Source organism: Leucoraja erinacea, chromosome 35 (assembly GCF_028641065.1).
Source record: "Leucoraja erinacea ecotype New England chromosome 35, Leri_hhj_1, whole genome shotgun sequence".
Lineage (NCBI taxonomy): Eukaryota > Metazoa > Chordata > Chondrichthyes > Rajiformes > Rajidae > Leucoraja > Leucoraja erinaceus.
Genome location: NC_073411.1, coordinates 2,083,812 through 2,204,608, shown reverse-complemented (window position 1 = coordinate 2,204,608; position 120,797 = coordinate 2,083,812). Strand labels below are relative to the sequence as shown.

The window sequence follows — 120,797 nt, the reverse complement described above, 5'->3', positions numbered from 1 at the left end:
GGGAATTCAACTAGTCCACGAGGCTTGGTGTTGCATCAGAGAGAACACTAGGGAATTATTTTTTTTAAGAATAGTAGGGATTCTTACTTTTTTCTCAATTTAACACGTTACAACCTCACCTGTCAAAGCTTTGGTCAGTGGTACAGTATAGCATGATAAGGCAAGCTGTTCTGACCACAATATTAGACACTGGAAAACCTTTCCACACCTACGTAGTTCACTTGCGTCTTTATTCATAATTTTAAACAAAGGGCAGAATCCGAGTATCGCGTTGCAAGGATGTTTAAGTCCTTGCTTTCCCTCCTGTTGAAGCAGCAACAACGCTGCTCTGCTGAGATGACCATTCGAGATACTTGCAATGAAGATAATGTCCACATTTCAGTGTAAGCAAGACCCTGTGGTTCACAGGCGGTCGTCACGTGCTGCTGCCTTTGGCTGCTGGCTCCGTCTCCTGCTCGTATTCAATCTCTACAAACGCTCGCTTCCTTTGGACCGGGCCTTTCACTGGGGTCTTGCCCTTCGATTTGGAGGATTCGACCTCCATTTCCTGCTCGTCTTCACTCTCCTCCAGATTATCCATGGCCTGTATGCACGAAAGATCAGTTGTATCATCAGATAACACTACTACTGTACCTCTCCAGCCGTGGATAAATAAAAGTGGTCCACGCTATAATTTGTTTATCGTTCAGAGAATAGAAATCAGCACAGGGACAGGGTCTTCGGCCCACAATATCTATGCAGTTCATGATACCTACTCAACCCCATCTACCTGCATGCGATCCCTATTCTCCATTCCCTACAGAAACATGTTTCAGTCTAAACACCTTGTAAATTCCACGGTTGTATTTGCCTCCACCACCACCCCTGGCAGCACGTTGCAGGCATCCACCAATCTCCGTGCAAAGAATTCACCTCGAACATCTCTAATCCTTCTCCCTCTAACCTTAAAGCAAAACCCTCTTGTCGATGACACATTGGATCTGGGAAATGGCATTGCCTCTTGACGGGATACACTTAGACGGGACTCGCTCTCATCTCATCTGAGATTGCTCCTCATGTAACCACCAAACAGGTGGCTAATGAAGCATGCAACAATGTGCCACTCAGCCTACTTGATGAACACTCATTCACTTTTCAATGGGTCCCATCAGGTGCCAAACATATGTAGGATAAGGCTAAGTTAAATATTCAGTTGGGGTCAAGGAAAGAGCGTTCACGTCGCAGCCCTGTTTTCACCAACCTTTCCACCATCACGCACAAGACAGACACCATTGTTTGCAGATGCCGAGAAGTGTGTCCAGCTCTGGCTGAACAACTTTGAATCTTGTGTGTGGACTCGATAAGAAGAAGAATATTCATTTAGCTGTAAGGGGTGAGTAACATAGATTATTCAGCACTGTTCTGGAATCTTCCACTGTGCAGCCTGCACATTATTACTTTATGTCAGAGTTCATACAGCATGGAAGCAGGCCCTTCGGCCCACCAAGTCTGGGTCAACCATGGTACCCCTTTACACTAATTTTACTCTCACACATGCTCCTCAATTTTTTCATATTCTTCCATTCACCTACCCACAGGGCAATTAACAGTGACCCATTGACAGCACTTTGTGTCGTCTTTCTCTGTTTAAACAGTAGTCAGCAGTTACACTGCGCTACTGGGTGGAGAATCACATCAGAAAGGATGGTGTATTTTGCATTTCTCTGACAGCACCCATATTTCAAAATTTGATGAGCCCTCTCTGTCCAAAATGAAAAAGAGCAGTTTCCATTTTGATCACCAGATCATTACCTCAAAGTCACTCAGGTCACTCTCATCAATCTCGTCTCCCTCCACGTATTCCACCTGACCAACGTCCTGCACAGGAAGAAAGAGACCACGAAAAACAGAAGGCTGATGTTAGTCATTCCAGCAAAACTCCCAACACTCATTCTCTAGATGATTGCCCTTCTGGAGTTATTTGGTATTCACACTGCTTTCTCCTAAACTAGAGAGGATAGTAGAGATATGGTGACAACAGTAACAAAATGACTCCTGGCAAATATTGCTGGTGCCTGAAGAAGAGGTTTCAATCATACTGAACCTTTCAGGTCCCTTTCAGAGTGGCAGGCAGTGACTAGTGGGGTGTCGCAAGGCTTTGTGTTGGGGCCGCAGCTATTTACGATATACATTTAGATGAAGGAATTAAATGTAACATTACAAAATTCGCAGATGACACTAAACTGTGTGGCAGTATGAACTGTGAAGAAGATGCTGCTGTGAGGATGCAGGGTCACTTGGACAGGTTCAGTATAATGTAGATACATGTGAGGTTATCCACTTTGGTGGCAAGAACGAAAAGACAGATTAATATCTGAATTTGTTAAAGGGGAAGTACAATGTGACCTGGGTATACTTGTATACGAGTCACTGAATGTAAGCATGCAGGTACAGCAGGCAGTGAAGAAAGCAAATGGCATGTTGGCCTTCATAACGAGAGGAGTTGTGTATAGGAACAAGAGGTTCTTCTGCAGTTGTACAGGGCCCTGGTGAGACCCCACCTGGGGTATTGTGTGCAGTTTTGGTCTCCTAATTTGAGGAAGGACATTCTTGCTATAGAGGGAGTGCAGCGTAGATTCACGGTTAATTCCCGGGATGGGGGGGGGGGTGGGAACTGTCACATGATGAAAGAATGGGTCGACTGGGCTTATATTCACCGGAATTTAGAAGGATGAGAGGATATCTTATAGAAAGATATACACTTATTAAGGGATTGGACATGCCAGCTGCAGGAAACATGTTCCCAATGTTGGGGTAGTCCAGAACCAGGGGCCACAGCTTAAGAATAAGGGGTAGGTTATATAGAACTGAGATGAGGAAAAACTTTTTCACAGAGTTGTGAATTTGTGTAATTCCCTGCCTCAGAAGGCAGTGGGGGCCGATTCACTGGATACATTCAAAAGACAGCTAGATTGAGCTCTTAGGGATGGTGGGATCAAGGGATATAGGGAAAAGGCAGGAACTGATTGTGAATGATCAGCCATGATCCCATTGAATGGCGGTGCTGGCTCGAAGGGCTGGATGGCCTACTCCTGCACCTATTGTCTATGTATCTATGTAAACACGTTTTACCAGGGAATTATTAAAACACACACCAATTGATGAAACAGGTTTAATACCTAGTTTAAGTAGTACTCAAACTATAGCCCCTGGAGTAATTACTAAGATTCCCAATGATATACGTTGGCAAACAGTCCCTGGCCAGTTATACTCAGTGACTGGATCAAGGAATTAAGACACAAGTCTGAAAAGACACCCTTTCAGCTGTCTCCAAATTCAATGTGCATCAATAGGATCAGAGACTAGAATGGTGGGGTTTGTATTTGTTGCAGTTTCTATCCATACTTACTTCCTCGTCTTCCGAGGATTCAGACTCGCTCTCTGCTCCCTGCTTCTCCAGTGCTTTGTCGAAGGCATGAACAGGAAAGTTGTAGATATCTTCATACTGGTGGGAGAGAAAAACGTTAATAGCTTGGAAGACATCACTTGATGGTGAGTATGCAGCCAATCAATGTGATGAAATTTCTCTCCCCTTATACATTTAAAAGACATTTGGACAGGTGCATGGAGAGAAAATGTTTGGAGGGATATGGGCCAAATGCAGGCGGGTGGGAATTGTGTAGATGGGGTGTCTTGGTCAGCATGGACACGATGGGCCGAAGGGCCTGTTTCTGTGGTGTATGACTCTATTCAATGTGTTGAAACAACACTTTCTGCAGCACATGAAGGAAATAAGAAGGCAGCCTTCACTGAACAGATTCCCAATCAGTGAATTCCCTAATATTCCCTAGCAAGATGGAATATTCACGGGATAGTGACACAGCTGGTAGTGCTACTGCCTCACAGCGCCAGACCTCAGGCGCTGTCTGTGTGGAGTTTGCACGTTCTCCCTGTGATCACGTGAGTCTCCTCCGAGTACTTGGGTTTCCACCCACCTCCCAAAGACATGAAGGTTTGTAGGTTAATTGACACCTGTAAATTGCCCCATTGTGTGCAGAGAGTGGATGTGAAAGTGGGATAACATAGATCTAGTGTGAACGGGTGATCGATAGTCAGTGTGGACCTGGTGATCTGTTTCCATGCCAAATCAATCAAAGATTATGAACATCTGATAACATCCCTATTCACTAGATCTTGTTGGAACTCAGATCTCAGTCTTTAAAGGCAGTTAGTTACTCACCGTCCCCTGCTTCAGTCGCTCCAGTAGTTCCTTCTCAATGGCATTGTCGAGCTGAGCTGCAATCAGAGCTTTCTCCTGCAAGAAAACACCAAGCAGACGTTGTTATATTGCCAGCTCCGGCTGAGAAACCAGTCTGTCAAAACCAAGGATAAATGGGCACAACTGAGGACTTCTGTTCAGTTCAAACCACAGATGGTTGCCAAGGCCTTGCAGAGGCGACAGAGATTATTTAATAAACGTTACCAGTCCGTTATATTGTGGAATAGAGATTCTGGAGATTGTTCTCCTTACACAACAGGAATTACGGGGAGGGGGGGATGAGATGAGTTTTGATGAGGACAAACAGGCCGAGACTGAGAGATTGTTTGCAGTGATAGAAGCAGTGTTAAGATCTGATTATGGCAGAGTGGAGATGGGAATATAGTTAGTCCATATGTTATGATTTGGAAAACATGATAAGGTGGTGGAGACAGATCCCAAAATAGGTCTGCAAAATATACGTCATGCTGTACCTACCTTTGCGGGGATGTTTTCAGGACTCAAGGGCCTGAGCTATTGGGAAAGGTTGGGCAGGCTAGGACTGTATTCTTTGGAGTGCAGGAGGATGAAGGGTATAGAGGTGTATAAAGTCATGAGGGGAATAGACAGGGTGAATGCAGTCCTTTACCTTGGGTGGAGAAATCAAGAACAAAAATCCATAGGTTTAAGGTGAAAGGGGAAAGATATAACAGGAACCTGCAGGGCAACTTTTTTCAGTGGTGGGTATATAAAACAAGCCTCAGGGGAAGTAGTTGGGGCAGGTACAATAACAGCATTTAAAAGACACCTGGACAGGTATATGGACAGAAATGTTTAGAGGGATATAGGGCCAAATGTGGGCAGGTGGGACTAGCTTGGATAGGGGCATATTGGGCGGCATGAATGAGTTGGGCCAAGGGGCCTGTTTCCGTGCTGTATGACTCTATGACACTATAATGTGACAACCAACAGTTGTTGTGGTTGTGTTGCTGTGTTGTGCCAGTGGTATTTGTTTTACACCAATGACAGGATGGAGTCGGGAGACCGAGGCTATCTTGACAGGAACATGCAACAGGACATCAGCCCATGCAACAGTACATCAATATATTTACCTCCCTTCGTTTCTCTCGACGCTCAACTTTCTGACTTAAAGGCACCAGCTTCCTCCTGAACAGAAACACGAGGGAGATAAATGTAGGGAGCAATAGTTGCTCTCCCCACCCCACATTGAGCTTCCTCGAAGCACCAGCACTACACACTGTGTAAACACTCTGGGATCAGGGAAACTGCTGCGTTTGCTCTCTTTCGTCTTACAGCCATTTTGCAAATATTCTCAGTTGTAATCACTGAATCTTAACCATTAAGCAACAGCCCCTGTAACAATGTGGTTGAGCTGAGACAATTGGCTCTCAAAAGCAGGACCCAAAGTCATCTCAATTGCTGTACATCAAGATCATCTCATCTACCCATCTGCTAGTTTAACTACAACTTTTACCTCATTAACGTTAGTAGGAATTATGTTCCTGTGCTGTTCTGTTCTCAGTTGCTTCCAAAAATGATAAATTCTGGGAGGTCGAATAGACAAGTGGTAGTGAGTTCAGACATCCTGACATTGTAGATTCAAAGCTTTTCATTGTACCTTAGTACATGTGACACTAATCATCATCCTTGAAAACATTAGTGACGCAGCGATGCTGGTTTCCGACAGGAACAGTGACGGACGCACCACACATCTCTGTCCTCCAGTTCCTGCGGATTTCCGCCGCTGGAAGTACAGGATTTTGGTGTGTGTGCATTTTATCATCGTTCCTTACAATGCTGTGTACGACAGTGATCGCAACTTCTACTGAAGTGTGGATGGCCGTTGGCTCGCTCGAAGCTCATCTGCCCTTTGACAGGTCTTGTTTTTGGTCCTGCTGGGGGTCCACAGCCCCCTCCTCACCTGGCAAACCAGATGGGGGAGACGGTTTAGTCGCCGACTATCCGACCATGGAGCAGGTAGCACGGGAACCTAAAACAAAACTAAAATCTTCACTGGACTCCACTGGCAGCTTTCACCACCCACCACCTCCCTCCATTCTTCCCACACCCCGAGCCAGATTATTGACTTGTGTCACCCACTGATTGAACTGAAGCCAGGCCGGCAATAGAAAGGACTTACTGCCTCTTGAGGGTCAGTTTGCGGATACGGATCAGGTACTGGGTGATCTTGGTGAATCGCTGCTTGCACTTGTGTCTGATGAAGCGGGGCCAGTAGATGAGGTTCTCGTCAATCTGCTCCAGAGCTTTCTCGTAATTTTTACTCAGCTTTACCTGACAAATATCAAGGAGGAAGATGATCAAAGGTCTTGGAAAAAGCAAACTCACTTCCCACATATATAGAAACTTGGCTTCAAATTCTAGAACTAAAACTGCAACATGCGGGAGAGGGGCTTCTTGCGCTACAGGTTCAGAAGTCAAATATCATGGCAACTGCAATCTGAGTAAATGTGGAAGATGTTCAGATGCAACATAGCACCAATGGTGAGGAAAACTGGGGTAACATTTCACTAGAAGCTGAACAGGCAAGTTTGTTCTGATGCACGGATTAAATTCCATTGATCTGAAATCTTATCCGTTTCTCTCTCCACATATGCTGTCTGACGTGCTGCGAATCTCCAGCATTTTCTGCTATATTTCCACAACTAGTATTTTTTTTACACGGGCTGTCTAGCCTGGAGTAATTGCACCTAGTGCTCCTTGCACATGTTATTTACACACACTTGTGCTATTTCTCACATACGTCACCTGATATTTGCTACATCTCATCTATTTCACACATTAATTCATTTCACCCCTTTGTAACAGCATTTGGCTGCTAAGTAATTTGTCAGTGTAATTAGGCTAGCGAGCAAGACTTGTAGTGTTCTGAAACAAGAAAGGGTTATATTTAGAGGCACAAGAAACTACAGGTGCTGGAATCTTGAGCAATACAATGTTTTGGGATGGGACCTTACTTCAGACTTCTTCAAACTCACACAAAAATACTGACTGCACCCCGCTTATCCTAGCAGCAGCCGCAGAAGCTTCTACACGTCTGATTAGGAACAGTCAACATGGATTTGTGCCTGGAAGGTCATGTTTGACTAATCTTCTTGAATTTTTTGAAGAGGTTACTCAGGAAATTGATGAGGGTAAAGCAGTGGATGTTGTATATATGGACTTCAGTAAGGCCTTTGACAAGGTTCCTCACGGAAGGTTGGTTAAGAAGGTTCAATTGTTGGGTATTAATGGTGGAGTAGCAAGATGGATTCAACAGTGGCTGAATGGGAAATGCCAGAGAGTAATGGTGGATGGCTGTTTATCAGATTGGAGGCCAGTGACTAGTGGGGTGCCACAGGAATCTGTGTTGGGTCCACTGTTGTTTGTCATGTACATCAATGATCTGGATGATGGTGTGGTAAATTGGATTAGTAAGTATGCAGATGATACTAAGATAGGTGGTGTTGTGAATAATGGAGTAGATTTTCAAAGTCTACAGAGAGATTTATGCCAGTAGGAAGGGTGGGCTGAAAGATGGCAGATGGAGTTTAATGCTGATAAGTGTGAGGTGCTACATCTTGGCAGGACAAATGAAAATACGACGTACATGGTAAATTGTAGGGAATTGACGAATGCAGTTGAACAGAGGGATCTAGGAATAACTGTGCACAGTTCCCTGAAGGTGGAATCTCATGTATAGGATGGTAAAGAAAGCTTTTGGTGTGCTGGCCTTTATAAATCAGAGCATTGAGTTGGGATGTCATTTTACAAGGCATTGGTGAGGCCAATTCTGGAGTATGGTGTACAATTTTGGTCACCTAATTATAAGAAGGATGTCAGCAAAATAGAGAGAGTACAGAGGAGATTTACTAGAATGTTGCCTGGGTTTCAGCAACTAAGTTACAGAGAAAGGTTGAACAAGTTAGGTCTTTATTCTTTGGAGCGCAGAAGGTTAAGGGGGGACTTGATAGAGGTCTTTAAAATGATGAGAGGGATAGACAGAGTTGACGTGGATAAGCTTTTCCCACTGAGAGTAGGGAAGATTCAAACAAGAGGACATGACTTGAGAATTAAGGGACAGAAGTTTAGGGGTAACACGAGGGGGAACTTCTTTACTCAGAGTGGTAGCTGTGTGGAATGAACTTCCAGCGAAGGTAGTGGAGGCAGGTTTGATTATCATTTAAAAATAAATTGGATAGTTATATGGACGGGCAAGGAATGGAGGGTTATGGTCTGAGTGGAGGTAGATGGGACTAGGGGAGAATACGTGTTCGGCACGGACTAGAAGGGCCGAGATGGCCTGTTTCCGTGCTGTAATTGTTATATGGTTATATGTCAGGCAAGTTAGTTGTAGTTTGACATGGACTGAAAGGTCACAACCCGAAATATTGCCTGTCCAATCTATATCTAGATGTTGAGTTTCTCCAGCATTTTGTTTTTTTGCTCAGGATTAAATTTACATCATTTCACACTCAGCCGACCCGGTGGGCTATCAGGAACCAGCACATCTCACAAGTCTACTTTGTTAATCAAAACCTTTTAGATTCATACAGTCATGGATTCAATTCTCACCCGCTCCCACAATCGAGATGGAAAGGCCGCTCGCTCTATCGCCTTCATGTACAAGAAACACTGACCTAAAGGATGCAGAACAACAGGTTTAGCCAATGAACAAACTGTTGGCAGACTCATCCCACTGATCCCAGTGAGAGGAGCCGGAGAAAGTAATTCACATCCTGAATTAAAACATGGACTGGGCAAATACTGACTGCACCCAGCTTATTCTGGAAAAATATGCAGAAACATATTATACATTATATATAACTGTACAAATTCGACATCTAGCTGCACTTGGATATGGTCTCCATGGACTATTTCTATAAACTTTGTACTTAATCTGGGATTGTTCTTTTGTATAGTAATAATTCACTGAACTGTATGCAAAAAAAATAATTTCTCTGTATCATGGTACATGTGATAATAACCATTGAATAGTAGTACTAATAATTACATGGACATTACTAGTTCATGCTGTTATCCATCCTCCATCTCTTGACCCTATCTAATATCACAGTCCTTTCCTTTACAAACTTGTGCTACCTACTCTGTGCTCCCCAATCATACCCATCCGGGCACTCATGTTTGATGTCAACTGATACAATAAAGTTTGCCATCCAGAACGTGAAGGGCCGGGCGAGAGGTCAGATGCTTACCTTTCTCTTCCCTGATAGTTGCATACTGGCTATTGGCCAGTGGACAGGAAGAACGATTGCACAGACCCGTGATATTATACTCGTTGCGGCAGAAGCTCTGAGTTTTGGTTCTACAAATAAAATGACCAACGTTAGAAGGAATTACATGGTGTTTGGCATTTGTGTCTTTTTTTTCTCCAAAGTTGTGAAATATCCTGATCATTTAAAAGAATCAGCCAGCATGACCCCATCTCTTCCCAATTCGAGCATAGCAAGTTACATGGAAAGGAAACACCAATAAATCTATTTATTAGGAGTTGTCTGGATCTGAAACCTTCAAAACGTGGTAGGGTGTGTTCTGACAGGATTCGAGGATAAAGAACTCACAGCATCAGAGACAAAATGTATGGATTTAGGACATGCCTAATAGCTCCACCCCAGGCACAGTGAGCTGTATTGCCTCTTCCATGCATTACAATGGTTCAATACAACGGCTGTTTCATTGAGACGTGCCGTAGTTTAGTTTAGAGATACACCATGAAACAAGCCCTTCTCCCAGTCCATGCCGATCATCGATCACCTGTTTTACTAGTTCTATGTTATCCCAATTTCACATCCACTCCCTACAAACTAGGGGCAATTTACAGAGGCCAGTTAACCTACAAACCCGCACATCTTTAGGATGCGAGAGGAAACCAGAGCATCTGGTGAAAATCCACGGCATGACAGGGAGAACCTGTAAATTCCAGACAGACAGCTCCTGAGGTCAACCTGGGTCTCTGGCGCTGTGAAGTCGTAGCCCTACCAGCTGCGCCACTGTGACGTTCCTTCTCACATATTCAGTACATATCCATAATATCTGACCTGATCAATAGCGATGTGAATTTACAGTAGACGAGGGGTTTGAATACAGTTGCCTACAGTATAACGCACAGAAATCTTAAGTACAGACCGGCCACTGCTTCTCCTTATGCCATGGGTATACAATGCTTGCTTTGTTTGGCAAACTGGGAAACTGAAGTCAATTCAATATTAACCACACCTATCAAACCACATAATCAAACTTTGCTACGAATAGACATGTTCTTTAAACAGAGGGGAAAATGTCATTGAATTTCTTGGATCTCTTTACTTACTTGACTTTGTAGGAACAAAACTGTTTGTTTCCGACAATATCCCAAATCACCTGGAATAGAGAAACTTGTTTAGAAATCAATTCATTTCCAGCCTCAGATCACAAGCAAATTAAAACAAGTGTGGAGGAGAACATCTAAATCACTTGAAACAAACACTGTGGATAAAATTACACTATTAGAACAAACATTTAAGAGATACTTGAACAGGTATTTGGACAGGAAAGGTTTAGAGGCGAAGGCGGGCAGGTGGTACTAGTGTAGATAGAGCATCTCGGTATACATGGTCAAGTTGGGCCAAAAGGGCCTGTTTCCGTGCTGCATCACTTTATGATTCTATACGGATCAAAAAAATATTCTAGTTGTGGCATGAAGTGAAATGGAAACAATCCCTTCCTATCTATGTCCAACACACCTCACACGCCCTTCGTCTCTTCAATGACTTTAATTTTCAGTTTCCCCACTCCCTCATCTTTACTGTGGATGTTCAGTCACTATACCTCCATCCGCCACCAGGAAGGTCTAAAGCCCTCCATTTTTTCCTCGACTGCAGAACCAGCCAATTTCCCTCTACCAACACTCTCCTCCACCTGGCACAAATGGTCCTTACTCTTAGCTACTTTTCCTTTGACTCCACCCACTTTCTCCAAACCCAAAGCTTAGCCATGGGCCCTGGCTATGCATGCCTATTTCTGGGATAGGTCAAGCAATCCCTGTTCAGTGGCCCTATCCCTGAACTGGATCTCCACTATATTGATGACTGCATCGGGGCTACCTCCTGCACCCATGCAGAACTCACGGACTTCATCAACTTTACTACTAATTTCCATCCTGCACTTAAATTCAATACAATACAATACAACGTTTATTTGTCACATTGCACAAAAAGTGCAAGTGAAATGATACGTCAGCAGCGATACAATGATAAAGGGCACACACAAAAACACAATAAATTTTTAACATAAACATCCACCACAGCATTCATCACTGTGGTGGAAGGCACACAATTTGGCCAGTCCTCCTCCATTTCCCCCCGTGGTCAGGACCTCACCCCTCCGCAGCCGTTGCTGCGGGCGTCCAGATGGTAAAAGGACTGGACAAGTCCAGGTCCAGAGTCGGCTCCTCCCCACCGGAGACCGCGACTTTTAGTTGGTATAGGCCGCAGGCTGGCGGCCGAAGATTTAAAGTTCCCTCCACGTCGCAGCCGTAAGCACCGCAGTCTGTAGGGCCGGCGGTCGAAGCTCCCCTCCAGGGGTGATGTTAAGTCCATACCGGACCCGCGGTAGAAGATGGCCGCGGGCCGGCGGTGGAAGCTTCTTCTTCCCCCGGGTCCCCCACGAGGGATCCCGGGCTGTAGACGCCGCGCCAGCTGGAACTGTGCAGACCGCGGCTTCAGGCTGCCGTCTGCTGCGGGCCAACGGAATGGAGCGCTCCCCTCCAGCGAGCCCCAGCTCCGTGCTGACAGTCCACGCTGCACCCGCCGCCGGAGTCCCGAGCCCCGGGCGCGTCTCCGGGAAAGGCCGCGCCGATCCTCGCTTGGACCATCTCTGATATCTCCCTACCGTTTCATGGTCTCACCATCTCCATCTCAGGAGATAGACTATCGACTGACATCTATTATAAACCTACCGACTGCCAGTTATCTCAACTACACTTCTTCCCACTCAGACTCCTACAAAGACTCTATCCACTATTCCCAATTCTTCCGTCTACGCCGCATCTGCGCCCAAGTTAAGGTGTCTCATACCAGGATATCTGAGAAGTCCTCATTCTTTAGGGAACGGGGGTTCCCCTCTTCTACCATAGATGAGGCCCTCACTATGGTCTCCTTGATATTCCGCTCTTGCTTCCCCTCCTCCCAGTCGCACCAGGGACAGAGTCCCCCTAGTCGTCACCTTTCACCTCATCAGCCGTCACATAATCCTCTGACATTTTTGCCATCTCCAGCAGGATCCCACTACTAACCACGTCTTCCCATCCCCACCACTTTCCACCGAGACCGTTCCCTTGGCAACTCTCTGGTTAATTCGTCCCTTCCCGCCCAAAACACCCCCTCCCCAGGTACTTTCCCCGGCAACCGCAGGAGATGCACCACCTGTCCCTTTACCTCCCCCCTTGACCTCGTCCAAGGACCCCAACAGTCTTTTCAGGCGAGGCAGAGATTCACTTGCACCTCTGCCAACCTCATCAACTGTATCCGCTGTTCTAGGTGTGGACTCCTATATATCGGCGAGACCAAGCGCAGTCTCAGTCCACCTAAACTTACCTGATCTCCTGGTTGCTAAACTCTTCCTCCTATTCCCACACTGACCTTTCTGTCTTGGGCCTCCTCCATTGTCAGAGTGAGGCCCAGAGCAAATTGGGGGAACAGCACCTCATATTTCTCTTGGGCAACTGACACCCCAGCGGTATGAATATTGTCTTATCTAACTTCAAGTAACCCTTGCTCTCCATCCCTCTCCCCCTTCGCAGTTCTCCGACCAGTCTGACTGTCCTCAATTACATTTTATCTGTTTGTTTTGTTGTTACCTTCTCCTAGCTAACATTGATCTATTCTACATTTTCCTTGATCTCCACCCCCTTTGATGTCCCATTCTCACACTTCCTTATCGCTATACCTCCCGCTCTCCTGGCTCTCAGTCTGAAGAAGGGTCTCAACCCAAAACGCCACCCATTCCTTCTATCCAGAGATGCTGCCTGTTCCGCTGATTTACTCCAGCATTTTGTGTCTATCTTCGGTTTAGAAACATAGAAAAAAGGCACAGCTGTAGGCCATTCAATATGATCATGGCTGATCAACTAAAATCAGTACTCTGTTCCTGCTTTTTCGCCATATCCCTGGATTCTTTTAGCCCTAAGAACTAACTCTAACTCTCTCTTGAAAACATCCAGAATTGGCCTCCACTGCCTTCCGTTGCAGAGAATTCCACAGATTCACAATTCTCTGGGTAAAGAAATGTTGCCTATTTTCCTTCGCTCCATAGATGCTGCTGCACCCGCTGAGTTTCTCCAGCACTTTTGTCTACCAGGGGCAGATGAGATTAGTTTATGTTTGGCACGTGCCTGTTTCTGTGCTGCGATGTTTCATGATCTGAAAGGTTCACTTATCCTGCCAATGGATTTAGTCGAGACATTCTCTCTGCCTTGAAATGTCTGGTCTCCATTTCCCATCCCCTATTCCGTCCTCCCTCCCTCCACGGCTCCCCCTTCCTCCTCTACCCCCTCTCCCTCCTCTACCCCCCCTCTCCCTCCTCTACCCTCCCTCTATCCCTCCCCATCGCCTCATCCTCCTCCTCCTCAGGCCGCCCGGGCCGGTGAGCTACCGGCGTTCATCTCCGCCCCCGCCCCGCGAGCACGCTCTCACATCATCGTGCTGCATGGCGCCGCTGGCGGGGTCTCGGCGCCCCGGTCACCGCCGCCGCCTCACACCAACACCGCCACCGACACCGACACTGACGCTACCGCTCGCGGGCTCCGCGCACAACCGGTCACTCTCCGCCACGCGCCGCCGCCATTTTGCCGCGCCACTCTCGCGAGCAAAGATCTTAGAGCGAAGCAAGATAGGTTACTCTCACGCAAACGTGAGGTTCGCTCATGGGCGGTTTCATGGGTGATTACAGGACACATTTTAGCAAGCTGACTCCGCCATCTTGTTCCGCCATCTTGCTCCGCTTTCTTGCTCCCGCCTTCTTGCTTCCGGCCAAAGATTGGATCCGCAGCGGGGAGAGAGAGTGCGGGTCCCGGGGCAGCGGGGAGAGAGAGTGCGGGGCCCGGGGCAGCGGGGAGAGAGAGTGCGGGGCCCGGGGCAGAAGGGAGTGCGGGCGCGGGGCAGCGGGGAGAAGGAGTGCGGGGCCCGGGGCAGCGGGGAGAGAGAGTGCGGGGGAGAGAGCGGGGCCCGGGGCAGCGGGGAGAAGGAGTGCGGGGCCCGGGGCAGCGGGGAGAGAGAGTCTGAAATAAAGTTCATTATTGGTTTAGAATAAATATAATTGTGTGTGTTTACAATGTTTCTTACTTACAATGTTTCTTATTTAATTCTTACAAAAAGTCCCCCCTGTCAATTACCCTGCGAGCCGGGTCGGTTCCGGTTACTACAAAATCAACTCAAACACTGCTTGTGAGCCATTTAAAAAGAAATGATTTAAAAAATAATAAAAAAGACAATTACCAGAATCAAATTTTATTCTTTACAAGAAGTTTGAACTGACAGATTTATGAATCTGACCCACACAAACTGTTGCCCCGCAACATTGATTACAGTGCGAGTCGGGTCGGTAGGCTCAGGTTGCTAAAATGGGCGTGGAAAATGCCCATGATCCTCTCCATAGCGTACTACACGTCAGTCCATTGCATTTAGCAGGAGTAGCCTATCTTGCTCCGCTATAAGATCTTTGCTCGCGAGAGCTGAGCTCTCCCCCGCCCACGTGTGCCGATAGACCACGCCTGCTACACGCGACGGGCTGACGTGTTGGACACAACGGAGCGGGAACAACGTGGGCCTTCAAAAGATTCAGCAGATAAAGTAGGAGTAGCATTTATTTTTTTAAATTTCAAAATAGACTTTATTCATTGATAAATATATACAATTCCTGAACCATTCAAACAAACAAAATTCATCCGACATTTTCGGAGACTATACAAGTTTTTTCAGTACAATTTTTTAACATTTTTCAAATTTCACCAAACAGTCCCCCACCCGTGCCACTCTGTGGCCCCTGTCCAAGTAATAAATATATACAGTGTTTACAGTGCGAAAATCCCATTTGACATTTTCACTTCCACAAATAATGTCCCCCACCCGTGCCACTCATGTGGCCCCCTGGCGTGGGATACCTTCCCTTAATTTAATTTGTAGCATTTATTGTACCAGAATTTCACTTCAAAGTAGGGAAGAGGATCAATAATGAGGTCTCAGTATACACAGGTGAAATTATTGCAATATTGTTAGCGGTACAGTGGGTCGAGGATACTAGGCCTTTAAAGACAGTTATTTGTTCAGATTCAAGTTTAGCACTAAAGAGTTTACAGCACAGCCATTCAGACAATAGACCAGACATTTTGATAGAAATACAACAAACACTATTCAGAATTCAAATGATGGGACTTACAGTCATATTTTTATGGGTACCAGCACACATTGGCATTAGAGGAAACGAAATGGCAGATAAGGTAGCAAAAGAGGTAACAAAAAGAAGTAAGATTGATTTAAGTATTAACAGGTAAAACTGAAATTAAAGACATTATTAAGCAAAGACTGAAGGAAAGATGAGGCAAAAGCAATGGGAGGAAGAGCGGAAAGGACGGTGGTTCTACAGAGTCCAGAGGAAAGTGGGAGAAATTAGATTTGCAGGAAAAAACAGAAAAGAGGAGACAGTAATTTCAAGAATCAGATTTGGACACACTGGTCTGAACAGTACCGTTTTTTTATAATAGGCAAGCATAATACAGGCAGATGTGAATACTGTGGGCAAGAAGAGACAATAGAGCATGTCATTATACATTGTGAGAGGTATAAGGAAGAAAGAAGACAAATGAGTGAACGATTCAGAAAAGAAAAAGTACAATTTGATTTAATAGATATTTTACAAAAGAATTCATATAAGTGCTATCAAATCCTATTGCTTTTTCTCAGGGTAACCAATTTGTTCGGAAAATATAGGTTATTAGTATATAAGTTATAATGTTATTTGATCCACACTCCATACCAGTTGGTGGCGGTAATACACTAAAAAGTTGTTTGCCAACCGCCAAAAAAAACTACATAGAAGAAGAACCCAACCCGACTCGTAGTGTAAACAACATTGCGGGGGAACAGTTTGTGTTAATAAATTATAATCCTGAAAATGGGGAGAAAATGTTTGCCAAATAACTTTTATTTTTATGAGGATGTTTCCGTAACCGGCTTCCGTCTCCACACTAGTATCCTATGGAGGTACACAAAAAAACTGGAGAAACTCAGCGGGTGCAGCAGCATCTATGGAGCGAAGGAAATAGGCAATGTTTCGGGCTGAAACCCTTCTTCAGACGGGTTCCATAGTGTCCTATGGGATCTTTGGTGCGGAGACGGAAGCCGGTTATAGAAATGGGGCGGAAAATTACCCCTGAATCTGCCCATGGCCGTACTACATCTTTTTCGTCGAGTGATCTATCTTGCTCGCTATAGGATCTTTGCTCGTGTGATACCTGGTGGCAGCCACTGTTATATCAGCTTCTCCACTGCTCCGCCTTCCACTATCATATCAGCATCAAAATTTTAAACTTTCCCCTTCAATGCTTCAGAGTAAATAATCCAAGTTTGTCTAATCCATGTAGCATTCTGCACCCTCGAAGGCTCTTCGACCCGAAATGTTGCCTATTTCCTTCGCTCCATGGATGCTGTCGCACCCACTGAGTTTCTCCAGCACTTTTGTCTACATCCTTCCTGTAATGGGAGAACCAGAACTGTACACAATACCCCAAATGCAGCCTATCTAGAATGTTATAAAGCTGCAACATGGCTTCCTGACACTTATACCCATTGCCCCAACTGATGAAGGCAAGCATACCTCACACCTTGTTGCCACTATCTAATTGCAGGGGGTTAAGGACGTGCACACCAAGATCCCTCTGCACATCATTGCTGAATCTTACCATTAATTTTTCCCTTATATTCAACCTCACAAGGTTTTTTTCCCCTTACATGCAACACCTCACAATTGTTCAGATTAAACTCCATCTGCCATTTCTCCTCCCATTTCTGTAGCTGATATACATCTCACTGTATTTTTTGATAGCCTTCCTCACTGTCCGCAACTCCACCAATTCAACCAAACCTTCCACCACACCTCGCTGTCGACTTTAGGTAAACCAGTTATGAATCCAAATTACCCAGTCACCATTGGTTCCATGCATCTTAATCTTGCACGGAGTATTTTAAAATAAGGATTTCTCTTTCCTCTGAAAGCAAAACACAAAGTGCTGGAGGACAGCTGGCCGGGCACATGTGTTGATGAAAATGGACAGACAACATTTTGGACAGCCCTTCAGGATCGACGTTGACCTGCTGTCATTCCAGTTTCATGGATTCCGAGGTGGCTAATGAAGTCAATGTGAGGGAAAGGAGATTGCTGATGGGCCGGGTGGCCACAGGTTTGTGAGGAAAATCTCTCAATTGGTGACTTCAAAATCACGATACCATCCTCTTATAATCTTTGATCAGCACTGTTGAGTAGCAAAGGATAGCCACAAGCCCAACTTGCAACACTGCCCCCTCCGAGAACAAGATGCACTACAAGGTTCGAAGTCAGATGGGTGCTGTGCCCTAGTCGTAACGAAAGAGGGCGGCACATGTCACGCATGCGCGTGAGCAAACCCATTCATCATGTTTCTGAACCAGAAAGGATCAACGAAGTTCACTGTGAGCTGGAGCATGTTGAAGCCGAACCCCTTTAGGGTCAGGGTGAAAAGAACAAAATCAATTTAAAAAAATGCTTATTTTCGAAAATTCGTCATTTATTCGAATTACGCTGGCGATATTCTGCCTGCCTTGTTCATTAAAAACAACTTACAAGCGAGCTGTTAGATTATGCAAATAGTTACATGACGGAATACAGTGGCGCCCAATGATAACTCGAGCGCCTGTATCCGCACAATACTTGGTCCAACACAATGCAAGAAGCCTGAGTTTCATTCATATGGCGCCTGTAACAGGCAAAGGCAATATTAGAGGGACGAGAGCGAGGAAAAAAACATTTTTTTAAAGCATTTTAAATGAGGGAATAGCAGATGTTTGGCCGTGATGACTGAAGAGATTGAGGGCTTTAAAATATCTTAAATAAAGTTGTTTCCAATAGGGCTGATGGAAGTCTAAGATAAACACTAACCTCCCTTTGCAGGGAGGTTATTATTAGATGAGAATTTTTATTTTCTAGTAATAGTCAAAAAATTAAAAAGATAATACTTTTGGTAATATTCAACAGATTTCAGTGCTGTTTGTGCATGGTTTAGTTTAGTTTAGTTTAGAGATACAGCTTAGTTTAGTTTAGAGAAACAGGCCCTTTGGCCCACTGAGTCCGCACCGACCAGTAATCCTCGTACATTAACACGAGCACTACGAACAATTTGCATTTTGTAACCTGTACGTCTTTGGAATGTGGGAGGAAACCGACGATCACGGAGAAAACCCACGCAGGTCACGGGGAGAAGGTACAAACTCCATACAGAGAAGCACCCGTAGCCAGGATCGAACCCAGGTCTCTGGCGCTGTCAGGGAGTAGTTCTACCGCTGCGCCACCGTGCCGCTCTGGTGTTTGCATGTTCTCCCTATGATTGCACTGGTTTTCTCCAGGTTTCCACTCACATGCCAAAAATGTACAGGTTTGCACGTCAACTTGACTCTCTACATTACTCCTAGTTGTATATTGATTGCTTGATTCAAAGATGCATCGTGGAAATAAGTCCAGAACATTGGGCCTTAGAGTGAGGAAATAAAACAAACTGCCTATCTCCTTCAGCTAAGATTTGGAGAATTAAAAGTTCCACTGATAAAGAGAGTAACTGAACATGGTACCTCTGTAGACAGAGGGAGGGAAGGATTTGGAATTGGGCAGTGGCAAAGGAATTAAACAAATAGTAACAGTGTCAAAGGCTACGGGGATAAGGCAGGAGAATATGATACGATATTATACGATGGCATTTTATTGTGTGCCAGTGAGGGAAAAATAGATCAGCCATGATCGAATTGCAGAGCAGATGCGATGGGCATAATGGCCTAATTCTGCTCCTATTTCTTATAGGTCTTTCAGATTCATAGGTCTATGTGATTTACAACGAAATGCATGGCACTGGAAAGTGGCAACACTTTGCTTGCTGCCCCAGAATGGATCTACTGACAATCCTTTCACTTGCTTATTCATGCATGATTGGAGTCATGCGTGGTATGATTTGACTGCATTGTATGCATGCATGGTATGATTTGACTGCATGATATGCATGCATGCATGGTATGATTTGACTGGGTACCAGGCAGAACAAGCTTTTCACTGTATCCCAGTTCACATGACAATGATAAACTACATTAAACTAACAGAGCACTGTCAAATGATCTCAGGGCCAGCAGATTACGTTGACGCTCTGCATTCCTGTCACATGCAGTCATGGGAAGTGGTGGAGGACTAATCAGCTCACAAGAGCAGGAGGCTCTAGAAATATTCGCAATGATCAAGAGTTGAAGGACAACACTGAGAATTTTACAGTCAGCTTCAGCCAAAGGCAGCAAAGATCCGTCTCGACTTAGTCCTGGGGCTCCACACCAGTCAGAAGCCCATCCTCAGCTCATTCCATCCAAAAGCCAAGAAAGCTAAGTGTTTTATTGTCATATATCCCAGATGCAACAATGAAATTCTTACTTGCAGCAGCACAACAGATATGTAAACATAGTACACAATACCTGTACAATAAATGAGAACAAAAAAATCAGTGTGTGTATACACAGCATATACACATACTCACATACTATACGAAGGATATACAGATTCGGACATAAACCCTATAGGGTATAAGATATATATAGATGCTGCTGCACCCGCTGATATATATTTGTCTACCTTATTTTCCAGCATGCAGTTCCTTCTTAAACAATAACATTAATAGTCTACAAACATAAAAAACATCAAAAAAACAATAATAGGACTTTAGCAATATCCGAGGACGTAACAAGTATAAATAGGTAAACAAAAATGCTCTCTGAGAAATGGTCTCACACGCCTCAGCACTGGTGCAGCAGGCAGCGCCTATGGAGCGAAGGAAATCAGGCACGAGGATCGTTTCGGGCTGAAACATCCTACTTGGTTCGGGAGGGTTTGAAGATGGGGTGCGTTCGGCCGAACGCACTTTCGGCCCGAAACGTTGCAAATATCATCCTTTCGCTCCATAGATGCTGCTGCAAACCCTCCGTTGCTGAGTATCTCCAGCAAGGAGTTTTCCCAGAGGCCTTCGATTTTCCACCAGGGACATCTACAGTTTTTCCTTCTTAAACAAAAATAATATTAATGAGTCTATAATTTGTTTGTTCAGCGAGCATTGCCATTTGAGGCACATCTCGTAGTGTTAAATAGCCTTGATGGATGCAGGGAAGTTCAAGCTGCTCCTTAGTGTTAAATAGCCTGAGGACATCACATCACAGTTTTCAGGCTCCTGTACCTTCTTCCCCATGGCAGGAGTGAGATGAGAGCGTGGCCAGGGCAGTGTGGGCCTCTTGAGGCAGCGACTCTGGTAATTGCACACTCCACATGGTGTCAAGAATTGGCTGAGCGCATAATGACAACAGGACCAGTTAGCATGTCTGCTGAAGTACAAAATACCTGGGCTCCAGAACCAGAGCTACTTCTGGCCAAGTTGTTCCAGTATTTACAGCACAACAGCATCTATCCAACCATGTGGAATATTACCAAGATATGTTCTAGTCACAGTTTTATGGCCTATTTATGGCTGCACAGTGGCCGAGCTGAGAGAGCCACTGCCTCAGAACAAGAGAACCGAGCTCAAGTGACCTGACCTCGGGTGCTGTCTATATGGAGTTTGTATGTTCTCTCTGTGACCTCGTGGGTTTCCTTCGGTTTATTTACCCCCACGTCCCAAAGATGTGCATGTTTGTAAATTAATTGGCTTCTGTAAATTGCCCCTACTGTGTAGGGAGTGAATGAGAAAATGGTATTACAAAGAACTAGTGTGAATGGGTGATTGGTGGTTGGCATGGACTCAGGGGGTGAGGGGCCTGTATCCAAACTATGTCTCGAAACCTAAAAAAAAATAGGACAAATCTGGCAACACCACCGTCACGTTTTGTAGTAGTTGCTTGTGGAAGTGGCTGTTCCTGAGGTGGAGTGCTGTGATTGAGGGTAAGAGCTGAGGCTTGGGCTCAAGAGGCTTCGGCGAGGAGACAGAGCAGAGGGTGAAGGTAAGATAAGGTGAGGTCTTGTTAATTTTCTTCTCCAGTCTTAGTGCAGTTGCAATGGCTGTGGGGGCAGTCGTTTGTTCCTCATGCAGGATGTAAAAGATCAAGGGCACCTGGTGACTACACCTGTGGGACGTGCGCAGAGTCGTGATAAACTACACGAAGGAACTGGAGCTGGAGACGGACGACAATTGCGTTTTTACATGGACGATGTCGCCGTCTTCTGCTCGGATCCAGGGTCAGTCCGCAGATTGATTAGCATCTGGGACCAGTTTGAGCCGGCAACGGGAGCCAGGGTGAACCGCAGGAAGAGCGAGGCCATGGTCTTTGGCAACAGGCCCGACCGATCTTCTGTCCCCTTCACCATCAAACCTGATTCCTGAATGTGCTGGTGATCTGGTTCAAGGGGGACTGAGGCTTGTCATGAGAATTGGCTGGAGCGGATGGCCAAGGTCAGGAGAAGACTGGGTCTGTGGAAGCAGCATTCCCTCTATATAACGGGGAAGTAATTTTCAGGTGAGGTGCTCTTAAGGGCTGCTGTCGGCCCGCTCCTGTGCCACAGCGATCACCCGGGCTGTCTTCCATTTCACCTGGGGGTCAGATGGGCCAAAATGCATGTCAGCAGATAACAGAGATGTCAGCATGCCCAACATCACCCTCATCCTGATGGCTACCTTCGTGTGTGGCTCATTAGGCTGTGTGTAGAGCCAAAGCACGTGCGCACTAAGTGTCAGTACCTGTTGAGTTTCTATCTGTCCCTGGTGTTGTGAAGGTGGGCCTGGGCCTGTTAGCTGGACATTGCCACACCATCTGTCCTTTATGCTACCGGGTTAGATGGGGTGTCATTTATGAAATGTGTTCAGGAAAGTTTCCTCAGGCAATATGCAGAAGGTGCAACTGGGAGAGGGCAATGCTTGATGTACTTAAAACAGGGCAGGACAAGTGCCTGAAGTGTCGGAGGACGAGCTCTTTGGGAAGCAGTGACAACATTTTATAAGTTTTTAAATAGTTATGGAAAAGGACAGAACTGGTCGACAAGGTAAAGTTTTAAATTGTGTCAAGACAAGTTTCAACAGTGTTATTCAGGAGCTTCAAGGTTCAAGGTGAGTTTATTGTCACATGTACCAATTAAGGTTCAGATTGCCATACAGTCATACTAATAAAGATCAACCAGTCACCCAAATACATTTTGTAGATGAACATCCACCACAGCTTCCCCTTCTTTGTTCTCCCACGGTCGGGGCACTCAAACCTTCCATTGTCGGGGGCGATCATGCTCCCGCATCGGGGGGCTCTCAGCTCCCCCGCGCCGGACAATTGGGTATCTCGAGTCGGGGCTGCTCGAACCTCCTGCATCTTGGAGCTTCCTGACACCAGTCTCTCCCCGAGACTGCGAGCTGCTCGATGTTGAAATTCGCAGGCCTCGGCTTGAGCGTCGATCCCAGGCAAGGGATCGCAGGCTCCGATGGCAAGTCCACGGCCCCGCATAAAGTCAGTCTCGAGCAAGGCCGCCAGATCCATGATGTTAGGCCGCAGAGCGACCGGAGATACAATATGGAAAGAAATCACATCTGCGCAAGGTAAGAGATTGAAAAAAAAGTTTCCCCCGACACGCCCCCATCCTCTAAATAAAACAAACCAGTGAACATGAACACATACATTTTAAAACATTAAAAATACCAAAAATGACAAAAAGACAAAACAGATTGTAGGCGAGGCTGCTATCGCCTACGGCGCCACCTGGATTGGAGTAGGTTGTTTGCAAACAGGTCTTACAAGTCGGCGGCTTTCAAACGTGAGATAACAAGAGTTCAAGGTCACACAAAAAAGCTGGAGAAACTCAGCGGGTGCAGCAGCATCTATGGAGCGAAGGAAATAGGCAACGTTTCGGGCCGAAACCCTTCTTCAGACGGAGGAAATAGGCAACGTTTCGGGCCGAAACCCTTCTTCAGACGGGGAAATAGGCAACGTTTCGGGCCGAAACCCTTCTTCTTGAGTTCAAGGTCCGCAGGTTCATGTTAGAGTGAAGAGAAAGGCCGGCTGGCTTAGTAAACCCTGGATGACAGGAGATATGAAGGCTCTGATCAGTAAAAGAGACATGGGTCAGGTATATACAGGGAGTTGGGATCAAGTGAATATCAGGAGTTGTATCAGTGATGCAGGATATACTTATGAAAGAAATCAGGAGGGAAAATGGGCGAATGGGATAGCTTTGGCAGAGATTAGGATAATCCAAATAAATATATAAGTATATTAAAAGAAAAAGTAACTCGGGAGAGAATAGGACCGCCTCTGAAGACCAATGTGGACACAAGTGTGTGGAGCCGCAGGAGATGGGCCGAGTCCTCAATGAATATATTTCCTCTGCTTCTACCATCAGAGAACATGAAGACTATGAACTCCGCAATGTCTCAGAACTCAAAATAATGGGCTTTACTTGGGGATAGTTGGCATGAAGGAAGAGGAGGTGCTGGACATTTTAAAATGTGTGGAGATATATTAATCTCCACAACCTGATTAGATATATCTAAGCACACTGGAAAGTGAAAGAAGAAATTGTGAAGGGCCTGGCCGAGACAAGATGAATCATTGTAAAACACAGAGGTGCCAAAAGACTGAAGCGGTGGCTAATGTTGTGTTTCTATTTAGGAAGGGCTGCGACTAAAAATACCGTAGCAAACCGAACATCTGCAGTACGTAGGAACTGTCGTGGATTCTATGGATAAGATATACAGGAAAATCTGGATTGATTAAGGATAGTCAGCATGGTTCTGTCTCTAGGAGCATATCTCACGAATTTGAGATATTTTAACCAAGAAGGTACTCGAGGGCTGTAGATGTCTACATGGATTTCACTAACACCATTGATAAAGTTCCACATGGAAGGCTGCTCTTAAAGAATTGATCATAAGGGGCCTTGGGAGAGCCAGCTCATTGGATACAAAATTGTACACTTGGGCTCGGCCCACCAAGGCTTACTGGATCTCCCAGTTGCTAAGCATTTCCAATTCCCATAGTGGAGGAACAGCACCTTATATTCAGCTTGGGTAGCTTACAAAACAACAGAAGATAGACACAAAAAGCTGGAGTAACTGAGGGGGAAAGGCAGCATCCCTGGAGAGAAGGAATGGGTGATGTTTCGGGTCGAGACCCTTCTTCAGTGTCTATCTCAGCAGCCCCGGGGCAGTTTTGAATGTGGGGGGACTGATCACCGGCCTTGGGGGTACCGGCGAGGGAGCGGAGCGTCCGAATGGGGGGATGGGGGTGCATTGTAGAAGTATGATTTCAATGTTTTTTTTTTTTGTTTGAAGTATTTTTAAGAGCAGGTGATTATTATTTGTGTTATTGCTCAACCTCCAAAAACTGGGGGATAATAATACAGCCCATCCCCCACCTCACAAAGTGGGGGGATATATCCCGTACCCCCTGCCCTCCCAGATCGATGCCAGTGTATTTCACGGTATAGGGAATTTTACAAAAAGAATTGTTAAATGTGTTATATGAAATGTGTTATAATTTCAATAATGTGTTTTTTTTGTTTGTAGTTGGAAAAAGGGACAAGAAATAATCATAACATTTCCTGATTTTGCAAAGTCATACAAATTATGTTTTGCTCGGTATTTTGAAAGTATGCGTTCTCGTTTTGACGTTTGTTTCATTTTAATTTGAATTTAGAATCATCAAACCATGACATTAATAAAGGGGGTATATGCTTGTGGAAGCGTTACTTTCGAGAAATCTAAAACCCGCATTAGAAACACATACATGTCAATGCACTGAGTTGCTTGCCCAGAGTAGGTGCATCAAGGACCAGAGGACAGATTTAAAGTGAAGGGGAAAAGATTTCATAGGAATCTCAGGGGTAACTTTTTCCACACAAAGGGTGTTGGGTGTATGGAACGAGCTTCCAGAGGAGGTAGTTGAGGCAGGGACTAACCCAACATTTAAGAAACAGTTAGACTGATATATGGGTAGGACGGGTTTGGAGGGATATAGACCAAAAGCAGGTAGTGCAGCTGGGACATGTTGGCGGGTGTGGGCAAGTTGGGCCGAGGGGCCTGTTTTCACACTGTATCACTCTATGACTACATTATACCTCCACCATGCATGAATGCTTCAAAATCAAGTGGTCGAGTTTTTATTGCCATCCCGACGCCAATGATCCAGCTTCGCGGCAGACGGCCTGAGAACATCGAGTTGGCTGAGGAGGCCACGTATAGAACCCGACCTCGGGTGGACTATGAGGGGGAGAACTGGATATTTTTACTGCCTTCCCTCACAGTGAATTCTGCTGTGGGGGGACGTTTCATGTTGATTTCTATAGTGTACTGTTCTGTGTCTTTTTTCTTTTTTCTCTTTTTTGTTTTGTATGGATATATTGACATTTGATCTGTTCAATTAATTTAATCAATCTCTGTAAAGAACTTTGGTTCAAATACTGGTTTTGTTGAAAAGTGCTATATAAATAAACATTATTATTATTATTATTATACTTAAGCATAGAAACATAGAAAATAGGTGTAGGAATAGGCCATTCGGCCCTTCGAGCCAGCACTGCCATTCAATATGATCATGGCTATTCATCTAAAATCAGTACCCCATCAGGGGAGGTGTGGAGTGGGGAATAGAGGGATAGGAGGGGGTAGGGAGGGGAGATGAGTTATGGAGGGAGGGAGTGATTGAGGGTAGGGGAAAGGAGAGGGAGGGAGAGGTGAGGGAGGGATTGGGGAGGGGAGGAGGAGAGGGGAAAGAAGAGGGAGGGTGAAGAGGAGGGGGAGGGAGTGCTGGGGATGAGGGAAAATGAGCCGTGCCTGCGAAGTTGAGGGCTATGTGAGAGTGGTGCAATATTGCCTTGGGAAGATGGGTTGCATTGGGGGAAACTGGTGTGTGGTGGAATATTGCATTGGGGAACGGGTTGCATTGGGGGAAAGGGTGAGTGATGGAATATTACATTGGGGAACGGGTTGCGTTGGGGGACCAGGCCTCGCGTGTGACAGAGACCCAACGGGTCCCACTTAGTCTAGTAGGTTTATAAACCCAATGCAAAATACACTGAGAACAGAGAGGTACACTGGAAGCAAATATTTATTAAAATTATTTTACAATGCATTTCAATCCTTCGTAAAAGGAATGGATTCAAAGTGTTTATTTAAAATATGTACAAAACAGTCGTGCCAGTAGGTAACAAAAAGACACGTAATGCACAGCATGGTTATGGAAGAGTTCACCTGAATGTGCAACACTGCAGGTAAATAACTGCAGGGTGAACTATGTTCCAGGCTCCAAATGTGCTCTACTCGTGAGCTCAGGAATACACTTCCAGCCAGCTCTGTGCAACAGCATAAACCTCTTGCACAGTTGATCTCACAGTCTCTCTGACCAAGACCTTTAATTCCGTGTGTGAAGAAGATGTATCAGTCTAAATGAAACTGCCAGGGAGAGGGATATCTTTCACTGGTGTCAGGCAGTTGGTGGTGGTTCATTGTAGATATTAAGAAACTCCAAAAAAAAAACAAGTAGTGGTGGAGTAACTGAACCGATCCGGCAGCATCTCTGGAAGACATGGAGAGGCGACGTTTCGGGTCCGGCCTTTATTCATGTCCTCTAGAGATGCTGCCTAACCCACTGAGGTACTCCAGCACTTTGTGGGGTTTTTTTGGTGATAGTTAATTGTTTAATACTGTAGATGCATGCATTTTTATAACAACCATTCCAACTCATGATCTCTGGCAGGTATGAAATATAGAAAATCACATTGAACAAATGATAGTAAACAGATTTCACTATATCTAGCCCTTTATGGCCAATAGTCCTAGGCTCTGGCACTCGCTCCATATGCACTGGGTAAGTCTGAGATGAAGGAAGCACATTGAGAGCCCTGCATCATGGGAGGTGAATGAATCAGCATGAGATGCTGCACAATGTGTACAGCAAGGTGTAGGAAGTGCAGTGTAAGTACAGTGTTGTGTGCTCGCTATGCAGTGCCTGTCGGTTTATGCTTCTGCTTGTGCCTTATCCAGCCGTGTACGTGTGAATCTAGCCAGATATCAATATATGGAAAGCATCACCTCCAAGCCGACCCCTGTCCACATGCATGGGTGGGGATGGGGGTGGGGATGGGGACCCTCTCCACCCTCGGTGTTGCCCAAGTGCAGCTTCTTCAACTGTTGCAACAGTGGCGATCGGCAAAGCCAGCACAGGCCGTTGACCTTTGGCTTGTGTGAACAGCAACTCACCAAGAGTCTCCCTGCCGTTCGCAATTAAGGAGCTTAGTCATGAAACTGAAAGGCTGGAAACGTTCCGTTCCTCAGCAGATGTAAGGCAGGTCTAACTGGAGCCCCCCCCCCCCCCCCCCAACTCACTCCTTCATGGGTGCTGCAGCACATGGTGTGGGGCTCAGATCTGCTCACGCTCCAAAACTTCCCATCACAAGTCTAACAACAAAATAAAATTAGCAAGCTCTCTCGATTCCTGGGTGCTCTGACTTTCCGCTGCGCGTTCCAACTTGAACACGTGTTAGACGAGCTCGTCCAGGAGAGTGCCGATTGCCTGCTGCTGCTCCGGTGCCCCTGCGATGGGTTTGTTGCACATCGGGCAGACACAGCGGATTTCCAGCCATTTCACCAGACACCTGCGGAAAACCATAGAACATCAGAAAGTGAGAGCAGGCATCAAAGAGCTGGATACAGGCAACACGCCACTGTACAACACGCAACATATAATGCAGAGGCTCTACGAGGCTGCATTTGGAATATTGTGAGCAATTTTGAGCACCATATCTGAGGAAGGATGTGCTGGCTCTGGAGAGTGTCCAGTGGAGGTTTACAAGAATGATCGCAGGAATTAGTAGGGTTAGCCTATGATGAGCGCTGGGTCAGCACTCGCTGGAGTTTAGAAGAATGAGAGGGGACCTCATTGAAACAGACAGAACAGTGAAAGGCTTGGATAGAGTGGATGTGGAGAGGATGTTGCCACTGGTGGGAGAGTCTAGGACTAGTCGTAGCCTCAAAATTAAAGGACGTTCGTTTAGGAAGGAGATGAGGAGACATTTCTTTAGTCAGAGGGTGGTGAATCTGGATATGTCCAAGTCAGTGGATATATTTAAGGCAGAGATAGATAGATTCTTGATTAGTACAGGTGTCAGAGGTTATGGGGCGAAGGCAGGAGAATGGGGTTAGGAAGGAGAGATAGATCCGCAGTGATTGAGTGGTGGAGTAGACTTGATGGGCCGAATGGCCTAATTTTAATCTTATTCCTTATGATCTTTATGACCATGTACAGCCAGTTCAGCAGTGTACTACGTGAAACACCAACAAAAGGCCTGTACTGTACAAAATACCGTATAGGTAGTGTATCTTTGTACATGTACCCAGGCAGAGCCAGTGCATAATGCAGATCCTGGGAATAATAAAAATGTTAGAAATATTCCAAAATAATCCGTATTTCATCAGAGACAATCAGAGTTAAAATTTCAAGGGGTGGCACAACGACACAAATAATGGGGCTGCTGCTCGGAGCTCCAGCAACCCTGGTTCGATTCTGACCTCCAGTGCTGTCTGCGTGGAGTTTGCACCTGTGTGGGTTTTCCCCGGATGCTCCAGTTTGTGCAGGTTGGTAGTCATGGATTCATAGTGACACAGCCCAACTCGCCCACGCTGACCAAGATACTTAGCTAAGCTAATCCTATTTGCATGGATGTGGCCTATATCTCTTTAAATCTTTCCTAATCATGTACCTGTGTAATTGTCTTTTAAACATTATAATTCTAATTGAAGCGGGCATATGGTATGCTTGTCTTCATTAGTCAGGATATTGCATACATGAGCCAGGAAGCAATGATGCAGCTTTATAGGAGTTTGGTTAGGCCGCATTTAGAGTATCAATCACAGTTCTGGTCATTCCCCGTGCAGAGGAGGTTTACCAGATTAGATTAGATTAGATTAGATTAGATTAGATTCCTTTATTTGTCATTCAGACCTTTTGGTCTGAACAAAATTTTGTTGCCTGCAGTCATACATATAATAATAAATAACAAAACACACAATAAATACAAATTAACATCCACCACAGTGAGTTCACCAGGCACCTCCTCACTGTGATGGAGGCAAAGTCTTAAAGTCACTGTCTCTTCCCTCCTTATTCTCCCTCTGCGCTGAGGTGACATGTTGTTACCCCACCGGGCGATGGTAGTCAGTCCCGCGGTGGAACCAAGCTCCGCGAACGGGCCGGCTCAAGCTCCGCAGCCCGGGGTGGTCGAAGCCGGGATTAGCGGGTATCAGCTACAGGGAGAGGTCAGACAGACTTGAATTGTTTTCTCTTGTACAAAAGAGGTTGAGGAGAAATCTGATAGAAGAATTTAAAATTATGAAAGGCATAGATAGGGTAGAAAGTCAGAGGTATTTCCCAGTGTGAAAATATCAAAGGCAAGAGGGTAGCATTAGGGTGGAAGGGGCATGTGTGGGGAGATGTGTGGAGCAAGTTTATACATAGGGTGATGAGTGCCTTGAATGTGCTCCCAGGGAACGTGATGGAGACAGAAATGATATATTATGTGGGATTAAAAGACTTTTGATAGGCACATGAATTTGCAGGAAATGATGAGATGTGAATTATGTGGAGGCGGATTAGATATAATTAGATATAATTTATTGCCACACAACCAGGGTCGGTGGAAATTTGGGTTGTCAGCAGCAGTACAATAATAAAGAACACACAACCACAATAAAACTGTAACACAAACATCCACCACAGCATTCATCACTGTGGTGGAAGGCACAAATTTTGGCCAGTCCTCCTCCATTCCCCCCCCCCCCCACCCCCCCCCCGTGGACAGGACCAGAGTCCAGAGTCAGTCCAGGATCGGCACTTCCTCACCGGAGACCGCGGCTTTAAGATGGTGTAGGCCGATCGGTCGAGATTTAAAGTCTCCACCGCAGCCAGAAGCACCGCAGACCGCAGGGCCAGCGGTAGAAGCTCCCCTCCAGGGGTGATGGTAAGTCCATGCTGGACCCCCGGCAGTGATGGCTTCTTCTTCCCCCGGGTCCCCCACGTGGGATCCCGGGCTGTAGACGGCGCACCAGCTGGAGCTCTGCAGACCGCGACTTCGGGCTGCGGCTTCAGGCTGCCGACTGCCCCGGGCCAGCGAAACGGAGCGCTCCCCTCCAGCGAGGGCTCACCCGCTCAACGCCGAGAGTCCACGCTGCACCCGCCGGATAAGAATTTGTTTTGGCATCGTGTTCAGCGACCGACACTCTGGGCACAAGGGCTTGTTCCTGTGTTGCACCAGTTTCGATGTTCTATGTACCTGCCTATACCACTTCATATGGAAGCTCGTTCCATATACCCACAGCCTCCCAAGTGAAAACTTGCCCCTCAGGTCCCCTCAATATCTTTCCCCTCTCACCTTAAATCTATGCTCTCTAGTTTTGGACTCACCTCCTCCTGGGTAAAAAAGATCATCCATCTTATTTATGCCGCTCATGATTTAAAAAATAACCTCCGTAAGGCCACTCCTCAGCCTTACTTGCTCCAGGGAGAACAGTCCCATCTATCCGGTCTCTCCTTGTAACTCTAGCACCCCAGTCCAGGCAACATCCTGTGTCCTGCACACAATCTCCAGCTTAATCACATCCACCCTGTAACACAGTGACCACAACATTCCAGTCTCACCACCATATGTGTAATGACAGCTGTGTAATGACAACCCGACTCATGTACTTAATGTCTGAGCGATGAACGCAAGGGTGTCATTCACTTTCTTCACTATTCTTTCTATCTCTGTCACCACTTTCAGGGAACAACGTGCATAGTTCTCTGTTCTACAACACTCCTCAGGGCCATGTCATTCATTGCGTACGTCTAACTCTGGTTTCACACCCCAAAATGTTGCACTTCCCATTTGTCCATTAACTTCCCTGCTGTTCCTCCACACACTTCCCAGAAGACTGGAGGATTACAAACACGGCATGGAAACAGACCAAACTTGCCCACACCGGCAAACATGTCCCATCTGCACTAGTCCCACCCACCTGCGTTTGGCCCATATCCACCTACACCTGGCATATCCATGTACCTGTCTAATGTTTCTTGAACGTTGCAATAATACCTGCCTCAGTGGAGTCTGGGGATATGGGGAGAAGGCAGGCACGGGTTATTGATAGGGGCCGATCAGCCATGATCACAATGAATGGCGGTGCTGGCTCGAAGGGCCGAATGGCCTCCTCCTGTACCTATTTTCTATGTTTCTATGTTTGTAACTACCTCCTCTGGCGGCTCATTCCATTTGCCCACCACCTTTTGCATGATAAAGTCACCCCTCAGATTCCTACTAATGTTTCTCCTTCACCTTAAACCTATGTCCTCTGGTTCTCGATTTCCCTACTCTGGGCAAGAGACACTGTGCATCTAGCCGAACTATACCTCTCATGATTTTATACACCTCTATAAGATCCCCCCTCGTCCTCCTGCGCTCCAAGAAATAGAGTCTTAGCCTGGTCAACCTCTCCCTTTAGGTCAAGTCCTGGCAACATCCTCGTAAATCTTCTCTGCATCAATAGACAATAGACAATAGATGCAGGAGTAGGCCATTCGGCCCTTCGAGCCAGCACCACCATTCAATGTGATCATGGTTGATCATCCCCAATCAGTACCCCGTTCCTGCCTTCTCTGAACACAATACTCAAAATGCGGCCTCACCAACATCTTATACAACTGCAACATGGCCTCCCAACTTGTATACGCAATGCTCTGACTGATGAAGGCCAATGTTCCAAATGCCTTTTTGACCACCCTATCTGCCTGTGATACCACTTTCAACGAAATATCTACCTGTACTCCAACAACTCTGCTCTACAACACTCTCCAGAGCCCTACCATTCATTCTCTGGGTTCTGCCCATGTTAGTGCGCCCAAAATGCAGCACTGCACCTTTCTCTGTATTAAATTCCATCAACCATTCCTTCGCCCATCTGCCCAACTGATTAAGATCCTGCTGCAATTTTTGACAACCATCTTCACTATCAACCACCCACTTTTGTGTCATCTGCAAACTTGCTACCCGTGCCATGTACGTTCTCATCCAACGTTTTGCCCTGATTTGAGAATGGCTGCAAGGCTACAATGGCTGAATCCTGCTGCAGTTCTTATATAACATTCTTCGCTCTCCACCACACCACCAATTTCGTGCCATCTATATTCTCATCCAAATTATTAATCAATATGGCAAGCAACAGGAGACTGGGTATTAGTTTCTGCAACACACCATTGGTCACAGGCCTCCAAATGGAAAGACAACCCAAGATACAAGATACAAGATACATTTAATTGTCATTTGGACCCCTTGAGGTCCAAACGAAATGCCGTTTCTGCAGCCATACATTACAAACAAATAGACCCAAGACACAACAACACAACATAATTTACATAAACATCCATCACATCATTGTGATGGAAGGCCAAAAACACTTATCTCTCCACTGCACTCTCTCCCCCCCACGATGTCAGAGTCAAAGTCAAAGCCCCCGGCTGGCGATGGCGATTGTCCCGCGGCCATTAAAGCCACGCCGGGTGATGCGAGGTCGCACACCGGGTCTTGCTGTTAGAGCCCCCGGCGTGCGCTCGCAGAGTCCCGAGGCCATTCCAAGCCTCGCGGGGTGGTGCTGTAAAGGCCCCGCTCCAGGAGCTCTTCGACCCCGCAACTCGGGCGGGGGAAGTCGCCGTTGCGAGAGCCCTGAAAAGCGGTCTCCCTCCAGGGATCCGCGGGCTCCCGGTGCCACCGTCCACAGACCTGCCGTTGGAGCCTCCGACTCTCCGGTAGCAGCAGCAGCAGCAGCAGCAGCAGCAGCAGCAGCAGCATCAGCGCTCCTCCACCGCTCCACCCGCTCCGGACTCGGCCAGCCCCGCGACGGCGACGGTGAGTCGTAGCACCAGAGTCCCCGGTCTCTTCCTGTTGGAGGCCCTCCACCACCACCACCCTCTGACACCTTCCACCGAGCCAATTTTCCATCCACTTAGCTAACTCTCCCTCAACCCCATGTGTTCTAACCTTCCGGATCAGCTGACCTTGTGAGACGTTGTCTGAGGCCTTGATGAAGGCAAAGAGCCCTCTTTGTCATCTCTTCAAAACATTCAAATTAATGAGACACAACTTCCCCACGCACAAAGCCATGCTGACTATCCCTGATCAGTCATTACCTTTCCAAAGGCAGACAGATACTGTCTTTCAGAAACCCCTTGAGGGACTAATGTTCAGCCCACCTTGCAGCCCTTCTTAAATCAAGGTATATCATTTGTCATCCTGCGTTCTTCACAAATCTCACTTGTGACTAACAAAGATCCAAAATTCCCTGCCCCAAACCCTGCGATTTCTTCCCTTGCTTCCCACAATGACCTAGGAAATACCTGGTCAGCCCCCAGTGACTTATCCGTCTTTATGAAGTTCAAAATTATTTTTATGCTCTTAATATGCTTATCGAATCCCTTAGGATTCACCTTTACATATCTCGTCCCCTTTATGCCCACCTGTCTTAGGTACGACCCTGTCAAACCCCCTGCCCTCTGGTGGGCGGTACAGGTGCGTCAGACAAACAAACAAACAAACAGTCCCCCTATCAGTCTGAAGAAGGGTTTCGGCCCGAAACGTAGCCTATCTCCTTCGCTCCATAAATGCTGCTGCACCTGCTGAGCTTCTCTAGCATTTTCGTGTCCGAACAGTTTCTTCCCCTGGTAGACAAAAGTGCTGGAGAAACTCAGCGGGTGCAGCAGCATCTATGGAGCGAAAGAAATAGGCAACGTTTCGGGCCGAAACCCTTCTTCAATCCTGGGTTTCAGATGTTGCTGCACCCGCTAAGTTTCTCCAGCACTTTTGTCTACCTTCGATTTTCCAGCATCTGCAGTTCCTCCTTAAACAGTTTCTTTCCCTGGGCCATCAGAACTCATCGAATTCCTCAAATATCCACACGACATGAAGAGATGCTGTCATTCATTCCACTATAAAACAGATCACTCAGCTAATATTTCTTCTTTTTTTAAATAATATTCTCCCAGTGCAATGTTCTACCTAGGTGTGATAAATATAATTTATCTACTATTTCAAGCAGTTAAATAACGTATTCGATACAATTGGATGTGTTTTTGTCTGGTTTTAACTTGCACTGATCAGGAGCAGCTCTCCTAATTTCATTGTATTTCTAAGTACAATGACAATAAGGCTTATTATTATTTTTATTAATATTTATTATTATTATTATTATTATTATTATTATTATTATTATTATTATTATTATTATTATTATTATTATTATTATTATCTCTTCCTCACATGATTTGCTTGATCCCAGATGTCTGTACCTGACATAGGCCTCTTTCGTTTTCCTGACCAGAACCTCAATGGCTTCCACTCTAATAACAACATGTTGGCCCTGAACTCTCCCAATCTCGTTTTTAAATGCCTCCCACTTGCTTGGCACCCCTTTACCTGCAAACAACCTTTCCCAATTAACCTTTGCACGTTTCTGTAGAATGCCAACAAAATTAGCCTTGCCCCAATTTAGGACTTTAACATGTGGACCAGTACAATCTTTGTCCTTAACTACTTTAAAACTAATAGAACTGTGATCACTGATCCCAAAGTGCTCCCCCATTGACACATCAGTCACTCACCAAGCCTCATTTCCCAAGAAAAGGTTCAGAGTTGCTCCCTTTCTAGTAGATCCATCTACATGTTGCTTCAGAAAACTATCCTGGACACACTTAACCCATTGTGCCCCATCTAATCCACTCGCATTACGACTCACCAACCACTACAACCCTATTAAACCTGCAATTGTATTTGATTTCAGGTAATTACGGTTAGGTTTGTAATTGTCACGTGTATTGGGGTACAGTAAAACGTTTTGATTTGCATGCTATCCCTATACCTTACATAGATGACTTGGTTCAAATTCTAGTAGAATAGGTAGAGTAAAGGGGAAGATACTGAGTACAGAATATAGTTCTCAGCGTTGTTGGCCGTCAGTTTCTTAGACAAAGTCCAATGTCCTCATTGAGGTAGAGGTGAACTGGACAGTACCCTAGCTTATGGAAGGACCATTCAGAAGCTTGACAACAGAGGGGAAGAAGCTGTTCCTGAGTCTGGTGGTGTGCGCTTTCAAGCCGTGTCTCCTCAGCCGGACGGAAGCTGGGAGAAGAAGGTTTGACTGGGGTGGGATAGGTCTCTGCTTGCGTCGGCTGCTTTTCTTGGCAGCGTGAAGTGCAGATGGAATCAATGGTGGGAAGACTGTTAGAAAACAAGTAATGGCAGGTTGACACAGTACACCTGAAACCATATAGACAGTAGGCCATTGTATAGGGTGAAATATTTCAGTAATCTCCTGTGTCGTGATATTGAGTGAAACACGAGTGCGGGCATGTAGTGTGGTACAGGGAATACAAGTTGAAACACTACAGCAGCCTGCAGCATGAGAGAATAAAGTTAGTTCCAGCTGCATGAAGAGTTACATTAACTAAGTTGCATTTTTATACTGCTTTTCCAAAGCACTGTACAACAATGATGTACCTTGCATCGACGTATCTGGGTACAAGGAATATACTGAACAAAAAAACACGTGTAAAAGTGGCGGACAACAGAGCAAATCACTGGGCACAGAAGTGAGAGACTACAGATAGAAACAGTGCAGAGAATAGGCAGGGTAGCGTGTAGAGGGGGTTAAATCACCTTGTTTCGCAGTCAGACTGAGGACAGGCACCGTGACACTGTGCGGAGTGATGCACTGGATAAATGTAGTGTCACAGTCTCCTCTCCCATTCCCCTACTGACCTCTCTCCCCTGGGCCTCCCCCATTGCCAGAGTGAGGCCTCCCGCAAACTGGGGAAACAGAACCTTATATTCCATTTGGGAAGCTTACAACCCATTGAACATTAAATTCTCCAATTTCAACAATAACTAACCTAACCCCCACGTCTTCCCCACCCACCACCTCCCCTGAATCACACCCATTTCTCCCCCCCCTCCATCCATATTTCTTCCTCTGGCTTCTCAATTCCCACCTCTTCTATCCTTATCACTTTTTGTCTTTTAATGTCTGGCCTTTGTCTAACCATCTACCAATTAAAATAAACCTCAGGTAGACAAAATTGCTGGAGAAACTCAGCGGGTGCGGCAGCATCTATGGAGCAAAGGAAATAGGCAACGTTTCGGGCCAAAACCCTACATCAGTCTGAAGAAGGGTTTCGGCCCGAAACGTTGCCTATTCCCTTCGCTCCATAGATGCTGCCGCACCCGCTGAGTTTCCCCAGCAATGTTGTCTACCATCGATTCTCCAGCATCTGCAGTTCCTTCTTGAACAAAATAAACCTCATCTGTATCCACCTATCACTCGCCAAGCTGTGTCCTGCCCCTCCCTCTCCCACTCTTCCAGCTTTCTCCCCCCCCCCCCCCCCCCCTCCACAATCAGTCTGAAGAAGGGTCCCAACCTGAGTTGTCATCTATCCATGTAGTCCAGCGATACTGCCTGACCCGCTGAGATGTTCCAGCAATCTGTATATTTTTGTTTTTAAGGTCATGCAACATTGCAGAGACAGGAAGCATGTAATTATTGACCACTGCGGAGTAAGGTACGGGGTATTTCCATATCTCAGCATTCAGCTTTCAGTACAAGCTAATGCTCACAATTACTGAACCAGTTAAATGTGAATCATGAGGTTTACTGTTGAAGACAATGTTTTGGAGAAAACCGACGTCATATTTCCACATCACTCCTCACTTGCTGTGATCTTCAGTTTCCGGTGGTAACTGACTGCACGACCGCAGTGATTTAAAGGTCACCACAAACACGGTCTGGGGCAAAATGCTACAATAGCTTGACTGAAGGATTACTCACTTCCTGTGGAAAGCATGTTGACATGGTAGCACTCCCAATTCTTCTTTAATCTTGAAATCCTCTAAGCAAACAGCGCACGTGTGCTGCAGAAGAAACAAAAATAGAAACACTGATACAAATTTCATTTCACCTTGTGCAACCTAGAACCCATTTCTTACGTTCAATGAGGGTACTGTCTAAGTGTCAGGCAGGCAAACATGACTGAATACAGAAGGTGGACAGAAATGCTGGAGAAACTCAGCGGGTGAGGCAGCATCTATGGAGCGAAGGAAATAGGCGCTGTTTCGGGTCGAGACCCTTCATCAGTCTGAAGAATGCAGCATCTTTTTCCAGCATCTGCAGTTCCTTCTTAAACATGTCTGAATACAGAGTAATCCTTGTGATTCAAATAAAACACAGTTTACTCACATAAACAAATGGACATATCACCTTGTAATAACATTAAAATTGAAAAATAAAACCCACAAAATGTAGAATAACGCAGAATAAAACCCCTGTCCCACGGTACGAGTTCATTTCAAGAGTTCTCCCGAGTTTGCCCTGATTCGAACTCGGATATTTACAGTAATGGCCACTCGTCGATACTCGGGGCACTTGTGGACATTTTTCATCGTGTTGAAAAATCTTCACGAGTCTTCCCGTGCTTACCTGCTGTTAGCGTGTCTTCCCGTGTTTACCTGCCGTTAGCGCTAAGAGACGTCCCCCGAGCTCTGATGTACCCGCTATGCTCATTCTCCGTGCTTACCACGAGTTCAATTTTTATTTTAACTCGGGAGAGTTCTTGGAGTGAACTCGCATCGTGTGACAGGGCTATAACTCTGTGGGACAGGCAGCATCACTAGAGGACATGAATAGGCGACATTTCTAATACGAGTTTCAACTTCAGTCTGAAGAAGGGTCCCAGCCTGAAACATCACCTGTCTGTTTCTTCCAGAGATGCTGCCCGACCGGCTGACTCATTGCTGCACTATGTGTAAACCAACAAATGTACCAACATTGATAATGACTTACCCCATGTAAATTTAGCTTCTTTGCATCTCCCCTTGTTATAACCTAAACAGAAGAAGGAACATGTTTACTGGTCAGTTGGAATGGTATTGCAAATAGTAGGTTAGAGATATCCCCACCTACCGAGATACCAGGCTACAGACAATTACACATTGAGTGCCAAGTCATCAAGTTACCAGACTACTTTTATCAGCACAGTTATCAGGTTACATGTAACCGCTCATTCTGAGATTCGAGTCTATGGAAAGCCCCACATTCCCAGTTACAAGGCCATAAAGTAATGTCGCAAAAAAAACAAATAGCAAAGTACCTAATCTGCAGTGTCTAAACATAGCATTAACATTGTATTAAAAATAGCATTTCCATATAAGGGAGAGGCTTATAAAATTTTAAGAGGCTGGAAATAGCAGTTGTTCTGAGGATTGCGAGCATTTTAGAACTGAGCAACGGCAGATTAAGAAAAGCAAGAGCAGGTTGGTGAAAAGCAGAAAAAAACCAGACCAGAAGTGCTTTTAGGAGTGAAAAAAAGAACAAGACTAGCAAGGGTAAAAGATGGCTGTACAGCCAGAATCAGGAGAATTCCACTCAGAGAGTGGTAGCGGTGTGGAATGAGCTTCCAGTGGAAGTGGTGGAGGCAGGTTCATTGGTATCATTTAAAAATAAATTGGATAGGCATATGGAAGAGATTAGGACGACAGATAGCACAATGGGCTAAGAGTTCGGCTGGCGACCGGAAGGTAGCCGGTTCAAATCCCGCTTGGAGTGCATACTGTCGTTGTGTCCTTGGGCAAGACACTTCACCCACCTTTGCCTGTAATGGAATGTTACGGCGGCAGGCGCGGGCACACCGCGACGCCCTGTGTCTCCCTTTCAAGGGAGATGCTAAAAATGCATTTCGTTGTCTCTGTACTGTACACTGACAATGACAATAAATTGAATCATTTCATTTTTTTCATTTCAAGAGAAGGGAATGGAGGGTTATGGTATGAGTGCAGGCAGGTGGGACTAAGGGGAAATTTTTTTTTGTTCGGCACGGACTTGTAGCGCCGAAATGGCCTGTTTCCGTGCTGTAATTGTTATATCGTTATATGGTTATAATTTATAAGAGTGAGAAACTGACTGCAAAATTAAACAAGTACTCAGTGTCTCTCTGGGATGTCAGGACTTTCCTATGAAGAAAGACTGGATATACTCGCTAGAATTTAGAAGATTGATGGGGGATCTTATAGAAACTTACAAAATTCTTAAGGGGTTGGACAGGCTAGATGCAGGAAGATTTTTCCCGATGTTGGGGAAGTCCAGAACAAGGGGTCACAGTTTAATGATAAGGGGGAAATCTTTTAGGACCGAGATGAGAAAAACATTTTTCACACGGAGAGTGGTGAATCTCTGGAATTCTCTGCCACAGAATGTAGTTGAGGCTAGTTCATTGGCTATATTTAAGAGGGAGTTAGATGTGGCCCTTGTGGCTAAAGGGATCAGGGGGTATGGAGAGAAGGCAAGTACAGGATACTGAGTTGGATGATCAGCCATGATCATATTGAATGGCGGTGCAGGCTCTAAGGGCCGAATGGCCTACTCCTGCACCTATTTTTTATGTTTCTATGTTTCTCTTCATCTAAATCACAAAATATTTGCCATATATTAAAGACGCAACAGTCGAGAAAGACTGCAGAACTGAGTCAAGTATTGTTAAAATAAATAACAAGTTAGACAAATTGGTCATCTTGAAAGCTGATAAATCTCACCGATCTACATCCCAGAGTTCTGAAAGAGGTGACGGAGATAGTGGATGCTCTATCATTTTTCAAAGATCCTATGAAGTCTCTTCAGTGCTTTAAGGGATTACAAATTTAGTGGTAATTTAGGTAGTTCAGGTAGTAATTTACATGGAAAGACGCAAAGTGCTGGTGTAATTCAGTGGGTCAGTCAGCATCTCTGGAGAATATGAAGGTGATGTTTTTGGACGGGACCTTTCTCCGACTGAACCGAAACATCAGCTATCCATCTTCTCCATGGATGCTGCCAAACCTGTTGAGTTACTCCAGCACCTTGTGTCATTTCTTGTAAACTAGCATCTGCAATTCCTTGTTTCTGTTTGTAATATACATGGAGCATCTCAACGGGATCTGAGGCTTGGGGCACAAAAGCTGCAATTTAATTAGCATAAGTCAACCTGCTGGAAGAGCTCTGCTGGTCAGGCAGCCTTTGCAGAGAGAACTGGACTGCCAACATTTTGGGTCAAGAGCTCTTAGTTGCCTGGGTTTAAATAACTAAGTTACAGAGATAGGTTGAATAAGTTAGGTCTTTATTCTCTGGAGCGCAGAAGGTTAAAGGGGGACTTGATAGAGGTCTTTAAAATTATGAGAGGGATAGACAGAGTTGATATGGACAAGCTTTTCCCTTTGAGAATAGGGAAGATTCAAACAAGAGGACATGTCTTCATACTTAAGGGACAGAGGTTTAGGGGTCCAGTGGAAGTGGTGGAGGCAGGTTCGTTGGTATCATTTAAAAATAAATTGGATAGGCATATGGATGAGAAGGGAATGGAGGGTTATGGTATGATTGCAGGCAGGTGGGACTAAGGGATAAAAAGTTGTGTCGGCACGGACTTGTAGGGCCGAGATGGCCTGTTTCCGTGCTGTAATTGTTATATGGTTATATGGTTATAAGATTATTCTTCAGTCCCGACTCAAAACATCATCTGTCCATTTCCCCCCTCAGATACTGAGTTTCTCCAGCACCTAGTGATTTTATCCAACAGCCCAGAAAGGTTGAAGAACGGAGGAGCCAAATATGGCTCAACAAAATCAAACAAATTCGGGAAGTTGATAAATCTTGAAAGTCGATATATCCCATGCATCTACATTTCTTCCCTTGTGCCTTCAGTGTAATCAGTAAATGTGGTTGCAGCTTCGAGCAGTATCGTAAGGTGAGTTTTCATTTTTATTACCTCTTTGTATCCATATCTCTCATTCTGTGCTTGGTGGCGGAGTTTGCTGAAAGGAGACAACCAGATGGTTAAACACCAAGAAGCTGAAATCATCAATTCTGAAAACATTACACTTATACAGTTTGCAAGAATTTGCAAGAAGCAAGAATTTCATTGTCCTAATACAATAACCGCTCTTGACTTGCCTTGACTTGTGTCGAAACATTTACGTGCACATGAAATAGTATATATAACATTTGAAGCAGGTTAGTGTACATCGGGGTTGGAGAGATATCTCACCAGAGAGCAGATGTCGGATTATGTGACATTCAGGATCACAGAATTCTGCAACCTCCACAGCACACGTTGCAGTTTTGGCTGAATGACAAAGCACCCGGCAGCAGTTAATCAGATTGCTGCAGCCAAATTACGTCATGGGAGAAAATAGCTTAAAGGCACACACAGCAGTTTAAAAGGCTATCCTTTGACAGGGGACCTGTGCAGGTCCTGATGTGTAAATCGTTCTCTGGGAGGTGAGGGACACTGTTTGGGGTACAGCAGAAGAGAGCCTCAAAGAATAGCAATGATTGTAGGTGGTGCCAATGCAGTGATCTTGTATCCTGCTTTAATTACGGTGCCACATTTAAGGCTGCCAAGGAAGATGTGAGCCCATGGTATCAAAGGGCCGACACTAGCAGGTTGCTGGATGGTAACAAGCAAAGAGTGGCAATAAAGAGGACCTTTTCCAGTTGGCTGCCAGTGACTAGCGGAGTTCCACAGGAGTCAATGCTGGGCCACCTACTCTTCACAGTGAATATTAATGATTTGGATGAGGGGATTGATGGCTTTGTGGCCAAGGTTGCGGATGATACAAAAATAGGTAGAAGGGCAGAGAAGGCAAGGAATCTGCAGAAGGACTTGGACAGGTTGGGAGAATGGGCTAGAGAAGTGGCAGATGGAATATAGTGTAGCAAAGTGTGAGTCATTCATTTTGGTAGAAGGAATAAAGGCGTAGACTAATTTCTAAATGGGAAGAGAATCCAGAAATCGGAGGTGCAAAGGGACTTGGGGGACCTGGTGCAGGATTCCCAAAAAGTTAATCTGCAAGTTTTGCTTGAAATAAATGCCAGCATTTATTTCAAGAGGGCTAGAATACAAAAACAGGGATATAATGCTGAGGCTCTAAAAGGCTGCAATTTTGGGCACCCATACCTGAGGAAGGATGTGCTGGGCCTGGGGAGGCGACTAAATGGGGTTTCCAAGAATGATCCCGGGAATGAGTGGGTTAACTTGTGATGAGCGTTTGACAGCACTGAGCCTGCACTCGCTGGAGTTTAGAAGAAGTAGGCGGGACCTCATTGAAACTTACAGAATAGTGAAAGGTTTGGACAGAGAGGATGTTTCCACTAGTGGGAGAATCTAGGACTAGACGTCATAGCCTCAGAATTAAAGGATGTTCCTTTCGGAATGAGATGAGAAGGAATTTCTTTAGTCAGAGGGTGGTGAATCTGTGGAATTCTTTGCCACAGAAGGGTGTGGAGGCCAAGTCAATGGATATTTTTAAAGCAAGGATAGATAGATTTTTGATTACTATGGGTGTCAGGGGGTTATGGGGAGAAGGTAGGAGAATGGGGTTAGGAGGGAGAGATATATCAGCCATGATTGAATGGTGGAGTAGACTTGATGGGCCGAATGGCCTAATTCTGTCCCTATTACTTATGACCTTATTTACAGTAAGAAGGCTTATGGCTTTCACAGAGCAAGGAGCTGAGAGGATTGGGGAGCTCACGACTGTACTGCATGTTGCACATTGATCACCACCTCCCATTGCACTGAATTGCTTCAATGGCTCTGCATCTAAACTGAGAAGATAACACAGTACTTTTATCCTGTCGATTTACCTCCCCCCTCGACTCCATTCAAGGACCCAAGCAGTCGGTCCAGGTGCGACAGAGGTTCATCTGCACACACTCCAAACTCATCTATTGCATCCGCTGCTCTAGAGGTCAGCTGATCTACATCGGTGAGACCCAGCGTAGGCTTGGCGATCGTTTCGCCGAACACCTCCGCTCGGTCCGCACTAACCAACCTGACCTCCCAGTGGCTCAGCACTTCAACTACCCCTTCCCATTCTGAATCCAACCTTTCTGTCCTGGGCCTCCTCCATGGCCAGAGTGAGCACCACCGGAAATTGGAGGAGCAGCACCTCATATTTCACTTGGGCAGTCTGCACCCTAGCGGCATAAACATTGAATTCTCCAATTTCCGGTAGCCCTTATTGTCTCCTCCCCTTCTCAGCACTCCCTCAGCCCTCTGGCTCCTCTTCCTTTCTTCTTCTCGCCCCACACCCCACACTTCATCTGTCTGAAGAAGGGTCTCGTCGCAAAACGTTGCCTATTTCCTTCGCTCCATAGATGCTGCCGCACCTGCTGAGCTTCTCCAACAGTTTTGTCTACTTTTATCTAGGAATTGTCTTTCAATTTCCTTTTTTTTTTTTGTTTTGTTTATTTTATTAGAAGTTAATACAGCACAAAACAGTACAGTGGAACCTAATTTTAGGTGCCAACTATGTCATACCGTAATCCATTCTATGTACAACCTCTAGTTTTATGTTATGAGAAGGAAGTAAGCAAGACAAGAAAAAGAAAACAATAGAAAGGGGAAAAAGTGGAAAAATAGATGGTAGTGAATAGAAAAACGTGAAGTGTGTATATAAAAAATAAAAAAGGAAGAGAGAAAGTGGAAAGTAGAAATAGAAGAGAAGGCCCCTTAAAAGATAATTTTTCAAATCTGTATTCGGAGATGTAGATCTATCCACGTCATGAAATCAGCAATCTTTACGGTACCGCTGCATCACATGATTCCAAAAAGTCGATGAAAGGAGACCAACTCCTTAAGAATTGGTCATATTTATCTATTAGTCGGAGTCTCATTTCTTCAAGGCGTGCTATGTCCATCATATTCCTAATCCACATTTTAACAGTTGGTATGGTTGTATTTTTCCAAAATTTAAGTATCAATTTCTTTCCAATTATTAACCCATAATTAAAAAAAACATTTTGGTCTTTATTTAAATTGGTATCTTCTCCTATTATAACAAATATAATCCATTCCGTTTTGGGTTCTGTTCTTGACTTGAAAAGCTCCTAACATGCATTCGTCCTTTTGAAAACAGCAGTGAATCTAATTGCTCGTGCAGTCAGTCCTTATCTCAGTATTATAATTGGCCTTTCAAGTTATTGAATTTCATGGTATGCTATTCATGTTATGCTAATTCTCATACTTTGGTCTACCTGTCAAAAGATAACATGGCCCACAACAGCTTGTGGAGATGAGCAATAGATGAAACATATTCATAGAATGTCTTTAACACAGGTAATATGAAATGAGACTTCATAGAACATAAAACCATGCAGCAGAGGAACAGGATCTTCGCCCCATAATGTCTGTGCCGAACATGCGTCAAAGTTAAATTAATCTCCTCTGCCTGTATGTGTTCCATATCCCTCCATTCCCTGCAAATCCTAAAACCTCTTAGACATCACTATCATTTCTGCTTGCTTCCACCCCCATCCCCCCCCCCCCCCCCCCCCCCCCCCCCCCCACCCCAATCTCCCCCCCCCCCCCCCCCCTTGCCCAAATCTTGCCCCATACATCTCTTTTAAACTTTTCCCCTCTCAGTGACCTCTGGTCTTTGACATTTCCACCCTGGGAGAAAGGTTCCGTCTCCCCTCAGCCTCCAACGCTCCATTTTGTCCAGCCTTTTAGCTGATAGACTCTAACCAGGCAGCATTTTGGTGACCTCTTGTACACCCTCTTCAAAACCTCCACATCCTTCCTGTAATGGGGCGACCAGAACTGCAATCAATGCTTCAAATGCGGCTTAACCAAGTCTTATAGAACTTAAACGTGACTTCCTGAATGCCCTGATCAATGAAGGCAGGCATACTATATGCTTTCTTCACCACTCCATCCTAATTGTGTTACAACTTTCAGGGAGATTTGGACTTGTGCTCCAAGATCATAGAATTAGAATAAGTGGCCAGTTGGCTTGGTCAAACAGGTGAGGGTAAAATGGAGAGAGGGGCATGGGAAGTAAATTGAAGAAATGAGTTGCAGAATATGTAACTGGGATGCTGGAAGCGTGATAGGGCCAAACGGTGCGGATGATGAACAAGATGCCAGAGGTCTCAAAGTGGAATGTTTGAGGTGAGGTTACAAAAGGGCAAACATAACAACCAGGGAGGGGCTAGACCATTACAGCTTTGAACAAAGGGGTGAGCTTTCACATTTCAGGTATAAGGGGTAGATACAAAATGCTGGAGTAACCCAGTGGGTCAGGCAGCATCTCTAGAGAAGTGGAATAGGTGACGTTTCGGGTCAAGTCCCTTCTTCGGACTGAGAGACAGGGGTCAGGTATTGGGAGGTCAATTAGGTTAGTGAGCATGGGTCGAACAGGACCCAGGAATATGGCAGAAGGATTTTGATGGAGAGGGTAAAGAGCAAATTGGAATAGAATTTTGTTTGGAGTTTCAAAGACAAATAATAACCAAGGATAATCCTTGATTACGCCATGAGGCAGGTGCTCAAGGAACATGAGGACCTCGACTTCACAATCACCACAAGGCGTTCGAGAAGAATCGGACCAGTCAACTTGTCAGACCTCCACTTCGCTGATGATATCGTGCTGCTGTCAGACCAGATTATAGAGGCACAGGGGCTGCTGGGCCGGGTCGAGACGGAGTGTGGGAAAGTGGGCCTCCACCTCAATACCAAGAAGACGGAGTACATGCCGTTCAACGTTGGTGACTATGAGCCTCTCGAGGCCAGTGGCGGTGCATCTCTCAAAAAAGTGGAGGACTTCAAATACCTGGGAGCGATGATGCGGAGCTCGGAGATGTCATCGGAGAAAGCGCTCGCATGGAAAGCCCTGAATAACATGGGGAAAATCTGGACGTCTCATATGTCTAAGGGTCAAACTGCGATTGTTCCATGCAACCGTCGAGACCACATTATTGTATGGGTGTGAGACATGGACTCTCATTCAAGCAATGTCCAAGTCTCTCGATGGTCCCGAATGTCCCGAAAAGGTCAAAATGTCAATTGGAGGGACCACATCACCAGCGCCCAGCTCCACGGGGAGATTCCACCACTGACGGAGAAGATCAGGTGGAGAAGGATGAGGCTCGCTGGTCACTGCCAGCGCCACCCAGAAATGCCAGCGAACAAGGTTGTGCCGTGGGAACCCACCCATGGAAGACATGACCCGGGACGGCCAACACTGAAGACGGTGATGGAAGACGCATGTGTAGAGACAAAAGAGGAGCTTGCCAGCTGCACGGTGGACAGAGATGTGTGGTGCGTCTGTCACTGTGCCCATCGCGTCGCCAAAGGGCCTGTCCCACTGCGGCGACCTAAGTTGCGAGTCTAGAAGAGTTTGCGCTCGACTCAAACTCGCAGCATGGTCAACACGTGGTCCTAGGAGGTCACTGGAACTCTCCTTCATGCTCGAGAGAAGTTCCCGCATACTCGGGGCCTCAGTTTGGTCGAGGACAAATTTTCAGCATGCTGAAAAATATTCCGCCAGTAAAAATTGGTCGGCATGGTTCTTTTGAACTCGTAGTGCAGTGGAGTGGAGTCGCTAGGCAGTCGAGGGCAGCCGTAGGCAATCTCATTTGCTGACCGGGCATTTTAATTGACTTATTGGAGTTTTCAGAAACAAGGAAAACCGAACGATAATGTTAAATGCCCCCTAAACTTTATGATAAGTTGTCTGGCTTCTTAGAAGTGTATCCACTCCTTCTCTCTCATTCTCTCCCCTCTCTTCCCCCTCTCTCCCCCTCTCCCCCCCCCCCCCCCCCCAAATGACTTACCGTACATTGAACCAGCCGTCTTTTACCTTCCTGTTTATCGCGGGTGTGAATTTCAGACAGCGCTCCCCCGCTTTCCCTGGCCCCCGCCTTTGCGATGTGTTTGTGTATGTGTGTGTGTGTGTGTTGACGGACGATCCAGCTCGCGGTTTCATCGCTGATGGTCGATCCAACGCGTCTTTTTAGGCGAGTGCCCTTGGGCATGAAGTTCGAAGACAGTCGCTGAAAAGCCGTGTTAGTTGGACAGGTCCTTAATGTTTTCAACGATAATTATTAAAAAAAAATGTAATTTAAAAAGGGGGGATTTCAGCATAAAGTCTGAGCCAGAGTAACAGTTTGAAGTCACTTTCATAGAATGAAGGGTGGTGAATGGGAAAGTAGGGTGAAGTCTGTCTCAATGGTGATGTGGAGATTGTCAAGAGCTTCAAGTCCCCAGGTGTAAATCTCATCAACAATTTGTTATGGCCCAACCATATGGACTCGATGGCCAAGAAAGCACATCACCACCTCCACGCTTCCCAATTTCTAATCATAGCTTGTTAAGGTAACTGCTCTGCCCAAGACCACAGAAATTGCAGATTTGTGAATACAACCCAGTCCATCAAGCAAGCGGCCTCCGCCTATACACTCCTCACGCTGCCACGGGAAAATGGCCAACATATTCAAGGACCATTTAGTCAGTCAGTCTCCCCCTCAAGCAGATGATACAAAAGTTTTGGTCCCCTAATTTGAGGAAGGACATTCTTGCTATTGAGGGAGTGCAGCGTAGGTTTACAAGGTTAATTCCCGGGATGACGGGACTGTCATCTGCTGAGAGAATGGAGCGGCTGGGCTTTACACTCTGGAGTTTGGAAGGATGAGAGGATATCGTATTGAAAGATATAAGAATGTTAAGGGTTTGGACACGCTAGAGGCAGGAAACAGGTTCCCAATGTTGGGGGAGTCCAGAACCAGGGGCCACAGTTTAAGAATAAGGGGTTAGCCATTCAGAACGGTGACGAGGAAACAGCTTTTCTCACAGAGAGTTATGAGTGTGGAATTCTCTGCCTCAGAGGGCGGTGGAGGCAGGTTCTCTGGATACTTTCAAGAGAGAGCTAGATAGGGCTCTTAAAGATAGCGGAGTCAGGGGATATGGGGAGAAGGCAGGAACGGGGTACTGATTGGGGATGATCAGCCATGATCACATTGAATGGCGCTGCTGGCTCGAAGGGCCAAATGGCCTACTCCTGCACCTATTGTCTATTGTCTATTGTCTAAAAGCTTGAAAGCACATACCACCAAATTCAAGCACAGTTTAATCCACACTCTTATCAGACTCTTGAACTGACCTCTTCTATGCACTATGGATTCCAGATCTTCCTATGTATCTGGTTATGATCCTTCTACTCTTCTTTTCATTTGTAATTTGTGTGTATCTGTAACACTATATTTTGCACTCTGTATTTTTTGTGTGTTTTGTATTATCTAATGCACTCAAGTATAATATCATTACTAATACACTGTAAACAGCTCGATTGTAATCAGGTATTGTCTTTCCGCTGACTGGATAGCACGCAACAAAAGCTTTTCACTGCCGTTGGTGCATGTGACAATCAATTAAACTAATTTGCCTGGCTAGTTCGCATCACAATATTTGGCACTGTATTTTGATATACGTGACAATGAGCCAATACCAACAGAACGAAAATTGAGCCTCTAATCACTTTGAAGAAGAAACTTTGAAGAAGAAACAAAATGTTAAATGGTCAGCTCGACATAGACTACAAGACCTACACCAAACCCAAACCAATTAGGAGCAGACGAGGGCATTCGATCCAATTTGTGATCCCAGCTACAAAGACAGATGTGTACAGCAATTCGTTCTTCCCCCGCACAATTAAAGCATGGAATAGTCTTCACCCAACTACAGTTACCCAACCAGATGCAACTAAATTTAAAGTAGCTCTTTCTTCCCAATAACCCTTTCTGGCTTAAGCCCTCCCTCCACCACCTCCAGTTTAAATTCCATTTGGAATATTTTGGAGGGAGGACCAAGAAACTAAGAACCAAGAACTTTACTGATCCAGGGGAGAGAACTGATAATAGGGCCTTAAGAGGTACATGTTGGTTGAATATACACTGTGACATTCTGTTTCCCATTCTTGGTGATAGATAGGCGAGTTATCATCGATGGATGCACCTGACATGCTAGGTACAGAACAATCCCGTGAAGTGGTGTCCCTAAACTTTCTTCCACACTGGATTGTCAAATACTAATCTTTGCAACATTAATATAATACTAATATAATACTATATAATATAATATAATACTAATTGGAGACGGGTGCATGGTGGAATATTGGGTTGGGGGATCACACCATTGGGGGAGCAGACCCAACGGGTCTGCACTTGGTCTAGTAATACTATATAATATAATATAATACTAATTTTGGCCAGACCAAGGGCAGACTCGGCGACCATTTTTCTGTACACTTACATTCGGTCCACAAAGGCCTACTGTTGTGAACCACTCCCTTTCCCATTCCCACACTGACCTTTGAGCCCTGGGCCAGCCACCATTGCCACAGTGAGGCCACATGCAACTTGGAGAAACAGGACCTCATATCTCAACACAACAACTTACAACACAACCACATGAATGCTGAACTCCCAAATGTTAGGTAACTTCTACAAGCACTCCCCACCCCCCCAATCCCTCTTGCCGTCTTCCCCCCACTAAAGCTCGGTTATGCAGTTCCACAGGTTACAACAATGTGTCCCAGTTAGGATCCCATCGTCCCAAGCCACCAGGCAGCCTATCATGGAACCTCCCTATAAGGTCATCTCTTGCTAGGCCTAGTTTGTCTCCTCTTTTCTTGCATCCAAGTCCCTTCCTCTCAATCAGTCTGAAGAAGGGGCCCCACCCAAAACGTCACCTATCCATTTTCTCCAGAGATGCTGCCTGACCCACTGAATTATTCCCACATGGTGGGTCTATTTTTTGTATAAACCAGCACCTGCAGTTCCCTGCTATTACTATTTGATGCATTGACACATACTCCCCAAACACATGGTGCTCCCAGTGTTAAATAAACTCAAATAGTGCCACTTTCATAGCATCATAAAGCACTGCGGAGGCTGCCTGTCTCACTGCGTCTTATCTCTAAAAGAGCTTCAGGTTAGTTTCACGTCTCTGCTTTTGATGCTTACACCCACAAATATTTCCCTTTTCAGTTATTCCCTTGCCCGGTGTTATACAAAAATACTTTAGCCACCTCCTTCATAAACCAGGAAGTGGTGGTCTCCATTTCCAGCACCCCTCACCGTTAGGCTACGATATGAATAGTTTCACATGAAGCCATGCAGTCATAAGCAAGTTTCCAGTCAGTCAATGGGGAGATCTTCAGCGCTATTAACACTAGATTGTGGCACAGAATGCACTTTAGATCTCAGAGTGTACATTTGGGGGAAGTTCAATAAAATATATACAACCTCAAGCCCCCATCTTCAATCATAGAATCATACAGCACTGATGTGATTGCCATGCCAACCAAGTTGCCCATCTAGGCTAGTCCCACCTGCCTGCATTTGGCCCATATCCCTCTAAACCTTTCCTATCCATGTACCTGTTCAGTTATCTTTTAAATGTGTTTTATAGTTTTATACACTGTTATACACCGTTTTATACACTGTTTTTCCTGAGGACATTAAAAAAGACTGGTCTGCCCCAACAGCTGCTGACAACGTTCTACCGCTGCACCACAGAGAGCATATTAACGTATGGCATCTCTGTGTGGTATCTCAGCTGCACGGAGGCGGAGAGGAGAGCTCTTCAGCGCGTCGTCCACAGATTATTGGGACACAGCAACCAGCCTTGGAGGGCATCTACCACACACTCGGTTCCTCAGGAAGGCCGTCAGCATCCATAAAGACTCCTCACACCCTTGTAATGGACTGTTCGAACTAGTTCCCTCCGGCAGACGTTACAAGGCCTTCTACGCCCGAACCTCCAGACTCAGGAACAGCTTCATTCCCAGAGCTATAGCGGCTCTGAACCGGCCCTACTGAGTGCCCCCCACCTCCCCGGACTGTCTCCCTCGGATGGTCACATCGCACAGACACATCTGCACTTTAGTCTGTTGAACTGTTTTGACTGTTTTACTGTTCTTTTTACAATTCATGTTCTCGGGATATCTAAATCCAAATGTTATTAGTTATTTATGTTATCACATCGGTTGGAAGCTGCATACCAAATCTCGTTGCGCTTATGACAATAAAAGATATTATTATTATTAGTAAACCGACAGTTTGACATAGTTTACTCATTGTAGACACGGAGATAACATATATTTACAAACTCTTTTAATTTATTTTACAGGCATTGATTTATTTTTAATGTGAAAAAACTGCTTTAAGTGCAAAACTAACCCTTTGCAACCTTCTGCCAAAGGAGCTCAAAATAGCCCAGAATATGTGATTGCAGTCGGCTGCCTTTAGCCCAATTGTGTATCTCAGGAAGTTGACTTCCTTGACAAGCCTGTACATCACGTTCCCATGCTAGACACAGGAAGTACAATGGTTCGAGATGAAACAGATAGAGAAACAACTCTTCATGGGGAAGGTCGTGGTGGCATTATAGTTATGAGACCATCGTGTAAAACTGAAGTGACGAGAAATTCTTTCTTTCTGAGGGTAGTGAGCCGCAGGGATTCTCTGACCTTAAGGCTGGCGGTGAAGGCCGGTTCACTAGACATATTTGAATGAAAATAGGTAAATATTTGAAAGATTGAGCAATTGAGGCTTCTGAGGAACTGACACAGAGGTTTAAGCTGGACACCATTGTATTAAATGGTAGGGCAGGCTTGGAGGGATCTGCTGGTCCACTCAGAGTCAAGCAGTAGGAAAACGGGAACTTCAGCCTAAATAACTAATGCTGACCAGGATACCCCCATCTACACCAGTCCCACCTGGATGCGTTTGGCCCATATCACTCTATCCATGTATCGCCCTATCCATGTACCTGCCCACATACTCCTGCTCCGATTTTCTTGTGTTCTTGTGCATTTGGTCAACAAATGAACGTAACGCCACAGGTACAGAGTAAAGAAGGCTTTTGGTTCATTGCCCTTCATCAGTCAAGGTATTGAGTGTGGAAGTTGGGACATTCAGTTACAGTTGTACAAGATGTTGTGAGGCCACATTTTGAGTACCGTGTTCAGTGTTGGTTACACTGCAATAGGGAGGATGCCATTAAGCTGGAAAGAGTGCGGAGAAGATTTATGAGGGTGTTGCCAGGATTTGAGGGCCTGAGCTACAGGAAAATGTTGGGCAGTCTAGGCCCTTATTCCTTGGAGCGAAGGAGATCTTATAGGTCTATACAATCATAAGGGGAATAGATAGTGTGAATTCACGGAGCCTTTTACCCAGGGTAGGGGGAATCAAAAATCAGAGGATAGATGTTTAAGGTGAGAAGCGCAAGATTTAATAACAACCTGAGGGACTATTTTTTTACTGAAGGTAGTTGGTATATGGAAGGAGATAGTTGAGGCAGCATTTCATGGACTATTGAACATATACATGGATAGGAAAGGTTTATAGGGATACTAGACCAAGTGGGACCTATTGGGCCCCGTATACCCAACGCAATATTCCACCACTCACCCGTTCCCCCAACGCAACCCGTCCCCCCAATGCAATATTCCACCACTCACGCATAGCCCCCAACTGCAGAGGCACGGTTCATTTCCACCTCATCCTCCAGCACTCTCTCCCCCTCCTCTTCACCCTCCCCCTTTTTTCCCCTCTCCTCCTCACCCCTCCCTCTCCTTTCCCCTACCGTCTGTCCCTCCATAACCCCCTCCCCTCCCTACGCCCTCCTCTCCATTTATCTCCCTGCTCCCCCACTCCTCATCTATCCCACTCCCCCACTAAACACAATGTTTAAATACCATTTCTCCACCTCTCCTCCCCCACTCCGCCCCTCACCTCTCCCGCCCACTCCTCTCCCCCACCCTCAATCAACGCTCCACAGAGGCAATCAATCAAGCCTACGTGGGTGGGGGAACGGTGCCAGGGGGTCCACTGAGCAAATCAATCGAACCCACATTGGGGGTGGCATCGGCGCTTGCCTACATGGGGGGGGGGGCACCTGGTCCTCCAACGCAACCCATCCCCAAGGCAATATTCCACCACTCACCCGTTCCCCCAACGCAACACGTTCCCCCAACACAATATTCCATCACTCACCCATAGCCCTCAAGTGCGCTGGGACTACTCCTCTAATTCACCCTCCCTCATTTTAAACTTTAAAAATAAATGCAATTGCATGTGCTAGGGCTGACAGGATTCAGTGTTCTAGGATTGCAACACTGTAGCAGGCAGAACTACAATCCCATTGTGATGTCATAGCTGTAACTGCCAGTGCCGATGGAAGAAATATTTCTCAAAGTGGGATTTTGTAAAGTAATAAATGTGAAAAACTTGTAAAATATAACATCATCTGAACAAAACCACGAGACAATTGTGAGTAAGGTGGTCCAAAAATTGTAGCCCTATCGTGTACCATTTTAGCATAGTTCAGGCCATGAAAAGCATGAACACAATCACACACACAAACTCACTCACAGACAAGATGAGAGTTTTACTAATGTATGGATAGATAGATGGGCCAAATGTGACTAAAGTACATGAGGCATCTTGGCCTACATGGACGAGTTAGGCCGAGGGGCCTATTTCCATACTGTACGACTCTATACGCAAGGTGCAGTAGGATTACCAGCATATGGCTATCTCCCAAGGTTTAAGAATGGTCTTGCAGTCGAAAGAAGGGTCCTGACCCAAAACGACCCCAATTTATCCGTTTCCTCCAGAGATGTTGCCTGACCCACTGAGTTGCTCCAGCACTTTGTGCTTTGCTCCCGAGATGCAAATTGTGAGATTCAATTAATCATTCTTGATCCGGCACCTAACTTCAAGCACTCTCACTAATTGTCTCAGGCACTCACCTGTGCCCATCCTCAGCCTATTTTCTAGGCATTCGAGCATAACTAATTCTCTAAAGAGCGTATAAAACCTCTGCTTCTTTGACCAAATCAGGCCGAAGGGCCTGTTTTCATGCTGAATGACTCCACAGCTTTGTCATGTTTAATATCCACCTGCCCATGGATTTAGCTATTGTTCCCAGTATTTTATTCTTTGAATTAGTTTAGTTTAGTTTCGAGATACAGCCTGGAACCAAGCCCTTCATCCCACCGAGTCAGCACCGACCAGCGATCACAGCACATTATCGCTATCCCACACACACTAGGGACAATGTACAATTAACCTACAAACCTCCACGCCTTTGGTGTGTGGGAGGAAACCGAACATCTGGGAGAAAACCATCGCGGTCACGGGGAGAACGTATATAGGCTCAGTACAGACAAGCACCCATAGCCAGGATTGAACCCGGGTCTCCGGTGCTGTAAGGCAGCAACTCTACCGCTGCGCCATCATGCTGCCCACAATTGGTAACAAACTTTGGATATGGTGCTGCAGTGCAGCTGATAATTCCATTACATTACATAGAAACATAGAAATGTTTTTCTCAACTCGGTCTTAAAGGATTTCCCCTTTATCCTTAAACTGTGACCCCTTGTCCTGGACTTCCCCAACATCGGGAACAATCTTCCTGCATCTAGGCTGTCCAACCCCTTAAGAATAATGTAAGTTTTTATAAGATCCCCCCTCAATCTTCTCTCACCCCAACCATGGACTGTTTACCCTCCTACCATCTGGGAGGCACTACAGGTCTCTCCGTTGCCAAACCAGCAGGTCGAGGAACAGCTTCTTCCCGGCGGCTGTCACACTACTCAACAACGTACCTCGATGACTGCCAATCACCACCCCCCACCGGACACTTATTATTATTTATTCAAATCATTTGCTATGTCGCTCTTCCAGGGAGATGCTAAATGCATTTTGTTGTCTCTGTACTGTACACTGACAATGACAATTAAAATTGAATCTGAATCTGAATCTGAATCTGAATCTGAAAGGCACTGCTGAGTAAAGGAAGAGGGAGTTGTAAAGGAAGACCATTCAACTCCTGTTTGGGTCATGTCTGGGAAATTAACTCCTAGTTATCTGACCTGTCCTACACTTTATACCATTTGGCCTCTTCAGCTGCCCACATCTTCTAAGCACCACTTTGGATTCCACTGTTAACACTATTTTGGATAGTTCCATCTCTACCATATGTGTAAAAAATGTTCTGTTTTTCAGGCAGACAAAATCTCTGTTTATTACCAACTAAATGCAGCTGGAAAGCATTTACTTATGAACACACACCAATTTTGAACGCTTCGATTAGAGTTCCTCTACCTTCCAGACTTTCGACAGTACTCAAAACTGAAGGCCCCAATCCATGGTATCCAACTGTCTCTTGTACTCCTTAACATCTGTGAGACCTTTCGAAAAGTAAAGATCACTGCATTGTGCATTAAAATTGAAGTTCTTGGTATATCAGGTACATGATATTTGTATCTGGTATTTCAAAGTTAACCCTCACCCATAAAATTTGAATTCTGGATAAAAGTAGGAATTATACAATAATTGTTATCACTGTGTGACTCTCCAAAATGGACAGTCAACTCTGTGTTTTTTTTGGAAGTGTAATCAGTGTTGCAATGTGACAAACATGGCAGCTAACGTGCAAACTCCCTTGATCCGGAGCCCCTGGGCCACAAAGATGGCCGGGTGAGGAGAGAGATGTCAGTTAGTGGGCCGATCTGGTTGAAGGTGAAGGAAGATAGCCCTGTAGGAGCCTGGGGCCCTCCTAGATCGGGAACTGCTCCATTAAACCAAGCACACGGGCAGACCAGACTTTGGAAATGGCGCAAAAACATGGTGACGCCTGCATATGTAAATGGCCCATCCTTAGTCATGTTTGTGTGACCAAAAATATGAAAAACTGTGAAATTCATCTCTTCTCATTCTGAAAGCAATACAGGTATATTGTTTTGTGCTGTGTCTATGATTCATATTTTTTTTTAAGTTTATCAAGTGAAATATTTATGTTGTACTGACAATGTTTGTTTTGGGTCAGAGGTCAAATATGACTGGTCACGTGTGTGACCTCACATGGCAGCAACTCAGTTTTACCTTACAAACTGCTGTGAATTCTGGTGGTGCAGGCTCGAAGGGCCGAATGGCCTACTCCTGCACCTATTGTCTATTAAAAAGCTAGAATGTTCATATCTTTATCAGACATGCATTATGGTGCTGCAGGCAGGAAAATAGCAACGGATAAGATTCATCTCCTACAAGTACTTTTTATTGGATTACTTTATGTGAGGCCATTTGGTAACGTGTGTGACGTTTTGGTTCACTTTCCAAAGAATGACCCAAATATGCAACTGCGCTGTTGCACATGCGACAACTAATGCACAATTGAACTAATGAAAGGCGCCAAGATGGCCCAATACTATTGATGTCTGTTGGGGCAGAAATATCAGCCAGCACACCTAGGATATTTCTTTGAAATAATTTCACCCTTATGTCCAACTCATAGTAATAGAGCACCTTAGGTTATCGCTTCAGTTAAGTGCTGACACTTCTGTCTCTTGAGCTCTATCATCGCTGCATCAAAATCTTGTCTTAAATTTACCGTCAACTCTCTGGCATGTGGTTAAGGTGTTGGTTCCCAACATTGGTTAAAATCCTTAACTTATTAATATATTGTTTTGCTTTTGAGATTTAAATTCTACTTTACAAACACAAGAACGCCACAATAGACAATAGACAATTGGTGCAGGAGTAGGCCATTCGGCCCTTCGAGCCAGCACCGCCATTCAATGTGATCATGGCTGATCATCCAGAATCAGTACCCCGTTCCTGCCTTCTCCCCATATCCCCTGACCCCGCTATTTTTAAGAGCCCTATCTAGCTCTCTCTTGAAAGTATCCAGAGAACCGGCCTCCACCGCCCTCTGAGGCAGAGAATTCCACAGACTCACAACTCTCTGTGAGAAAAAGTGTTTCCTCATCTCCGTTCTAAATGGCTTACCCCTTATTCTTAAACTGTGGCATCTGGTTCTGGACTCCCCCGACATCGGGAACATGTTTCCTGCCTCTAGCCTGTCCAAACCCTTAACAATCTTATATTTTTCAATAAGATCCCCTCATCCTTCTAAATATATATCTACTTCTGCCGTTATCAACCTGCCTTCCTCGATGCGAAACACCATGAAATATGTTGGCAATGACATCAACCCACAGGATAGACGGATAGACTATCTATCCAAATCATCGATCCAGAGATGCTGCTTGTCCCTCTGAGCTACTCCAGCATTTTGTGTCTATCTGCAGTTTAAACTAGCATCTGCAGTTCCTTCGTACACATTTTAACCTACGGGATGGTTCTGTCCCAGTGCAAACACTGTGAACGTTAATTTACGAGCAATTCCTCATGGAAAAGTGACGCGATCCTGTCCCTATTATTTTTACACACTTGCCACCTTGTCCAGGTGCCACACAGCATTCAGCAAGTTAACGGCAGCTGTCAGTACAGCCCGTATAAACACAATGACAGCTTCCTGCTTGGCTGCCTTCTGCATATAAATATCACCTGCCTTTGTGAGCTGTGTTATTTAAACCTCATGGGTTGGAGTACAACTTTCAGGAGCAGTTAAAGTGCCCCAGCCATGTAGACCATGCATAGATGATGACCATAGCTTCATATCACAAGCTTCTACAGGGAGAACACAGGAAAGACCTGCAAGGGAAGTCATTCGAATCACAGTTTGGCAGAATGTCTCCTCCTGGTTCCACGCAGCAGCCAGCGAGTCAACGGCAGTGTCAATACAGCCTTTAGAAACACAATGGTCGCTTCCTGCCATCCAAGTGCTGGGGTTTTCTGCATCTAGTTATAAATATTGCATGCCTTGGGGAGCTGCATTGTTATCTAACCTTGTGGGGTCAAAGTAACACTTTCAGAAACAGTCAGAGCCTTCAAGAGCAGGCACAGATGATACTCAAGAACAGCACAGACTCCTTTAAAAGAGTGTACGAAAGACTGGCAGGGGAAGTAATGCAAATGATAAAACACACGCTGGAGGAACTCAACGGGTCAGGCAGCATCGGGGGAGGGAATGGACAAGCTATGTTGTGGGTAGGAACCCTTCTTCAGATTGAATTTGTGTGAAGAAGGGTCCTGACCTGAAATGTCCCCTGTCCATTCCCTCCACAGCAGGGGTTCACAACCTTTTTCATCCCATTTACCCCTGGCAACTTTAGTAGCACATAACAATGTTATTTAACTTATTGATGACCAACTAATGATGAACAGATACCGGTATACCAGAACCAAACACAGTCTGCCAATGAGAAAAAACATGTACAAATCCAAAATCAACAAACTTACCCCAGTGGTAAATTTACCCCAGGTTGGGAACCCTTGCTCAACAGATAGTGCCTTACCCATTGAGTTCCTCAAGTGCTTTGTGTTTTTCTCAAGATGTCAGCGTCTGCAGTTTCTTGTTTCTCAAATGCATCTCATAAAAACCCCTGTCCCACGGTACGAGTTCATTCCAAGAGCTCTCCCGTGTTTGCCCTGATTCGAACTCGGAGATTTACGGTAATGGCCACTCGTCGGTACTCGGGGCTCTCGTGGACATTTTTCATCGAGTTGAAAAATCTTCACGAGTCTTCCCGTGCTTACCTGCCGTTAGCGAGTCTTCCCGAGTACCTGCCGTTAGCGCTAAGAGACGTCCCCGAGCTCCGATGGACCCGCTACGTTCATTCTCCATGCTCCATGATTTTTTTTAAACTCGGGAGAGGTGTTGGAATGAACTCGCACTGTGGGACAGGGCTGAGGCAGCAGTAAACAAAGTGGGATGCTGGCATCTCACCACTGAGATGTAGGTTTAAAACCAGTGAACATCAATGGCTGCAAAATATCTTGGACAGTGGCAAAGGGTCCTTTCCAATTCGGCAGTCTGAGGGTGGCTTTCATGAAAAGTAGAGAAGATACTAGTGCACTCAGCATATTCTTCAGAGTCTAGGTTATGGTACACATTCTATGTAACTATCTTCTTCTTGCGTATGGCGTGCACAGCCTAAAGTTGTAGGACAACTTGTTCTATTTGATCTTATTTGATTGTGCACGCCGGGTTGATTGCATTCGTCGAAACAGGGCAGACCATAAGCAAAAAACCAACCACTTCATTTGCACAGATATACATGATATGAGAAGATTGTAAAAACACTTGGCTGGGGGTTACCTGATAAAATAACAGCAGAAAATCAGACTCAGGACAAAGACAAAGATTCCAGTGCCGAATATCACCATGTAGATATTTAACGGAAGATCCTGGAAGGTTATTGGAGGCATTGTGCACGATTTATTCGAGTAAATCAACCCCAAACCACAGAAACAACCTGGGAAGTAGGAGAAAACAAAGATGTTAATAACTAACAGATATCTGCACGATGACTTTCACTTCCTTTTCCTACTTTCCCACTGATATCCCTTTGCGAATTTATTCCTGAAAACGCAGCCCTTTGTGCCTTTCCCAATTGCACAATTCATGCACATGTCAAGGGATGATTAGTTAAATGTTATTCCACCACAGGATAAATTACAGCCTGGAGACTTGCATGGTTTATTTCCAATAAGGAATGCGGTCATTCAACTCCAGCTGCAGCAGAGGCAAGCAAACGTACCATACAGGGAGGGGTGTGGTGGTTATATCATAATGCATATGTCCAACAACCTTGTTGTAAGAAATCAACATGTTGTAAAGTGTAGGAAAGAAGATCAGCTGATTTAGCAAGCAATGAGGCTTTGGCTGTAATAGTCTGGGAACCTTTGAAGGAGTAAAGCTGACTGTGATTCCAATCATCCTGTGTCTTTGAGGCATCCTGTACTGGCTCATTCCCTCCACGGGTGCTGCCTGACCTGCTGAGTTCCTCCAAATGTTTGGGGGTTTTTTCCAAGATTCCAGCGTCTGCAGTTCCTCGTGTCTCATGTATCTTTGAGAAGCAGCCATAGCTGTACACTATGTAGTCTGAAGAGGGTTTTCGGGCCGAAACGTTGCCTATCTCCTTCGCTCCATAGATGCTGCTGCACCTGCTGAGTTTCTCCAGCATTTTTGTGTATCTACGCAATCCGACCCTGTTTTGTTTCTCGACTCCCCTTCACATTCACGTCATCCCCTCCAATCCCACAAATCCGGCCTCATTTGCTAAGCTAGACTTTTGAATTGTACACTTGTGCTGGCAGGACCTTCAGCTGGAGAGCTTTGGAATTACTTTCCCTCAAGTTTTCTGCCTCCCATTCCAGCTTCAGATTCAATTTTAATTGTCATTGTCAGTGTACAATACAGAGACAACGAAATGCATTAGATCCATGTGATAAAGATCCATAGATAATAGATCCATAGATCCATAGATAAAGATCCATGTGATCTTTCAAACTGCTCCTTTGGACTTACTTCTATTTGGGGACGGTGGGGGAGAGGATGGAGGGGGAGAAAAAGAAACTTAGAGAGAGAGAGCAGGGGGGGGAGGGGGGGAGAGGAGAGGGGGGGGGGGGGGGGGAGAGGGGGGAGATAGGAGGGGGGAGAGAGGAGGGGGGGGAGAGAGGGAGGGCGGGAGAGAGGGAGGGGAGAGGGGAGAGAGAGGGGAGAGAGAGGGGGAGAGAGAGAGGGAGAGAGAGGGGGGAGAGAGGGAGAGGATAGGGAGAGAGAGGGAGAGAGGGGGGGAGGGGGAGAGGGGGGGGAGAGAGGGGGGAGGGAGGGGGGGAGGGGAGGGGGGGAGAGGGAGAGGGGGGGAGGGGAGAGGGGGGAGGGGGAGGGGGGGGGGGGAGAGGGGGAGAGGGGGAGGGGGGGGGGGGAGGGGGGGAGAGGAGAGGAGGGGGGGAGAGAGGGGAGGAGAGGAGACGCACAGTTCGGTTATCTTGGCACAGGGATAGGAGAGGAGAGGAGAGGAGACTCACAGTTCGGTGATAGGGGAGGGAAGGAGAGGAGAGAGAGGGGGGAGGAGAGGAGGGGGGGGGAGGAGGAGGGGGAGGAGAGGGAGAGGGGGAGGAGAGGGAGAGGGGGGGAGGGGAGATGAGAGGGGGGGAGGGAGAGGAGAGGGGGAGAGGAGAGGGAGGGAGGGAGAGGAGAGGAGAGGGGGGAGGAGAGGAGGGAGGGGAGGGAGAGGAGAGAGAGAGGGGAGGAGAGGGGGAGGAGAGGAGAGGAGAGGAGGGAGGGGGGAGTAGAGGAGGGGGGAGAGGAGAGGGGGGGGAGAGAGGATAGGAGAGGAGGGAGAGGAGGAGGGGGAGAGAGGAGAGGGGGGGGAGAGGTGGGGGGATGGGGAGAGGGGGGGGTGGGGAGAGGGTGGGAGAGAGAGAATGAGGTAAAGGAAGAGAGACGGGGAGGACGAGAGAGAAAGAGAGAGGGATAGGGAGAGAGAGGTGGGGAGAGAGAGAAAGATAGTGCCTTTTTACTTCAACCCAAACCCCCCAAACAACCATTTGCAGGCAGTGCTTTTTTATTTCAAACTAATCATATTTTCATTTTCAAACCACATTAAGGGTACTTACTCACAGGTGTGAAGAAATTTGTTCAGTGTCATTCAGAGCTCAGAGTGGCATCTTGATGAGAGACTGATTGAGGCACACCACTTCCTGGTTTTATAGTCCCTCCCCCTCCCTCCAGCAGGGGCAGCAGAGAGAATGGGGAATTTTGTAAAAACATTAATATCTCCGTCATTTTTCATCGACGGGAAAAAGTCCTCGGCACACATGCGGCGGAGGGGGGCTCTGAGCAAGGTGGCAAAAATGACGGCTGTAGGTGGCGGCGTACTCTCGGAAATCGCAGCACAGATCGCCAAAAGTGGTCAAGAACAGAGATTTAGTAATATAGATACTGAAGTCAATTAACCTACAAACTTGTACGTCTTTGGAGTATGAGAGGAAACTGGTGCACCTGGAGATAACTCATACAGGGAGAACATACAAACCCCATACTGACAGCACCCGTAGTCAGGGTCAAACCCAACTCTTTAGCCTAATGCAGCAACTCTATCGCTGCGCTGCCTTACAACTGGTGAAAACCAATAAATTAATAATGTTCCATTAAATACTTAAGGCAGCACAACAATGAAGTGTTTTAACCATATAACCATATAACAATTACAGCTCGGAAACAGGCCATCTCGGCCCTACAAGTCCGTGCCGAACAACTTTTTCCCCTTAGTCCCACCTGCCTGCACTCATACCATAACCTTCCATTCCCTTCTCATCCATATGCCTATCTAATTTATTTTTAAATGATACCAACGAACCTGCCTTCACCACTTCCACTGGAAGCTCATTCCACACCGCTACCACTCTCTGAGCAAAGAAGTTCCCCCTCATGTTACCCTTAAACTTCTGTCCCTTAATTCTGAAGTCATGTCCTCTTGTTTGAATCTTCCCTATTCTCAAAGGGAAAAGCTGATCCACATCAACTCTGTCTATCCCTCTCATCATTTTAAAGACCTCTATCAAGTCCCCCCCTTAACCTTCTGCGCTCCAGAGAATAAAGACCTAACTTATTCAACCTTTCATTTATAAAATGACAACCCAATGAATCATTTTGCAGTAATTCAAAGTCCAGCCTTTCTCATTATTAGTTTCAATTCTGTTTACACATATTGTATCAAATTAGTTGGTATAATGAAGAATTTGGAGAAGTGATCACACATGTAGTTGGATGTAACCAGGCTTGTAAACAGATGTATAAAAGTGCAGTAAAAAGACATCTTAGACAAAAGTAAGAAGGATTCAATGAGCAGAGAGATACACAAATACTGATATATAAAAAAAATAATTGAATAAAATTCGATCCTGTGAACAGCGTATGAATTTTTGAAAAGAACACATTGCTAAAAACCCAGAGATAGGGGTAGCACGGGGGTGAGGCTAGTAGAGATACTGCCTCACAGCTCCAGAGACTCGGGGACCATTGTAACCTGAGATGGTGTCGGTGAGAATGCATGGTCTCCCTGTGACTGAGTGGGTTTCTATCGGGTGATCCAGTTTCCTCCCACATCCCAAAGATGTGCGGGTTTGTAGGCTAGTTGCCTCTAAAGTGTAGCAAATGGATTAGAAAGTGAGTTAACATAGAACTAGCGTGAATGGGTGATCGATGGTCTGCATGGACTCGCTGGGCCAAAGGGCCGTGCTTCCATGCTGTATATTTCAGTTAATCAATAACACTAACTCTGCACCAGAAAACCAAGATACATGTCCACAGATTCTAAAAAGTAGCAGGTCGGTAATGTGGAAAATAAGTTACAGAATGCTAGGGAAAGAAGTTCAGGTTAGAACCGTTAAAACACTCATTTAGACCACAATTAGCGTAATGTTTCAACTCCAGAAAGTGAGGGAAAATGTATGTTAAAGAGGAACTGCAGATGCTGGAGAATCGAAGGTGGACAAAAGTGCTGGAGAAACTCAGCGGTTGTGGCAGCATCTATGGAGCGAATGACAGAGGGTACGTTTCGGGCTGCAACCCTTCTTCAGACTGATGCAGCGTGGGGGGGGGGGGGGGGGGGGGGGGCGGGAAGAAGAAGAAAGGAAGAGGAGGAGCCAGAGGGCTGAGGGAGAGCTGAGAAGGGGAGGAGACAGCAAGGGCTACCGGAAATTGGAGAAGTCAATGTTTATGCCGCTGGGGTGCAGACTGCTCAAGCGGAATATAAAGTGTTGCTCCTCCAGTTTCTGGTGGTGCTCACTCTGGCCATGGAGGAGGCCCAGGATAGAAAGGTCTGATTTGGAATGGGAGGGGGAGTTGAAGTGCTGAGCCACCGGGAGATCAGGTTGGTTAATGCGGACCGAGCGGAGGTGTTCGGCGAAACGATCGCCAAGCCTACGCTTGGTCTCACTGATGTAGATCAGCTGAGATCTAGAGCAGCGGATACAATAGATGAGGTTGGAGGAGGTGCCAGTGAACCTCCGTCGCACCTGGAACAATTGCTTGGGTCCTTGAATTGAGTCGAGGGGGGAGGTAAAGCGACACGTGTAGCATCTCTTGCGGTTGCAACGGAAAGTGCCTGGGGAGGGGGTGGTACGGGTCGGAAGGGAAGAATCGACCAGGGAGTTACGGAGGGAGCGGTCTTTGCGGAAAGCAGACAGGGGGGGGGAGATAGGTAGATGTGGCGAGTGGTGGGGTCACGTTGGAGGTGGCAAAACTGACGGAGGACTATCTGTTGTATGTGACGGCTAGTGGGGTGAAAGGTGAGGACTAGGGGAGAAAATGTATGTTACTAGAGCAATAGTATGTTAGTAATAAACAGATTGGCAATGATGGGGATGTTTTCTGTGGACCAATGGAAGCTAAGGGAAGGTTTAATTGGTTTATTAAATTATAAGACTTTAATAAGGAGAATGGAATGTACCAACTTTCAACCAAAGTGTTAGGGATCTGCAACACAGCCTGAAAACCTCACTACATTTAAAATGTCCCAGAATTGCCCAGAGTAAGTGAATCGTGGACCAGAGGACATAGGTTTAAGGTGAAGGAGAAAAGATTTAATAGGGATCTGAGGGGTAAGTTATTCACACAAAGGGTGGTGGGTGTATGGAACAAGCTGCCATAGGCGGTAGTTGAGGCTGGGACTATCCCAACATTTAAGAAGCGGTTAGACAGGTACATGGATAGTGTAAGAAAGAACTGCAGATGCAGAACCGTCCAATTTCCCACTACTAACACTCTACTCTGCCTAGAGGAGCTGCTCCTCACCCTCAATAACTTCTCCTTTGACTCCTCTCACTTCCCCCAAGTCCAATGCATAGCTATGGGCACCCGCATGGGCTCCAGCTATGCCTGCCTCTTTGAACAATCCCTGTTCCAGGCGTACGCTGGCCCTATCCCAGAACATTACCTCTGTTACATTGAAGACTGCGTCGGTGCTACTTCCTGCACCCATGCAGAACTCATGGACTTCATCAACTTCAACACCAATTTTCATCCTGCACTCAAATTTACTTGGACCATCTCCAACACCCCCGTCCCCTTTCTTGATCTCACAGTCTCCATCATAGGAAATAGAGTATTGACTGACGTCTAATACAAACCCGCTGACTACCACAACTATCTCAACTACACATCTTCCTACCCTGCTTCCTGCAAAGACTCTATCGCTTACTCCCAATTCCTTCGTCTACGCCTCATCTGCGCCCAAGATGTGTTCCATACTAGAACATCCGAGATGTCCTCATACTTTAGGGAATGGGGGTTCCCTTCTCCCATCATAGATGAGGCCCTCACTCGTATCTCCTCAGTACCCCGCAGCTCCACCCTTGCTCCCCTCCCCCTGGTCGAAACAGAGCCAGAGTTCTCCTAGTCCTCATATTCCACCCCATCACCCATCGCATACAACACCTAATCCTCCGCAATTTCCTCTACGGCCAACGGGATCCCACCACTGGCCACATTTCTCCATCTCCACCCCTTTCCGCCTTCCGCAGAGACTGTTCCCATCACAACTCCCTGGTTGACATCCCTCCCCATCCAAACCACCCCGTCCCCAGGTATCTGCAGAAGATGCAACACTTGTCCCTATACCCCCTCCCTCGACTCTGTCCATGGACCCCGACAGTCCTTTCAGGCGAGGCAGAGGTTCACTTGTACCTTCTCCAACCTCATCGACTGTATCTGTTCAAGATGTTGACTACATCGGTGAGACCAAACGCAGACTGGGCGATCGTTTTGCGGAACGCCTCCACTCAGCCAACATGAACCAACCTGATCTCCCGGTTGCTGGACACTTTAATTCTCCTTCCCATTCCCACACAGACCTTTCTGTCCTCGGTCTCCTCCATTGTCAGCGTGAGGCTAAATGCCAATTGAAGGAACAGCATCCCATATTTTGCTTGGGCAACTTACAGCCCAGTGGTGTGAATATTGATTTCTCTCACTTCAGGTAGCCCCGGCATTCCCTCTCTCTCTATCCCTCCCCCACCCAAGTCGCACTAGATTCTCATTTTCACCCAACGAACAGCTTACATTGGCAAGTTTCCTTCATCATTGATACTTTTTTGCATATCTTTAATTCATTGTTCTCTATCTCTCCACATCCCAGTCTATATCTGTAATTTCCCTTATCCCTCACCAGTCTGAAGAAGGATCTTAACCCAAAACGTCACCCATTCCTTCTCTCCAGAGATGCCACCTGTCCCGCTGAGTTACTCCAGCTTTTTGTGTCTATCTTAGGTACATGAATAGGACAGGTGTGGAGGGATATGGACCAAATGCTGGCAGATGGGACTAGTGTAGCTGGTACATGTTTTCCGGTGTGTGCAAGTTGTGCCGAAGGGCCTGTTTCCACACTCTCTATGATTCTATGACCACAAATTACTGGAGAAACTCAGCGGGACAGGTTGCATCTGTGAAGGGGATGGACAGTCGACATTTTGGGTTGAGACCGTTCTTCAAACCTTTTTGCTTTGTGAGTCTGAAGAAGGACGCTGACCCAAACATTGTATGCCCGTTTCCTCCACCAATGATGCTTGATCCTTTGAGTTCCTCCAGCACTTTGTGCTTTGAAGAAAATTCCAGTACCTGCAGTTTTTTGTGTGTAAGTACTTGACAGACTGGGAGCCAGCCATGTGGACACAGTGGGATGAACATCTTCATTCTGTTCCAGGAGATAGACACAAAATGCTGGAGTAACTCAGCGGGACAGGCAGCATATCTGAATAGAAGGAATGGGTGACGTTCGGGATCGAGACTGTAACGCCATCCAGATATGCTGCCTGTCCCGCTGTTACTCCAGCATTTCGTGTCTATCGTCAGTTTAAACCAGTATCTGCAGTTCCTTTCCACATACTTCATTCTGTTCCATATATATATCCGTGATTCCATCACTCGCCATGTATGTGTTCAGGTCCCGATGCTCCAAGAACAAAAATCGATTGCAGATAAAAGATTTGCAAGGTTACCCGATCTCAGTGACTGCAGCTAAAGAGGAAATATTGACCCACATGTTTGAGCTTCTGTCTTTGGAAGACAGTGTAAGCAATCTCTCCAAACGAGTTTGGCAATATAGGGGTAATTCCGCAATAACGTCACCGTTGTGTTCCGAAAATAAACTGGTGTTATGACAACAGTGTCTCTGGTGGGAGGGAAGGGGGTTCGAGGCTGGAGTGTCTCAGATTCGCAACAAGTTATTTTAACGCAGGATTTTCGGAAATAAAGGTCTTTAAATAGCTGTGTTTATTTTTGTTTCGTTAGTTCAAGCTAAAAATACTAATGTTACATTGTTTTATAGAATTTTATTGCACAAGCGTTTAAAGAAGGGATGTCATCGCTTGTCAATTTCTATGGCCAGCTGTGGTCAAAGTAGCAGCTGTGCTCCTATGAGTCAATGGTATCTAATTATTTCGGGAGGTTAGGTGGATTTTTTTAAATTAGTTCTTGTGAGGTGCTGGAGGAACTCAGCAGACCAGACAGTATCAGTGTAATGAATAGACACGTCGAAAATAAGGCCCCTTAAATCCAGCGCCTGCGTTATATCAAATTCTTGTTAATGGGAAGGGAAAGGCAGTATTGGAGTAACTCAGCGGGTCGAGTAACATCTCTGGAGAACATGATAGGTGACATTTCGGGTAGGACCCTTATTCAGATGCCGGTGTGAGAGCACGCGTTACAGCAGAACAAAACTACCTGTACGTACAACCAATGGCTGTCTCAGTAACAAATGAGCGTAAATATAAGATTGTCACTAAAAGGCCAAACCAAAATGTTAAGATATTTTTGTTAACCCAGTGACGAATATGTGGATCTGTGTGATTCTAGATCTAGAAGGTCCAAGTGAACTTGATATTTACACGAGGGAAAGGAGAATGGAGAGCGGAGAGAAAGAATTAAAGGGAATGCGTGTGGCCGGGCAGTGTCATAGATCTGTTGGGCTAACGAGGCTGCATCCGTTCTGTGGGTTCTACGTAACTCCATCACTGCATTGCTTAAGGTGTGACATTTTCACTATGCGCAAAATACAACTGATCGAAACGGTGTCTGTCCATTCCCCCCCACATATGCTGTCTAACCCGCTCTGCCCCCCCAGCACTGGGTTTTTCTATTTTGTTCCAGATTGCAGCACCTGCAGTCTCTCGGGTCGTTTCCTCTGCTTCAATCTGATGTCACTATTGGGGGTGCACTGCGGCCAGTGGTCGCGGACACAATGTTCTCTCTGCACCGTTGCTGCGGATGGGCCGATAGGTGTTACACGGTGGTCGAGCAAAAGGCAGATTGAATGTGCATTTTGTGCAAATGTGCAAATTCTCCCCCCCCCCCCCCCCCCCCCCCCCCCCCCCCCCCCCCCCCCCCCCCCCCCCATCTCACAGCTCTGTCTGCAACCACCTTGCTCCTTGCACCGTCTCTCTCCGCTCTGAATCCTTTACACACGGACCCCGCTGCTCTGCCACCTCACAAACACTCTGAACGGTGAACATAAAACGCACTGCCCGGGCTTTAAACCCCCCAACGACGCAGACAGAGCTGGATGGCTCAACTTCCTGCGAGTCCAGCCTGGAGACAAAGCCTGTCTGGCCGCCGCCGCCGTCCCATTGTTCTCAGCTCTGGCCTCCATCGTTCCCTTTTACCCCAAAGACCACGGAGCGACACCCAGACCTGGGTTGCAGACAGAGACACACACACACACACACACACACACATATGTAAAAGGCACACAGGCAATGGGAGAGTGAAATATACTGACCGTTACACCATTGGAAAGGGTGCATCAATGGTCCCGGGCACTGATCTCAACACACAACAGGTGATGGGGACCGCTGTGGCCCCTCGGAACAGCGCCAGTACTCTGGTGTTACACGGGGGTGAAAGTCCAGGCAACCCCGCTGCAAGGCCCGCCGGCTCCCGTTGTCTGTCCGGAGAATGCAGCTTAAAATAATCGCTCGAAGAGCTGACACCTTTCCTCTTCCTCTCCAACGCAAGGCCAAGTGTGCGTTTGCCGCAGAGCCGAACCAGAGACGCTGTCCCTCCACGCCCCCCTCGGCTGACAGTGCAGCTCCCACGCCCACCCCCACCCCTCCTCTCCCCTCCTCTCCTCTCCCGGTGGAGAGCTGCAGGCCGGGTTAACAAAATGCGTGCACAACTCGGGTACACGCCATGGCGTCGCGGGAGAAAGCCCTAATTATGTGCAAAGATATATCTTTGCTGATGTGGTCGTGAGAAAGAGCAGATCGCAGTAATGCAGAAAGCTCCTCTCCGCTGCCTTGTGTGTTATGCTGCTGTCTGCAATTCTGCAATACGTGCTGGTACACACAGTGTTCGCCCAGTACATCGCCAACTCCCAGTCCCTGTCACATCAGTTCAGCATCTCTTTGTAACCCCAACGTGAACAGCAGAAGCTGACGAGGAGGGGTGGTCGGCATTTCTTGCATCAGGACTAAAATGTTCCGCGTCCACCAGGGAAACGGCTCAATTATCGGTTGAAGCCAAACCGCGCATGTAGGTGATGAAGATCAGCGACCTACTCTATGACGAGAGAAGTCCAAGTTTGTTATCCTATGTACAAGTGCGACAAGGTACAGGTGCAATGATAACTGAGAGACTGGTCGTGTATATTGTACATTTTATACTGGGACATTGAACCCACAGTTGCACAGCTCGGTTATTGTACATCTGTGTTGAAACATGTGTTACTAGCCCGGAGCCTATACTGCTCTGTTGAACTAACATCTTCCAGTTTGGGTGGGAGTAGGTTCCACTACAATGAGTCATCGTCATAGAGGTGTACAGCACGGAAACAGGCCTTTCGGCCCACCTTGTCCATATCGGCCAAACTGGCCATTTACCTGCATTTGGCCCATAGCCTCAAAACCTTTCCTAAAAGAGTCACAATGAGTAAATAGGCCCCAATGCCACAGATTCGGGGCAAAAAAAATATTTCACCTTTCTTGCCTGTGATTAATATCACCGAAAAAATACAACTATAGAGATTGGGTGTGGTCAGGATTGGCATCTGCTGTTTTCCATGGCCAAACTGTATCAATGTACTTGAGATGTACCTCAACGACAACCAATGTCTTCTCAGGACATAAAAACCCTTGCAATATATTTTGTTGAAGATTATCAGTTTTGATTGGAGATAGAAACATAGAAAAATAGGTGCAGGAGTAGGCCATTCGGCCCTTCGAGCCTGCACCGCCATTCAATATGATCATGGCTGATTATCCAACTCAGTATCCTGTACCTGCCTTTTCTCCATAACCCCTGATCCCTTTAGCCACAACGGCCACATCTAACTCCCTCTTAAATATAGCCAATGAACTGGCCTCAACTACCTTCTGTGGCAGAGAATTCCAGAGATTCACCACTCTCTGTGTGAAAAATGTTTTCCTCATCTCGGTCCTAAAAGATTTCCCCCTTATCCTTAAACTGTGACCCCTTGTTCTGGACTTCCCCAGCATCAGGAACAATCTTCCTGCCTGTCCAACCCCTTAAGAATTTTGTGAGTTTTTATAAGATCCCCCCTCAATCTTCTAAATACTAGCGAGTACAAGCCGAGTCTATCTAGACTTTCTTCATATGACAGTCCTGAAATCCCAGGAATCAGTCTGGTGAACCTTCTCTGTACTTCCTCTATGGCAAGAATGTCTTTCCTCTGATTAGGAGACCAAAACTGTACGCAATACTCCAGGTGTGGTCTCACCAAGACCCTGTACAACTGCAGTAGAACCTCCCTGCTCCTATACTCCATTATGGAGGATATCATGATACACATAATGTCGGTGAGACTGCACCCTGTGGTATTCCCCTGCAGTTCTGGTCGTCAAATTAGAGCAGGTGCAGAAAAGGTTCATGAGGATCAGCAAATAATCTGCCGGAGGAACTCTACGGGTCAAGCAGCGTCTGTGAGGGGAAGGGAATTGTTGACATTATTGGGTCGAAGACTTGCATTAGGATTGAGAGCAGAGAGGAGATACAACCATCAAACAGATGGGCCCCTCACAGATGCTGCTTGACATGTTGAGTTCCTCTAGCAGTGTTTATTGGTTCAGATCCAGCATCTGCAGTCCCTCGTGTCCCCATATTCATGAAGATGTTGCCAAAACTGGATGGTTTCATTTATAATGCAAGACTGGATAGGCTGGGACTGTTTCCCATAGCGAAGGCGGCTGAGACGTGACTTCACAAATGTTTATAAAAATCACGCAGAGCAGACAGCTAGAGCTTCTTTCCCACGATATGGGATCTAAAATAAGAGGGTACAGGTTTAAGGTGAGAGGGAAAAGATTTAAAAGGAACCCGAGGGGCACATTTTTCACAAAGAGAGTTATGAGTATATGGAATGAGCTGTCAGAGGATGTGGGAGAGGTGGGTACAATAATAATATTTACAGTATTGAACAAGTACATAGGTAGGAAAGGCATCTGGGCCAAATCGGCCACGGGCCAAATGCAGAAAAATGGGACACCCTCAGGTCTGTTTTAGTGCTGGTCAAATAGTGCAACTGTGCTGCAATTTTTTATTCCATATATATATATAACATCAACAATTACTTTTAAACTGGAGTGTAATATCCATGTAAATCTATGATCTCAGTCTCCACAGTGAACTGTCGAGGTCCATCTAATCAGATCTCGTTTGGCTAAAGGTGGAGTGTGGAGTACCTTCTTGTGGGGATACATGTGGGGACACATATAATTTGCTTAAAACAGGAACATTTAGATATAGATCACAGCCAAAGGTTACACTTTAACAAACAAGAATCCAGTGGAATAGACCCATGTACCCCAGTGGCATGGCAATCTTCCAGCTGTGCCCATTCAAGACCATTAGAAAACCAGGTGATTGTCATCTGGAATCATGTGAAAGACTCCTAGCCTGAGGAGTTACCAGCCTACCATAGGCAACCAGATACACAGCCACTATGTGCCAAGTGGTTGCTTGGTTAAAATATTATAGAAGGGAGAATGTTGGAGGAAAACAGGTTAATTCCCAACCACTCATCATCAGATGTATTGTCCTAGAGTAGACTTAATTCAGAGAGAACCTGGTGACCACAACTCTATCCCCAAGAAGACAATCGCTAATAGGTGTGTGTATGTGACTTAATGGGAGTTTCTCCAGTACTATGTTTTTTAATCAAGATTCCAGCACTGTCAATTTCTTGTGTTTCTATGTATTCAGCCGACTGCAGACCATTATAAGACACCAGCAAAGAAATACAAATGTATCGTCACTCAATTCAGATGTCAAAAATGCTTGGCATGCCATTAAAATGATTTGTTTGCCAATTACAGATGACAGAGGTTTTACTATCTACCATCCAATCTCTCCTGGTCATGCCAATCTTGATGCTACAATGATCTCAGAGGTGAAAACCCAGTTGCGGATACAAATATACCCAGAAGGTGCAGTTACAATGCATAAAAAATTCAAAAATGATCCCACTGATTGAACTGTTAAGGACCAAGAGCGAAGAAGTGGTAATGGATGAATATGTTGTTGTTCCACAGAATCAGCATTGTAACAGGCCCTCAGCCCAGCCAGCCCACTCTGACCATCGGTCATCCATTCACACTATTCCTGTGTTATCCCCACTTTCCTGCCATATTAGGGGCAATTTTACAATGGGTAATTAACTTAAACCAATATGTCTACACTCCCCATTGGATTGCAACCTTGTTGTGGTCGGGGAGCTTGTGTGTCTCAGTGACCCCTAGAGCTATGTCAGCAGGAGATTCGTCTCCTGTTAGGGTCTCCCATGCTGGACAGGTCAAAGGGTAAGAGGCGAGACGAGGAGCGATCCACTGGTCCTCCAGGTTGGAGGTTGAGCACAGAGCTAACAACCCTGTCTCGTACAACAAATATGTTACGGAAACAGCAATTGAAAGAATCAACACTACTGTGTTACAGTGGAGGACCTTTGTTGCTGCTCTACATGCCAGGAGGCAGAATAGGCAGTAAGTAAGTATGTCTTAGGGATGTGGGCGGAAACTGAAGCACCTGGAGGAATCCCGTGTGGTCACTGGGAGACTGTGCAAACTGCACATGGCCAGTACCCGAGGTCAGGTCTTTTACCCTGTGGGAGAGCAGCTCTACCTGCTGCTCCACTGTGCCCCTTAAGTGCCAAGGAAATCACAAAAACAAAAATACATCACCTAGCACAAAATGACCCATTTTTCTATTATCCTCCTTGCGAGCAGCAGCCCAAATATCACGTGCCATCTTTGCTTCCATCCTTTCTTCCCATTCCGTTCACTTACATAGGCTCGAAGGGCCGAATGGCCTACTCCTGCACCTATTTTCTATGTTTTTCTACCTCATTTAATCTTAAACAGACATGGATTTTTGCTTCAATCACAAACTTCAGCTGTGCAATGCAGTTTCATAAACACACTTCAAAAAAGTTCTATTTTCAGATTAAATCTCTAATAGTGTTTCCTCTTTCTATTGTCGCTCAAAATAGTTGTAACATAATAAGGAATCAGCTCTTAACCTCTGGCCAAAGACATAAATTAACATAACTTGGTGCTCGTAAATGCAACATTTTTCTTTTCTTTCTCAGAAAGAGCCACTCAGAAGATGGAAGTTCACTGATATTCACTCATACGATACGATATGATACGATGGTACTTTATTGCCAGACCCAGGTCTGAAATTTGTTTTTGCATACAGCCATACAATAAAAATAAAGAACACAACACACAATAGAGTCCAACATAAAACATCCCCACACAGCAGAATCAAAAAGTTTCCCATTGTAAGGGAAGGCACCAAAGTCGGTCATCTTCCTCGATGTTCCTGATGTTCACCCGTAGTCCGGGCCTCTGGAGCTTTCACTTTAAGCAAATTAGTTGACCAGAGGAACTGTTTTCTGCTGGGATTTATTATAAAGCTTCTTCTGTTACCAGGGTTCGGAATGGTCCTTTCACAAACTACTGTATTTCATTCACCTCTATCCCAATGTGGACATTGAACCTTATAACCATATAACAATTACAGCACGGAAACAGGCCATCTCGGCCCTACAAGTCTGTGCCGAACAACTTTTTTCCCTTAGTCCCACCTGCCTGCACTCGTACCATAACCCTCCATTCCCTTCTCATCCATATGCCTATCCAATTTATTTTTAAATGATACCAATGAACCTGCCTCCACCACTTCACTGGAAGCTGATTCCACACCACTACCACTTGTCTCTGGAACTTGTGCGAGATGATGCCCAGGATTCAAAAATCAAATACTGGATGGCATAGCTTTAAAGTGCGAGTGTTAGAATGTAAAGGAGATGTATTTTACACAGAGGGTGTAAACACGGGGAGCATATTTTATATAGAGGGTGGTGAGTGCCTGGAACGCTCTGCTGGAGTGGGTGTTAGAGGCTGACATGATAGTGGCATTTACGAGACCTTTGACTAACCCTATCCCGCAGTTACTCCAGCATTTTGTGTCAATCTTTGGAGGGATGTAGGTGACGTGCAGGCAGATAAGAGTTGATCTCAGCATCATGTTTGGCACAGACATTATCGGTCGAAGGGCTTGTAGGGTACTGTTCTATGTTCCAATACTAAGAATTATATTTTCACTCTGTATCTTTCCCTTTGCTCTCCCTACTGTACTTGAGTTTGGCCCGATTGTATTTATATAGAGTATTATCTGATTAGATTGGACAGATTGCAAAACAAAGCTTATTCACTGTATCTCGTTACACACGACAATATAACAAAACGTGAAATTACCCATACAACAAAAGGTCAGATATCTCACCTTTAAGCGGTATTAGAAGGCGCATGCCGAGGGAGACCTTTATACTGCTATCCAACTCTGCCCTTGCTTGAGCTCACCTAGTTGTAGCTAAAAATCATGCATTTTCTAATCAGTTCAGATTTTCTTGTTTTCTCTCGTTACCACACAACATCAAGTGAGGACGAAATCTTGGAACAAAATATCCTAATATTTATACTTACTGCGTGCTTAAAGTTCCCCTCTCTCTTCCTAGCACTGCACTAGAAGCATCATTGGAACTGCGTCTTTGAGTCTGTCCTCGGCCAGTTAGGGATAAGTCCTTCCTTCCTGCCTTGCTACATCATTTTGCATTTTCTGTCTCTGTTAGCTTTTTAACTCCCCCCCCCCCCCCCCCATCTCTCTGTTTGTCTCTTTCTTCATTCGGTACCAGAGTTGTTATGACAGAATTGGAATTTTGAAATCCATGTGAAAAATTTAAAAAATCAGTTTGCTTGTGGTCCTTCATCAGATAAAGATGTCACTGAAAACGAATCAGTATCACACCTATTTTCTATGAATGTTTAGGACTTCAAAACCAGTAGGACTAAACATGTTGTGTCACCGTAGAAATGATGCAGATATAACAAAGTAGTGGGGAAACAGCAGAGTAAAGATGTTAGAAATGGTAAACGTTACATTTTGCAAGACGTATTAATTGTGCACATGCACATATGTTCAAGGATTGAATCTGAAAGTGACAATCATATTCATTCTTCAGACCCGGCCCGAAACGTTGGCTATTTCCTTCGTTCCATAGATGCTGCCTCACCCGCTGAGTTTCTCCAGCATTTTTGTCTGCATTCGATTTTCCAGCATCTGCAGTTCCTTCTTAAACATCTCAATCATATTCATTCATTCATTCTGAGCACATCAGTGGATGAAAATAGTATGTTCACTTCAAGAAGTAACATTGTGGAAATCTTTCAACATTATTGCAATCATTAAAAAAAAACACACACACACACACAAAGTGCTGGAGTAACTCAGTGGGTCAGGCAACATCTCTGGAGAACATGGATAGACAATGTATCGGATCAATATCCTTCTTCAAACCCCGACCCGTTGAGTTATTCCAGTACTTTGTATCCCTTTTTTGTGCCGCATCTGCAATAAATAATACCCTATTTACAATTCTTTAGAAAAAATAGACCTGGATATAGCTGGATGTTGGCACATATCGTGGGCTGTAATTATAGATCAGAGCTGCTTTCTCTTCTTCTGGACTTGGGAAATGATGAAAGTTTTTCCGAGCTGCAGACAAAAATCAAAAAGTTACCAGAGGCAAATAAATCAAGAGTGCAGGGTATCAAAATAAAATAACTTCAGAATCGTTTCACAATGAACAATGGGAGGAATGTTGCCTCACACACATGACAGGCATTACAAATACCATTCACGTTGCAGACTAACAGCAATAACAACAACCTCAGTTGATACGATCGGCCATCTTGTCACCCAGTGATCTATCATCTATCCTCAAGAAGCATGACCTTCTCTGTGAACTCCGACTTATTTTTAAACCAGAGACTCTAACATGAGTAGAGGAAGTAACTCTGCAAGAGGAAATTATGTTGAAACCGGAGGAGGGCACTGTGATAACGGAGTCCAATAGTTCAATCAAAACTTCCTGTCTGAGAATACTTGCCAGCAGGCAATTAACTAGAAAAGTCAGATTGAAGACAGATGCTGCTTTTTTCCAATATCTACACTTAACAATTTAACAACAAAATTGCTGGATAGTGTTTTGGAAAAGAACCCACTATGACAGTTCATCTTTAAACTGATAAATAACCCGATTATTCTGGGCTGTATCTGTACAGATAAAACATCAAACCTGGGACTTTAGTGGTCACTTCCTCTACCAATGCCAGATATATCATTTTAGCTGCCATTTAATCAGTTCCGTTCCTTAAACTGAGGTGGAGATTGTGACGCTAGATATTTTACACATGACATTGAGGTAGTTTGGAGATAGCATGGAAACAGGCCCTTCGGCCCACTGACTTCATGCCTATCTTCAATCCCGAATTCACAATAGTTCTGATATCCCACTTTCTCATCCACTCCTTATGCTCTAGGGACAATTTACAGAGGCCAATTAACCTATAAACCAGCATGTCTTTCAGATGTGGAACTCCGAGGAAGCCCACACATTCCCAGGGAGAACTTGCACACTCCACGCCGACAGCACCAGAGATCAGGGTGGAACCTGGGTCTCTGGGGCTGTGAGATAACGGCTCTACAAGCTATGCCACTGAGCACTATGTAAGAGATTCGGTTCTCATAGTTTTTAACATTCATGTGAATATCAATGCTAATTCATTTGCCATCCACTTCTAAATTACTGGGTAGTGTACAAAAGGGTAAATCCTATTTTCAAATATTGTGACGCCACATTTTTTACACTTTTGCTTGCAAACAAAGTACCTTCATTCACAAAAAAATCAGCCAGGAGAAAGGAGAGTCGAACCGCATTTGGAGAGTGCGGGAAAGCCATGTCCGGCTGCCACTGAAAGCGACTTGTTTCTGGGTGCCACTGAACCCCGTAGAAAGGATAACGGATCCCTGGAGTAATTGACAAGTGAAAGAAAGATCTTCATTAGGAATGTTCGCTTAAATAGCCAGGTATAATCTTGTATTCTGTAAAGCTGATCATTCTGTATGTATCTGCCCCATGAGCAGTGCCACATTAGTCTTTGTCTGTGCCAAACGTGATGTCACGTTAAACTAATCTGCTCTGCCTGCATGTGTGAGCCACATCCCTTCATTCACTGTAATCCCATGTATGTTTCCAAAAGCCTCTGAAATGACACCATCATGTCAATCCTCCATCACCAACATATTCCAGGCACATAATATTCTGCTTTAAAAAAATAACCCATGCATCTCCTTTAAACATTGCCCACTCTCATTGTAAAGCTAGGCTTCAACATTTCCACCCTGGGAAAAGGGTGAATTCTGACTGTCTATCTGCTGTAGCTGCAATGTGTGTCTCAGAAGACTGGAGAACTCTCAATGTTGTTTATTTGTTTAAAACGGCAACGTAGACTAGTTTACTAAATTAATAACTGGTGAGCCTTGCATCAGTGCTGGGAATGATTGGAAAACATTCCCACAGATAGGATTTATTCGCTTTTGTGAAAAAAATGGACTTATCAGGGATAGTCAGCATGGCTTTGTGTGGGTGGGGGGTTCCGATTCCAAATGCGATCGAGTTTTTTGAGGAAGTGCAAAGATTATTGATATAGGTGGACAGTGGATGCTTTGCTAAAGCATTTGACAAGATCCCTCATGGTAGGCTGGTCCACATTCATTCATGTGGGATTTGATGAGTTGTTAAGTTGGATACAAAACTGGCATGGTCATAGAAGACAGAGGATAGTGGTGGAAAGGTGTTTCTTTGACTGGAGGTGTTCCGCAGGGATCATAGCTGGGTCTTCTGTTGTTTGTGATATTTATATATTAATATTCATTCACACCTTCATTTGCATCCAAATCATTTATACATATTTACATATTTATATATGTATAATTGATTTGGATGACAATGGAGGTTGTTTGATTTGTAAATTTGCAGACAACATAGAAGTTAGTAGAAGGTACACAAAAAAGCTGGAGAAACTCAGCGGGTGCAGCAGCATCTATGGAGCGAAGGAAATAGGCAATGCTTCGAGCCGAAACCCTTCTTCAGACTGATGGGGGGTGGGGGGGCGGGGAGAAGAAAGGAAAAAGGAGGAGGAGCCCGAAGGCGGGGGGATGGGAGGAGACAGCAGGAGGGTTGAGGAAGGGGAGGAGACAGCAAGGACTAACAAAATTGGGAGAATTCAATGTTCATGCCCCCAGGATGCAGACTCCCCAAGCGGAATATGAGGTGCTGTTCCTCCAATTTCTGGTATTGCTCACTCTGGCCATGGAGGAGACCCAGGACAGAGAGGTCGGACACGGAGTGGGAGGGGGAGTTGAAGTGCTGAGCCACCGGGAGGTCAGCTTGGTTATTGCGGACCGAGCGGAGGTGTTCGGCGAAACGATCGCCCAACCTCCGCTTGGTCTCACCGATATAGATCTGCCGACATCTAGAGCAGCGGATGCAGTAGATGAGGTTGGAGGAGATGCAGGTAAACCTCTGTCGCACCTGGAACGACTGCTTGGGTCCTTGAATGGAGTCGAGGGGGCAGGTAAAGCGACAAGTGTTGCATCTCTTGCGGTTGCAAGGGAATGTGCCCGGGGAGGGGGTGGTAGGGAGGGAAGGGAAGAATTGACAAGGGAGTTACGGAGGGAGCGGTCTTTGCGGAAGGCAGACATGGGGGGAGATGGGAAGATGTGGCGAGTGGTGGGGTCACGTTGGAGGTGGCGAAACTGACGTAGGATTACTTGTTGTATGTGACGGCTGGTGGGGTGAAAGGTGAGGACTAGGGGGACTCTGCCCTTGTTGTGAGTGTGGGGATGGGGTGAGGGAGCAGTGTTGCGGGGTATGGAAGAGACCCTGGTGAGAGCCTCATCTGTGGTGGAGGAGGGGAACCCCCGTTCCCCGAAGAATGAGGACATTTCAGATGCCCTGGTGTGGAACGCCTCATCCTGGGAGCAGATGTGGCGTAGACGGAGGAATTGGGAGTAGGGGATGGAGTCCTTACAGGAAGCAGGGTGGGAAGAAGTGTAGTCTAGATAGCCATGGGAGTCAGTAGGTTTATAGTGGATGTCAGTCAGAAGTCTATCACCTGCAATGGAGATAGTGAGGTCAAGGAATGGTAGGGAAGTTAGTAGAGTTGTGGAAATTGAGGAACATTATCGAGTCTACTGCTGGATATCAATCAGTTGGGAATTTTATTGAGGAATGGCAGATGGGATTTAATCTGAACATGCAAAGCATACCATATAACCATATACAGCACGGAAACAGGCCATCTCGGCCCTACAAGTCCGTGCCGAACAACTTTTTTTCCCTTAGTCCCACCTGCCTGCACTCATACCATAACCCTCCATTCCCTTCTCATCCATATGCCTATCCAATTTATTTTTAAATGATACCAACGAACCTGCCTCCACCACTTCCACTGGGAGCTCATTCCACACAGCCACCACTCTCTGAGTAAAGAAGTTCCCCCTCATGTTACCCCTAAACTTCTGTCCCTTAATTCTGAAGTCATGTCCTCTTGTTTGAATCTTCCCTATTCTCAAAGGGAAAAGCTTTTTGGAGGACAAATGCAAGAGGAATGTATACAGTAAATGGCAGGATTAAATTGAGAATACAGACCATGCACATCCCTTTTCAATGTAGTTTTTCTTTCAGTTTTTAAAGATACAGTATGAAAGCAGGCCTTTCAGCCCACCGAGTCCAAGCTGACAATTGAACGCTTCACCATAATTCTATGTCATCCCACTTTTGCACACACTCTCTACACATTCCAGGGAATTTTACAGCGGGCAATTAGCCTACAAACCGGCACTTGTTTGGGACGTGGGAGGAAATACGAGTTTCTGAAGGAAATCCACGCAGCCACGGTGAGAACATGCAGACTTTACACAGACAGCGCCCTAGGTCAAGATCGGACCTAGGTGGATGTCTGGCGCTGGGAGGCAGCAGCTCTACCTGCTGCACCACTGTATCGCCCATGACTGTATCCAGTTTTTCTAGGTCAGTGTTGATGCAGTGGGACATAGCGATGCTAATCAGATGTTATCTATTTTAAACAGGCATGGAACAGATGGATACAAATATCATTGGGCAAATGGTTTGAGTCGTATTAGCATAATTGTTGAAGCAATCAGGGGGGCCTGTGCTGCTCTTTGCTCCAATATGTTCCATGAACAACCCTCCTCCACCTGTCACTTCTACAACATGGCCAGTCAGGTGCAGAGGAATGACGGAAACTACACGATCACTTTAACTGAGTTGTCCTTATGGGCCTTACAATTGAAAGATGGCTAATTCATCTGTAAATAGATTTAACAAATGAGGAAATCGTACAGTACGTGTCTCAATAGGACAATTTATCCTCTTCAATTCTAATACTAATCACCATATTCATCTTACCCTCCATGGTGGACACGAACTGCACACCTTTTCTGTCAGTATCGGTGGACAGGATCGAATAGAATTTATTTAGTTTCTCGTTTTCCAGAAATGTCTGTGAATAAACCGACAAATTATAATTTACATAAAGCAAATACACTTTCACTACAATAAAGGAACTGGAAGATCATGCTGGATATATTGAGCATAGATGAAGGGCTTTGGCCTTAGGCATTTGGCTTGTGACTGAATATCTTGCGTCAAGATTTGTCTGACATTGATACCTCCTCTGGGATTTAGGATGATTAAGATTTAGGCAATTATTAAGAAAGCACATCAGCGCCTCTACTTCCTGGGAAGATCACGGAGAGCCGGTTTGTCAAGGAGGACTCTCTCTAACTTCTACAGGTGCACAGTAGAGAGCATGCTGACCAGTTGCATCGTGGCTTGGTTCGGCAACTTGAGCGCCCTGGAGAGGAAAAGACTACAAAAAGTAGTAAACACTGCCCAGTCCATCATCGGCTCTGACCTTCCTTCCATCGAGGGGATCTGTCGCAGTCGCTGCCTCAAAAAGGCTGGCAGCATCATCAAAGACCCACACCATCCTGGCTACACACTCATCTCCCTGCTACCTTCAGGTAGAAGGTACAGGAGCCTGAAGACTGCAACGACCAGGTTCAGGAATAGCTACTTCCCCACAGCCATCAGGTCATTAAACTTGGCTCGGACAAAACTCTGAGCATTAATAGCCCATTATCTGTTATTTGCACTTTATCAGTTTATTTATTCATGTGTGTATATATTTATATAATGGTATATGGACACACTGATCTGTTCAGTAGTCATGCCTACTATGATCTGTATAGCTGAAGCAAAGCAAGAATTTCATTGTCCTATCTGAGACACATGACAATACACTCTCTTGAATCTTGAATGATATAATTTACCTATTTCTTCAATCTCCCTACATTTCCACCTGCATTCCTTCCTCTAGCTTCACTATTCGCACCCCTTCAATCCCTTGCTTACACCTTCTGTCTTTTAATCTTTGGCCTTGTCCGACCATCTGCCTATCGAAACCCTCCCCACACCTATTACCTGCCATGCTTCATTCAGATCCTCCTCTCTTCCAGCTTTCTTCCCCCCTCCCAACAATCAGTCTGAAGAAGGGTCTCGGCCCGAATCATCACCTATCCATGTTCTCCAGAGATGCTGCCTGACCTGCTGAGTTACTCCAGCATTTTGTGTCCTTCCTTTTCTATATTTAGATAAGTTGATTGGTTTTCTTTACAGGTAAAAAAATAGCTATCTTCTAAAGAAAGACTTAACAATATCTTCCTCTTTCCAACTAATTAATTAGTTTAGATATAGAGCATGGAAACAGGCACTTCGGTTCATGGAGTCCATGCTGAATATCGATCGCCCCTTCACTCTAGTTCTACCTAATCCCACTTGTGCATGCACTCCCTCGACACTAGGGACAACCTACAGATGCTAATTAACCCTCTTTGGGATTTGGGAGGAAACCGGCGTGTCTGGGAGAAATCTACTTGGTCATAGGGGGAATGAGCAAACTCCACACAGCCTGCACCCGTAGTCAGGATTGAACCCAGGTCTCTGGCGATGTGAGGCAGCAGCTCTACCAGCTGCGCCACTGTGCCATTCATATTAACCTGTCCTATTCGTAAAATGTTTAATTTGCTGGAGTCATCATCAATGCTGTTGTTCAAGAAACAATCTGCTGGAGGAACTCAGTGGGCCAGGCGGCATCTATGGAGGGACAATCTGAGCACAATCGATGTTTTGTCTTGGGATCCTTCATCTGAACACAATGCTGGGTTCCACCAGGATCAATTACACTGGATGTAATGTGTAGGAAGGAACTGCAGATGCTGGTTTGAACAAGGGTCTTGACCCGAAACATCACCTATTCCTTTCCTCCAGAGATGCTGTCTGACCCGCTGAGTTACCAGGATGGCAGGACTGTCATATGCTGAGAAAATGGAGTGGCTGGGCTTGTATACTCTGAAATTTAGGATGAGAGGAGATTTTATTGAAACATATAAGATTATTAAGGGTTTGGACACGCTAGAGGCAGGAAACATGTTCACGAGGTTGGGGGAGTCCAGAACCAGGGGCCACAGTTTAATAATAAGTGGTTAGCCATTTAGAACGATGAGGAAACACTTTTTCACACAGAGAGTTGTGAGTCTGTGGAATTCTCTGCCTCAGAGAGCGGTGGAGGCCAGTTCTCTGGATACTTTCAAGAGAGAGTTAGATAGGGCTCTTAAAAAGCGGAGTCAGGGGATATGGGGAGAAGGCAGGAACGGGGGTACTGATTGGGGATGATTAGCCATGATCACATTGAATGGCGGTGCTGGCTTGAAGGGCTGAATGGCCTACTCCTGCACCTATTGTCTATTACTCCAGCTTTATGTGTATATGCACTGGATGTAACAATGGTTCATTATTGTCACATATGCACAACACCCAAATGTACAGTAGCCGTATTTTTGCGCCGTTTCCAAAGAAAAAGACACAGTCCAAAGTCTATTAGACATGTTGAAAGTACTGGAGCGGCCCTGTTCCAGGTTAAGCCCAGGTAAGCCCCAGGCTGATGCAGGCCTGCGACCCGACGTCCCGCTCCTCGGCTGTCCGCCTCTATGTCTATCAGCTCCGTCAATATTCAGATCTAGTTGACGTCACAGAAGGTGAACTAGCCTTTCACAGGGTTTCTTGTGCATCACAGTCTCTGATTGAAAACATACCAGAAAAAAAAACCCCACAAACCCTTACCTGGACAGCAACAGAAAAGTGGTGGAAGTTTGCAGACAGAGGCTCAACAGACATAGCCTTGTACAGATCTGGAGGAAAGTTCTGAAACATTTTACTCGATGCGGCAGCTGGGAGGAAAGAAATGAAGCCAATGTGAGTTGATGCATGAATGTTGTTCTTCAAACAATGTAAGATTCTGATTCATCGCGCATCTGAATGATTGCATCTGGCAGTGGACTTCCAATGCATTGCAGGAACAAGCTAGCAGAGGTAGATCCACAACAAGAATGTTACCAAAGAGATTATTTCCCATCTATGTGAAAGCAAACAGCTCCACACAAATCCAAACTAGGAGCAGGCCTGGGCCTACTCAGCCACTCAAGCCAACTCCTCCATTTAATAACAACATTCCTACTTTTGTCTGTAACCTCAACTATGCACACCTGTCCACTCACAGTAACATTTCAACCCTCCCTTATCAAGAATCTATCAACTATTTAAAAAATATTCCATGATTCTGTATCTTTGAGGAAGAGAGTTCCAAAGACTCACTACCCTGTGAGAAATAAAAATCACCTCCTATCTATATTAACTGGACAATGGCTATATTTAATCAGTGATCCCAGAGTTTTTAGATTTTCCCCACAAAATAAAAAATTCTGTCCACACTCGCAGTTCAGGATCTTATCTGTTCCAATCAAGTCCCCTTTCACTTCTCCAAACCAGAGCAGATACAAGCCGAAGATAGACACAAAGAGCTGGGGTAACTCAGCGGGACAAGCAGCATTTCTGGAGAGAAGGTAGGGGTGATGTTTTGGGTCAAGATCCTTCTCCAGAGTGGTGAATCTCTGGAACTCTCTGCCACAGAGGGTAGTTGAGGCCAGTTCATTGGCTATATTTAAGAGGGAGTTAGATGTGGCCCTTGTGGCTAAGGGGATCGGGGGTATGGAGAGAAGGCAGGTACGGGATACCGAGTTGGATGATCAGCCATGATCATATTGAATGGCGGTGCAGGCTCGAAGGGCCGAATGGCCTACTCCTGCACCTAATTTCTATGTTTCTATGTTTCAGACTGAGCGTTAGGGAGAGGGAGTTACAGAGATAAGGAAGTGTAAGAGATCAAAGGAGATGCAGATCAGGAATGTAGGATAGACCATTGTTAGCTCGGAGAAGGTGATTACAAACCAGGCACAGATACAACGTAATCAGAGGGACAGTCAGACTGGTTGGAGAACTGGGAAGGGGAGGGATGGAGAGAGAGGGAAAGCAAGGGTTATTTGAAGTTAGAGGTCCCTCAGATCCACATCAGCCGGTCTCCTCTCCATCCACAAGTCCAACCTCCAGTTTTGGGGACAGAGCCTTCTCCAGCGCAGCTCCCAGGCTCTGGAACTCCCTCCCCCAACTGATCCGCAATTCCGTGTCCCTCACCATCTTCCAGTCCCGCCTCAAGACCCATCTCTTCACCTCTGCCTATCCTTAGCCCCACGTCCCCCTCCCTTTTCATCTGTGCTTGAATTGCCTCATATTGTGTTTTGAATTGAATTCTGTCTTTAATTTGTGTACTAGTCATGTCTCTACTATTTATTTCATTCCCCTTGCATGTTTTTCCTCTACTTGCTAATTTTTTGTAAGGTGTCCTTGAGACTCTTGAAAGGCGCCCATATATAAAATTTATTATTATTATTATTATACTGCCGGGGTGCAAGCTGCCCAAGCAAAATATGAGGTGCTGTTCCTCCAATTTGCACTGGGCCTCACTCTGACAATGGAGGAGGCCCAGGACAGAAAGGTCAGATTGGGAATGTGAATGGGAGTAATTAATTGCTGATTGATTGCTGATTGGTCACCAGTCTGATTTTAACCTTTCCTTAGAAAAAAACCCCAATGCATTTCAGCTACTAATCCAATAAACATTTTCTGAACTGCATTAATTACCTTCCTTAAAGAACGAGATCTATACAGCAGGCAGATTCCAGATGTGGCCTCACCAATCTCCTAAATATGTCAATGCTTACTATGTTCTATTGTGCTGAAGAAAATGAAGAATTTCATCGTCCTATCAGGGACACATGACAATAAACTCTCTTGAATCTTGAATAACATGTAATCTTCCTACTTTTGTATTCAGATTCTCTACTAGTAAGCAATAGCACATGGTTAGCTTTCCTGATGACCTGTTATAGCTGCAAATGATGCACCAGATCCCTACATCCCTGGGTGGCTCAGAGCTGTGTAATCATTGAAACGATATATGTGTTTTTATTTTCCTGCCAATGGACAATATTATGTTGCCCAAAATTGCCCAACGCATCACCGGTTCCTCGCTCCCCTCCATTGAGTCTGCCCAAAGCAAGCGTTGTCTCGCAAGCTCAGCATCGCCAAGGACTGCTCTCACCCCAACCATGGACTGTTTACCCTCCTACCATCCGGGAGGCGCTACAGGTCTCTCCGTTGCCGAACCAGCAGGTCGAGGAACAGCTTCTTCCCGGCGGCTGTCACTCTACTCAACAACGTACCTCGGTGACTGCCAATCACCACCCCCCCCCCCCCCGGACACTTATTATTATTTATTCAAATCATTTGCTATGTCGCTCTTCCAGGGAGATGCTAAATGCATTTCGTTGTCTCTGTACTGTACATTGACAATGACAATTAAAATTGAATCTTGAATCTCTTGAATCTTGAATCTTGTTAAATTCCATTTGACTGACCTTTGCCCAACTCACTTCATTTCCTTTATCCCTTTTCACAACTTCCTTTCCCACTATTCAGAGTTCTGTCAGCAAAGTTAGCAAGCATACGTACTCTCAAGTCATTTATATCAATTGAGAAAGCTCGATGGCAAGTAATCTTTCCTGAGGCACTTCACCTTGCCAACCAGACGAAGACCAATCTTCTATCAAAACCAGTATAACATCCTTCACCGTGAACTTTTATCTCCACAATGTGCCACTTTATCAGATGCCCCCTTTATCAAATTCCTCCCTCTCTTGCTTTTTTTAAAATTTGTTATTTTATTACAGTGGTACCTTTTTACAGGTTCCCAAAATTATGTTAACATAATACATTCTCTGTACAACTTCTTTTTTTTTTTAAAAGAGAGAAATAAGAAAGAAAGAGATAGTAAAGAATAGAGTGTGTGAATAAAAAGGAGGAAAAAGATACAGTGAGGAAAAGAAATAAGCAAGAAAGGAAAGCAGGAGGGAGATTATCCAATCGCCACACGGAGATGAGTTTTTATATTATTGATCATCTTTCACCCATACCCGAAACCTTTATTTTTTCCGATACTGTTGCACCACATGAATCCAAGAAATCAATAAACGGAGACCAACTTGTTAAGAATTGGTCTTGTCTATCTATTAGGAGGAGTCTCATTTCTTCCAGGTGTGCTGTATCCAACATATTACTAATCCACATTTTAAGCGTTGGTATGGTAGCATTTTTAAAAAATTTAAGTATGAGTTTTTTTGCTGTTATTGCCCTCTCTTGCTAACTGGACATAAAGTGATACTGCACTGGGTTTTAACTGTCAATGTCAGCTTGTTTCAATCTGTAATGCACAAAGTTCAACTGAAGTATTTTTACATGGCAAATCTCAAGTTCACATTCCCTGTAGCTGTAACGTTATAATGCTGTTGCATTATATTCTGTACTCTGGAATGATGTTTCTCTCTGTACTACCTGTTGCACTTGTGTATAATATGCTGTACTTGTGTATCGCATATTCACACCTTGCCCTTCAGCAACAACACGTTCCTTCTTTGGAGAATCCTAATAAATTGGACAGAAAGAAAATTATTTTACAATATCATGGAAAAGATACTGTTAAAGAGTACAATATATTTTACATGATATGTGAAGATCATGTTAAATATATAGATCTTGATCTGTGTTGACTGCGATTCAAAGTAATCCCTGACACTAGAACACCTATGACAGAGTTACATAAACTTAGAAATGCTATGGAATTGTAGCCTGTTGCACAGTGTTAGATATTTTTCACAGAGAGGTATTGAATAGAAAGATAATGCTTGCAGTATTTCCAATTCAGATCCAGCATATGCCATGCTACGACTCAGTATTCTGAACAAATCCAGCGCATCTTCGAAACTCGCCTACTCCTGTAATGTAATATTTGGCTCAGCACTTCAACTCCCCCTCCCATTCCAAATCCGACCTTTCTGTCCTGGGCCTCCTCCATTGCCAGAGTGAGCACCACCGGAAACTGGAGGAGCAGCACCTCAAATTCCGCTTGGGCAGTCTGCATCCCGGTGGCCTGAACATTGACTTCTCCAATTTCCGGTAGCCCTTGCTGTCTCCTCCTCTTCTCAGGTCTCCCTCAGCCCTCTGACTCCTCCTCTTCCTTTTTTCTTCCCGCCCACCCCCCAACCTGTATCAGTCTGAAGAAGGGTTTCAGCCCGAAACGTTGCCTATTTCCTTCGCTCCATAGATGCTGAGTTTCTCCAGCAATTTTGTCTACCTTCGATTTTCCAGCATCTGCAGTTCCTCCTTGAACATTTAATATGGGGCAACACTTAATATAAGCATCACTTCATTCAAGTGCATATAAAGATGTGGACTAGACATGAGAAACAGCAGATGCTGGTTTACAAAACAAAACAGAAATGTTGGAGTAACTCAGCTGGTCAGCCAGCATCTCTGGAGAACATGAATAGGTGACATTTTGGGTCAGACCTGATGAAGCCGAATTTTAGTTAAAAATATAAGAAGATATTAAATTGGCTTCTGGGCTAGCTTACAGCTTATATTTAGTTTCAAATTAGGCTTGCCTTAGGTTGCGGTGTGTGAGATAATAAATCCTATAACATTGTCTCCCAAGTGACAAGCAGAGAGGAGAAGCTAGAGAGATCTCTTTGATGTAAGATGTCATAAACCAAATGGCCAATGTTTTTAGCATATCTTGTACCATGTAAACAAAATGCCTTTGATGTGATGCATTCTGTGGAAACCTTTTCCTGTACCTCTGACCATGACTAATGTCTGTGGAATGTGCTAAGGGGACAAAAAAACCCTATTTAATGCAATGTAATTCTGTTGTTCAGAGAAGGGGATCGAGGACAGTCGAGTGTCTACATTGGTCACTTAGCTGGAATTCTCGCTTCCTTCCATCGGCTGATGTTAAGTAAAGTTTTGAACTGGTCTACCAAACAGTTTGTGTGGTGTCTGTTTATTAAGAAGCGAACCTGTTTAGTTGTTAAGAAAAGCAGCTTTTTCAGACCCTTCTTCAGACTGATTGTCGGGTGGGTGGTGGAGAGGTGGGGACAGGACAAAACATCTACCTATCGAAACCCATCCTCACCTGCCTTTTTTTAAACCGTATATTTTAATTGATTACCTTGGATTTTGATTCAAAATGTCCTCCTATAATGTCTTTAATTTTAAAATCTAACATTATCCCTCAAAGATTTTCACTGGATCGCTTGCAATAAGAGTTTTTCACTGTGTTATTGTCACACATGGTGCTAATAAACAAAGTCATGATACCTTATCACAAAGTGCTCCTACCAGTGGTCAGATTAAGTGGGAGAGCAATGTTCTCAGTGTCAGTGTTGATTAGTAAATCCCTTTCAGCAGTAAAGGTGACCAGGAGTTGCAGTCCCAAACAGGTCCCCCACATAGGAAAATAATCACCAGCATCAAATGCCTGCAAAATTAACACAGGAATAGAGTCATGGAGTCATACAGCACAGAAACAGGACCTTCGGCCCAACTTGTCCATGCTAACCAAGATGTCTACTGAAGCCAGTCCCATTTGTCAGCATTTGACCCATATTCATCTTACCCTGTCCCAATGCCTTATAAACATTGTAATTGTATCTATCCTTCACTACAATTTTCATTGTCAGTTCATTCCTTACATCCATGTGTTGAAAAAGCTGCCCCTCAGGTTCCTTTTAAATCTTTCATCTCTCACCTTAAATCTATGCCCTCTGCTTTTCCTTCATTACAACAGAAAAAATACAGCGACCTTCCTTATCTACACCTCGCAAGAGTTTATATATTGCTGTAAGATCATCCCCCTACAAGTCCCAGCCTATCCAATCTCTCCAATAATGCAAGTCTTCAAGTCCTGGTAACATCCTGGTGAATCTTTTCTGCATCCTTTCCAGCTGAATGACATCCATGCTGTAGCTGGGCCAAAGGAACTGCACACGGTACCCAAAGTGTGGTCTCATCAACCGTTGTGCAGTTGCAACGTGGGGTCCCATCTCCTGTACTCAGTGCCTTGACCGATGAACCCAGTCTTACCCAACCCAATCTCCACTACCCAGTCTACCCTTGTTGTCACCATCATGGAATTATATACCCGGCACTCTTGGTCTCCCTGTCCCACAAAACTCTTTCAGGAGCTTGCCAATAGCATGAAACACAGAAGAATAAACATAATAACATCAGATAATCCATATCAAACATTTTACTGTAACAAAGCAATTTCTATATGAAACCATACCAATGGCTCTGAAAACGACTGTGAGGTCCCAATAATTAACTTTGCATTCTTGGACAATAAGCAAGATAAAATGTAACTAGCAAAATGGTAGGTAAATCCTGTCAATCGACAATAGACAATAGGTAAAGGAGTAGGCCATTTGGCCTTCGAGCCAGAACCGCCATTCAATGTGATCATGGCTGATCATCCCCAATCAGTACCCCATTCTTGCCTTCTACCCATATCCCCTGACTCCGCTATTTTTAAGAGCCCTATCTAGCTCTCTCTTGAAAGCATCCCGAGAACCTGCCTCCACCACCCTCTAAGGCAGAGAATTCCACAGACTCACTCTCTCTGTGAGAAACAGTGTTTCCTTGTCTCCGTTCTAAATGGCTTACTCCTTATTCTTAAACTGTGGCCCCTGGTTCTGGACTCCCCCAATATTGGGAACATGTTTCCTGCCTCTAGCGTGTCCAAGCCCTCAACAATCTTATATGTTTCATTGAGATCCCCTCTCATCCTAAACTCCAGAGTGTACAAGCCCTATTTGAAGGAAACTCAAATTTCACCGTGACATAGAAACATAGAAATTAGGTGCAGGAGTAGGCCATTCGGCCCTTCGAGCCTGCACCGCCATTCAATATGATCATGGCTGATCATCCAACTCAGTATCCCGTACCTGCTTTCTCTCCATACCCTCTGATCCCCTTGGCCACAAGGGCCACATCTAACTCCCTCTTAAATATAGCCAATGAACTAGCCTCAACTACCCTCTGTGGCAGAGAATTCCAGAGATTCACCACTCTCTGTGTGAAAAAAGTTCTCCTCATCTCGGTTTTAAAGGATTTCCCCCTTAACCTTAAACTGTGACCCCTTGTCCTGGACTTCCCCAACATCGGGAACAATCTTCCTGCATCTAGCCTGTCCAACCCCTTAAGAATTTTGTAAGTTTCTATAAGATCCCCTCTCAATCTCCTAAATTTCAGAGAGTATAAACCAAGTCTATCCAGTCTTTCTTCATAAGACAGTCCTGACATCCCAGGAATCAGTCTGGTGAACCTTCTCTGCACTCCCTCTATGGCAATAATGTCCTTCCTCAGATTTGGAGACCAAAACTGCACGCAATACTCCAGGTGTGGTCTCACCAAGACCCTGTACAACTGCAGTAGAACCTCCCTGCTCCTATACTCAAATCCTCTAGCTATGAAAGCCAACATACCATTCGCTTTCTTTACTGCCTGCTGCACCTGCATGCCTACCTTCAATGACTGGTGTACCATGACACCCAGGTCTTGCTGCATCTCCCCCTTTCCCAATCGGCCACCATGACAATTAAATTGAATCTGAATCTTGAATTTAGTACAAATATATGATGCAAAACCTACCTTTAATGCAAGGTCATAGAATATCTTTGCAGCTTTCGCAAAACTGGATGTTTCCAGGTCAACTGCTCCACCAGGGAACAGAATGCTGGGAAGAGAAAACACATATATATATATGGTTAATGGAAGGTTTTGTGCAGCATTATGTACATTTTTATTCTTTTGTCCCCTTAACATTTTAACCCCTTCATTCCTCAAAGAAATATGGCTCACAGCATTGATTAGAAACACTTACAGAATTATTTATTCAGATTTGGAAGAGTGGGCTGAAAGATGGCAGATGGAGTTTAATGCAGATAAGTGTGAGGTGCTACATCTTGGCTGGGCAAATCAAAATAGGACTTACGTGGTAAATGGTAGTGATTTGAGGAATGCAGTTGAATCGAGGGATCTAGGAATAACTGTGCACAGTTCCCTGAAGGTGGAATCTCATGCAGACAGGGCGGTAAAGAAAGCTTTTGGTGTGCTGACCTTTATAAATCAGAGCATTGAGTATAGAAGTTGGGATGTAATGTTAAAATTGTACAAGGCATTGGTGAGGCCAATTCTGGAGTATGGTGTACAATTCTGGTTGCCTAATTATAGGAAGGATGTCAACAAAATAGAGAGAGTACAGAGGAGATTTACTAGAATGTTGCCTGGGTTTCAGCAACTAAGTTACAGAGAAAGGTTGAACAAGTTAGGTCTTTATTCTTTGGAGCGCAGAAGGTTAAGGGGGGACTTGATAGAGGTCTTTAAAATGATGAGAGGGATAGACAGAGCTGACGTGGACAAGCTTTTCCCACTGAGAGTAGGGAAGATTCAAACAAGAGGACATGACTTGAGAATTAAGGGACAGAAGTTTAGGGGTAACATGAGGGGGAACATCTTTACTCGGAGAGTGGTAGCTGTGTGGATCCAGCGGAAGTGGTGGAGGCAGGTTCGATTTTATAATTTAAAAATAAATTGGATGGTTATATGGACGGGAAAGGAATGGAGGGTTATGGTCTGGGTGCAGGTAGATGGGACTAGGGGAGAATAAGTGTTCGGCACGGACTAGAAGGGCTGAGATGGCCTGTTTCCGTGCTGTAATTGTTATATGGTTATATGGTTATATGTCAGGAAGGTTCAGTTGGGAATCCTACAATTCTTCAATCAGAAGGTTGTGGTCAAATTCTGCATCAGAGATTCAGTACAATTGTGGCTAACAGTTCAGCGTAAGTAGTACCGAGGGATACTAGATCAAGGCCTTATCTATTGCCTTAGATCCTACAATAAATACACAGCAGGAGATTTCCCCAGGTGTCCCAAATAAAACTACAGCAGATAATATGATCATAGTCTCATTGACTCACTGTTGCAGCGGCCCCTGCAGCCTGTCTGTCTTTTACAACAAATGTTTTTTCCAGTTAAATGTAGTTGTTGTGTTTTTTAATACTGTATTTAACTGTGTTGATGTGGGGGGGGGGGGGGGGGAAATTTAAAAAAGTCTCATCCCTGCACGGGAGACCCGACCTTTTCCCTGTCGGGTCTCCGTTGTTGTTGGGGCCTAGCACCATGGTGCGGCCTCCAGCTGGAACGATCTGGGGGCTCCAGTCGTGGAGCCTGCAGAGCTGCGGACTACTCACCATCATGGGGCTGGCTGGCCTCGGAGCATGCTGCGGTGGTGGCTCACTGCTGCGGCCCGACTCCGGAGCTCGGAGGCTCCAGCTGCAGCTGCAGGTCCGGTGGACGGTGATATCGGGAGCTCGCGGGTCCGGGTGGAGACCGAGTTCCCGCAACGTGACTTCTCCAGCTCATGTCGCGGGGTTGGAACGACCCGGAGCGGGGCCGTACATCGCCCTGCGCGGCTTTAATGGCCGCGGGACATTCGAACGCCTGCCGGGGGCTCCAACTTTGTGACATTTAGACCTGGAGCGGGGGTGCACATCGCCCGGCGCGGCCTAAAATGGCCGTGGGACTTACCATCGCCCGCCTGGGGCTTGGACATCGGGAGAAAAATGGAGATCAGGGCAGAGAAAATAATTTGCCTTCCATCACAGTGAGGAAGAGGTTCACTGTGATGGATGTTTGTGTGAACTAAATTGGTTGTGTGTATAGTAGGAATTGTTTTATGTTTGTATGGCTGTAGAAACAGAGTTTCATTTGAGCCTCGCTGAGGTTCAAATGACAATAAATATTGTATTGTATTGCATTGTATTCTCTGGACACTAATTAGTAACTACTGTATGTTGAATTGATACTTTGGGCACGTAACTCAATGTAGACAATAATTCACAGTTTCAATGCTTTTCACCACAAAGCATCTGTGGTGACAGGAGGAGTGAGGAAACAGGTGATTAGAACAGGTGGGTTGGGCAGCAAGGGAAGGAGAGGGTGCTAGTGGATTTGAAGAAAAAGCAGGATAGATATAATTGCACTGGAGAGGGCAGAGAGGAGATTCACCAGGTTATTAAAGAGACGGAGCATTTCAGTTATGAGGATAGATTATAAAGGTAAACAAAAATGCTGGAGAAACTCAGCGGATGAGGCAGCATCTATGGAGCGAAGGAAATAGGCAACGTTTCGGGTCGAAACCCTTGAAGGGTCCACCTACGATTTTCCAGCATCTGCAGTTCCTTCTTAAACATAGATTATAAAGGGTTTGTTTTCTTGCGGAGGAGGAGGCCAAGGAGGAGGACAACATTAAGAGGAGCGTATAAATAAGAGATCGTAAGAACATTCCACCCCATGTCAGAGGTATTTAAAACTAGAGGGCACTGGTTTTGGATAGGGATAAGAATTTGAGATGGTATGCAAGGAAGAATGTGGAACTGGGGGAATCTGGAACACACTGCCTGAGGGTGGAGACAGGAACTCTTGCAACATATGTATACAGAAAAACATTTCAATCACCAAGGCATAGAAGGCCTTGGTACAAATAGTGTTAAATGGAATTACTATTGCTGGGCATTTCAGAGTTGCTGTGGACTGTCACTGTTTCTGTGCTGTGTGATTCAATATAAATACAGCACAAAGAATTAGCAGGATTATTGCACAGACACACCAAGGAAAGAGATGGTTGTTCAATTGAATACCAAAATCATTGAAGGGAACAAATGAAAGGCCGTGGCACTGGTGTGACCCAAATCTTACAACAGTCATGCAGCATGGACGTAGGCCATTTAGTCCAACTCTTCCACGTCAATCGGGATACCCCATATATACTAGCCCATTCATATATGTTTGATCTATATCCCTATAAACCTTTCCATCTATGCACCTGTTGAAATGTTGTTACTGCACTTGTCTCAACCCCTTCCTCTGGCATCTCGTTCCATATACATACCACTCTCTGGGTGAGGAAGTTTCCTCTCAACTTTTAATTACATCTTTCCGTGCTCACCTTAAACCTATGCCTTCTAGTTCTTTAGCACACAATCCTGGGGAAAAAAACTGTGTGAATTGACCTTATCTATTCCCCTCATGTTTTTATTCACCTCTCTAAATTCACTCTTCAGTCTGCTGCACTCCTAGGAATATAATCCTAGTCTATAACAAAGAACTGCAGATGCCTGTTTGCATCAAAAATAGATACAAAATGCTGGAGTAACTCAGCGGGCCAGGCAGCTTCTCTCGTGGAAAGGAATAGTAATCTTTTGGGTGGGGACTATTCATCAGACTGCATATTCTGCCTAATTAAAAGTCATTGAAAGTAGGCATGCAGGTGCAGCAGGCAGTGAAGAAAGCGAATGGTATGTTAGCTTTCATAGCAAAAGGATTTGAGTATAGGAGCAGGGAGATTCTACTGCAGTTGTACAGGGTCTTGGTGAGACCACACCTGGAGTATTGCGTACAGTTTTGGTCTCCAAATCTGAGGAAGGACATTATTGCCATAGAGGGAGTGCAGAGAAGGTTCACCAGACTGATTCCTGGGATGTCAGGACTGTCTTATGAAGAAAGACTGGATAGACTTGGTTTATACTCTCTAGAATTTAGGAGATTGAGAGGGTATCTTATAGAAACTTACAAAATTCTTAAGGGGTTGGACAGGCTAGATGCAGGAAGATTGCTCCCGATGTTGGGGAAGTCCAGGACAAGGGGTCACAGCTTAAGGATAAGGGGGAAATCCTTTTAAACCGAGATGAGAAGAACGTTTTTCACACAGAGAGTGGTGAATCTCTGGAACTCTCTGCCGCAGAGGGTAGTCGAGGCCGGTTAATTGGCTATATTTAAGAGGGGGTTAGATGTGGCCCTTGTGGCTAAGAAAATCAGGGGGTATGGAGAGAAGGCAGGTACGGGATACTGAGTTGGATGATCAGCCATGATCATATTGAATGGCGGTGCAGGCTCGAAGGGCCGAATGGCCTACTCTTGCACCTAATTTCTATGTTTCTATGTTTCTATGTCTAATCCAAGTCTGCCTATTACTCAGTCCATCAAGTCCTGGCAACCTCATCAATCTTTTATCCGTTCTTTTCAATCCAAAAGCATCTTTCCTATAGTTGGGTGACCAAAACTAAACACAATATTCCAAACATGGCCTTGTGTTGTACAACTACAAGTGCACCATCACGTCTCAACTTTTATACTCAATGCCCGTACTAATGAAAAGTAGGAAGGAGACTGAGTATTTATCTTCTTCACCACCCTACCCACCTTAGTCATCACTTACAAAGAATCATGTACTTGGAGTAATTATATGTAGGAAAGAACTGCAGATGCTGGTTTATACCAAAGATGGACACAAAATACTGGAGTAACTCAGCGGATCAGGCAGCAACTGTGTTCCTCTGTTCTACAACACTACCAGCATCATTCTGTTCACTGTGACTTCCCAAACACAACACCTCACACTTATCTAAACACAAATTTATTTGCCATTTCGTTTCCACTTCCCAGCTGATCCCACTGCAATACTTGATCGCCTTCTTCTATTGTCTACGATACCATGTATTTTAAAGTCGTTTGCAAACTTACTAACCATGTCATGTATATTCTCATCCAAATTGTTGATATAGACGACAAACAACAATGGGCTAAGCACTGAGCCCTGCAGCATTCCAGGGGCCTCTATGCTGACAAACAACCTTCCACCTTCACCCTTTCAATTTTACCATCAAGCCAATTATTTATCCAATTAAGAAGGGTTTCGGCCCGAAACGTTGCCTGTTTCCTTCGCTCCATAGATGCTGCTGCACCCGCTGAGTTTCTCCAGCACTTTTGTCTACCTTCGATTTTCCAGCATCTGTAGTTCCTTCTTAAAAACTATTTATCCAATTAGTTAGCTCTCTCTGGATTCCATTTGATCTAACACTAGAGTAATCTACCACACTGAATCTTATCAAAGGCCTTGATGGAGTTCATATAGATTAGATTTCGTGCCCAGTCCTTCTTGGTTACTTCTTCAAAGAACGGAATCAACCTGGGAGAGTCCGCTGGTTAAATCTCATGGTGAGATTTTCCCATTTCACTAATTGTATTGGGGTTATGCTATTCATTTACTTACCCATTGATTGAATAGAATATCCTTTCATATTCGTCACGTGCCAAATTCAGCCTGCAGTCAAAACAATTATTTAAAGTCTACTGTTATTCACATACTGTATTTCCCATTCATTGCAACAGCATTCCATGCGTTTGATTTTCTGTGTTGAAAACCACCAAATATTTGATTAATTATTCAACTGGATTGTTTCCCTCTTACCCCCAACAATTTTCTCCCTTAATCCTTAAAGTATATATTGTTGGTGGCATCAAATTGCACACACGAGACAGCTTCTGACCGCTCTAGAGCTTCTACTGAAAAGCAAATTATACGTGGAGGGTGGATTTCATAATCTTGTGATTTCCTAAACTGCTCACAGCATTTGAAGGAAATACTTTCCAAATTATAGTAATTGTAAGGAAATCAGATCAACTTGCACTCTAACTAGCTTCAGGGCATCCAGGCAACCTGGCCTGGGCTTGAACTAAGAAAATATATACTTAGAAATAGTAAAATGCTAACCATGCTCATACATTCAAAAAAAGGTGTTGGTCTAAGAAAATTAAAACTGCTCTTTTGCTGGGATGGGTGTATCTAATCGAAGGGTGAGCATCCAATTCAACTCAGCTTGCACAGTCTAGCTGGTGGAAGAACAGTGAAGAGTACCTGATTGGCACCACTCTGCAGCCAGCTGACTCCAGATACTTCACATAAGGTGCAGCAATGTAACTCTTCCCATACTGAAGGTCAGGATCATCCGATTCCTGTGCCAATATCCCTGTGTGGGTGCAACACAAATATAGATCAAACTTAAGGGTTAATAAACACTATCAAGGAAGGTGAATGTGCAGGGTCATTTAAATGTATCTTTCAAACGTTCCCCTCCTTACTTGAACATTTTAACTCTGCATGCTATAGTTGTAAAAACAGTGCTTTTTCATTACTGAATGTAAAGGAATATCCATGGAGGATGATCCTAGAACTATATCTATTTACTGCACATAAACTGATACATGTAGACCATTTAAAACATTTTTTTTTTAATGCCTGTTTTTTTCCCTTTTTCCTTCCGCCCACAATATTTAATTTGAAAAAGAATATGTGATTCTGTTACATTCTGTTTGTAGTTTGTTTAGTTGTTTGTTTTCGGACTGTAAACTCGGACTGTAAACTCCTATCTCACCAGGGACTTACTTTACTGAACGTTTTTCCTTCCAATATTTAATATGTAAATGAATATGTGTGTGTTTATGATTGTGTTTATAGTTTGTTTGTTTGTTTGTTTGTCTTTTTGCACAAAGGCCACGAGCATTGCCACTTTTCATTTCACTGCACATCTCATATGTGTATGTGACAAAGAAACTTGACTTGACTTGACTTTGAACCTGCTGAAAACACCGTTATTAAGAAATATGGGAAATTCTGAAAGACCACTTCCCTCATGGGATATGACTCATGTGCAGGCATCTAAAGGCACCATGTTTGGCCCAGACATTGTAGGACCTGTTCATGTGTTGTTCTTTTCTATATACTACAGGGGGAAGTAGTAAAGCTTGCAGGATGGGTTTGATATTTAGAATGGTCAATTGACATTTTTGAGAAAGGAGTGTGTTTTTCAAAACCCAGCCCTTTTGTGTCCAGTCACAGTAAGATCTTTGACTGTAATTCTTCCCCACGGATCCTTCGCAGTGGTTGCACATGAGCTCCAGATGCATCCTACCACCCACTCCTGCTGCCTGGAATGTGCCAGTCGGCAGCATTAACATAACAAGCAGACATTTCTTCCCACTGGAAGGCCCATAATAGATAAGATGTACATGCATTTGGTAAGTCAGGGATTGATTCTGGGATAGTCAGCATGGGTTTGTGCCTGGGAGATCCCGTCCCACAAATTTGATAACTTTTTTGAAAAAGGAACCAAAAAATTGATGAAGGCATAGTTTTTATGGAGTTTAGCAAGGCCTTTGGCAAAGTTCCACAAGGCAGGCTGTTCTGAAAGGTTAGATCGCAGAGGATCAGTTGAGAAGTAGCTAACTGGATATAAAGTTGGCTTCATGGCAGAAGGCAGGGTGATGGTGGAAGGTTGTTTCTCAGACTGGAAGCCAGTGACTAGTGATGGGCTTCAGGGATCCCTGTTGGACCTATTGCTGTTTGTGGTTTAAATAATAGATTTGGCTGAGAATGTACAAGGCATGATTAGTAGGTTTGTGGATGACATCTTGAGCAGATGGACAAGTGGGCAAGGAAATGGAAATGAAGTTTAATTCAGAGATGTTTGAGGTGTTGCATTTTGGGAAAGTGGTGCTATTGAGGGAGTGCAGCGTAGGTTTACAAGGTTAATTCCCGGGATGGCGGGACTGTCATATGTTGAGGGAATGGAGCAGCTGGGCTTGTACACTCTGGAGTTTAGAAGGATGAGAGGGGTTCTCATTGAAACATATAAGATTGTTAAGGGCTTGGACACGCTAGAGGCAGGAAACATGTTCCCGATGTTGGGGGAGTCCAGAACCATGGGCCACAGTTTAAGAATAAGAAGTAAGCCATTTAGAACGGAGACGACGAAACACTTTTTCTTACAGAGAGTGGTGAGTTTGTGGAATTCTCTGCCTCAGAGGGCGGTGGAGGCAGGTTCTCTTGATGCTTTCAAGAGAGAGCTAGATAGGGCTCTTAAAAATAGCAGAGTCAGAGGATATGGGGACAAGGCAGGAATGGGGTACTGATTGGAGATGATCAGCCATGATCAGATTGAATGGCGGTGCTGGCTCGAAGGGCCAAATAGCCTACTCCTGCACCTATTGTCTATATAAACCAGGGCAGGGCCTTCACAATGAATAGTAGTGTCCTGAGGTGTGTTGTAGAGCAGAGACATCTAAGAGCCTATGGACATATAACGTAGTTCCTTAAAAATGGTGTCGGGGCAGATAGGGTAGTGACCAAGACTTTAGCTATGCTGGCCACCGCCAGTCAGGGAATGAGTATAGAAGTTGGGATGTTATATTACAGTTGTAAAAAGGCACTTTTGAGGCTACATCTGGTGTATGGTTTTGGTCACCCTGCTATAGGAAAGATGCCATTAAGATGGAAAGAGTGCAGAGAAGATTTTGAGGATGTTGCCAGGACTTGAGCACCTGAGCTATAGGGAAATGTTGTGCAGGCTAGGACTTTATTCCATGGAGTGCATGAAGACGAGGGGTGATATTATAGAGGAGTATAAAATCGTGTGGTATAGATAGAGTGATAGAGTGTGGTATAGATAGATACAGTCGTTTTTACAGGGTAGGCTGATCAAGTTCCAGAGATCTTGATCTGGTTCTCAGGTGAGAGGGGGATGAAAAGGAAACTAAGGGGCCTTTTTAAACAGAGGGTGTGTGTTTATAGAATAAGCTGCCAGAAGAGGTAGTTGAGGCAATAGACAATAGACAATAGGTGCAGGAGTAGGCCATTCTGCCCTTCGAGCCAGCACCACCATTCAATGTGATCATGGCTGATCATCCCCAATCAGTACCCCGTTCCTGCCTTCTCCCCATATCCTCTGACTCCGCTATTTTTAAGAGCCCTATCTAGCTCTCTCTTGAAAACATCCAGACAACCTGCCTCCACTGAGGCAGAGAATTCCACCGATTCGCCACTCTCTGTGAGAATAAGTGTTTCCTCGTCTCCGTTCTAAATGGCTTACTCCTTATTTTTAAACTGTGGCCCCTGGTTCTGGACTCCCCCAACGTCGGGAACAAGTTTCCTGCCTCTAGCGTGTCCAAGCCCTTAACAATCTTGTATGTTTCAATGAGATTCCATCTCATCCTTCTAAACTCCAGAGTGTACAAGCCCAGCTGCTCCATTCTCTCAGCATATGACAGCCCCGCCATCCCGGGAATCAACCTTGTAAACCTACGCTGCACTCCCTCAATAGCAAGAATGTCCTTCCTCAAATTAGGGGACCAAAACTGCACACAATACTCCAGGTGTGGTCTCACTAGGGCTCTGTACAACTGCAGAAGAACCTCTTTGCTCCTATATTCGATTCCTCTTGTTATAAAGGCCAACATCATGCCATTCGCTTTCTTCACTGCCTGCTGTACCTGCATGCTTACTTTCATAGACTGGTGAACAAGGACCCCCAGATCCTGTTGTACTTCCCCTTTTCCCAACTTGGTGCCATTTAGATAGTAGGTAAGACTAAGACAGAGATGATGTAAAATATTTTCTGACAGTCATTTGACTTTGTCATCCTCTTTCCAGTTTCTCACGCCCACAGATTTGTGTCATCAGCAAACTTTATTAACTTAGTCACATCTATTAGTATGATGTTAGTTAGGGTTAGTATTTAAGGCTTTTAGTTTTTTTTAAGGCTTCCTTTGATTGACCGTATTCTGGAAAATCCATTTCACAATTTAATATTTCATCATTTCAATTTTTTTAATTAGATAAATTGAAATGTTTTTAACAAACTAAGAAATTAAAAAAGTGAAAGACGGCAGCTTCGATCTTTTCTGCATTTTGGTCACAGGAAGTAAAACATCTGAAACTTTTAGCTGTTCAGGGTTAGGTTAGGGTTAACATTATATTAACTGTAAAGTGTACAAGCAACATAGCACAGTTAGGGTTCTCTGTGAAAACTGACCCTATCTCTGTGGATGACATCTCTGTATGGTTCTGTATGATTGGTTAAGAAGGTTCAATGGCTGGGTATTAATGGTGGAGTAGCAAGATGGATTCAACAGTGGCTGAATGGACTGAAAGATGGCAGATGGAGTGGACTGAAAGATGGCAGATGGAGTTTAATGCTGATAAGTGTGAGGTGCTACATCTCGGCAGGACAAATCAAAATAGGACGTACATGGTAAATGGTAGGGAATAATTATTCCCAGAGGGATCTGGGAATAACTGTGCACAGTTCCCTGAAAGTGGAATCTCATGTAGATAGGGTGGTAAAGAAAGCTTTTGGTGTGCTGGCCTTTATAAATCAGAGCATTGAGTATAGAAGTTGGGATGTAATGTTAAAATTGTACAAGGCATTGGTGAGGCCAATTCTGGAGTATGGGGTACAATTTTGGTCGCCTAATTATAGGAAGGATGTCAACAAAATAGAGAGAGTACAGAGGAGATTTACTAGAATGTTGCCTGGGTTTCAGCAACTAAGTTACAGAGAAAGGTTGAACAAGTTAGGGCTTTATTCTTTGGAGCGCAGAAGGTTAAGGGGGGACTTGATAGAGGTCTTTAAAATGATGAGAGGGATAGACAGAGTTGACGTGGATAAGCTTTTCCCACTGAGAGGAGGGAAGATGCAAACAAGGGGACATGACGAGAATTAAGGGACAGAAGTTTAGGGGTAACATGAGGGAGAACTTCTTTACTCAGAGAGTGGTGGCTGTGTGGAATGAGCTTCCAGTGAAGGTGGTGGAGGCAGGTTCGTTTTTATCATTTAAAAATAAATTGGATAGTTATATGGATGAGAAAGGAATGGAGGGTTATGGTCTGAGCGCAGGTATATGGGACTAGGGGAGAATACGTGTTCAGCACGGACTAGTAGGGTCGAGATGGCCTGTTTCCGTGCTGTAATTGTTATATGGTTATATTATATGGTTATGAGGAAGAGGAAGGAGGCCAATAATGGCTATGTGCGAAACGTTGATATTGAGACTGCAGGTGTGGGGAACTAACCCATTGCCGAATATAGCTATTTCTTCAGAGTTGATGTGCTCATATCCTGAACTTCCCCCCTACCCAATAACATAATGGACATAATGGAGCAGTTCAGAATGGCTCACCGTCACCTTCAGAAGGGCCATTAGAGATGGATAATAAATGCTGACCTGTCAGCGACTCCCATGTCCCGTAAATAAAAAAATCCAAATGCAACAATATTCACACTATTCTTACATATTAGGAGCAGGATTAGACCACTTGGCTTTTCGAGCTTGTCTCACCATTGTGTACTGATCACACAAATTCAAAATAGTGTGCCTGCTTTCTCCCCATATCCCTTCAACCATTATTACTAAATCATTTGGCCTCAATTGCCCTTCAGTGGTTCACAATTCCACAGCTTTACCGCTCCTTGCATGAGAAATTTCCCATCAGTTCAGTCACCTACCTTGTGACTGCTAGTTCTGGACATCCCCATTTCTTATGCTAATATTTCACTTCTACATTTCAGTAAATCTGCAACCCACGATTACGTCCGTGATCTTTGTTGTTCCACAATTCCTGGGGGCAAAGGATAACTTACTTCCCAATTATCTTTTAGAATGTAATAAAAATGTTTCTGTTTAGTTGAGGAGTTCGCTCAGTATGTTTAACTGCTTTAACCACTATGACTTTCTGATAGGCAAGCCGATCCTTGTCCAGTTAACACCCAGGGCCGGGTTTACGTATAAGCTAGATAAGTTTAAGCTTAGGGCCTCGAGATCTAGGGGGGCCTCGGCCCGCTCCACCAAGGTGTACAAAACTTTTGACATTGTTGGCGTTGTTACAACGGTGTCGCTGTGCTTGCGATTCTGGAGGCTTTGGTGGTGTGGGGGTGTGGGGGAGGGAGGGGGGGGTTAAAATGCAGGTGAGGTTTATATTAGTTGTGGAGAGGACCTCCTACGCTTTGCCCGCTGACCCTCGCCACTCCACTGCCCTCCAGCCCGCAGCCGTCACCTTACCTGCAGCCTGGACTCAGCACCGGGCCTGTAGTTTCCATGCTGCAGACTGCAACTCCCCTGGGTTTGACTGCGCTGGATCCTAGTGCTATTCCCCTCAACCCTGGTAACCACAGTGGCTGTTCCACTGGGTCTTCCCCATCGCCCGCTCCGCGATGAATCCAATGTGTATTTTTGAACCAACTGTTTAATGACAACATACAGTAGGATCTAAAAGTGTCGGGTAGTCATGGTCCTCTAGTCGTGGGGGGGTGGGATTGGGAGGGGGCCTCACAAGTGAAATAGCTTAGGGCCTTTCTTTATCTAAATCCGGCCCTGTTAACACCCGACAAAGTCCTTCTTACTTTGTCAGTTTGGCCCATTACTCAAGTTTGTCCTGGTGTTTTGGGAAGAAAATGAAAACAAATTAGCGAGTCTACTGATCCCAGGGCACTGTCACTTAGAATAAGATGTGTAGTTCATTGCACAAATGTGAAGGGAGCAGAAAATAAATAGAATCACACAACTTAAAAATGGAGGTATGCTGGCAGCGTTAATCCCCATCACCTCTATCAAGGGTTTCGGCCCGAAACGTTGCCTATTTCCTTCGCTCCATAGATGCTGCTGCACCCGCTGAGTTTCTCCAGCACTTTTGTCTACCCATCATTTGTCAGCGTTTGTTTTGCCACCACCTCTCTTTCAGATTCTCCCTTCTACACTCTGAAGAAGGGTCCCTTTCCCAAACGTAACCTATCCATGTTCTCCAGAGAGGCTGCCCGACCCGCTGAGTTACTCCAGTTTGTTGTAAATCAGCATCAGAGTCCCTTGTGCCTAGTACATTGGCAGAGTAATGACCCTGTCCCACTTAGGAAACCTGATCGGGAACCTCTGGAGACTTTGCGCCCCACTCAAGGTTTCCGTGCGGTTCCCGGAGGTTGCAGGTGGTTGCAGATAGTGGAAGCAGGTAGGGAGACTGACAAAAACCTCCGGGAACCTCACGGAAACCTTGGGTGGGGCGCAAAGTCTCCAGAGGTTTCCCTTCAGGTTTCCTAAGTGGGACAGGGCCATTAAGTTATCACTTTGGTATGCCAAGTGGCTGGTACTTACCGATGATGGGTCTCTGGTTCATTTGCAGCATCCGGAGCCCAGAGCTGTAGCCGACTAAGAGAAGGAATAGTGCTGCCGTCTGAGCCATAGTTAGTGCAATGTTACGCAACTGGCTGTTAGGGAAATGGGAGAGCGATTTGTTTCGGCAGCGGCGATTCCGTTGACTTTCCGCCTGAGTGGGGGGTCGCCGATGATACAGGGGCAGCTGCCGCGACGGGGTGATGATGGGCACAGGCTTTCCTGCAGCTAGTTGTCCCAGATCCTCCAAGCTGAGATACTAGAGCTCAGAGCTTTGCCTCCACCGCCAGTAGCGTCACAGGGGGGTGGCATTGGCCCGCGTCACCGGCCGTGAGTCCAGGCAGGCGGCGCTTCCAACACACACAGCAAAGTTTGTACAGCGACGCCCCAACTCACGCAGGCACAAGTGGAGCTTTGGGGAACAATCAACCAGGTAAGAGACGATGCCTTCCTGGCTTGATGGTCTACGGGGTCAGAGCACAACTGGACGCGGCATTAAGCAGCTGCTTTAAGGCCAGGCCCATCCCCCTCCCTTCCCACGTTCAGCGTCTCTTCGACAAAAAGTTTCAAACTCTCTTGCCTGTTTCACCCGCTGAGTTTCTCCAGCATTTTTGTCTACTTTCGATTTTCCAGCATCTGCAGTTCCTTCTTAAAAACTCAGTTAAGATCTCTCCAGCGTGTTTAAAAATTGTATATATATGATATATATATATATTGTTAGGTATCTCAACCTTTGCTGCATATATTCAGGCACAACAAACCGAGCTCGGATCAATTTCTCTGCCGTAAATATTTCATTATTTTTACTCCACTCAAAGATTTACTGATATGGATTGTAGGTCAATTTTAATCCATTGCATTGTGTACACTAGTGGTCAATTTGTGAAGTGTCTTTACCTCCTTTCAAGTCAAATCGAGGGTTTGCAATCTTCAAAACTGTGGTGATGTACAGGTCTAGTAAAAATCTTTTTACTAGACCTGTATAGACATAGACGCAGACACAAACAAAGTTATACATACATTATACATGGATTTTTACGTAAAAAGATAGTAAAAACAAGGGGGAAAGTCTGCTAAAAAAGACATAAGTTCAAAACACAATTAGAAAAACAGTACTTCATAGTGGAAGAGGTGGTTTGTTAGGGTAGGTTAGAGTTGTGCAGGTTGGCTCAAGAACCTGGTGGTTGCAGGAGAGTAACTGTTCCTGTAACAGTTCCTGAATCTGGTGGTGTGTGACTTCAGGCATTATAAAATCACTAGACTCAGTGGGACCCGTTGGGTCCCAATCACACGGGAGTCCTGCCCCCCAACGCAACCCATTCCCCAACGCAACCCATTCCCCAACGCAATGTTCCACCACTCACCTGTTCCCCCAACGCAATATTCCACCACTCAGGGGAGGGTGTGTGGGGGAGGGGGGGGTGTGTGTGGGGGAGGGGGGATGGGGGAGGGGGGGGGTGTGGGGGAAGGGGAGGGGGGTAGAGGGGGGTGGTGGGAGGGGGAGGGGGTGTGGGGGGGAAGGGAAATCGGGTGTGGGGGAAGGGAAAGGGGGTGTGAGGAGGGGGGTGGGGGAAGGAGGGGGGGGGGGGGAGAGGGGAAGAGGGATGTGTGGGGGGGGGGTTAGGATGCAGCAGATGCAGCTCACACTCTGCTCACCCCGCACCTTCAGCTTTCGGCCTCACGCAGTAGATCCCGGTCCCACTCCGGCTTCACTCAGAGGCTTCCGGTTCAACTCAGCAGATTCTGGCTCATCGTGCTGGTTGCCGCAGAAGCAGCCCGCATGCTGCTCACTCTCCGCAAGCTGCTCCCTGCCCGCACACGCTGCTCAACACACTCCGCTCCTTCAGCTTTTTCTTCTCCTCGCCGCCGTTATTGACAGCGGGTGGCGGAAGGGATGTATTTTACAATTTTTAAACCTTCATAACTTTTGTACTATTTCACCGAAACATATAACTTACCGCAGAGGAGAATGGTGAGTAAGGTGGTGAAAAATTGTAGCGCTATGGGGGGTCGTTTTTGCGCAAAATTAAAAACCATGCAAACCGGGAGAGGACAAAATGAGAGTTTTAGTAATAGTATAGATAAGTGACAGGAGCAGAAATAGGCCATTCGGCCCAATAAGTCTACTCTCCCATTCAATCATGGCTGATCTATCTCTCCCTCCTTACCCCATTCTCCTGCTTTCTCCCCTCATAGCCTCTGACACCCATACTAATCAAGAATCTATCTGTCTCTGCCTTAAATATTTCAACTGACTTTGCCACCATTGCTTTCTCTGGCAAATAATTCCACAGATTCAACAGGCTCTGACTAAAGAAAGTCCTCATCTCCTTCCTAAAAGAATGTCCTTTAATTCTGAGGCTATCACCTCCTGGACTCTCCCACTGGTGGAAATATCCTCTCCACATCCACTCTGATCTGGCCTTTCATTATTTTGTATGTTTAAATGAGGTCCGCCCTCATTCTTCTAAACTTCATCGAGCATAGGCCAAGTGCCATTAAATGCTCATCATATGATAATCTACTCATTCCTAGGATCATTCTTATAGACCTCCTCTGGACCCTCTCCAGAGCCAGCACATCCTTCCTCAGATATGGTGCCCAAAATTGCTCACAATATTCCAAATGCAGCCTTATAGAGCCCCCGCATTACATCCCTGTTTTTTGTAAACAAGCCCTCTCGAAATAAATGTGAGCATGTTGTATGCTTTCTTTACTACCTGTTTGTAGCAATAGTCCAATAGTAGGAGTGAGAAGAGGGGATGGTCCAGAGGGTGGGTGTCCTTGATAGAAGCACCCTCTTGAGTTAATGCATCATTTTGATACTTTTGATAGTGCGATGGGCAGCGCCTGTGATGGACCAGGCTGAGTCCTTCACTCTCTGAAGCCACTAGCATTCTATTACATTAGACCAGTCAGGATACTCTCTATAGTACATCTGTAGAAATGTGTTAAAATATTCTGTGACAAGTTGAATCCCTTTCATTTCGAAGAAAATAGAAGCAATCGCATGCCTTTTTCATGAAAACATCAATAAACTGGGCCCTGGACAAGTCAGCCGAGATGTTCTTGCTCAGGAATATGAAGCTGCCAAGTCTCTCCAGGGCCAACCCAACAATGAAAATATCCAAAGGTCGACACTAAATCCTGGAGTAACTCAGCGGGTCAGACATCATCTCTGCAGAAAATGAATAGGTGACGTTTTGGGTCAAGACCCTTCTTCAGACTGTGAGCCAGTGGAAAGGCGATCAAGAGATATAGATGGTGATATAGATAGATAAAGAACGCATGAATGAAAAATAGGCAAAGAAGTAACAATGATAAAGGAAGCGTCTCTGGAGAAAGTGGATAGTTGACGTTTTGGGTTGGGGTCCGTTTAAACACTGATTGTGGGGGGGGGAGGGACGTGAAGAAAGAATAGACCAGAATATTTCAGGGCTGGCAACAGATGACATCAGGCAGGGTGGTTCTGATAGCCCGATTGTTGTCTGGGGGGCGGTATGATCTCAAGAGGGGTACATTGTGAATTGTCGAACAGGTTAATGGACTTAGAAACAGAGAAAAATAGGTGCAGGAGTAGGCCATTCAGCCCCTTCAAGCCAGCACCACCATTCAATATGATCATAGCTGATCATCTAAAATCAGTAGCCCGTTCCTACTTTTCCCCCCCATATCCCTTGATTCCTTTAGCCCTAAGAGCGATATCTTACTCTCTCTTGAAAACATCCTGTGAATTGGCCTCCACTGCCTTCTGTGGCAGAGAATTCCACAGATTCACAACTCTCTGGCTGAAAAAGTTTTTTGTCATCTCAGTCCTAAATGGCCTCCAACTTATTCCTAAACTGTGACCTTTTGGAGGGAGGGGGAAGGGGATGTTTGTATAGTTAAGGACATTATAGAATTCAATATGTAACTGTAATTTTTAACATTTTTTAAAAAACATTTTTAATATTTAATATAATCTTTAAACATCTCCTTCACCATTTTGCCTTAATAGATATGTATATAGCGCCGCAGAATTGTGCACCTATCCCCCCCTCCCCCTTTGTTTTTGTTTTCTGTTTCTTGTTTTTTGTACTAAATTATATGTATGCACTGAGTACGAGCTGCTTTTAATCTCATTGTACATGTATAGTGACAATAAATGGCATATCTATATCTCTATATATCTATATTATATAATAGAATTATATATAATGGAAATATAGAGTTCTAAATTATAGAATTCAAGCCCCCCCCCCTCCTCTCTGAACACCCACCAGACATCGCCTCAGCCTCCATGTACTCACCTGCCCTCCTCCGACCCCAACCGCCACCCTTATTGTGTCTTCACCATCCCCCCTGACCTCCCCCTTTCTGATACGGAACGGTCTGTCCTCAGCAGGGACTCACCTTTGTTCCCCTCCGTCCCCACCTCAACGAGTTCTGGGTCCGCCACGATGTGGAGCTTCTCTTCCATCGCCTCCGCCTCCGCATCTTGTTCTATGGGAAGGAGTCCTCACCACCCAGTGATGACCCCATCTCCTGTCTTCACTGGTCCCCCTTCTCTTGGACTCCCCCGGATGGCCCTCTATCCCCTTTAGACGTTTTTATTTTCAACTGTTGGTGGGACACCAACCGCCTCAACTTTTCCACTCCCCTTACCTACTCTAACCCCCCCCGCCCCCCCTCCCCGAACGTACAGCCCTCGTTTACTCTACAGCGACACCGACATGATAATCAAACCCACTTTTATGGGAGGTGCCGTGGTGATCTGGCACACTGCCCTCTACTGGGCTGAGGCCAGACAACAACTCACAGACACCTCCTCCTACTTATCCTTCGAACATGATCCCACAGACGAGCACTTCACACACCATTTCTGACTTCATTACTTCCGGCCGTCTGAACTCCAAACCTTCCCTATTGTTCCCCAGCCCAGCACGGCCCGATTTTATCTTCTCCCCAAAATCCACAAACAGAACTGTCCTGGCAGACCCATTGTTTCTGCTTGTCCATGTCCCACTGAACTAAATTCCACATACCTCGACTCCATCCTATTTCCCCCCCCCCCGGTCCAATCTCTCCCTACCTATGTCCAAGACACCTCACACACCCGTCGTCTCTTCAATGACTTCCGTTTTCCAGGCCCCCACTACCTTTCATTGCAAAAGGATTTGAGTATAGGAGCAGGGAGGTTCTACTGCAGTTGTACAGGGTCTTGGTGAGACCACACCTGGAGTATTGGCGTACAGTTTTGGTCTCCAAATCTGAGGAAGGACATTATTGCCATAGAGGGAGTGCAGAGAAGGTTCACCAGACTGATTCCTGGGATGTCAGGACTGTCTTATGAAGAAAGACTGGATAGACTTGGTTTATACTCTCTAGAATTTTAGGAGATTGAGAGGGGATCTTATAGAAACTTACAAAATTCTTAAGGGGTTGGACATGCTAGATGCAGGAAGATTGCTCCCGATGTTGGGGAAGTCCAGGACAAGGAGTCACAGCGTAAGGATAAGGGGGAAATCCTTTAAAACCGAGATGAGAAGAACTTTTTTCACACAGAGAGTGGTGAATCTCTGGAACTCTCTGCCACAGAGGGAAGTTGAGGCCAGTTCATTGGCTATATTTAAGAGGGAGTTAGATGTGGCCCTTGTGGCTAAGGGGATCAGGGGGTATGGAGAGAAGGCAGGTACGGGATACTGAGTTGGATGATCAGCCATGATCATATTGAATGGCGGTGCAGGCTCGAAGGGCCGAATGGCCTACTCCTGCACCTAATTTCTATGTTTCTATGTCTAATCCAAGTCTGCCTATTACTCAGTCCATCAAGTCGTTGGAACCTCATCAATCTTTTATCCGTTCTTTTCAATCCAAAAGCATCTTTCCTATAGTTGGGTGACCAAAACTAAACACAATATTCCAAACATGGCCTTGTGTTGTACAACTACAAGTGCACCATCACGTCTCAACTTTTATACTCAATGCCCGTACTAATGAAAAGTAGGAAGGAGACTGAGTATTTATCTTCTTCACCACCCTACCCACCTTAGTCATCACTTACAAGGAATCATGTACTTGGAGTAATTATATGTTGGAAAGAACTGCAGATGCTGGTTTATACCAAGGATGGACACAAAATACTGGAGTAACTCAGCGGATCAGGCAGCAACTGTGTTCCTCTGTTCTACAACACCACCAGCATCATTCTGTTCACTGTGACTTCCCAAACACGACACCTCACACTTATCTAAACACAAATTTATTTGCCATTTCGTTTCCACTTCCCAGCTGATCCCACTGCAATACTTGATCGCCTTCTTCTATGTCTACGATACCATGTATTTTAAAGTCGTTTGCAAACTTATGTCATGTATATTCTCATCCAAATTGTTGATATAGACGACAAACAACAATGGACTTAGCACTGACCCCTGCAGCATTCCAGGGGCCTCTATGCTGACAAACAACCTTCCACCTTCACCCTTTCAATTTTACCATCAAGCCAATTATTTATCCAATTAAGAAGGGTTTCGGCCCGAAACGTTGCCTATTTCCTTCGCTCCATAGATGCTGCTGCACCCGCTGAGTCGAAGGGCCGAATGGCCTACTCCTGCACATAATTTCTATGTTTCTACTACCTCATCTTTACGTTGGATGTTCAGTCACTCCACACCTCAATCCCCCACCAGGAAGGTCTTAAGGCCGTCCATTTCTTCCACAATCGCAGAACCAGCCAAACTCCGTCTACTAACACTCTCCTCCATCTGGCAGAGCTGGTCCTTACCGTTAACAACTTGTCCTTCGACTATTCCCACTTCCTGCAGATGCAAGACATAGCTATGGGCACTCGCATGGGCCCCAGCTTTGCCTGCCTCTTTGTAGGGTACGTCGAACAATCCCTGTTCCAGACGTACACTTGCACAAACTCTACCTCCGCCTCATTAATGACTGCATCGGTGCAACCTCCTGCACCCATGCAGAACTCACTGGCTTCATCAACTTCAAGACTTATTTCCATCCTGCACTCAAATTCACGCGGTCCATCTCCGACATCTCCTTAGCTTTTTTAGATCTCACTGTCTCCATCACAGGAGACAGACTATCGACTGACATCTATTACAAACCCACTGACTCCCATAACTATCTAGACTACACTTCTTCCAGCCTTGCCTCCTGTAAATACTCTAATCCCGACTCCCATTTCCTCCGTCTATGCCGCATCTGCGCCCAGGATGAGGTGTTCCATACCAGGTCATCGGAGATGTCCTCATTCTTTAGGGAACGGGGGTTCCCCACGTCCATTATAGATGAGGCTCTCACAAGTGTCTGCTCGATGGTCTCGTGGGTGTGCAGGAGTCCACCTCGAGAACACCAGATGCAGTGGATGTGGTTAGAGGAGGTACATGTGAACCTCTGTCTCATCTAGATGGATTGTTGGGGTCCCTGGATGGAGGTGAGGAGGAGGTATAAGGGTAGGCGTTGGATCTCCTGCGGTTGCAGGGGAAAGTGCCTGGGGAGGGTGTGGTTTGGGCTGGAAGGGATGAGCAAACGCAAGGGGTTGCAAAAGCTTTGTGGAAGGTGGAAAGGAATGGAGATGGAGTGTTTGATGCAGAAGCTGGTAGGGTGAAAGGTGAGGACCAGGGGCACTCTGTCCTTGTCGCCTCTGGGGGGAGGGGAAGAGAGAGCAGGACTACAGGACACGCAGGAGATTTATGTGAGGGAGCCATCTATGACAGAAGGGGGGAACCCACGTTCCCTAATGAACTAGGTCCTCTTGGGTGTCCTAGGATGGAAAAGCTCATATTGGAAGCAGATACAGTGGAGACGGAGGGATTGTGAGTAGGGGATAGTAGTAGGGGAAGCAAGGTGAGAAGAACTGTAGTCCCAGATAACCATGGGAGTCCGTATGTTTGTAGGAGACGTCCGACGGCGGCCATAGTGGCGCAGCGGTTACAGTGCTTGTAGAACCTGAGATCCTGGTTCGATCCCAACTACGGGCACTGTCTGTAAAGAGTTTGTACGTTCTCATGTGGATTTTCCCCAAAATCTTCGGTTTCTTCCCACACCTCAAAGACGTACAGGTGTGCAGGTTAATGGCTTGGTGTATGTGTAAATTGTCCCTCGTGTGTGTAGGATAGTGCTAATGTGCGGGGATCGTTGCTCGGCGTGGCTTGTTTCCTAAACTAAACTAAACATCAGTCGGTAATCTTTCTCCTGTGATTTAAACAGAGAGATCAAAAAAGGGGAGAGAGATTTTCAAATTTTCATTTTTTTGTGCTCTCCTGACTTGCTCTTTCTGAAGTCAATAATTTGTTGTTGAATGGTGAGATTTAAAAAAAAATAGAGGAAGGAACTCTGACCTGAAACATAACTCTTTTTATTTCCACAGATGTTGCCTGACTGGTTCAGTCCAGTATTTTCTGTTTTTAGACAATAGACAATAGGGTGCAGGAGTAGGCCATTTGGCCCTTTGAGCCAGCACCACCATTCAATGTGATCATGGCTGATCATCCCCAATCAGTACCCCGTCCCTGCCTTTTCCCCATATCCCCTGATTCCACTATCTTTAAGAGCCCTATTTAGCTCTCTCTTGAAAGCATCCAGTGAACCTGCCTCCACCGCCCTCTGAGGCAGAGAATTCCACAGACTCACCACTCTCTGTGAGAAAACGTCTCTGTCTCCATTCTAAATGGCTTACTCCTTATTCTTAAACTGTGGCCCCCTGGTTCTCGACTCCCTCAACATCGGGAACATGTTTCCTGCCTCTAGTGTGTCCAAGCCCTTAACAAACATATGATTCAATGAGATCCCTCTCATCCTTCTAAACTCCAGAGTGTGCTAGCCCAGCTGCTCCATTCTCTCAGCATATGACAGTCCCGCCATCCCGGGAATTAACCTTGTAAACCTATGCTGCACTCCCTCAATAGCAAGAATGTACTTCCTCAAATTAGGGGACCAAAACTGCACACAATACTCCAGGTGTGGTCTCACTAGGGCTCTGTACAATTGCAGAAGGACCTCTTTGCTCCTATATTCGATTCCTCTTGTTATAAAGGCCAACATGCCATTCGCTTTCTTCACTGCCTGCTGTACCTGCATGCTTACTTTCATAGACTGATGTACAAGGATCCCCAGATCGCGTTGTACTTCTCCTTTTCCCAACTTGATGCCATTTAGATAGTGATCTGCCTTCCTGTTTTTGCTACCAAAGTGGATAACCTCACATTTATCCGCATTAAACTACATCTGCCATGCATCTGCCCACTCCCCGAACCTGTCCAAGTTACCCTGCATTCTCATAGCATTGAACACAAGAAAGTGTTTTTCATTCACCCATTACTTGATAGTGATGTGTTTATTCCTGTACCTGTGTGCATGGTACTACAATTGAAAGTATGTGGCTAAAATGTTGTTGACAGGGTAACACAGCGGGCAGATCTTTACCGATGTATTACCTTGAAAGATGCTGCATTATTTTCTTTAGTTCTATCAACTAAATGTGATCAACAAAGAACATTCCACCTTCAAGGAGTAGAATTGGAGACAAATTCTTCTCCTTTAAAGCTTTTACATTTCCAGAGGAACCTCCCTCTTGTGACTTCCTTGACAACTTACTTGGTATTTATTGTCAAGGGTAAGATTTAATGCCTCCCTTGTCCGTGATTGTTCTTTTAAAGTGTTTTAAACACATCTGTTTGTTAATATACCTTTTAAGCAAGTATCGTCTGACAAATTGAAAATAACATTTGCTGAAAATCTGAAATTGTAAAAATGCTAGCAACACCAAGCAATTTTTGTTGCATGTATAAATAAAGAAATATATGATGTCTGGAAAAGTTAGGGAACCAGTTCTAAGGTGCAGGTGAGGTGATGGGGTGGGAGAAGAGGACGGAACTAAATGGGTCTGTAATGGGATAGTAGAAACAAGGAACTGCAGATGCTCCCTTATACAAGACACAAAGTACTGGAGTAACAGCAAATCAAGCAGCATCTCTGGTGAACATGGATTGCTGATGTTTCGGCTCAGAATCCCACTGCAGACTGTTTATTGGGGAGGAAAGCTGGAAGAGAGGAAGGGCTGGATAACGCTTCGAGGGAATAGGCCAACACAGTTGAGGGGAGGGTTTTTTGATTGGCAAATGGCTGATAAAGGCCGGAGATGAAAGGACAGGAATAAGATAAGCGGATTGAAGGGTTGTGAATTGTGAAGCTAGAGGTGGAAGGGGAGGGGGAGAAATAGGTGCGTCCAGGTGGGGCACAGGGATGAGGTGGAGGAGGGGGTAAGAATGGGGGAAGAAGTGAGAGGGGGAGGGTTATGCCATTTCCTAAAATTGGAGAATTCATTGTTCATACCATTGGGTTGCAAGACATGAGCTAAAAATGAATATGAAACATTGAAGTAATCCAGATAACTGTGGGAAATGAAAAAAAAATGATTGAAATGGTCATTGTCAGTGTACAGTACAGAGACAACGAAATGCATTTTTAGCATCTCCCTTGAAGGGAGACACAGGGCGTTGCGGTGTGCCCGCGCCTGCCGCCGTAACATTCCATTACAGGCAAAGGTGGGTGAAGTGTCTTGCCCAAGGACACAACGACAGTATGCACTCCAAGCAGGATTTGAACCGGCTACCTTCCGGTCGCCAGCCGAACTCTTAGCCCATTGTGCTATCTGTCGTTTGTAAAATACGTCAGTTAATAGTCTGTCCCTTGCGATGGAGACAGATCAAGAAAGAGAAGAGAGGTGACAGAGATAGGTCAAGTGAATGTGAGGGCCATTTGTATTGAATTTTGGAAGTTAGCAGTAAAGCTAATTAAATCAATTTTGGCATAGATGCAGGACGCAGCCCTGATATAGTCATAGAAGTAGCAGAGGAAGAGTTGGGGGATGGTGACAATATATGTTTGGAACAAGGGCTGTTCAACTATTCTGAGCGTAATTGATAAAAAGAATGATGAAGTAGGCAAAAGTGGCTGATAACAGCACCACAAGGATATAAAAGATGGGACTTTGGATGTAATATTAAATCCGCTGGATCAAACATGAAGATTGTCCCTAGAGTTAAGGTTCAATTATTTTTGGAACATTTTTATAGATGGACAAGAACGTGGAAATTAGAGTATGGTCAGGTTGAAAAAGGGAACTGGAAAAATAGCTTCACATCCAAATGAGAAGAAGGATACTGCAGATCAAAGAAGCTATGGGTGCCGTAGTATAGGTATGTTACAAAACCTACCTGAATCGTCATTGGGAATCTGCCCACAGCCATGTGCGCGATTTTGGTGCTGTTTGGAGGGGGCGGGTTTAAAACGCGATTTTTACTAGGCTGTTCTAATCGCAGATGTTCAGCCTAGTAAATCATTAACGAAAAATCGCTGCAAGACCCGGTCGCAAAAGGTATTATTAGTTTTATAGGCCTCGAATAATAGTTATAATAATTTTAAAATGACTATCTCACTCCGCAACCTCTCGCAGCCCCAGGGTTTTATAAAGCAAACAATTAAAGGTATGTACCTTATTTTTTCATTAAATGGGGCATATATATAACCCTGTAATTAAAGTTATCTATAGCGAGTAGTTCATTTTGGGCTTTTTATATCCCGCAGTATTTTTCTCGGCATTTGAGGGCACAAATCCAGCGCGACGTCAACGTTCTAAACCAGCGCGTTCACATGAACCCACTAGAAAGCCGATTTAAATGGGCATTTATTTACAGCAATTGAACACTAAATTCCTTCCATTTGGCCTATAAATTAATGTAAATTAGATATAAAAATCATGTTATATTGTGAATTATTTGTGAATAATCTTTGGACACTTAGGCTATTTAAAAATGTTAATCTTTCCTTAAGAAATGTGCTTTTGACTGTCCAAGATCACAGCTTTTTTGTAATGTCCATTGAAAATCAATAGGGAACAAGATGCTAATTTCCGAGTATGAAAATGGCCATAACTTTTTTAATACTTGAGATATGAAAGTGAATTTGGTGTCAAATTAAACTTATTGTTATGCTTTATCTGATGGGATAAATTGCAGACTTGATTTTTTAAATCTCAAAATTTTGTAACATTGCTACGTAGTACAGGTTGAACCGCGATTTTCTGGTGGTTCCCGAGCCTTTTTGCATTATTTGTTTTTTCTGGACCAAAGAGGTCACGTTATAATGGAACAACTATACACCCCTGGCCCGCTAATGTCCACCCCACCCCCCCCCCCCCCCGTGTCTCTAAATGGAGTGGCAGAAACTTCAATAACATAAATATATAATGTAAACTCAATGTGAATGGATGAGCTGCCGACCCATTCCCGGCTTGCACCATCTCCCCGGCTGTTTAGCCCTCCGGCGTCTGCCCACGCTCCCGACTCGCAAGGATCCCTACTTCACCCACTGCCCCCCCACCGGACCTCCTCCATCCCCAGGGTCGCCGACATACTCCACCTTGGGAGCGACGGCAGGTGAGAGGGGAGGGAGCCACACAGTGTGATCGAGTGCATCCTGTCGGTGGGGCCACGCTGAAAAAAGTGCGTCTTGTCGGGGGCTGCAGTGTGAGTCGCAACAACAGGCGTGTGAGCCGGTGAAGTGGGGAACGCTGGTGCAGACCAGCGGCACCGGCCCCGAGATTTAAAGTGAAACGACACAAAATGCTGGAGTGACCTAGCTGACTGAATCGGTCTGAGGAAGTGCACCTATCCATGTTCTCCAGAGACCCTGACCCACTGAATTGCTCCTTTCGGTGGGCGAAGAAGGGCTCATTGATGCACATTGCGAGTTGGGAGTGGGGTTGGAAGCGAAAGTGCTCGCCACTGTAATGTCGTCTGTGGCTGCTCAGGAAATTTCAACTGAGCTCTCATAATGTTGTCCGGATTATAGGGGCAATAGGGGGTTGCCGGAAAATCAGTGTGCAACCTATATGTTACTCACATTTGCGGAGAACTAAACCACGAGATCTTGCTTACAATATATTTTAATAATGTCAGGGTGGCAATGAAGCTGTTATTGAATACAATTAGTAAGTTATTTAAAATAAGGAAGGCAGTGTTATATTGAAAAGCCAAAAAGAAAAGTGAAGACGAAAAATCATGATGGTACACCTGGAAGATATGAGATTCCTTCTAGCAGGCAAACCAGACCATTTCCAAAAGATGTGGTCTCCATTTATCGACTTACTACAAGTATAAGGTGCAACAGAATTCTGAAAATAAATGGTTTCAGGACCTGGTGAGGGGGGAGGAAAAATACGAAGTTGGTATATCCCTTTTATCTCTTTTTTTTACTTTTAATATATCTTCTGTTTTATTTTTCTCTTTTTCTTTTTCTATGCCTTACTTCTTAACTTTTTTTTGAACTTTTTGTGTCTAAGGGTCTTTTTTTGATCACTCTTTCACGCATCCACTATCCTAACTCACTTTCTTAACTTTTCTTCTTTTTAAAGTTTAAAAAATATGAAGTGGTACAGGAAATGTATTATGTTATTTTTGACTTATATTATTGTAACGTACATTACCTCCGTGCGGTTCCCGGAGGTTGCAGGTGGTTGCCGGAGGTTGCAGGTAGTGGAAGCGGGTAGGGAGAATGACAAAAACCTCCGGGAACCTCCAGAAACAGCACGGAAACCTAGTGGGTGGGGCGCAAAGTCTCTAGAGGTTTCCGTTCAGGTTTCCTAAGTGGGACAGGGGCATTACTAACTTGTTTTGATAACCTATGGTAGGATCAGAGAGGAATATTCCACATTTCATCTTCAATTCCTCTTTTTTTTATGTCCTTTCACCTTGAATTCACATGGCTCTTGGGTGAGTGAAATATGTAGAAAAATGCAACATTCAAAGTCTTAGGGACTAAATTTATTTTGTTTTATGGCTGCTGTATATTTATTCTTGACTAATCATTGGCAAACTACCAATGCTTGCCCATTGGCCTTCGTGTCCTTAGTTTTTTCTTGCAGATGTAAATATAGACTTTTAAAGTCAGATTTCAGCATTATCTAATCATAATGCCAGGAACTTGTTTTGCCATTTACAATTTCTAATCTTTAATGTTTAATGAAAGGCAATGTTCCCATGAATTCTAACTGTATTTCTAATGAGTCTCAGCACTGGTAGTTTATGTTCTTAAAACTATTGTCTGTGTCCTAATTTGAGGAAGGACATTCTTGCTATTGAGGGATTGCAGCGTAGGTTTACAAGGTTAATTCCCGGGATGGCGGGACTGTCATATGCTGAGAGAATGAAGCAGCTGGGCTTGTACACTCTGGCGTTTAGAAGGATGAGAGGGCATCTCATTGAAACATATAAGATTGTTAAGGGCTTGGACACGCTAGAGGCAGGAAACATGTTCCTGATGTTGGGGCAGTCCAGAACCAGGGGCCACAGTTTAATAAGGAAACACATTTTCTCACAGAGAGTGGCGAGTCTGTGGAATTCACTGCCTCGGAGGGCAGTGGAGGCGGGTTCTCTGGATGCTTTCAAGGGAGAGCTAGATAGGGCTCTTAAAAATAGCGGAGTCAGGGGATATGGGGAGAAGGCAGGAACGGGGTACTGATTGGGGATGATCAGCCATGATCACATTGAATGGTGGTGCTAGCTCAAAGGGCGAATGGCCTACTCTGTATCTATTGTCTATTGTCTATTGTCTATTGTGTCCTGACCTCATTAATTGCTATCCACCTGCCATCTCCAGTGAAACATATCTGACGACAATTGTAGATCAGGAAATTACCTGCACATATATTATGAAATAATGATGGAAGATGAAATGGTTCATAAATGTTTCATGAAATCTTCCATGGTCCCAAAATAGCAGATCCTTCTACAGATGTACTAATGTAGCTTCCACTTGAATTATCCACACACCTGAATATCTGTTATCTGCTTGTTCTTTATAGGATGCCAACTTCTTTAAAGCTTTTCAACATGTGTGTTCTGATGATCACGGGGAGCTTGTACCACCCTCGTCTCCTCAGTGATGAAGTGGAGAGTGAGGAGGTCCAGGACAGGATCAAGGAGCACGAGTACCGGTACAAACTGGAGATAGAACGGCTCCAGAGAGAAATGGAGGAAAAAAGTAACCGTGATGGTAATATAAGGAATACATTTGCTAAAAAGGAAGATTCAGTAACATGGAATTGGAACACTTATATTATTCTCCTGCTGGTCACAATTCAGTTATTGGGATTCTGGATAGGCGACACTTTGCCACATATTCCCCAGGACTATAATAGTGAGGAAGAAGAGGAAGAAGAAAAGGAAAATGAATTTCCTCGAAGAATTTACGGCAACATTTTGAATATTCCTGATCAAAGTGTGTTGGATCAGTTCTACAACATTTGCATCCAGAATGCGAGCCAAGAGCCAAATCAGACCTGTGAATTTGTAGAAAGCTTTGTGGACAATCTTTTGGAGGCCAGTAGGAATCTCTGTCAGTGGAACTCTGAGCTGATCCTTGAAGACTGTGTGGGTATTGGGAGTCAGTTTGAAAAATGGGGCTGTAAGACACCAGCTATATATGATATTTTGGTTCCAATTTTTCTCCAGGATGGATATTGTTTTAAACCAGAGATTTGTTCCTGTGACATCCCACCTGAAAAACAGAATTATGGCAGGATTCTCATGGTTACACCACACAATGCTGACTTGGGCTGCCAATGTAAAACCACAGAACTTGAAGGGGATATTCTGTGCCTTATTCACAGCAAGAGATTTGAACCTGATGTTCGTGCCAATTGCCTTGCTTCTATCATGTGTTCCGATTGGTATTTGGATTATAAGAAGGTAGTAAAATGGTTCAGGGATTTATTAGCCAAATCTTGGAACAAAATTCGCCATAAGTACGATTTTGAACTTACCTTTTGCAATATTACAGGTTGCTGTGGGTTAAAAGTCCATTATCAGTCTGGACGAACCATTTGCATAAAAGTCTTTCCTGCTGTGAGGCTGAAGAATTCAGATGTCCATCTTGTACCCAGTTTTTCCGATTGCTCCATGAATAGTACAGCATCCACTACTTACTGGAACATTACCTGTGCAGTCTGTGAGCACAGGTTTCTGCAAATCATGGCCAA

At 45.2% G+C, this 120,797-nt stretch overlaps 4 protein-coding genes and 1 non-coding gene across 5 annotated transcripts in view; 1 reads left to right on the top strand and 4 right to left on the bottom strand.

Annotated features, from left to right (window-relative positions):
• Positions 1 to 212: 212 nt before the first annotated feature.
• Positions 213 to 14,009, bottom strand: mak16 (MAK16 homolog (S. cerevisiae)). The gene is made up of 10 exons (XM_055662007.1): positions 13,948 to 14,009; positions 10,587 to 10,636; positions 9,472 to 9,581; positions 8,831 to 8,895; positions 6,399 to 6,550; positions 5,350 to 5,404; positions 4,220 to 4,294; positions 3,389 to 3,484; positions 1,792 to 1,857; positions 213 to 583 (listed from the first exon to the last, which is right to left on the bottom strand). The coding sequence occupies exons 1-10, from the start codon at positions 13,960 to 13,962 to the stop codon at positions 416 to 418; spliced, it is 852 nt and encodes a 283-aa protein (XP_055517982.1). The 5' UTR covers positions 13,963 to 14,009; the 3' UTR covers positions 213 to 415.
• Positions 14,010 to 17,860: 3,851 nt separating this feature from the next.
• LOC129713446 (small nucleolar RNA U13) lies at positions 17,861 to 17,962 on the bottom strand. The gene has a single exon (XR_008726246.1). It is a non-coding gene; the product is annotated as a small nucleolar RNA U13 (small nucleolar RNA).
• An 8,620-nt stretch (positions 17,963 to 26,582) lies between these two features.
• Positions 26,583 to 69,206, bottom strand: rnf122 (ring finger protein 122). Its single transcript, XM_055662013.1, has 6 exons — positions 68,906 to 69,206; positions 59,440 to 59,596; positions 41,353 to 41,398; positions 38,403 to 38,444; positions 37,392 to 37,474; positions 26,583 to 28,144 (listed from the first exon to the last, which is right to left on the bottom strand). Exons 1-6 carry the CDS (start codon positions 68,928 to 68,930, stop codon positions 28,030 to 28,032), a joined length of 468 nt encoding a protein of 155 aa, XP_055517988.1. The 5' UTR covers positions 68,931 to 69,206; the 3' UTR covers positions 26,583 to 28,029.
• Positions 69,207 to 73,777: 4,571 nt separating this feature from the next.
• On the bottom strand, positions 73,778 to 105,051 carry LOC129713166 (gamma-glutamyl hydrolase). The gene is made up of 9 exons (XM_055662005.1): positions 104,738 to 105,051; positions 97,677 to 97,788; positions 97,032 to 97,082; positions 91,568 to 91,652; positions 89,258 to 89,396; positions 83,750 to 83,856; positions 80,975 to 81,068; positions 77,371 to 77,508; positions 73,778 to 76,194 (listed from the first exon to the last, which is right to left on the bottom strand). The coding sequence occupies exons 1-9, from the start codon at positions 104,823 to 104,825 to the stop codon at positions 76,079 to 76,081; spliced, it is 930 nt and encodes a 309-aa protein (XP_055517980.1). The 5' UTR covers positions 104,826 to 105,051; the 3' UTR covers positions 73,778 to 76,078.
• The window catches only part of LOC129713161 (inositol 1,4,5-trisphosphate receptor-interacting protein-like), a 16,417-nt gene continuing 668 nt past the window's right edge, over positions 105,049 to 120,797 (top strand). Inside the window, exons 1-2 of the mRNA XM_055661999.1 lie at positions 105,049 to 105,188; positions 119,622 to 120,797. The exon at positions 119,622 to 120,797 is cut by the window's right edge and continues 668 nt beyond it. Of these exons, the coding sequence (XP_055517974.1) occupies positions 119,623 to 120,797 (1,175 nt within the window). The 5' untranslated portion in view covers positions 105,049 to 105,188; position 119,622. The remainder of the gene's footprint in view (positions 105,189 to 119,621) is intronic.

Coding starts and splice junctions, on each gene's coding strand:
- LOC129713166 (XM_055662005.1), bottom strand. CDS start 104,825: ATGGCTCAGACGGCAGCACTATTCCTTCTCTTAGTCGGCTACAGCTCT. Junction 97,083..97,676: donor TGCAGAGTGGTGCCAATCAG/GTACTCTTCACT, acceptor TTTTGACTGCAG/GCTGAATTTGGCACGTGACG. Junction 81,069..83,749: donor ACTTTTCTGTTGCTGTCCAG/GTAAGGGTTTGT, acceptor GTTTATTCACAG/ACATTTCTGGAAAACGAGAA.
- mak16 (XM_055662007.1), bottom strand. Junction 3,485..4,219: donor AGCGACTGAAGCAGGGGACG/GTGAGTAACTAA, acceptor CTCTCCCACCAG/TATGAAGATATCTACAACTT. Junction 1,858..3,388: donor AATCCTCGGAAGACGAGGAA/GTAAGTATGGAT, acceptor CTTCCTGTGCAG/GACGTTGGTCAGGTGGAATA.
- rnf122 (XM_055662013.1), bottom strand. CDS start 68,930: ATGCACCCTTTCCAATGGTGTAACG. Junction 59,597..68,905: donor CCCTTTCCAATGGTGTAACG/GTCAGTATATTT, acceptor CCTACTTCCCAG/GTTGTTTCTGTGGTTTGGGG. Junction 38,445..41,352: donor AGAGATATGGATACAAAGAG/GTAATAAAAATG, acceptor TCTTCTGTTTAG/GTTATAACAAGGGGAGATGC.